We start from the raw sequence: 139,240 nt of genomic DNA on the forward strand, positions 1-139,240 counted from the left end.
AATGTTGTCTGTGCTCAGAGGACTGGTCTTAGGGAACAAAAGAAAAAAGTCTTCAAGAGAAGCTGCCTTGAGACCAGACAATGAACTCAGCCAGGGTGGGCACGTAGCACCCACAGATAGTCACTGTTCTGGGAAGGCCACAGGAGTTGCTCTCACTGCAGTCTTTCTTGTTTCTGGATCTTTCCAGACGTTCAACCTCCACAGGCAGACTAGAGAATTGATTTTTGAGGCTCTGTAACCAAGTTCCCTTGTCCCTGAGCCTGGGGAAAGGTCAATCAATATGTACCTAACCCAAGTCCTATCAGGGCCACCATGAGACAACTGAGACTTTTTTTTTTCAAAGAGCAATTGAGTGACCACTGAGCGCCAGGTACACAACAGGAGCCAGAGAACACAAACATTCTGAACTAATCTCTTTCCACGTGACTAAGATGTTTATTGGATGTTCTCGAGCATTCTGTGGCCTGGCAAGTTGGCACGTTATGTAATTCCCAAGTGCTGAAGAAAGGTGAGCTGGTTTCACTTCTGTGGGTTTTGGCAGGAGTTGTGAGCAAGCTGTGTGTGTTGGAGATGTTGGGTGGGGGAGTCAATCAAGTGCACCTTGTTTCCCACACAGCTGAGCACTGGACTGTCCTCAGAGCCTCTGGTGAGGTCTAGTGGAGTCAAAGGTCTCAAGAAGTACTTAAGGGCTGGAGACCTAATTCAGTGACAGAACATTTGTTAATGTGCTTAACAACCTGGTCCCCAGTGCTCTGAAACAGAACACAAAAGGCCCTAGAAATTCCCAGCACAGTGATGGTCCCCCAGCACTCCTAACCCGCCCCCTCCCAGGGCATTTACATACACAACTCTGTGTGGTCCTAGGTTTCTTGACTCAGCCAGAACGTCTCTCCCCACCAGACCTGAGGTGTCAGAAATCTGTAGTATGTCTCAGTGGGATCAGAGAGCCCGGTTAAAAGTCCAAACTATGCACAGTCCCTCTGCAGCTTGAAGCAGTCTAGTAACTCCCTTCCAGGAGTAACTTCCTAATAGGAATCTGCAAAGCCTAGCCACTTTGTCGACGGCCCCTTATTTTTCTATCCCTTAAATCCAACCAAGAAATCCCTACCTGGGGCCCCTGCCACTGCTGCGTTTCTGTCCTCGATGTTCCGATGTTCCTTCCGGCTTAGTGCACTAACCTCTTGGCTTTCTCTCCCCTTATTCACCCTGTTCTAGTGCCTACTCCTCTATAATCTCCAGAGCCTTTGCCATCCCTGCCCCTCCCCACCTTGCTCTCAAGGTCCCTCTGTACACCTGAACTTTCTGATCTCTTTAACCTCTGTCAACTCCAGGAGACTAATTAAGGCTTTTTGACTGCTCCACCCCATAGTGTCCAGTTCAGGGGTGAGGGTAAGGAGCTGCTGTCAAATGAGCCTGGAGCAGCCCAAGGAGTTCCTATAATCCTGGAGCTTGGACCTCTCAGGCCAGTTAGGTTGGAGGAGGTGGGATTCTCCCATAGGAGGGAGCATTGGGGAAAGGTTGGGGGGCTTTCTGAGCCCATGAAGGGTCTGGAATCCTTGGACAGTCTAACAATGAGAAAAGTGTGTAGACTTGGGCAGAGGGAGTGGCCCTGTGGGTCATAGCACCGGCTCCATGGGCCTTATCAATGTTAACCTGTGTCCTAAACCCTGGGGCATGACATGTTCCTGACGACACACACAGGCCAAGGCAGTACAGATGAACTCAGCTCACCTGGCTCTCCATCTGGAACCCAATGAGCTCACAGGCTGTCCTGTGGCAGAAGCCAGAAGGTTCTGAGTGGAATAGGAACTAGAGAGACACAAGCCTGTCCATCCCAACCCACCCACCCTGCCCAGGAGGACTCCCATGGGCACCTGTGGGCAGAAGGGATTAACTGAGCCAGTCTGATTCCAGATGTCTGAGAGTTACAAGGAGGGCTAGGCAGGGGCAAATATACTCCTTCTTTGCCTAGAGGTAGTTGTCTATAATCTCCACTGAGGTTCCCTGGTCCCCAGCTCCACAAATGGCTATGCCAGTTGGACTGCACCCTTCCCCTCCCCAACACATGCCTCCTCCAGTAAGACAGAGCTGTGGGTTTGGGCAGCCTTGGAAGTACAAGGCAGCTCCCATGTCTGCACATGATGTTAGTGGTGGCCTTGTTTAGCATTCCTTAGAAAATTTCAGAGGAGCAAAGCTTTGACTTTGGTGGCCCTTTCACAGAGGAAGTTGATATTATGCCCTGGGCCTGGCTGTAAGCTGAGGTCCTCCAGTCACTTGACCTAGACCTCTTGGGTGTAACTCTCTGAGTAGGGCTTTGCTTCCTGTGCATACGTAATCACTCAGGCACACACACAGATCCTCTTATGAATACGTGGATACATGCACAAAAACTCAGTCGGCCTGAGCTTTATCAGCTTCCCCTATCTGCTCTTCTTGTTTAAGACATCACTTGTTGGGGACTGGAGAGATGGCTCAGTGGTTAAGAGTCCTGGCTGCTCTTCCAGAGGACCTGGGTTCACTTCCTAGCAACTACATGGCAGCTCACAACTCTGAAATTCCGAGGTCTGACATGCTTGCACAGATACACATGTAGGCAAAACACCAGTGCACATAAAATGAGAATAAATGAGTCATTTAAAAATGTAAAAAAGGGGCTGGAGAGATGGCTCAGCAGTTAAACTCTTCCAGAGGTCCTGAGTTCAATTCCCAGCAACCACATGGTGACTCACAACCATCTTTAATGAGATCTGATGCCCTCTTCTGGTGTGTCTGAAGACAGTTACAGTGTAGTGTACTCATATATAATAAACAAATATTTTTCTTAAATGAAAAAAAGACATCACCTGTTGACAGGTAAGTATGTACCAGGTGTTACAGCAGCCCTAAAAAGATATACCCAACTGCATCTGCTGGTGTCTGTGAATCTGATCTTATTTTGAAATAGGGGCTTTGCAAATGTCAGGGATATCAGGTTAAATAAATTCATCCTAGATGAGACTGGGCTCATAAGAAGGAGATCATAAGAAGGTAAGATAGCCTTGTAAAAAGGAGGCAGAGCATAGAGAAATACTACTCAGACAGGTAGCATCTAGATGGAGGTGGGAAGGTGCCCCTCTTTGTCATGTCCAGCATACCCTACTGCCTTTGAACAGGAGGTTAATGCCCCCTGCACAACATTCAAAGCCTCCCTCGCTACTGTCCAGGCTCTGGGGACCACAAGGTTCAGAGAGGGGGGCAGAGGGAGGAAGCCCAGGGTCTAGACTCAGTATCTTCTCAATAGGAGTCCTGACCCTCTCACCCTGCACCCACTGCACTCTGACCCCAGATTTCATTCTGGACTGAGGACGGAGCTGCTGGCACCTCCCAAAGCAGGACTAGGACGACCTGGTCCCATTTGTGGAAGCTTGGCATGATTTGGCAGACCCTGAGCCAGGGAAGGCAGAGAAGAAAGGGCAAGGCCACAGCCTGCTCACTGTTGTCCCTTTTCTGTGAATTCACAGAGGCTGTCAAAGAGAGGTTTCTGTCCTTGTGCCCATGAGCATGACAGGGCAGCAGAACACTCATTAACATGGACATACAGTGTAATGGTTTATATTGGTACTGCATCTGGTTCCTTCTCTCTTGTCTTTTTTTTTTTTTTTTTTTTTTTTTTTTTGCCTAGACAAAGCTTACTTCCAACTACCCAGACTGGAGATCCTATGGCTCAGGCCTTTCCTTGTCCTAGGAGCCCTGAGGCCGTGTGTGGGACAGAAGGGAAAGGCCAAGCCCAACTGTTCCTGTTGGGAATGGGTGGACAAGTGGAATGGCTCACTCTTCAGAGACAGCCTTGGGTATCGTTGTGTGGCACACCCCAGGGGCTTTCCAGTGACAGTATTTGCCACTCATCATAGGAATAGACCTGTCCCTCTCCTCCTCTGCCTCAGTTTTCTAATCCTCCTGTATTTCCTCCAGTCACTCTCCCAGTAAAGGGAAGACTGTAATCTAATGGTCCTCAGCCTCCCTAGTGCTACCGTACTTTCGCTACTGTTATGAATCTTAATGTAAATATCGTTGGAGTTAGAGGTTTGCTGCAGGGGTCACGATCTGTAGGGTGAGAATTGCTACTAAGCCTTTCTCCAGGTACACCAGAAAAGTCAAGATTAAAATACACAGTCCCACATAGGTATACATACACACACACATATACCACAACCACCTAAGTTCATAGACTCACACATGCACACGGATGCACAGTCATAGATGCATACATAAGACAAACATCCCCAGAATACTTGTCACTAGGTACACACAGACACAAACACACATTGTCACTGGTGACACATGCACATGTAACTGCCCATGTACTTCCGCCCACTGTATACGATGAAGAGAGGACATCCATGAGTCTTTCGGCCAGGAGTTCAGATCCTCAGCCAGAACAAGATGGGGCCCCAGGGGAGATGAATCTGGCCTGAGGAAGTTCATGTTCAGAGATAAGGCAACTATAAAGGATGGAGACATTTAAGACCAAGTTCAAATTTCTCATGGTATTTGTCAGGCAAAGGACATAGAGCCAGAATAAAGGTGGGAGAGTTGGCTGGTGAAGTCACTAGTCCTAGTTGGGTGGAGCACACGCGTGGGTAGAGAGGTGAGAGGGACTGAACAGGTGGTGGATCAGCCTTATCCTGAGGTACCACAGATGGGCTTCCATTAAGGAACCACACAGTGAGCCCCAGGGAGGCTGACGAGGGCTTCCTCTCTCCTCCTCCATGGCCCAAGGACCAGTCCACTTTCTCTCTGGAGCTCAGTCTTTGCCTTGTGACTCACGGTTGGGCCTGTTTGGGGCGGCAGGGGTGGATGTACAAATGACCCTTCATGGAGAAGGCTTTGCCACCTGGGTGAGCCCCTTGCTTCTTAGAGCTGGGCTGAGAACTAACTGTCTGTGAGGGGTGAGTTTACTGTCTAGGGGGAGTTTGTTCTTGCTTGCCTCTGTGACTCCTTTATCTTCCCTTCGCTGATGCTTTCCTCTGTTCCCAGAAGCCCCAACCCTGCCTCTGGAGTACCTTCCTGCCCCCATGCTGGGTTGAACTCCAGTGAGAACACTCACCAAGCTTAGCCTGTTTGGTGGCCCTTTTCCTGTCTGTCTTCCCTCGCTTAAACACAGTGTTAGTCAGCCAGCCTGCCCTGCTGAGCTGAGATACAGTGCCACTCCCTAGCTGTGTGGATCCTGTCACCTGGCTGAGAACACAGCAGTGTTCCAAAAACACCTGTGGGGAACCAGTGGCGGAAGGGATCGCCTGAGCAGGCCCACGCCAAAACATTTCCTCTGAGAATTAAGTCATGAGACAGACCTAATATAAGGAAGGTTTATTGGTGAGAAGGGAAAAGGGGGAGGGATGAAAGAGTGTTGGGGAGGGGGGAGGGAGGAGGGAGAGAGAGAGAGGGAGAGAGTGAGAGGAAATAGATGGAGAGTCCTTTTATACTTGAGCCAGACTCAGACCTGGCTGTTGCTAGGTAACTGTTGGGTGGCGGAACCTAGAGGAAATGCTAATTCACACCATGAGAAGCTGTGTGTCTTTATTTTACAGATGGAGAAAGTGAGGAAGCAGATGGGGTCATAGAGCAGGATGAGGTCACTGCTGCAACTCTCACACCCCTGGTCAGGTGAGGGTCCCCCTGCTTTGTGAGGGCAAGACAGGGATGACTTTTGCAGTGAGGCTGGAGGACTGCATCACACTCACATGGGGACCTTTGAAAACTCAAGCTTCTGCTCTTTTCGCAACAAAACCCAACTCTGGCAGGCCTGAGAACTGACATTTATAGCAAGCCCTCTATGGATTCTTTAAGGCCATACCCTACATCCCCTGGAGGCCTGGCTGGGCAGACTCACCCTATTTAATGACCAGCTGAGTAGTCAGGCAGGAAATGGTGGTACACATCCGTAATCTGAACATTCAGGATGTGGAGGCAGGAGAATCTTGAGTTTGAGGTCAGCCTGAATTCCACAGAGAAATCCTCTCCCCATGTAAAATCAAGTCCTACGCTGGGTGTGAAGGTGCATGCCTATAAACCCCAACACTGGGGAGGCCGAGACAGGTAGATCTCTGAGGTCAGCCTGATTTACAGTGAATTCCAGGACAGCCAGGGCTATACAAGAAAAACCCTGTCTCAGAAAACTAAACACCAAAAGCAAACAACAACATAAAAACCTCCAAGGGCTACTGGTGAGACAGCTCAGCAGGCAAAGGTCCCATCAACCGGTGATGCAAGTCTGATGCTCTATGTTTGATCCCATGAATTCCTAGAAAGGTAGAAACATACTCCAGACCTCCACAGGTATGCTGTGACAAAGCACCACACTGAAAAGGGCCAGGGATGTGACTCAGCAGTAGCAAGCTTGCTTAAAACACGCAAGGTTTGAATTCTCTCCCCTGAAAATAAAAACAGTCTTAAAATATATGACCAGGAAATGACACCATAACTTAGTGGTTAAGAGCACTGCCTGCTCTTCCAGAAGTTCCCAGTTCAATTCCCAGCACCCACATGGAAGCTCACAATTGTCTGTAACTCCAGTTCCAGGGTCCAAGGCTCTCCTCTGCCCTTTATAGGCACAAGGTACATACATGGTACACCAACATGCGTAGAGGCAAAACACCCATACACATGCAAGAAATAATTTAAAAAATTGACCTTCTGAAGCCAGGTGGTAGTTTTGTAGACTTTTAATCCCAGCATTTCATAGGCAGAGGCAGGTGGATCTCTGAGTTAGAGGCTAGTCTGGTCTACAGAGCAAGTTCCAGGACAGCCAGGGCCACACAGAGAAACTTTGTCTCAGTATATATGTACACACACACACACACACACACACACACATATGAATATCTGAGTGACAGTGACCCTTCACAGGATAACTTGGGACTTTCTAGCACTGGCTGACGTGGAAGAGTTTTAGCTCTAGTTCCATCTCTTCTGTGGGGGCAAGCATGTCTCGAGACCCCACCCTGTAAATATTGAGCAACCCAAACTGGTTCAGACCTCTTAGTCGTTCTCCCTAAACACAACAGGGTTAAGAGGTCGGGTCTGTAGACAGATGAATTCTAATCCTAGCACCTTTACCAGCTCTGTACCTCAGTTTCTCCATCAATAAAATGGGCTTACTTCTGCACTGCTCTTGGGTCGTGGTTGACTTCATTTGCATTTGTTCTCTATCCACTCAGTAGGTGAGAGTTATTCTCTGCTGACCATCTAGTTTTAGGCTACTTCTTCAAGTCCCATTATGCTCTGACCTCTTTGGGTATCAGTGTTCAACATCCTTAGGTCTTCTGGACACAGCTGAAGAAGCCCTGTCATGGGGCATACAGAGCTATGGCTAACCCTTTTCTCTCCTGCTCCAGGTATCTATATTGGTCTGTCCCTGACCCCTTGGCTTCAACTGGATAATAGGGCATAGGCCAAACGACTTCCACAGGTACCATAGTGTATTAGTCAGCATTCTCTGACTCACAGAACTTATGGAAGTCTCTATATAGTAAGAGAATTTGTTGGTGACTTAAAGTCTGTTGTCCAACTCCCCAACAATGGTCAGCATCAGCTGTGAGTGGAAGTCCAAGGATGTAGCAGATGCTCAGTCCCACAAGGCAAGCAGGCGAGGAGAGAGAGCCTTTCTTCTCCCAATGTCCTCATGTAGGTCTTCAACAGAAGGTTGTGTCCCAGATTAAAGGTGTGGACCACCACACCTGGATCTGGGACTTGCTTTGTTCCAGATGATCTTGAGCTCAGAGATCTCCTTGCCTTAGTGTCCTAAGATTCATATAGCCTCTATGCCTCAAGATCAGGATCACAGGTGAGCCTCCCAATTCTGGATTGTGGTTCATTATATGACTCATTGTCATAGAGTCAAGTTGACAACCAGGATTAGCCACTACACATATGTTGGACCCCATACCCCTTCATGACCTTACCAGAAGACTGAAGTCCAAGTGGCCAATGACTTTTCTGAATCCACAGAGCCAAGTCACATTCTGGAGCTGTGATGGCTAATACAGTAGCTACTGGCCACACACAGCTAAGTATAATTAAACAAATTAAGGTAAAATAAGGTGAGGAATTCAGTTCTTCAGCCACACTAAGAATTCCATACTCACATGTGACCTGTGTATACCACGTTGGACAGAGTATATGGACATTTCCATAGCCCTGAAAAAGTCTTTTGGTCATCACTAGTCTAGAGCAGGGTTCTCACTGGACTCACCTGGAGAACTTTAAAAACACTGGTGTTAGACCAGGTATGACAGTGCATGCTTTTAGTCCTGTACTCACTGGGCAAGAAGATACATGAGTCCAGTGCCAGCCAGGTCTACAGAATGACTTCCAGGATGGCCAGGGATTAATAGTAAGACCATGGCACAAGCAGAATCATTGGTGTCAGGCTGCACACGTAGCTCACTAGGTAGAGTGCTTTCTTAGCATGTGCAAGGCCTCGTGTTTGAGTATGGTGTCTTAGTCACGCCCCCAACCCTCAACCCACCCCAGGGCTGGGGTTCTGACATAGTGAGGTGTTAGGTTTGATCCCCAGGTCCACACAAACCCCTGGTGGTACATGCCTGTTGATCCCAGTGATTAGGAGGCAAAGGCAGGAAGACCTACGTGCTGAATTTGATGCTAGCCAAGTGTAAGGGAGAAGTTTAAAGTAACAACAAAATAACAAAAACTACATCACGAGCTGCTCGCCCTTGCAGAGGTTCTGCGCAGTAGCCAGGCTGAGTGCAGCTGCTGTAAATCTGTGGCCACCTTATTTACTGGGAAAGATCTACACTTTGAACTCAGGCCCTGTGTCCTGACACCCTGCTCTCAGCCCCTGTTTGCAGGGCCCACAGCAGAGAATCTTGCTGAAAAATTTGCATTCATCACAGCTGGGATTTGCCGGCTCCTCCCTTGGCTCTGGGCGTTGTGAAATTGGCCTGGGACTTTCTGGGGAGAAGAGAGAAAGCACATAGGTCAGGCTTAGGGGATTCAGCTAGAAGACCTGGAACACAGAGGCATCCCCGTCTGAGTTGAGCAGATGGCGCAATGTGGTTAATAGTCAGCTAGGATTCACACACTTCTTAGAAGCTGACTGAAGGACACACAGTTCAAAGCCAGCATTATTTCTTATTTCCAGGAAGCACAAGATTGTTCCAGGCATGTTTTAGACCTTCGATGTGGGAAGAGGAGCCAAAGCTAGGTGCCCATCTAGACAGACCCTCTTTAACGTCCCTATTGGTAAGGGATTTTTTTTTTTTTAAACTAGAGTTGCTGCTGAATTGAGGAGCCCGGGTAGGCAAGACTATAGACCTATAACCCTATTGGCTCTCTTCTTTCTCTAGCATATGGCCTAATTTTAGAGAAAGTTGACTCAGAGGGTCATGTCAGCTCTGTAAAGGTACCATTGAGACCACTGTGGGATTCCCTACAGAGGGAATGTTGCAGAATCATTTTCACAGTAGGTGGATCTGGGCCAGAGTCTCATCCCAGGGGCATGGGACATATGGCAGGCAGGTTTACTGGAGACTGGTTCCCAAGGGTCTAGTCTGCTTTCTGGCCCTCACAATCTGGTTTACTCCTGATCTCATCTGCTTTGTCCTGATCCCTATGTTTCTGCTCAGTTCTCTTTTCAAGACCTTTGTTGAGAGCGTTCCCTACAAACTGTCCTTCCTCAACCAGGTAAGGCAGCCCACACCTGTAATCACAGCACTTGGGACACAGAGGCGAGAGAAGAGCAGTTCAAGGCCACCTTTGACTACATAGTGAATTGGAGGCTAGCCTGAGCTACATGAGATCTCATCTCAAACGAACAAACAAAAACAAGGCTAGTTGGGGTGGCACATGCCTGAGCACTCTGGAAGCAGAGCTGGACAAATCTCTTGGATTTGAGGCCAGCCTGGTTTACACAGTGAGTTCTAGGCTAGCCTAAGCTACATAATGAACCCCTATCTCGACAATGAAGGACAACAATGAAATCAACCCAGTGCCAGATGGTAATAAGTCACAGGAGGAAAGTGAGCCAAGTTGTCACTGTTACTGAATCCAGGATAAAAGTTGTGAGCTGGGGAGAGACAGGCAGACAGACAGACAGACAGAGAGAAAAGAGAGGGGAGAGAGGGCTGAGAATAGGGACAGGAGGTGTTGGTTAGACTGTTGCAGCAGAGGAAGTATGAAGTCACACACTTCATATTAAATGACAGAGGAGTATCAGGCTCCAACATGAATTAATAGCTCACGGGATTTCCCTGTCCTCTCTATGATTATGCTATATTTGTGAGCTGGGAGGGGTGGTGTGACTCTTACTAGCTTATCCAGATTGCAGGTGGCCAAAGCCAGATGCATCTCCAGACCAGCCCAACCCTGGGGACAAGCCCTGAGCTGCCCTGGCACAGAATTTCAAACAGAACAAGATTGCCCAGCAGCACTGATGGACTTTCCAGGCTGGGCTGGACTGGGCTAGGCTGAGGAGAGGGGCGTCTGCCTTCCCTGTCTGTCTCCATCCTGTCCTGGATGGCCTTAGAATTGGGGTCGTGGAATGGGGATGGGAAGAGAGATTCACGAAGATGGACACCCCTGTGGCCTCAGACTGAGACAGAGACTTTCCAGGGACAGAGGTCTGAAAAGGCAGGGCCCCGCTTAACATTAAGCTTCCCCAACATGGAAGCTCCTCAAACATTGAACTCTGACACAACATGGAGGCCCAAGTCAGAGCTGCAGTTCCAATCGAAAGGAGCCGAGGAGGTAGGAGGGTGGCTCACTGAGGTGGGGCTTCTCTTGTCTCTCTTCCCTGTGGGTAGAGATAGAAGACAGATTTAGAAAGCTCCGGAGACCTGGAGACCGAGCAAAATGGAGACCGAGCAAAATCTCCCCATGACCCACACTCGGAACAAAACTGACATTTGAAAACTATTTTACTTTCTTTTCTTTTTCTTGGAGATGGAGTCTTTCCATGTAGTCTTGGATATCCTGGAACTTATTCTGTAGACCAGGCTGGCCCTGCACTCAAGAGATCTTCCTGCCTCTGCCTCCAAGTGCTGGGATTAAAAGTGTTCACCACCACACCTGGGCTCAGAAGTCTTTCCAAATTCCACTTTCCATTTTTTAATTTATTTTGTGTCACTGAAGATGAGCTTTGGGGCCTTAATGTGGCTACAGTCTCAGTTTCCATTTTTACAGACTATTTTTTTTAAACATTTGTTTAATTTACTTTTGTGCGTGTAGGCACATGTGCCACAGAGTATGTGTGGAAGTCAAAAGACAACTGGAAGGAGTTGGTTCTCTCTTTCCACCTTGTAGGTTCCGTCCTTTGGGGTGGGGTGGTGGTGGGAGAGGGTGTGTCCCTGAGATTTTGATAGTTCGGTTCAACACCACTAAGTAGCCAGTGTGTTGGTCTGAGTTTGTGGACCCCAACCCCAAGTACTTTATTCTGGGCATATTTAAGCATAGCACAGCTCAGCTCATACTAAAGGTCTTGGGGAGGGTCCCGTGTGATCTCGGCCACACAAAAATGTGTGATAAAGGTCATCAGGCTACTAACCACATCCGCCCCAGCCTCCTGTTGTGCATTCTTCTTTGTGTTTAACGTTCCTCATCCCTTACTGTTTCTCTGTGAGCACAAGGACCTCCGTGCCTCACACACCTTCTGGGGATTGAATTCAAGACTGAACTCAACTTGCAGCAAGCTCATTTTCTGCTCAGCCATCTTGCTAGCCCCTTCCTTTTTAAAATATCTATCTATCTATCTATCTATCTATCTATCTATCTATCTATCTATCTATCCATCCTCTATTTACCTACCTACTTACTTTGTTTTAGTGTGTGTCTGTATGTGTGTGTGGGTACCAGCCTCTGTGTGAAAATGGAGGCCAGAAAAGGGGAGTGAACCAGCGAGTTCAAGCAAAGGGCTACTTTCCGTTTTTACTCTTTTGAGACAGGGTCTTACTGAGTTCCCCAGGCTGGCCTCACATTTACTTTGCAGCCCAGGCAGGCTAAGAACCTGTGACCACCCTATCTCAGCTTCTCCAGTAACTGTGATTACAGAGCTGAGCCCCAGGTCTTGCTTAAATTTAGTCTTCTGAACTGAAGAGTCCTCTAACCAAGGGTACTTAACAGGTAATCACAGACATAACCCCACTACCATCCATCTCCCACCTCCAATTATTATTATTATTATTATTATTATTATTATCATTATCATTATTATTATTATTATTTACTATTATTATTATTATTTTTTTTTAGAGACAGGGTTTCTTTGTGTATAGCCTTAGCTGTCCTGGAACTCACGTTGTAGACCAGGCTAGCTTATGAACTCACAGAGCTCTGCCTGTCTCTGGCTATAGGGTGCTGGGATTAAAGGTATGCACCACCACACTCAGCTAAAATCTTGAAGTTATTGGACAGATTTTTCTGCATTTTCACAACCTCTCATCGTCTACCCCTGTGCCTTGAATGTTTATCTAGCTATGGAGACAAAGTTGTGCCCTGTTTTAAGTTACTCTACATGTGAAACAGTGGCTTATCAGCTATGCCTTGCCCTAGGTGACTCCTCATTACACAGCAGCAGCTGGCTTTGTAGTGAATGCAAACAGAGAGGCAGAATGACCTGTTTTTTTTTTTTTTTCTGTGTATGTGTGTGTGTGCTTATAGCTTATCATTACCACCTGTCTAGGTACCAGTCTTGTTACAGACTAATAAACACCTCATCTCTCAAGTGAAAAGTCACCACCTATGTCCTCAAGTAGAGAGGGAACATGTAGGCACGTGGGTGTTTTAAAACCTTACCAGAAACTCCAGGCCTGAGAACTATATTGTCATTTTGTGCCAGGGTCTCATTCTGCAACTTGGGCTGATCTGGAAATAACTGGCCTCAAATTTAGAGACCCTCCTGTCTCTGCTGTCAAAGAGCTGAGATTGAAGGCATGTGCTGCCAAGCCCAGCCCCTTGAGACCTTCTGGGAACAGACTAGACCAATGAAGGGTGCAACCTCCTCTGGGTGCCACAAAAAAGAACACTTAACGCCACCATGGTAACAGCTCCACTAACCTGTTTTCAGTGACCAGTCACCCAGTCACCAAGTGAATGTGTCAAAGAGTCCACAGAATTCAGTCAAGGCTCAGATCAACTCCCTCTGTTTAACTTGGCCCATTCAAATTCCTCTGTCTGTCCATCTATATCTGAGATGTCCTTTGTCTCTGCAGGGTGGCCCTGAGAAACTCTGGCAGCTCTCAACTGTGCTCTCTAATATCTTGTATAATGTACAACCTCTCTGCCCCTGTATCCGTTTCCCATCTCTCCTTCCAGCAAGGTTTCTTTGAACTCTGTAGCCTCTTAAACTTCTCTGTAGACGTTTTGTAGTCTACATAATAATACATTGTGTATACATATATATTTTTATGTGCACATATTCCCATGCATATTATGTAAAGGTACGAGATCTGGAAGCAATATTAGTAATTATGGTTGGAATCATGAAACTAGAGTCCTAGCTCACACAGGACCTTGCTTTGCCTAGCATGCATGAATGCCTGGGTTCAATCCCCACCAGTGTGTAAACCAAACATGATGGTATAAACCTGTATTTCTAGAACAGAGGCAGGATCCTCTGAAGTTCAAAGCTTTCTTCAGCTAATGTAGTGATGTGCAGGCTAGCGTGGGCTATACGAAATCTTTCTTGTAACAGGCTCCCAGACCTTAGCACAATTGACTCAATGGTGAATGTACCATGTAGGCAGTAAAACTCAGCACACAGACAGCACCACCTGCCAAAACTAAAACAAAGGCCTAACCCATCAAAATCCATAGTTATGGGAAACTCTCTAAAAGTACTAACTTTTGGGCTTCTGTGGGTCCTCTTCTAACTAACTTTTCTTGTTAACTTAAGTATGCCAACCCAGAACATGGTTTTTATGCTTAAAAGCTCACCCTGAGAAACGTTCGTGGCTACAATGGGATTTTGAACACCCAGTGTGGTTGCTGTCTGGCTAATAAAGACTTTCTATTGGCTTAAATCCATATCTTAGCTTGTGACTACTTCACAACATTCTCAAACAAACAAAAAAACAAGACAAAAAGAGTAAAAGAGCCTATGGCTGGTTGCTGAAGAAACACCAACAGGCACCATTGCTCTTACCAAGGACCTGGTTTCAGTTCCCTCCCAGCACCCACATGACAGCTCACAACTGTTTGTAACTCCAGTTCCAGGGGACCTGATGTCTTCATAAGACACCAGACATAAGCGTGGTACATATACATACAGGTAGGCAAAGCATTCTTACATATGAAAAAGATAAAGACAGAAGAACCTGTGGCTGCTCGAGGAAGGAAAGCTAGGACCACAATTGAGATCTTATCTCAAAGCCAGAACAACAGCACCAAACTGATACAGCTAGTGAATTTATTGATAAAATACATTTTGACGTTGTAGAAATATACAAACAAGACCATCATGTTTTTGGCGTGGGGTGCTCATGACACTTATAGACAAGAGACAAACCTAATACTGCTTATGGGAAGACTGGGAATTTGTCCTCTCAACAGTGCTGAACGATCCAGAGTGTATTGTGTACGGGAGCAACCATTTTTGTCTTCGGATTTTCACAATGTCTATGTTAAGTTAGCTCCAACATTTCTAATGTAGAGGAACCAATTCTATGCCGACATAGTTAAAACAGGATCAAATATATTCTGTATCTCTCATCAAAACACTAAAAAATTATTTTGAATGTTTGTGTGTGTCTGCGTTCGTGTGCCTCAGGAAACAGGAGTTGTGGAATTGCCTCAGAGCTGGAGTTTCCGGCAGTTGTAAGCCATCTGACATGAGAGCTGGGAATATAAATTGCGTCCTCTGGGAGAACCGTATACACTCTTAACCAATGAGCCATTCTTTTAGGTCCAAATACACTCCCCCACACGCCAGTTTCTGAGTTTACTGTCCCTGCAGATTTGGGTTTCAAGCCTAGGCATGTGGTAAGAAACCTCAGAACACAGCCAGATCCTAACTAGTGTTTGATTATGGATAAGTTGGCCTGCCCAGAAGTGATGGGAGGTTCTTGAGTTTTACAAAACATCCAGTTCAGGTCAGATGTATAGGTCACTCTCAGCCTGCGCCGCTTTCACTGCAGAAAGAGGAAAGGACGGCCTCTGGTGGTCGGGCCCGAGAATTGCTTCTTTTACCTTTTTTTTTTTTTTTTTAAAAAGACTACCCAGTGATGGGAATACATCGACTTCCAGATGTACAGTTTATAAAAGCTTCTTAAAGCTAAAGAGTTCTGAGCAAGACGGGCCACAATCACATTCCTCTTAGAAAAACTGGAGAGGCAAGTCCTCAGAGTAGACGCGTATTTCCTGAGGTCACCCAGTAAAGAATTAAGAATCGAACATAGGCCTCTCTATTCCATACTTCTTACTCTGAGTGACTCCAATTTTTTAAAAACAGACACTTAAGCGCATTCGCAGGAAAGAACCACTCTGGGGTCCCGAAGGGCAAATAACTGGTTTTCAATGGCGCTTTGGGCGGAAGCTTTAAGCCAAGAGCAACACACATCCTTCTTCCGGGATCCTTAAGGCCGTCACTCAGAATGGTAAGACTCCGCCCGTCCCGAGGCACCTCGGGAAATGTAGTTCTACTTTTACTAAGACTATGGGGTAAATGCTATGTAGAACTTCATTTCCCCGATGGCTGCGCGCTCCGTTACCTGAGCTAGAGCTGAAAGGCCAAAACCTTCATCTAGGATTTTTTAAGTTCTCAAGAGAAAAGTGTGACAGCGAACTGAAGCTTTTGGCTGCTCGGCGGGTTACCTTATTTAGCAGAACTGAAGGATAAGAGCGTGGCGCCGATCGAGCGACCCAACTTCCGGTCGGAGGGCAAAAACCTAGGGTGCATCTCCTTTAATTGCGGTGGGCGGGGCGCGGCGACGCCACCGGCGTTGCTATTGGCGGCGATTGGGGGCGCGGAAACTGAACTGGCACAACTGCCGACCCAGCTATTTCGGGCTTTTGGGGCGCCGCTGGTTCTGCCAGCCCCCGTTAGCCCCGCCATGGCTGCTCCCAGCCAGGTAAGTCCCTGGAGAGTGAGAGTCTGGCTGGTTGGAACAATGGCCGCGAGAGGAGCGGGTGGTGACGCGGGGTTCTAGGGTGACCTCCTCATCCAAGATTATGGGGAGGATCCGGGCATTGACTTCGCACCTCAAGTGCCAAGCTAGATGCTGGACCACCGGGGCGAACAAACAAGTCCTTGCCTCTTTGAATGTACGGCTTATCGAGGAAGACACAATCAAGGCCCGACCCTCGTCGTGGCCTGGAACGTGGCCCGGGTGAGCCTTGTAAAGTCGTCCTCTTCTGAGCAACAGGTCTTTTTGTAGGTGGCATCCTTTTCCAACAAGTAGAAGAAGTAGGCCATTGGAATGCCTGGTATGGTGGAGGCCTGCAATGTGACCTGGGCTTGATTCTGAGCCTTCTTCTCCCAGTCCAGAAAAAGACTCCAAATTGGTCTTTTAAGTAAGACTTTGCTTCCACGGGGCTAGGCCCTGATGCACCTGAGAAGACTTGGATAGAAATAGGACCCAGACTTTTGACTGCTAATTTGATCTTTTGTTTACATTTAGCCCCACACAGATTTTAGGGGAGAGGAGGCTCTACAAACAGGAAACTGCTCAGGGAAGAATGCGTTGGGGAGAGGGGTCTCACTGATCAGGGTCGGACCTGAATATGCTTCTTCCCACTGAGCCTAGGATGGATACTACCTCACCCTTACGTTTCTGAGAGGCTTTGGTGAGGACAGGAGGCAGAATGCGCACTTGCTGCTTAGTTGGAGCGGTCCCCTGAATTACCAAGCCATCTGTTGAAAGGCGTGGTTCTGCAGGTGTGCTTGGGGGTGGAGCTGAGCACTGGGCCTCACCTTTGTTTGGGGTGTAGCTTTGTGGAGCAGCAATGGCTGTCATAGAAATATCCTTTCCTAAGGTTGGTTGGTTGGTTTTTGCTTTTTGTTGTTGTTTTGTTCTGGTTTTTAATTTTTGGTGTTTGAGGTGGAAGGAGATAACTTACTATATAGTCTTGGCTATCTTAGAACTTACTGTGTAGTTCTCACAGTTCCACCTGCCTCTGCCTCCCAAGTGTTGGGATTAAAAGTGTCTGCTCCTACACTGGGCCCATATTCGGTTCATTAGTTGTAGGTTGATTGATTGTCTGTTCATTTGTAGACGTGTGTTTGCTGATCATGTACCCTTCCTTGCTGTACTCGTTTATTCTAGTAGGTTGTAGTGGATTTCTTAGGACTTTCTACGTACGAGATCATGATTTGAGTGCTTTTAACATGTCCTGGTTATAGGAAGTTTTGGTCCAGAGAAGCCTTTTTTCTGGTTATAACCACTTGACCTTACACTCTCCCAGGAGGACCCCTCACTGGAGAGACATTTTAAGGGCCACCGAGATGCAGTTACCTGTGTGGACTTCAGTCTCAACAGCAAGCACCTGGGTAAGAGAGGGCCTCTGGGTTCTGTACTGAGAAGGCTGAGTTTCTCACTGGGAGATGTAGTATGGGAACGCCAGAGTACAGCAAGGGCATACGGCTTTCCCTAGTCCTTGGCTTTGCTTCTGCTGCCAGCCTTCTGGGCACTGGGCTTATTAGGCTCCATAAGCTCCTTTTGCATGAGAAGAGTATAATGTTCAGAGAGGTTAGGAGCCTTGACAACATCATGCAGCATTTATTTCTTTATTTAGCTATTTATTTGATTATTCGTTCATTCATTCATTCATTTATTCCTTTTATTGAAAATAGATTCTTTTCTCACAAAAATATGTCCTAATTACAGTTTCCCCTCTCCCTACTTCTCCCATTTCTTCCCCACCTCCCCTCCCATCGGGATCTGCCCCCTTTCTTTCTCATTAGAAAAGAATAGGCTTCTAAGGGATAATAAAACATAACAAAATAAAATGTAATAAGATAAAACAAAAACTATCACATCAGATTTGGACAAGACAAACAAACAAAAGGAAAAGACCCCAAGAGAAGGCACAAGAATCAGAGACCCTGGGCTGGAGAAACGACTTAGTAGTTAAGAGTACTGGCTGCTCTTCCAGTGGTCCTGGGTTCAATTCCCAGCAACCACATGGTGGCTCACAACCATCTGTAATGGGACCCGATGCCCTCTTCTGGTGTGTCTGAAGACAAAAACAGTGTACTCATACCCATAATATGAATAAATAAATTAAAAAACAAAAAGCAAAGAGACAGACTCTGAGACTAGGGGGTAGATTTTCCCCTAAACATTCTGGCTACTTCTTGGGTCTATTCTGTGGCATGGACCTCAAACTGGCTTATTTTGAATCTTCAGTTTGATTGCCCACAGTAATACAGCACATTTTCTTGTTTCAGAGGCCTGCAAGTGAAAAAGATGTTGAATAGGGTCTGTCTCCTACCTCCACACCACTGCTTCTTCCTTGTACACATTGGATTACTAAACAGTTTTCCTGGTTGCAGCCTGCTCTTTGCATGGATTAAGCTTGCCTCCTTATCTTACTGTTGAGGCTTTCTGCCAGACGCTGTTGTGTTCTTTTATTTTTACTCTGTCTGTCTGTCTGTCTGTCTATCTATCTATCTATCTATCTATCTATCATCTATCTATCTATCTATCATCTATCTGTCTATCTATCTATATATCTATCATCTATCTATCTATCATCTATCTATCTATCTATCTATCATCTATCTGTCTGTCTATCTATCTAACTATCTATCTATCTATCATCTATCTATCTTTTGGTTCCTTGGGACAAGATTTCTCTGTGTAGCCTTGGATGTTCTGGAACTCACGCATAGAGCAGGCTAAGCTTTGCTCTCAAGTGCTGGAATTAAAGGTGTGCATTGCCTCTTCCAACACCTGGTCTTTCTTTTATTTTTAATTTATTTTTACATTGTTTATTTTATGCACATGAATATTTTACCTGTGTGTACATCTGTGCACCACATGTGTGCCAGGTGGCCCCAGAGTTCAGAAGATAATATCAGATCTCCTTGAACTGGAGTACAGACTGTTGTGAGCCACCATGTGGAAATTGAACCTAGCTCCTCTAGAAGAGCATCAAGTGCTCTTAATCTCCGATTGCTCTCCAGCCCCAAGTTGGGTCCTTTCTTTTATTTTCTTTTATGTATATGGGTGTGTTGCCTGCATGTGCATTTGTACACCAGAACAGGGCATTGGATCCCATGTGACTACACTTATAGATGGTTATGAGCTACCTTGTGGGTACTAAGAATTGAACTCAGAACCTTTGGAAGAGCAGCCAGTGCTCTTAACCACTGAGCCATCTCTCCAGCCCTAAATTGGGTCCTTCCAGTAGTTAAAGGCCTTTCATATCTGACTGGCTTCTGAGTGTTGGGAGTCCTTGCCCCTGAACTCTTAGAGTATCAATGAGGAAACCACGGCACTACAGGTTTAAATTTCATAGGACCTTGGGTTACAGTACAGAAATGTCATGTAAATGTCCTGTGTTGGCCTGCTGCAAGGAGAACTGCCAGGCCATAACTGTCCAAACCATAGGTCAGTAGTTACAGGAGATGCAGGCCATCCCAATGGGATCCTCCCATTGTCCTGTTGGGAACAACTGTGAAGGAGGAGCTGGGCCTGTTGCTCTCCTGTATCCCTAGCGTTGAAGTGGGTGCTCATGGTTCTTGAGATCTCAGAATCATCATGTTACTATTCTCCTCAGCCAGTGGCTCCATGGACTCAACCCTTATGATCTGGCACATGAAGCCCCAGTCACGTGCCTACCGCTTCACGGGCCACAAGGATGCTGTGACTTGTGTGAATTTCTCACCGTCGGGACACCTGCTTGCCTCAGGCTCCCGAGACAAGACCGTTCGCATCTGGGTACCCAATGTGTGAGTTCTGGACCTCAAGGGACTGATGGCATCAAGGGACTTGGTATAAGAGCTGTCCTTCCTTGGGTCCTTATCCTAGCTTTGAGCTTGTCACAGTGGGACATGTGACCTCTGAGGTGCCATCAGAGGCGGAAGCTTTACTGGGACTGTCTCCTTATGTTGGAAGGACTGCTACCTGGTGCTGCTGTTCACATGAGGGTGGAGGTGGTGGGGAAAGCTCTTTGTTTCTGTTGGGAAGTTCTGGCCCCTTTGGGGTGAGACCGGGACAGTCAGGCCTAGGGAGGTGGCGAGAACTTTGGTGTCCTTGTAGGTTCTCATGTCTGTTATGAGTCTCCTGAGTCTGGATGTCTATCCTCATAGCAAAGGTGAGTCAACTGTGTTTCGTGCACACACGGCCACAGTGAGGAGTGTCCACTTCTGCAGTGATGGCCAGTCGCTCGTGACAGCCTCTGATGACAAGACAGTCAAGGTGTGGTCAACTCATCGCCAGAGATTCCTGTTTTCCCTGACCCAGCACATCAACTGGGTCCGATGTGCCAAGTGAGAATTTCCTATCTGGAGAACCTGGGAGGATGAAGGGTTTTGGGAGTCAGAAGGACTTGTAGGTGTCGGCTTGTAACCTTGGGCAAGTTGCTTAGCCTCCCTTTAGTGTATCCCTGAGTCTTAGTTTTCTAATCTGTAATATATCAATAGTGGTGGCTACATTGAACTCGTAGGGGAGCATCATTGAGCTCATGTGTGATACATGTTAGTCAGCCATGACCCTCTGCCAGGTGTGTGGAGCGCTCCCAGGATAGCAGACAGCAGCTGCAGTAGCAAAGTCCTCTCAGTACCACTGTGTGCTTTCTCCTTGTTCCTCAGGACAGTTCTGCCAGCTAGGTAGCATCATTCTCAGTTTGCAAAGAAAGTAACAGGCTTACAACAGAACAGAATCTTTGCTCAGGGCTTAATTATGCCCCAGAGCCTGCTAGGTAAGGACTTGGTCTGGAGGCCCTGGCCTTGGTGTGGGAGGCAATGCTGTGATGTGGGATGTCAGGTAACTTGAAGAATTACTGAGACAGATCTTCCTGCCTGTGGTTTTGTCAGCTTCTTTCAACAGCTTTCTCATGTCACAGTTCTGCTCCAGAGGAGGGGGTTAAGGTGTCCAGGGAACACTTAAAAAACCATGAGAGTCAGAGGTTGAACACAACTGAACTATCTTCCTCTGGAAGTTTCTTAATCCCTATGACAGAACCATTCTTTATTCTGGGAGGGCCCTGATCTGAGAGCAGGTACTGATGGGAAGAGCAGGTACTGATGGGAAGAGCAGGCCAGCAAAGTGGGTGTTATGTCCTCAGTAGGCCTTTAATGGTAGGTTCCAGGACCTCCGTGTGCTTTTGTTGACCGATATTTTGCTGAGGTACTCATGTGGAGCTCCTGACCACTGCCATGCATCCAGCTGTGTAGTGCTACAGGCCATATGCCCCCTGGGTGCTCTGTGCTGCCGTGCGGTTACTGTGGGTGGGCACTGCAGAGGATCCATCTCACAGAGAGGGAGACTGCTTGCCCAGGATATCTGAGCGGCACATGTAACCATAGGTGATTCCTGGGTCAGGCAGCTGGTGGTACAGTTATAGTCTCAGGACTTGGGAGGCTGAGGCAGGAGGGTTGCCACAGTTCAAGGGCAATTTGATCTACATATAGAGTGTTGAAGGCCAGCCAGTACTACATATTGAGGTCCTATGTCAAAACAACAACATTAAAAAGTCTTAAATGCCCACATAGTTCCTGGATCAGGCAAGAGCACGCTAGAGGAAGTGGTGGTAGAGAACACGGTGTGGTATTCAAAGTAGTGTGACTTATGGCTCTGTCAACCGAGGTTCTCTCCTGACGGGCGGCTCATCGTGTCTGCCAGTGATGACAAAACTGTTAAGCTGTGGGACAAGACCAGCCGGGAGTGTGTCCACTCATACTGTGAGCATGGCGGGTGAGTCTCTGTTGTCCTCCCTCTGCAGGTCCTGCACAGAGTAGGTCAGGGCATGAGGAGGCCCAGGGGCCTTTAGGGGCTGAAGTTGTGCATGTATCAGCCCTGTTTGCTGCTCTTCCACTGATTATGCCTTTCACATGCGTGTTTACCTTTTCCTTTATGCATGGGGAATTAAGTCCCATCCTTACCCCATAGACAGCAGAAGTCCTTTACCTAAAGTCACAATAATTTGGCCTCTCCCCAGCTCCTTTTAGTTTCTAGTTTTCAAAATTGTAATGTGTCTCTTTGAGCATTGGATCAACCCCCTAAACTGCTTGTTAAAACTTAGCATCACCCATGGTGATGATTTATGGATGAAAGTCCCGGTTCTTGTAGCTGGTAGTGTCTCTTCATCCTGGGCCACATTACACATGGAGAGTAGGAGGGGCTGCCTCTGAGCAGGGATTTATCTTTTCTACATGTCTAAGCAGACTGCACTTCACTCCCCATTCCTTAAGCTGGGACTCACCAGCAGGGGTCCCTTCAGAGTGCTGAGTATTATATGCATGCATTGAAGGCTCTTGGCCTGTCTCCTAGAGACAGACGGGTGAGCAGACCTTGTAGCCCTACTAGATCTTTCCACCCACACCTTAGTTGGTGGGACCTGTGTTCAAGCTAGCCCTGGCAAAGAACCCCAGAGCAACTTGGCTGACCTGTTGGTCTGAAGATAGCTATCTCCACTTAAAAGACCAGCAGTGGGTGGGATGTGGTTACACACACACTTGTAAGGCACGGGGGTGGGAAGGCCGGCTGGGACAACATATTGAATAGGAAAGTGTTGTCTCAAAAAACTTAAAGACAGAAGGGAGGGAGGAGGAGGGACATGGTCCCTGATAAGCCTACTTTACGTCACTACTGCTCACTGTTGTCACCTGCTTTTGGTCTCTTAGCCACCTGGTAAGGAAGCATGTTCCAGGTTGAGGGAACTGTGTGAGCAGACACACGGGGAAGGAGCACTTTGGGTCCGTCCTACCAGGGAAGACCTCTTACGGTAGATGGCTGTTGTGTCTCTCCAGTTTTGTCACCTACGTGGACTTCCACCCCAGTGGCACCTGCATAGCTGCTGCTGGCATGGACAACACGGTGAAGGTGTGGGATGCGCGGACTCACCGGCTGCTGCAGCATTATCAGTGTGAGTGTTGAGAAGTGTCCCAGGCCCACAAGCAGCCACTGCGGAGACGGTGCGAGGGCCAGGCATTTGCTTTACTTCTGTGGTGCTTAAGTAGGCCCAAGGACAGCCCTGAGCTGGGAGGATTCCTATGGCTGTTGGATTCACCAGGATGAATGGTGTAGCCATCTAGGCTTGGAATGTTGGTCAGGAGGTAACCTGCTATGGGATAGCACAGTCTCACACACACTGTAGCTGCGAAGTCTTTGGTGAGTTTCTGGCTAGGACTGTTCCTGAGGCCTACTTCTTGAGAGCCCTGTACAACTCATCTCCCTGTGACAGATGACTTTCCAGGTTCAAGGAGACAGGGCTGCATAGAGGTCTGTGGGACCTTGGCCTCATGTTATCTTCCACAGGTCAGCCTAGAGCCATGAACCACATAGAAAGTTGACTTAGCTGGGGGCCGGGTCCTGGTACCAAGCCTAGGCCTATGGCCCCTTCTTTAACTGCTGCCTGCAGATACAGAGCAGCAGGGAGTTGACATTGGGGTAGAGTCAGTCTTTAGCACTCTCTGCCCTACTCCAGTATTCCCATAAGTACTTTCTTGGAGAACTGAGGTGAGCAGGCCTCCAGGAACTGGGAGAAGTTCCTGTTTTGGGACAGGACAGAGTGGAGTGTGGATTCTGAAGCCAGCTTCAGCATTATCAGCTGTGTGACACTAGGTGGGTCACTGGACTCCTCTGAGCTCTTGGGACAATGATAGGGTTCATCTTACAGGTGGTAAGACAGGACTTAGCTCTCGTTAAGAATGAAGAGTGGCTGGCACAACATGGGAACAGTGACAAAGATGCTATTGCTGCTAGTCCCAAGTGTTCAGGAATCCCCCAGTACTTGCTGAGGCATACAGCCCATGGTGCCACCAGCAGGTGGCAGAGCTTAGCCACAAGAACCTGGTCTTTCCTATTCTGAGAGCCTAGGCATCTACCATTGATGTTCTTTCAGAGGCTTCTAGAACAGAACAGCAGTTGGGTGGACTTCCATCTGGAGAGCTGTGGTCCTTCCTTCAGGCTCAGAGACTTTTCTGTTCTGGCCCAGGTCCAAGTTAAGGTCTAGGGTTGGAGACTGGGCACTATCTCCATGTTGACTAGTGAAGGTGACAGAGCAAGGAGGGTCTGAGCAGGGAGCGATGAGACAGGAAAGTGACCAGGTAGTGCAGTGGCTGGGAGAGCAGGCTGTGTTCTGTGACTCTTGCCACGAGGTGATAATCTGGTGGGAGAGTATGTATAGGTATTACAGTGTAGTGCTTAGTGTGTCTTGTGCCACACAAGCCTTTACACTGGGAGAAAGGATTTCTAGCAGTCTCTTGAAGTCTCTGATGGATTGGGCCTGGGCCTGGTATTTATGAGTTGTAGCAGCTTGTACCCATAGAAGAACTTCAAATGCCACCTTTAAATCCTAGTGGCTGGTAACTCTGGGGCCTGACACTTGAGCAAATGGAGGAGGGGCATTTGAGAGGATAAGTGTTGAGTGAGATTCTGCTATGATGTGTGGATGATAGACCCTGGCCATTGGTGCATGGATTTCCATGCCCAGTGTAGCATGTATCAGAGTAGTCAGGCCAAGGGGGCTGCTTAGATAGAATGAGTAGAGGCAGAAGCTGAGGCTGTGTCGGTGGAGGGGCCACCTGGGCCTTAGGATCTGGGACATGAGAAGGGCCAGTGCTATATTCTGAGCTGTTATGGCGCCGAGGACCACTAAAGAGAAACGGTCCCCACAGCAGCCAGAGTGAGACCCATGAGGTAGCTGGGGAGGGCAGATCCCGCAGAAGGACATCTCAGGAGGGGGCCGACAGGAGGGGGAAGAGGATAGAGGAGGTGAGGGAGAGGACTGGGCTTCAAGGGAGTGGGCTTGGTTATGGGCAGAAGTGCAGCTTGGGGCTAGCAGGCCAGGAGGTATGTGGACTTGGTGAGCACCAAGGCCAAGTTCCGAGTGGACGGGAGTGCTTGCAACCCACAGGTTCCTCTGAAAGCTTTCAGTGGGCGTTGGCTGCTGTCCTTGCCTCTTGGGATGGAACTCCTCAGCAAGGCTGCAGGGTCATGTTTCTCGGCTGTCCTGCTGTGTGTCGGAGCCTTGTGGGGACTTTGTGCAGCCTATAAACACAGACGGCTTCCTCCTGAGCTTCCTGCACAAGGCTGTGGCACCTGGTAGGTGTTCACATGAGAGTAAACTCACTTCTTAGCTTTGGGGATCACCTTTCAGGATGGGGAGGGAGAATTACATCTCGCTGTACTTTCTTATGGCGGGGCTCTGGATAGGTTTGCTCGAGTCAAGGGCCTTTGCAGAGAGCTCCGTGGCTAAGACACTGCTGGGGAGGATCACACCTCTTCAGTGCACCCATGGGTCTGTTTGGAGGCTCTCAGCACTGTGGTAGCAAACCTCTGATCTCTCCTCTGTTCCAGATTCCTAAGAAACCCCAGGGGAAAGTTTTAAGGACACAGAGAGTTCAAATGTCTCCCCTGGTGATGCAGACTGGTTGCCAGACACTTCTGAGTAGCTCTCTGGTTTGAGAGGCTGACGGGCTCCTCTAATAGAGTGTGGCTAGTGCTACTGCAGTGTGCACCCAGCCGTCCCCTGCTCATGCTTCTGCCCTCGTCTTGGTTGTTGGAGTAAAGCTTGCTTCAGCTTTGAGCTATAGTAAGTAGCTAGTGCTGTTTGTCTAAGGTTGGCTGAGCGCCCTCCCAAGCATGGTGTCTCTTGACTCCTGCCTATCACTGCACGGAGCAGTTCTGATTTCCTAACTCAGTGAGGAGCCGATGGGCTGGTGGTGGAGCCCTGACAGTGCCAGTTCCCATGGAGGTGGGCTAAGCGCCATATGCTCAGAGCCCACGTGAAGACTGTTCAGACATCTGAGCAGCAGCCCCCGCATCCCCGAAACCCAGAATGTGCTTTGAGGCTTACAAACATGCAGGCCCATGACCCAGGCACAGGTCTGGGTGGCCAGCAAGGCATGGCCACTCCCTGCTTCATCCACAGGTAATGGGAAGCTTGTCTAGAGTCACGCAACTAGAAGCCAAATCTAGCTCTTCAGGAGGAAGGGTCTGGGAATCTGCCCACTGTTCCCACGCTGGGTCCTACACACTCTAGTGTTTTATTTACAAAGTTCCTGGGAGAGGTGGGTTTTCTTGACGGGTTGTCAGGAGGCTTGGCTTGGTCATTTCCAGAAACGTGAGTTGTTTAGTCTTTTGAGTTCTCTGGTCACTGGCTCCTGAGAACATTTATGTACCTCTACCCTACCCAAGGGGTCTTTGTTTAATTTTATTTATTTTTATAGGTGTGAGTGTTTTGCCTATACATATGTTTATGTGCCAAAGGTATACAATGCCCAAAGAGGCCAGAAGAGAGCTTTGGGACCCCTAAGACTGGAGTTACACATTTTCATGGGCAACCATAAGGATGTGAGCCATGACTTGAACCAGGGTTCTTCAGAAGAGCAGCTAGTGCTTGTAACCACTGAGCCATCTCACCAGGTTTTTGTTTTTAACGTGGTACTAGAATTGAACCTAGGACATCAAGCATGCTGACAACAAGCTATATACCCCAGTCTTGTTACAAAGCCTTTTCTCATTTGTTTTGTTTTTTATTATTAAATTTTGTGTGTGTGTGTGTGTTGGTGTCTGCAGAGGGCAGAATGGGATACTGGATCCCCCAGATGTTGGGAGCTAAACTCAGGTCCTCTCTACACATCCTTAACCATTGGCTATCTCTCCAGAGCATCATGAAGGGCTTTTAAATAGCTTTGCAGCTAGCAAGATACTGAGCCCTTTATTTGGTGTTTTAATTTTTTTAATTACATTAATTTATTTAAATGTTTGTTTATTTAGGACGTGTGCATGTGTGTGCGGATGCTTATGTACATCCATGTGAATGTGCCATGGCATCCTTGTGGAGGTCATAAGACAACTTTTGGGAGTTGGTCCTCTTTCTGTCATGTGGGACCCAGAGACTAAACTTAGGTTGTCAGGTTTGGCAAGCACTTGTTATTTTTTTAGTCCTACGTGGGGTGTTGAGACTAATGTATTGGTCAGGAGCAATGCTGGCCAACCCACCTCACTGTTTCCTGCCATCCCAAAGTGGCCATTTATGTGACCTTGCTTAAGGAGACTTAAGGTGTCCTTGCTGCTAGTGTCAGGATACATTTAGGTATAGTCAACATTCCTTGAAGACCAGAGGCCACTGAGTCACTGGGAATACGAGTTAGCATCATGAGGAGCGTGTTGGTTACTTGGAAGTGAGCAGACCCCTTTGTGATAGGACGTGGAAATGGAGCTCAGCCTCAGCACCATGTACCTCAGGGAATTCCATCCTGTCAGGCACCAGGCATTCTCTGGGTCCCTTGGCAACCCTGGGCTCTGTTAGGCTCAGGTTTGCCAACAAAATAGTGTAGATGGAAAGGACTGTGTGTGCATAAGTCTCTCTTCAGGATCTCTGCTGCACATAAACTAGCCATTTCCTGGGGCTTAGGGACAGGGGCTGCAGGACCCCACTGGCTCCTGGCTGACCTGTAGCAGTGTGCCACTGTGCCTCTCTGGCACGAGTTACAGTTCCCACTCTAGATCACAGCTAGGGGCACACGGCTACCAAATGATAATCGGTGTTGTCCCTAATATCTGCCACAAAGCCAAGGTGACGCAGACAGCTCAGGACTTCATTAAAAGTTGTTCTTGGACAGTCACTGCTCAAGGCATTGTGGGGGAGGCTCACTCCTTTGTGGGCAGTTGAGTTCTTGAATAGGAATATTATGCAGCGATGGCCTGTAAGATGAGGCTGGACTAGGTGGGTCCTGTCACTGCCTCAGCAGAAGGGGTGGGGCGCACAGTGTTGTGTCTACACGGACTGCCGTCTTGGTGGTTCTGAGGAAGCCAGGACTCCCCAAGCATGCCTCACTGTGCTCCACCTTTCTGCCACTGGCTGTACCTCTACTGCTTCGTCTTGAGTGGGGCAGGAGTCAGGGTGAACTTCACTCCGGGACAGGCTGAGGGGTCTCTGCTCTGTCTCCAGGAGTAGGCTGCAGAAACCTTGAGATCTTTTCCATGCTGCTTCCCGGAGTTGTGTCATTGGAACTTGTTGTTCTGATATAAATATCAGGTTACATAAAGCCTTGGCTGTTTCCCTAAGTGTTCCTGGGAACATGTCTGCACACTCCCCGCACATCCATACACCAAAGTGGTTTGCATCTAAGAGGCTCCTTATAATTCTTGTGGGCTCTGTTAAGGCCCTCAGAGGCTCCTGAATGCTCTCAGAGCCCAGGTGAAAGCCTGGTTTTGAACTTGTCTCTATTTGTGGTGATGCCTGCCTGTCAGGGTCATGATTACCTCAGCTCCACTGTAGCTTCACTAGATCAGTGGTAGTGACTAGGGAGGCACTGGTCTTTGCCTTTGCAGCCTATGACAGACAGCTTTATGCATTTGCTAGGATGTTGCTCCTTCCTCTGTGGACCACTGGGTCTGCTTGTCTCTCTAGCTCCATACACAGCATGCTCTCAACCTCAAGGAATGGGCTGTGTAGCCCTCAGGAGCTTCTCAACAACTATTGTAAGTAGCTGCTTCCTCTCCATTTTCTGAGTTCCACTTGGTAGGAGACACTAAGCTAGTAGTGAAGGGCTGTGCTTAGCCTCTGTCTGATAAAGGTTGTGATGCTGTGAGACACCCAGATGTGAGTAGAGTGGACTGGTATGAACTTGTGGTGCTTTGGTAGAACATGTGACGGGGGCCCAGCAAGCTTCCCCAGCGAGCTTTCCAGGGGAGGTGACTTTAAATGGAGAACTTTATGATCACAGACAGGGCAAGAGACTTCTAGACCCATTGGGAACAGAGGGTGCAACAGATGGGCGAACCACCAAAGTTGGGAAGACAGAGATTCTTGGAGAGTCAGAGACAGCAGAATAGATGCCTTGGTGGGAAAGGAGTCTTGAATGGGTAGAGGAGAAGGGCACAGGGGCCAGAGGAGAGGGATGCCCAGGCTGGCACTGGGGCAGAGAGTTCAGTTTGAGGTTCACTGGTAGCCCCAACATTGCTAGGGTGCTGATAAAGACACTGCTCAGTTCAGTAGCAGTGATAGTTCGGGGTCACAAGCAGTGAGGAGACTAGGATGGGAGTCCAGGCCCCTCTGGCTCCTGAAAATCTCTGCATCTTCTGCTTGCCTGTCCCCACCCAGGTCCTCTCCGTGAGGACAGCATGTTGTGTTAGTGTTTTGAGGGTTTCCCTGCAGTAACAGAATTCAGCACTATATTTCTGTGTCCTCTTCTCTTCCAGCTTCACTGCTGAGCACTGTGGGAAAAGGGGAAGGATCATTTGATCCTCTTGCTTACTGTATGTTTCTTCCATGTGTTTCCCAGTGCCCACCCTTGGTCCCTGTCTATAAATTGTGCCACTCTTCTGGAAAATCCATGTGGGGTTCCCTACCTTGCTCATCAATGGCCATCCTAGTCTGGTCCCCTGTGGCCGACGCTGAAGTGCTGTTGACTCTTACCGTGTCTGTCTCAGGCTTCAGCTGTATTCTGGGGGCTTCTCAGCCAGTGCCTGATGACTGTCCTTTATCCAGTACACAGTGCAGCCGTGAATGCCCTCTCCTTCCACCCGTCGGGAAACTACCTCATCACAGCCTCCAGTGACTCAACCCTGAAGATCCTGGACTTGATGGAGGGCCGGCTGCTCTACACGCTCCATGGACACCAGGTGAGGGGCATTGGCATGGCATGGGGCAGAGGTGCTGGGCTAGGTTTCACCTAAAGGGATTCATGTGAGGGACATTCCTTTGGAGTCTACCATGGTTCCATCTCAACCTAGATAGTGGAGAGGGATGCAGAGATAGGCCTGGCACCAGCAGGAGCTGACAGAGGTCTTTTTTGTGACCTTGCTTGATTGCTGGGGTTCAACTTGGTGTGCCTAAGGAAGAAGTAGGGAGCTAAGATTGGGGGAGGTGTGGACTGAATGGAATCAGTTCCCTAAAGAGCTTAGGCTCCTTGGTCTGATGGTTGAGTGTCCAATGACCTCAGAGACATCAGAGATTGGGGTAAGAGTGGGAATCTGCATGTTTGTTTAAGGATTTCTGGCACTGAATCAAGGGAGCAGAAGCTTTCTATCCGAGTGGCTTCAAAGAGCGTTAGCCCTCTGAACTCTGGCGGGTGGTGGCCAGTGTATGGCTCCTGTGGTCACCTATGGGAGTTGGGCTGCATGCAGCTCTCAACAGCAGCCAGGCTGGGGACAGGCCTCAACTGCACCTCCTATGAGGAAGTTGTGATGTAGCTGTCTTCTGCTAAACACATCAGTCATCAAAGTGTCATCTGTTGGAACACAGTCACTATATGCAGGTCTGGTCCAGGATTTTAAGTGTGTCCTTTTCTCCATCTGTGAGCTGGAGGAAGGCAGGATAAAGAGTAGGTCACGTCCTCAAGGGCTAAGGGGCCCTGGAGCCAGGTGTGGAGGATCTAGCCTAAGGCTTCTGAGCTGTTTTGGGAACCTGTTATTTGCTGTTAGGGCACATGGAGCCTTTTGGCCATGGCTCAGAGCTCGTGAGGACATAGGCTTTTCTTCTTTCTTGGGACTGAAAGCTGCTTGTTACCCCTATTGTGGTGGTGAGGCCTGTCTTCCCTGTGAGGAGTTGAAGGCCCTGTCTTCCTTGGGCCACCAAAGGCAGATACAATGCCTTTGTGCAGTGGCCTGGAGTGTGGTGACTGCAAGCCAATTGGGTCTTGAACAGGAGGGCCTGTGAACGCCACCTCTCCAGCTTCCCGTGGGCAAAACAAAAGCACTCCTCAGAAACAGCATGTAAGCAGGTTCATAGCAAATGATAGTCCTGATTTTCCCTCTTTCTGTGAGGGCCCTTGAAACTGTGGACTTCTCTCAGCCCAGGGACACTTCAGTGTGGATTGCAAATGGCATTCCCAGTATTCTGGTGCATTATTCAGCACACAAAGGCAAACCTGTCGACATTGTTCTCCCTGCATCTGTCTGTCATCTGCACCCTGCTCACTGGGTCACACAGGAGGGAGACAAAATGAAGGTTGTCCTATTTGCTGATGCTTTCAGTCTGGGCTGTGAAGGTTTGCACTTAAGGGACTAAGAAGGGCAGGCTGAGTCTTAGAAAGTACTCAAGGGCCTGGGTAAGACTGGGCAGACCTGCCTGTCTCCCGTGATGTAGCTCAGATGGAGGTGATAGTCAGAATATAAGGTCTAAGGATTTCTCTTTATTCATCCTCTAAGTTCCCTATTCAATACAGAAACAGGGTTGAATGTCAGGTTTTACAGGTTTCTCTTCATGAGGTCTATGATGTCCAGCCCTCTGTTGTGGTACTGCAGGGCCAGGTTATCCTAGGTTTGGCTTCTTCAGAGTTCTGCAAACTGGCCAGGAAGCCAGGGATTGTCTGGCTCTGCGCCATGCCCATGTTTCCTAGAATTTCTGCTCTTTCTAGAGATACTTGCTCTTTGTCTGCTTCCTTCCTCTTTAAGCCCTTGGTGAGAGCCCTGTGCACTCAGCTGGTGGCGGCCACTCAGTGCTGTTCTCCACACCTCGTGTCCTCGTCCTCTCAGCATAGGGTGGCTGTTTGAGCTTTCTCTTAGGTGCTTGCTAATGTAGAAGTGGTTTCTGGTTTGAGACATTGAGTGTCAGTGTTAAGGCAAGGCAGTGAATGTGAGGTCAGGGCTGAAGGGAGAGCAGGAAGGACATGACTGCTCATATGTGCAGTGGGGGGAGGGCTTATTGTAGATAAAAGAGATCACAGCCAGAGGCAGACACAGCTGGGAGAGTCCAGAGTGAACATGATCCTAAGCCAGGCCATATTAAAGAGGGAGAGGAGAGAGCCAGGAGAGTAGACAAAAAGTATTGGTAAGAAAACCAGCTGGATTATATAGGGAAAGGCAACCAGCCATACCCTGTAACAGGTAGGGACTGAGGATGCTGGGAGAACCTGGCTTCTAAGTCTGATTTGACATGTTAAATAGGCACCTCTGCCATTTGTTAATGGTTTGAGACCTAACAAGGCTACTTATTTATCCCAGCCTAGTCCTACTCACCGTCCTGGCTCTGCCCTGTTTGGAGGTTCAGTATCAGCTTCCCAAAGGGGAGAATGTTACAGGAGAACAGCCTTGGTTATCTGGGTAGTTGGTTAAAACAAAGCCCACCAGCTGGATAGAACTCTGTGGACATGGAGAGCTGTGGTCAAGAATAGAGTCTGATCTACTTCATCCTTGGAGGTTAGTCTGGGCTGCCTGTGACTTGAGAGTTTGTCAGCTGCTGCCAAGCAGGTTTGGCTTAGCTGCAGGAAGAAGTTCTCTGTACTCTGGCTGAGTCCTTGAGAGAGGATTCGCTGGGAGTCACATCACAAGAGGCTCTAGACCACTGGTTCCAGTCCCAAGTAGCACTCCACTTGGGAGATCCATTCCCTGCTTTGATCTTCCAGCAGAAGTGCAGGTGGGCTCTGGTGCATTAAGCTTTCACATCCTGTTCCAGGGGCCAGTGGCATGATGGGAGATGAAGCACAGCTGTTGCCCTACCCCAGCTTTACATGGCTTAGAAGCTCTAGGGCTTGCAAGTGGTTCCGCCCTGCTGATAAGCAGCGTGGCAGATTTGGAATCACTTCTGAGGACAGGTGACACTGAGAGAGCCTCATGAGCTTCTCAGGACAGCAGAGCTGATAGGTGCTCACATCACAGTCTCTCCGCACCCACTTGCCTGTCACATATGGCTTTGATATTTGCGTTGTGGTTTTTACCCTTGGCTCTGCATCACTGATCTGGATAAAATGCCAGCAAGCCTGGTGGCTGCTGTATCCCTACTTTATTGCTGTGTGACCCAGTGCTGGCCTAGTAGGAGGGATACTCCATGAAACTAGCGTAAAAGCAGGCGGTATGGGGCTCTCACTGTGTGGCAGTCCCCAGGCATAATCCCTAGACTGTCACAAGGAAGTCCACTGAGTAAAGTAACTCCCTTCTGCTTCCATTTCATGTGTGTGGGAAGAGGACCAGCATGGGCTGAGGGTGGAGCTTGGGGGAGGTCCACCTCAGAGTCTTACCAGGAAGCAGCCCTTAATCAGGAGGGGGAGGGGGTTATGCATGCTAGAGAGCTGTGCTTTCATGTCCTGTCTGGGCAAGGCCTAAGCAAGCCCTTTTTGGGGAGACTGTAGGGGAGGGTCCCACATAGGAAGAAGGGCCAGGGCTGCTATGCCTTGGGTGATTTTCTTATTTGGGTTGAGGTCACAGCTGCCTCAGAGTGTCTTTCTGTTGTCTCCTTGGGCACAAGGCATTAGCATGAAGTTACTTGCCAAGCACCAGGATGAGCTCAAAATCTACTCAGTCAGCTTTGGGTTTCTTAGATTGGACCCATGTGCAGATGTGGAAGGCAGATATCAGCCAAGGAATCTGACCATGTGGCAGTTTGGTCATTCCCTGGTGTATGATGGGCCAGACTTCCCAGTGGCCCACTTGAAAGGCATTCTGTGTGCAGTAAGGGGTTTGATATAGGGTAAAGGACCCCCATTGTGAGACTAGAGTCTCACTGTAATGTGAGGGACTCACATTGTGGGGCAAAGTGTAAGACCCAGAAGGACTTAGTTTTGGATGAGTGACCTACTTTGTTGAGCTAAAGGCTCACTCTGAGTTGAGGAGTTTACTCTTGGTGAGGAATTTGTTCTGTGCGGGAGGGCCTCATTTTGGGGTAAGGGACTGATTCTGTTGAGCTAAGCACTTCCTCTGTGGGTTCCGAGGCTCTCACTGTGTGTGTGTAGAGTGAGCAGAGGCTCACTTCAGGGTTAGCAGGATTGCCGAGCCCCACGCCGTGTTTGCTATAACCTTAATACCATACCTCCAGGCATGGTAGCATACTATAGTGGTCCCAGCATTGAGGAGCCAATGCCAGAAGGTTTACAAGTTCAAGGACAACCTGAAATACATAGTGAGTTGTTGCCTTAAAACAACACCAATAAATAGAAAAGTGTTCCTAGTTGAGAAATCGATGAAGATAGAAAGGTGTTTCCTCGTCCAAACTCAAGATGCTGGCCTCTGGTGAGGGTTGTTGCTATTCTCTGCTTTCAAAGTAGTAGTACCTCAACACTACCTCCTCCTTCTGGAGAGGAGTCCCATGCCATGTGTTCTACCTCACATGGCAGATAATAGGTGGTCAAAAACGCCAAATTCCCTGTCCATTTATAAGGCAGCGCCTGATGACTGGGTTTTCTCTCAAAGACCACACTTTGGAACACTCTCTGCTTTGGGACTAAATTTTAACATGAATTTTTAGAAGAACAAAAGCATTCAAACCATCAGAGATAGAAATTGGTAAGTTTAGTATAGGCATGAGATTTCTGGTGTCGTGTGGGCCTGGCTTGGGAACTCAGATTTCCATAGTCCATCTTACAGTCTGCGTTGCTTGCCTGCACCTGGGGCGTGGTTCTTCTGAGGTTCTTTGGGAACGCTGCTGAGTGACGTGGCTGACAGGCCAGGGAGCTGGGTGACTGAACAACATGGCTGACAGGCCAGAGAGCTGGGTGAGTTCTTTGCTGACTTGGACTTGGATGGGCCCTGGACCTTTATCGCTCTGCCTTAGCTTGGAGCCTCTCAGCAATGGTGGGAGGCAGTGGGCTCTCTACAAGCTTGAGGGGACTCCTGTCACTCTTTCATTCATTGGATCAGGTCAGCTCCAGAGGGGGGCCTGCTCTGAGTCTGAAGCTTGGGGGTCTGCCTCTGTGGTGGCAGTTAAACAGGAAGGAAAGACTCCCAGCTTGTCTCTCCACACAGTGCAGATTTAGGGAATTGAGAGCTGTAAAGAAGCTGCCATGTGCCCCCTCATTTTACGTCAGGGAACACCGGCAGGAGAGGGAAGGGCTTTCCCACTGACTGCAGCTGTCATTTAAAGCTTCGTGCCCTGAGCAGGGCCCTCACAGAGCCGTGTGGCAAGTGTGGGGGCAAGATGCTAGAAATACAGATTTATTTTTCTGTATTTTCTGAAACATAGTCTTGAGCCACGCTCTTTTTGATTTAAATCCCCTAGAGCTATTTGGGAGAGGATGGTGGGTGGGCGTGGGCGGAGTTAAATCTGGCATTAGTGGCTGTGCACTTGGTATGCGTGTTACTGCAGACTGTTACTGTGGAGAGACTGAGCTACATGCCATCCGGCCAACACAGACGTCTGCTTAATGTGGGTGGGAACGCTTGCACTGGATAGAAGCTGCTAGCTTATTCAGTGGGCTCCTGAGAGACCCACAAATGTGTTCTGGGTACATGGGCCATGCCAGAGCCTAGGTTGGACTTGGGGAACTGGAGGAGAGAGGAATCTTTAGTGCTTGGGTAGCTCCTGAGGCTTCAGCAGTGGAGGTGAGATTCTGGAACATGTCTGTGTACCCATGTCTTGGGTGCACTTAGCCCTATTCCAATCACTTCATTTTGGAGTATGTCGGTAGTCAGTAGGGTCTTACCTGGGATTGATTAGACTCCTCTGTAAGGAGCCATGTAGACGGGGAGTAGCAACGTGCACCACTGTAAGAAATCTAGAGTCAGCCTGGCCCTTTGTCACCTTCTAGCAACCTAGAGTTGAGAACTGGGGGCCGGGTCCTGGGTCAGGGTTGAGAGAGAGAGACTTGCTGTCCCTGGGCAGCACCTCCTACATAGAGATGCAATGTCCCTGTGGGTCACCACTTAGATATATAAACACCTGGTAAGCTGGACTGAATTTCAGCACAGGGTCAGAGGCCGGAGCACCCACACCAAAAGTCTGCTGACCTCCTAGTCACCACATCTCTGATGGCCACTCTTCTCTTTGTCCTTCTCAAGGAGTGTGCAGTGTGACAGCCCTGTTTGTTTATTGGTACATGGTGTGTCAGGGGACCTGGCTAGACTTCGGCCAGCATAGCACTTAGGGCACCATGGTCGGAACCAAGCTCCACAGAGTCTGGGGAGTGTGAGGACAGTGCAGAGGTCTGGACCGGCTGCTTAAGGGTAGCAAAGTATGCAGAGTCCAACTTAGTCACTATGGGGCTGTCCTGCCTGCCTGTCTGCTGTCCCCCCCTCCCTCCCTCTGTCCTTCCTTCCTCCCATCCTTTTCCTTGTTTCACTGATGCTGGCTGTGTAAGGGAAACAGACAGGGAACTGACTAGATGGCTTGTGGGTAAAGAACCTTGCTGCCAAGCCTGATGACCTACATTCTATACCCAGACTCATGTGGTAGAAATAGAGAACCAACCTCTGCAAGTTGTCCTCCTACTTCCACATGTGTGCCATGGTGCACACATGTTCTTGCTAAACAGTTAAATAAAGTGTAGAGGGAAAAAAACAGACTAGTATAGATCCTGTGAGTCTGGAAATTGTGTGGTGAGGTGACCGTGTCAGTTCAGCCAAGCAAGACAGGGTGAGGAGAGGAGACATAGATGCCATGTGTGTGTAGTTCATGACAGATTAAGAAGCATCACCTAATAAAACAACTTCAGGGAAGGAGAGGCGTTGGCCGTAGCTGAGCTTGCGAAGCATCGACAAGGATGTAGTCAGCAATCAGACAAGGGACAGGGTTGCCAGCACATGCAGTGCAGTGGCATCTACACTGCTGAGAGCCCAGCAAGAGAAGGTGCTCAGGCCACATTTAGGACTCGATGTGGAGGGACCAGGGACAGGCCTGTCGTTGGGAGGGAAGAACTCAGCAGCCTCCCTGCCTGGAGCTGGGCACAGTGCACTAGGAGGGATTAATCAGATGGAAAGTGTCGGCTGCCACAAAGCTAGAACATACCGTATTTGATCAGTTTCATGGATAGAAAGGGAGATTCATTCACCTCCTAATAACTGACTGTCTGAAGAAGAATTTGAGCCCAAAGTGGCAGTTTGGGAGGGCATGTCAGTGAAAGCGTTACAGACTAGAGACTTCTGGGAGCTGGCTAAGGTGGAGTCATAGACAGATTTGTAGCCTTAAGTTTATTTAAGATGAAGGAAGATGACTGAAGAGCTCACAGTTGGGTGCTCTAGAAGGGGTACTGAGAAAGAATGCCTTTTTGGTCCAGCCTTTGAGGAGCAGCGAGCAGTCAAGATTTGAATGTTGGTGAAGGAAGAAAGGAGCCTGGCAAGAAGAGCAGAGGCTGGCTTGTCATGCCTGAGAGCCGAGGCCCAGAGCACATCAGCATGGAGAGCCTGGTCTGCAGTCAATCTGAACAATAGATCATCATGTGATCTTGTTATGAAGCAAACACTGTAGCCTGTACTTCACAGACCAAGGTGGCCACAATGGCACCGATGATGCAGTCTGATAGGAGTACAGGCTGCACTCGGCGCCCCAGGCTGCATACTCGGGCTCTGGGCAGGCTCACAGCTGCTGGATGGCACTGCCCTCTCTCAGAATGCAGAGGGTCCTGGTTGCAGGTGTCTTGCAGTCCTTAGATGACAGGCTCTGCTGGGGAGGAGCGTGGGCAGAACTTCAGCACCTGGCCTCTGGCCCTGATCCCCTGTAAGCTGGGTACATTCTCCAGTGAGTCCACTGCTGTTGCTGCTGACATCTTGTTCCCAGCTTGGCATCTGCTGGGGGAGTGATGACAGGCAAGGGGAGTGAGCCACCTGTGTGTTTGCTTCCTTCATTGCTGGCCCTTCCTGGAGCTCTTCCCATGAGCTCTGGGTGGGCAATGGGGCCTGCCTGCTTTTGGAACTCTGTGTTCTGGTTTCCTTCCTCTTTCTTTCCTCTGTTTTTTCCCCTCAAAATGAAAAAGCATTTTTTATTGTACCACTGCCATACATTCATTAAAAACTTCCAAATATGAAATGGCCAAGATTGTCAAGAATTACGTAGCCATTCTTTAACAGCTCTCTCCATCAGCTGTGTAACCCCTTGCCACCTGTCCACTGGAAGGGACAGTCCCCACCTCCACTCTGCGCATGCAGCCAGTGGTACTCAAAAATGTAGTCACATGGTCCAGGATGCCTTGCACCTGGTATTTGATACTCACTGTTCATGGATGTGAGTGGGCATTGTTCCCTATCAGTAAAAATGGGTCCACATTATCTTGATTAATGGTGGCTTAGAGTTCCTGGTGCTGCCAGGAGTAGAGTACACCGGAGTCTGTGGTTCCACCTGTATGGAGAAGGGAGGTGACAGGAAGGCATTGTCTTTGTATTGTGTCCACTGGGCTTTGTTTCCCCAGCTTGGAGTAGTGAAGGTACACACTGTCCTCTGCGGATTAAATGGATTAATGCAGGTGCAGGGCTCTGAGCCATCACTAGCGGATGTAGGACTCTGTCTCTCACTCCGTTCTGAGCACCTCAGAGAGAAAGAACTAGAAGTGTGAGCAGGTATCTACCATCTTGTCTCTGCTGAACCTGCCTGTCTCCTGGGGGAGGAGAAGCTGCTTGTGGCTGTAAGGTCTCTTTCCAACTAAGCCATGCTGAATGCGGGGAGTTTCCTCGGTTCCCCTTACCTTTAGCCCAGGCTCTGCTGCTGAAGGCCTTTCCAGTGGGCAGTTGTTACACTCTGGCCGTCTAGAGGAACTGAGATGACCTTTGTGACAGATGGAAAAGACAACCTTTGACCTGGTTTTGCCTGCAGAATGCCAGGCACCAGCCCATGGTAAATGTTCAGCTGGAGGAGAGGTGGTTGTGTCCGTGGCTGTGACCAGATCCTTGCGTGGCTTATCGTCCTGGAAGGGATTCTAGGCATATGGGGAGAAATGTTCTTTCTCTACTGGGAGATCGTGATCCTCCCCCCAACCCAACCTGGGCGTGTTTGTTGGAGAGTGCTGCGTAGCATGTACTTGACATTCCCCTTAAGATGGTCACTCTGACCTTCAGTCCCTAGGAAGCCAGAGCAGCATATCAGCCAGTGTTAAGGCCCAAACTTAAGGGAATGCATGTGCATTGCAGAGACACTGGTGTCATTTGGTCCACTACCCAGGTACCTTCCCTGTTTCTCTTGTCGGCCTCCTTCCTGTTGTTCATACCTCTGACTTAGCCTTGTTCATTTGAGCCATTGTCTTCTCCTTGGCTCCCATTTCTCTGGGCTGCAGCAGAGCACTGTTAGGCCTACATCAGAGAGGTGAGTGCTGATCTGAGCTTCTCACTGGGGAAGCCATGGAAATGGTGCCAGCCTGGCCAGATTGCCAGCATGAGTGTCCCGCCCCCTCCCTTCTGCCTGCCCTTGATCCTGCAGCCTGGCCTCTGCTAAGATGTTTGGAAGCTGAGGCTCAGCTGTGCTTCTTGTACCTGGACACATGCAGGCTTCTTGGACAGAGGCTAAGGAGGATTGTATGCCAAACGAGTGCTCAGACCTTTGTCCCGTCACCGCTGCCATTCAGGAACTAAGCATTTAGACTCAGAGTGACCTTTTGGGAGGGGGTTGCAGGGTGTGCATTGAGATAGGGTCTTATGTACCCCAGCCTGGCCTGGAATTCCTGATCTCCCTGCCCCCACCTGCCAGTACTCGGATCACTGGTGTGCCACTCTGTCCAGCTGACCTTTGATGTCTGTTCTGTTTGCTCGGCTAGGGGCCTGCTACCACCGTTGCCTTTTCAAGAACGGGGGAATATTTTGCTTCTGGAGGCTCTGATGAGCAGGTAAGAAAGAATGGCCTAAGGAATCAGAACCCCACAGGAGGCTGGAGACCAGAGGGAGGTGGGCTGTGGTGGCTTTTGGTGACTATTCCCATGGTGAGCATAGTGACTGAATGTAGGTGGGGGCACCAAGGTCCAAGGTATTGGCTATTCCCCAACACGTCTTCACGGATGACCTGTGGAAGTGTCTTAGACTAGAATGGGTTGGAAGGACTTTGAGCTAATTATCATGGTGAAAAAGTTGAAGATTTTTAGGTTTTTTTTTTTTTCCTCTTGATTGCATAAACAGTGAAGAATTACTGGATACTTACTGCAGACCTGGTAATGTCATCAGTGTGGCAAGAATTTCATAGCTCATAGGTCTCTTGGGTCCTGTGGGGGAGAATCTTCCTATTTTATTCTTATAGAAGAGAAAACATCCCAGCAGGCGGCAGAGACAGGACGGGTCCTGAGCCCATCTGACTACTGGGCCTCCTATCCTGGGAGATTCTGCTTCATCTTATCCTGGGAGACTCGGCTCCTTCTATCCCAGGAGCCTCTGCTCCATTCTCTGTGGCCTTTTGCTTCCCAGCTCCTGTTTTCTAAAGGGTTAGCGTTTTCTGTATCCTTAGCTTCCAAGAGGAAGCCCTGTCCCACCTTATCATCACTTGCGCTGAGGCTTCATCCTGTCAGCCCTGTGCCTCTGCCCAGACTGCTAAATGCCACAGGCTTATCTCCTGGGGGAGGGAAGTACTCTGACCTTGGTTTCTAGCTCAGAGCCTGGCCCAGGAAAGGTGTGGAACACTGAGGGATGCACCTGTCAGCAGTTTCCCAGACTATACACATCTCTTTTGTCCAAACACTGTGGAGGAAAACAGTGGTGGTCAGGAACACCCTTGATCTGGTGGGCTGCGGAGAATGTTTATCCTCTGGGTGCTCAGCCTACACATGTCCTGTTGGCCTGCCATGTCCCAGCTGTAGTAATGTACTGGTTTCCAGTAAAGCAGAGCCAGCTTGTTTCTTCCCACCTCATCCCTAGGTCCTAGCTATCAGCCAAAGAGGAAGGTAATGAGCCTCCAGTGAGTGTGAAAGCAGAAACTGTATGGCAGATGCTCATGTTAACTGTGTAGGAGATGTACATGCTAAAAGCCATGGTAAATCAAAGTCACCCGGCACAAGAGGCAACCTGCTTGCTATGACCTTCCTCAGACAGCGAGGCTGACAAATTCCCTCAACTTTTTACAATTCGCTCATGTTTTTCTGGGGTGACATTGGTATTATGTCGCATTTATACTAGCCTCTCTGTTGTTGGTAATGTTAGGTCTCCACAGTGATGTAAGGACCTTGTGCATGTGCTGTGCATATGCCAACGTTCTGTGTGTAAAGTGGTAGGTGAGGTACCCATGTGCCCATCTTTCTGGAAGGTATAAACTGTGGAACCATGAGGAGCTTCCAGAGGAATTTTCTGTGTTCTTTGCTGTGTCCCAGTGGGGTGGCATTTAGGGCACGTCAAGTCTTCACTGGGTGATAGAGTGGTGGGTTCTTGTTTGTTTAGTTTTGTGACCGCCATTGACTACCTTACCCACCCTGAAAATCAGCCTGCAGCACCCAGCCTCCTATGGCGTCTAGCCACCACTAGGGAGTGCTCTTGCTTCCTGGCAGGGTGACTGAGCATTGTGAGGCGCTTTTAGGTATTGTCCTGTTTTGGAAGATCCTGAGTGTGGTTAGTTATTTATTTGGGAATTTTTTTGGGGGGGTGCATCTATATTTGTATCTTTAACTTTGTGTGTGTGTGTGTGTGTGTGTGTGTGTGTGTGTGTGAGAATAGGTGTTTTGCCTTTATGTATGTCAATGTATCATATTTATGCAATGACCGTGGAGGCCAGAAGAGGGCGTCAGATCCCCTGGTACTGGAGTTCAGAGGTTATAGTAGCTGCTATGTCGGAGTCAAACTATCTGTCTATTTGTGTTGAGGCGGATCTCACTCTTTAATGCTGGGTGGCCGATGTAGACCAGCTTGGCCTTGAACACACAGATTTACCTGCCTTTATCTCCAGTAAATGCTATCATAGCTGGCTAAGAGGGCTTTTTGGTTTTGTTTTTTTATTGTTAAACTTACTGGGCTTAGGATAATGAGTGTGTTACTCTCCATTCCTGGTGCCAGTGACTGTGTCACACTGTGTCCTGTGAGCCTCCTAGCAGCTCTGGGATCCTTTCATAGAGGAGGACGTAAGGCATATGAATCCCTCACCTAAGACCTCACAGTAAAGGGCTGGAGCCAGGACAGCAATCCGGTAGTGTAGTCTGGATTTATGTCACCACTTCCCTTAGTGTCATAGGCAAGCCACCACGCTCAGGTCTTCCTTTCCAGATCAGCATGATAAACAAGGGAAAGGAACAAATGAATTTAACAGTGATTCTGACATTGACACATCTATGACACTTGGGTAGAGGGACAAGCAGGTGCTAAGATCTAATTGTACTATGTGGTGATACCCCATCCTGGTGCCAAATGCACCAGGCCTGTCCCTAGAGACTCTTTTTCAGGGATGTGGGGCAGGTCCCAGAGTTGAGTTGTATCTGGTGGGAGCCACTATGTCTGAGAACTTTGGGGTTGACTCAGTTACCTCTCTTGTTTTCTGCCTATTGCTCTTGGCAGGTGATGGTCTGGAAGAGTAACTTTGACATCATCGATTACGGAGACGTGAAGGCACGGAGGCCCCCACCTCTAGCCAGCTCTACTGGCACTCTGGTAAGTGGCTTGGCAGTTAGGGCTCGAGCCGTGTTACTCTGAGACAGTCACAGTGATCAGCACAAGGCTCTGCGATGAGGGGCCCTGGAGGCTTCTCTGTCATGAGAAAGGAGCCCTGGCATGGTCTACCAAATAATACTTTGAGCCTCGACTCCAATCCAGAATGAACAGACGAAACATAAAGGCTGCAGGTTAGTTTTAGGGCCCAAGATGCCCACCCTTTTGGTGGGGGTACTTTTGTGGGGCATGTGCTGCTGCTGGTGTGAGGCCAAGGCACACAAAGCACCTGTCCCATGCCGGGCCTTCCTTCGATCACAGGCCCACGTGCATGGTTCCTAGAGGGCTCAGGGCCCAAAGCCTTAGCTGGGACGAATGGGAATGACACTGGTTTGGTTATTCTCACTTCTTTTTTTTTTTTTAACCCTTAAACCATAGAGAGGAAGTTCCTTAGCCACAAACCATTTTTAGTACCTTTGTTGGTAAAAGGACATTCAGTTTTCCTGAGTAAAAAGAATCTAATTTTGTAAAGTAAATGATTGGGTGAAAACTGGTAACTGATAAAGGTTCATTAAATAAACCTGTCACTTATTTCAGCTTTGGTTGACATTCCAAAGGCTTTAAGCTTCTATGGCCATGGACTGTTTTATCCTCTCCTCTGCCTGAACCAAAGAAACACTGTGGCCTCCTGGGCAGGAGGAAGCTGGCCCAAGCAACAGGAAGCAGCTCGCCCAACCCCCCAGCAAGTCAAGGCTGGAACTCAGAATAGAACCAGGAAGCCTCCTAGTCTGTCCTGGGTTTACTGTGGCTGAATCTCTCCTACCACAGCCACCAGTGTGCACTAGAGTTGCCTCTGGAGTAGCCACATTGTGCCTACACTTTTCTCCCAAGAATCTCCTGCTTCACTAGCCACCATGGCTAGAGGCTTTGCTTCAGCTTCGTGCTTGAGCTATGGGCTAGTTGGAGCTCTCTGGGTCACCCTAGTTCTCTTTGCTGCCGGTCCCTTTTCTTCCTAGAAAGGATCCTGCCCCCTATCTTGCAGCTCCCTGACTATTGGGCGCTTACAGTGAGACCAGCACTGCCAAGACCTTTGCATGTGCTCATTGCCTGCAGAGTGAGTGGGTGGTTCTTGTCCTAGTTCTCAGGTGAGACTCTCAGCTGTAACCATGCTGTCTCCTCTGAGCAAGGCTAAGTAACCATGCAAGCAGCTGCAGGGGCCTGCTTGACAGCCCTTCCTATCCTAGGAGGCTCCTGCCATCTGTCTCGGCGGAACGGTTAGCATCCATCAGGTGGAAGAAAAATTGACATTACTTCTCTCCCACTCCCTGCCCTCTCTTTTCTCTTCCTTCCCATCCTGGTTGTTATCTTTGTCTCCTACAGTGTAACTTGTACTTCCATGTCTCATGTATGTACACAGGTTTATGAATCTGTATAAAATGTAAGAACCACAAATGAGAGAAATCATTTGGTGTTTGCCTTTCTGAGACTGCCTTGATTTATTAATACAGACATTTCTGGTTGCATCCATTTGCCTACGGATGACATAGCTTCATTATTTTTGTAATTTAGCTGTTGTGAGTAAGGCTGCAGGTGTCTCTGGGATGTGCTGACTTGGCTCCTCCTTTGTAAGTGCCGAGCAGTGATGAAGCTGGACCACACGGTAGATCTGCTTTTAGTTTTTTGAGATGCCTCTGAGGTCAGTGGCTACTAGCTTACACTTCCACCAACGGAGCTAAGTGGTCATTTGTCTTCGTCCTTGCCAGCATTTGTTGTTTGTTTCTTAATGGCAGTTCTGGCAGGACTGGGTGAAATCTCATTGTAGTTTTGATGATTATTGAGATTGCTTTTTTTTTTTTTTATAGTTATTAGGAAATTAACTTGGACAAACTGCCTGTTATCCCTTAGCTGCACTCAGAATGGGAAACATACCCGCCTTGTTTCCCAGGGATTCAAGGCCTGAGAGTCTAGGGTACAGTCACTCAGGTAGAGGAAGCCAGCATGACAAGATGGAGAATTGGAGGTGAAGGGCTTAGCAGAACCCATGGCAGCCAGTTGTCCCCAAACTACTTTGAAGCCCATATCAGGGCTGTTATAGTCCTACCAGTGGGACTCAAGCAGGGGACAGGATATGAGTTCTGGTATCATGGAGCTGCCTCTGAGCCCTGCTTGGTAGTCCTGGACATCTTCCCAAGCTTCCATTTATTTCTTCAGGGGTTCAGAGTACTCCACAGGTGTGTAATGGAGACACCTAGAGTGACACAATAATCTTAGAGTTATTCCTGGCTGAGGTAGGAACTTCTTGTTATAAGTCCCTTCTAGAGTCTTGAGAGAACAGGACCCCCACACACAATCATCGAATGCTGCCTGAGGGTTTCTCTGAAGAGGAAAAGAATGGTCCAGGGTATTATTGTTCTGCCTGGTTTTATTGTGGGGGCATATGGGTGTGTGTGATAAAATTGACCATTTAACCATGTTTCAGTGTCTGTCTTAGTAAGCCATCGGTATCTACCTCCACAACTTTTTAACTCTTCTATGCTGAAGACAGCAAGTTTTTGCAAAACTGGGATGACTAGGTTCTCTCCTAAGGTAGGAAGGGAGTTGGTTAGTTAGTGAGTTCCTTTCTTCCCTGGCTCTCAGATCTCCTGTATGGCCAGAGAGCTTGGCTGCTCAGGGGAGCCCAGGCGCACTGCTTTGTCCTGTGAACTAGGTCTGACAGGCTCCTGTGCTTCCAGTAACTCTGGGTTGCTCAACCTTAGCAATTTGCATTTGGGGCAGATAGTCTTTGAGTGCAGTTCTATGCACTGTGACACCTTTAGCATCCCTGGCCTTTACCCAATAGATGCCAGTAGCATCCTGCTTCCCAGTTGTGATGCCAGAAATGTCTTCAGATATTGTCAGGTCACATTGAGAATCACTGCAAAACCGCCTTTCTCAGGAGGAGCCGGAAAGAACGCGGTTGGGAGGCGTGGGTGAGGCTGTGGGAGAAGTGCGGAGGAGCTTTAGGAGCCTGTGCAAGGATTCTGCTCAGTTGGGTCCGGTTTGGATTCCCACCAGAAGATGTGGATTAGAGCTTTCAGCTCTTAGTCCATTTTGTAGAAATGCTGTTTGGCCAATCGGATTTCAGGCTCTCCTAGAGATGCTGGTAAACCATCAGAAACTCTTCACGTTTTGCAACTTGATTTTCTTCAGATTGGCTGTGTCTTGCCCTTCCTGCCCAAAGGCCATCAGACTCAGGGGCTATAGCTGATGAGAGCCTGTGGGTGGCCAGGGCGCTTTACTTCTCCAGTCATACTCAGCTGTGCTGCCCTCTGTCTCCCGATCACCTTAGGAGCTGAGACAAGGTGCGCACTCCTAGGCATTTGGGGTTGTCAGGGAGTTCACAGGGCCAGGTGCGTGAGGAACTTCTGACCACATGCTTTCCCCAGAGGGACAGACCTTGTCTGGATTCCGTGCTGCTCCCCCCAGCCCCCCCCTTAGGAGACCTTGTGAGCCTGTGGAGGTCCTTCACCCTAGAGCCCCCCCTGCCTGTGACCTCGTCTCTGAATGTGACGTTTCAGCTTTCAGATCTTGGAAGGAAGGCTGTCCTTAAACTCACTCCAAGCAGAGCTGTGTTCACTGTGGAGCTATTTTCAACCTCTGGTTGAAATTCACAACTTATTTTTAGGCACATTTCATGTTGAAAAGCAAAAGCCATTTCCCAGCCATTCGGAGTGAGAATAATGGGTGCCATTTTCCCTCGTTCCTGGCTGAGTTGTACAGAGGAGGGATTTCAGGGCTCATGGCTGGGGCTCGCTCTCTGCTTAGAAGGTTGCACATGAAGGGTTCCAGGCTCTGGAAGAAGGCTGGAAGGGCTCCTTTTGGGCAGATGAGTGCCTCCGGGAGGGCACCTGTAGGTACCCAGAGGGCTTCTCTGTAGCAGACACTTGTACTGGTGCTTCAGGGAACTACTGCTTAGCCTCTCCTTGCTGCAGCCCCGCCCACCTTCTGTTCTTGCCCACCCTTCTGCTCTCTGGACTTGTGGGTCTATTCCTTAAGCAGAAAGACCCTGGTGTCTTGGCTGATTTCAGAGTTAGCATCTTGCCCACCTCAAATCTCCAGGACAATTTCTACTGCAGCTGCAGAAGTACTTTTAAACTTCTTGTTTATTTTGTTTTGGACAGGTTCTCACAGTGTAGACCAGGCTGACTTTGAACTCAAAGATCTTCCCACCTCTGCCTGCATACTGGAATTAAATGCATGCACTATCATGCCCAGCTTTTTAATCTATTTTTAATAAGAATGCATGTATTTGGATCTAACCTACTTTTGCTGCAGTCAGAAGCCCATTTTGCACTTGAGAAGTTGTACTAGGTGGGGTGGGAGAGGAAGAACGCCACATTCTAGGTAATTCAGTGAAACTGACAGAGGAAAAAACCAGCCCACTTCCTGAACTCTCAAGGTTGGCTGCTCCAGGTTAGACATTAACCTTGATCTCTGGGTTGAGGGCTTTCTCTGCTCACCTCTCAAGATTGCATTTGAAGGAGACAAGCTACCTGTGGTTAAGTGCTTGGCTTCTGGCTTCCGACCAACCAGTGATTGAATCTCATCCCTGCCTTGTTTGGGCTCTGACCCCAGCCAGTGGCTGGGTCTCTGAGGTCTTGGTTCCTCTTCTGTCAACCTGGGAGACACTGGGTCCTCCTCGTTTTGCGAGATCTCACAGGTGGTTTGCCAAGCAGCAGTTGGCCCTTTTCCTGGCACATGGTGCTCACAAAGCATAGCTATTTCAAGATTGTTTCTTCTCTTCAGGCTTTTGAGAGCCAGTCAGAGTAATCAGGTGTTCAGACTTTCTAGGGTGAGGGACAGTGGACAAGCGTGTGAGTACATTGCTCTCTGGGTTTTCACCCTCAGATGATTCTTGAGAGGACCAGGGAGGGTTTTAGACCCCCTCCAAACATATATTGTGTTGGGTTTTTTTTTTAGCTGGGGTTTTAGACCCCCTCAAACATATATTGTGTTGTTTTTTTTTTTAGCTGACAGATTCAAAGTCCTCTAATCTTTCAGATAAGAAAGTAAACCTCTGAGAAGGGTGGAAACAAATCACATATATACCTACACACCACACCACATGTATACACACCACAGCCATCCGTCACACCACACAAACACACACCACACATGCACGCACACACATACACTCATTCTCATCCCCCCCCCAACTTAGGACAAAATTCCCAGGAACCTCGGAACCTTAGTGCTACACTTTTCTCAGAGAAGTGATTGGCTCAGTCAAGAATATCTGCCCTTAGCCTGAGCCTCCTTGAGGCCCTCCTCTTCGCCTTGTGCCTTAGGTTCTGAGGGCAAAGTTCACCTGCTATGCCTGTGTTTTGTTTTGGATTCTGCCATGTTCTAATTTTGGGTTCTTTTTCCATAGATACTCCTACTCTGAGGATCTAGAGGGTCCTCAATGCTTGCTCGGGGGGTAGGGGTGGGTGTCAAAACCTAGCTTTTCCCTACAGGAACCTTACCAGAGACCCATTTCCATCTGTCTCAAGGATTTCACCTTGGTGCCTTTTGGCTACTGTAACAAAATACTGTGGGCTAGGGAGCTTTTAAACAACATAGGAATGTCATATGACAGTCACGTCTCACAGTTCTGGAGGCACTGGTGAGGGTGTGGTGGTTCAGAGGTAATTTCTTTCTTCTGTGTCCTACCGCAGTAGACAGGTGGCTAAAACCTTTTATAAGGGCACTAATCCTAATCGCGGCAGCTTCGTCCTTGTGACCCAGTTACCCCCAAAGGCTTAATTCCAAATATGCTAGGGATTATGATTCAAACATATAAATTTTATGGGGGATACAAATATTCAAACCATTAGCAATTTGATTTTCCTACTTGGGTCTGTTTCCCAGAATATAAATTTCTGTTTTTGGCATTTGCTCTTTGTAGAGAGAAATAAGGACTCAAGCTGGGTATGATGGCACACGCCTGTAATTCCGCCCTTGGAAGGTGGTGGGAGGAAGATTGGAGGCCAGCCTGAGCTACAGGGGAGCCTGCCCCCCAAAACAAAACACAAAATAAGGGAAACTCAAATTGGAAGGCATGCTTAGCAGGAGGGTCATTGAGGGTCTTTGAAACAGAATGAACCCTAGATTTATGTGTCTTAAAAAGGAACTTCTCCCTTCTCCACTTGACCCCATTTCTGGCTTCTTTTCTTTTCTTTTCTTTTCTCTTTTTCTTCAAGACTGTTAAAGGGAATTCTTGGCTTTCTGTCTGCTCCCAGTGAATCAGATGCCCAGCAGCTGCACAGCTTGGAAAGAGGTTGGCTTTGCAGGACCCATCGCCCCATCATATGGCACTGCCCCTGCCTCTGGGTCCAGGGCATCTCTGGCTGTTGAGCAGTATCTCTTCATGTGTATATGTTGTACATCTGGCTGAGTGACCAGCTTTGTCCATTGTGCCCTCATCTCTGTGGGTGATAGCTTGGTGGGAAACAGGTAGTCAGACTCTCTCCTGAGGGGCCCCAATTCTCCATTTGGTGTTGGGAGTCTACAGATCTTAGAGGGTTTTTAGGGGTGACTTAGGGATAATGGGGATATTGAAACTTACCTGGTTGTACATCTCTGTGTGGCTTTTGGTACAATTCATTCATGCCTTCTGCATGCAGAGGAAGAACCTAGACTAGGTCATATGACATTCTGGTGGATAGTTCTAGACCCAGTCAAGTGTAGGCCCCTGGGTTGGGGTACAGCAAAACTAAGAGGGCCTTGAATGAAGAAGCAAAAGGTGTCTCCCCATTTCTTCTTCAGCATCCTCAGACCTAAGACAAGTACCCAGGCTCAGTGTGTGTATGAGTAGACACTCACATGTAGAACCTGTGAGTTCTATCTTTGGGCCTGTGTCTTAGGGGCCTGTGAGGCCTCATTCCTACCATCTTTGGTCAAGTGTAATCATCCGTGTCTATCACTGCTGCTTAGTGTTACTCTGCAGACATGGATGCTGTGGATCTGGGCACAGGACGGGGGGTCAGGTTACTCAGATGCCTTTCTGCTGTGAAAGTGGGAATCTTACAAGGATGGACTGATTGCATTTGCACAAGGTGACATTTGCCGGAGTCCATGTTAGTTTTTTTGGAGTCTCACTATAAAATCTTGGCTGCTGCCTCAAACTCATAGAGATTTGCATCGTTCTTGCTGCTTCCCCATTATTGGGATTAAAAGTGTGTGCCACCATGCCCAGCTGCCCAGCCAAGGCAGGATTTTTTTAACATGTGACATTTAGTTATTGTCAGAAGCTTCTCCAACTGCAGTGTTCACAGCACACACGGGGATGTTAAAACTTAACTGCCAGCTGGGCTGTCCCCAGGGTGTCTGATTTGCCAGAGAGTTTCCACTTCTAACACATTTCCAGGAGACGCTGATGCAGCCGGTACAGGACCCACTCTGAAAACATCATTTGACATCTTTGACAAGGAAGGAAGGAGTCATTTTCCATCTTAGACATCTCTGTGACTTATAGAAGTTACAGCTTGGGAGAAGCAATTGAAGAATAGGTTGTCCCTCTCCTCCCACTACAGAGGACAGCGCATGTCGGGGGAGGGTTGTGGCTCTGGTTTGGATCTTTAGTATTCTAAAAGATTCTAGTGCTGTCCTGTGAGCCATTAAGCCTATGAGCACCCATCATTGGGCTTAGAACTAGGCCTGTAGACCTACAGCTTTCTCATCAGCAGAGACTATAAGGAAGAGGCTGCCCTGGCAAGGGCTTCTGTCAGCCTTGTCTTTCCCTCTTGCCTCCTGGCTGCTGTTGAATGCTTTGTCTGTAATCCAGTGGCTTGTTCTTGAAGCTCCATTTCCAGCCACTGCTTTCTGTATTGTCCTCAGTACCTCCTTTGTGTATCTGTTTCCCACCTCCAACCCCTTAGATGTTTATACTTAGACCAGCAGCCCCATCCTCTCAAGAGCCTGCTGATTCTCAAATCTGCATGAAGCCCAACGGCCTCAGGTTCAGTTCTGCATGTATCAGGATTCACCCAGCATGTAAATCCAACCACCCACGCCCTTTTTTTTTTTAGTTCTGGTAACTTCTTTGAGAGATCTTCCATCTCACTGAGGGCTTAGGACTGTCGGTAGCTCCATGTTTGCCTTCAGAGAGATGGTTCCAAGTCAGACAACAATGGGGTAGCCAAATCATTGTGCTTTGCTGTAAGGAACACACAACCCTTGAGCACCTGTCATCTCAGCAACTCCTGTGGCATTGCCATCTTGCTGATGGTGATGACAAGCCACCTACAGCCCTGTCAGTCCACACTTGCAAACCCCCTCTCTGCATAAGAGCCAGCAGATGCCACAGATGAATGTAGCCAGCTTTGTGGTGCAAAACAATGCATGAGAACTGGGGCTTCAGGCATTGGAGGCTCATTCTCTTCTCTTCTTTTGGCTCTATTCTATTTTTTAAACTCCGAAAGCTGAAAGTGTGAGAAGCAAGCCACATGTAGAAACAAGCCCAGATGCATGAGCCTAGCTCTGCTTCTCTGGGGCTCTGACACCTGTTCCCAGTAGCTCTGACCTCCACTTCGGCTCCTCCAGATGGCACCTGCTTCATGTCATCTTCCCAGGTGTTCAGAGACTAGAAATTCTTTCTCTTTTCTTTCTTTCTTTCCTTTTTATTTTTTTATTTTTATTTTTATTTTTTATAACAAAACAGGACCTCTCTGCATACCTTGGCTGTCCTGAAAATTACTATGTAGACCAGGGTGGCCTTGAACTCAGAGATCAGTTTGTCTGTCTCCTGAGTACTAGGATTAAAGGCCATGAGTCTGACCTTTTATGTGTTTTAGATAAAGTTGGGGGGGGAGTCTGAAGACAACTTTCAGGAATTAGTTCTCTTTCACCATATGGGTCTTGAACTCATCATCAAATTTGGTAGCAAGCACTTTGATTCACTGAGCTATCTCACCAGCCCTAGATTCTTCCAATTACACCTGCCCAGAGCAGCCACCTTCCCAGAGTAGGCTTCCCTTTCCCACCATCAGTTATTCACAGCCCAAGGACTGAGCTTTGTTCTCCCCAAAGCAGCCAGTGTGTGCCTGGAACAGGATGCTGAGGAGTCTGTGGAGGACATGTGCCTGGGATCACTGAGCAGTGTGCTTAAGGGTGTGACCCTAGTGGCTAGCTGGCTTTGGCGCTTTCTTAAGGTGGTTTGTTGTTGTTGTTGTTTGTTTTGGCTTTTGTTTTGTTTTGTCTTTTCATGGTCCCAGACTGAATGAGGAAAGTAACTCTCTGGCTCTGTCTGTTGCTCTGGCAGCTGATGGCATGGGCTGGTACAGGCAGCCCTCAGGCCACAAAGAGAGGTAGAAGCCTCGTGTCTGGACTAGACTCCAGAACTTCTCATTTGAAATGGAAAACCCCGTTTTGCATTTTGTATTTTCCAGATTGGCTAGTAGTGTTGACCATGTGGTGTAAGGGTGTTGGATAATACTTATGTTTATGTTCTTATTGGTTACCATGGCAAAGTGAAAAAAATCAGAATAGATGGTTTCCATGGAGATTATCTTCAGTTAGTTTCCCTGAAGGTCTGGACACTGCTGTGGGCTCAGTGAATACTGGCACAGCCGTCAGGGCCTTCTCTGGGCAGAGCCATCTGCCTCCCATGCCTGCAGACCCTGAAGGCGGTGGTGACCCTGTGGCTCCAGTGGTGACCCCGTGGCTCCTTCCGGCTGGAGTTTCCCAGCATGGCGTCATCCGTAGCACTTGTTATCAGAACAGACAGAAACCTTCAAGTTCGCACTGGAGTGGAGCAGATGGCAGACCAACCCTTCACCTGGGTTCCCCACTCGCCCACTTTACATCTTCTCCACACTTCTTAGAAGCCCTCAGAGCATTTCTTTAATTCCAGATACAATATTTTACTCTAAATAAGGATTTTCCTTGATTATATAACTGTAAGGCTCTTGTCACATTCAACAACATTAATGATTTCTTCATAACAAATACCTAGACCACGTTCACATTTTCCCACATTGGATCAAGAACATCATTTTGTGGGGCTGAGGATACATGGCTCAGTTGGCAGAGTTCTGTGTTTGATTCCAAGCACCAAATAAAAGCAGATGTGGTGATATATGCCTGCAATCCTAGCCTTTGGGAGCAAAGGCAGGAGAATCATAAGTTCAAGTCATCTTTGGCTGCATAGCAATTTCAGGGCCAGCCTGGGTTACATAAGCCTGGGGTAGGGGTGAGGAATAGGGAGGGCATGTCTTCACCCGTAAGTATGTAAAAACTCGCATGCCCATGTATACCATCCTGCAGTCTGCGCACTCCTCTCCACCCTGCCTGTTCTTCAGAGTCAGGCCAGGAACAAGGGGACCTCCTGAACCCAGCTACATAGGCAAGCTACTGCTAGGTGACCTGGGCCAGGCACCGGATAGGATACACTGGCCTTCTCTGGAGCCTGCAGAGGGAGGGGAGAGAGGGATGATATAACTATAGTTCATTCTGCTGTCTGCAAATTCATTTTCTAGGAAAAGAGAGGCCATAAGACCCCATGGAACACAGCCTCTCTGGGAAGAATGGGGAACTGGCAAAGGACTCTAGCTAATCTGAGGCCAGCTGCCTCTGCTGATTGGCTAGAGTCAGGCCTGGGCATCTGTCTCGGCAGGCCTAGTTCACATACTTTTATGCTGTGCAAAATATGAATTAACTGAGCTTGGGAGTGGTGCCTGGGGCATGGTCGGTGGCGCTGACACTCTCCATTGAACTAAGTGCAAGGAAAGTTTAAAATAGGCTAGCCTTTGTTCCAGAGTTTTAAAATTCAACCCCAGTAGTTACAATGATCTGTCTTCAAGTGGATCTATAAATAAACTGCTACTGTTCCTCTTTGTCACCAAAGCTTCCGAGTCTTCCAGAGACGTCTCTGCCGCTCGTCTTCATTAGATGCCTCTCATCTGTAGGGCAGCTGCAGCATCAGCAAGTGGGGCTGACACATGGAGTTTGTAAAGACAGCAGCACGCTCCCTTTTAAAAATCCAATTCCCCCCAAATTAACTACTGAGGGAGAAATGGCAGCTTTGCATTGGAGAAATTTAAGGGGACAGTGCGCAAAGAGCCACCAGCATTAAGTCCTGGCTGCACAGACCCTGCAGTGTCAAAATGTGTAACCTGAATCCAGTCACATGAAATATCAGGCAAACACAAATTGAGAAAATAACTGACCAATATTGTTGGAAAGTATCAGTCATAAAAGACAAAGGAGGCCCTGAGAACTGGCACAGAATGCAGGGAGTTAAATAAATAGTAAAGTATGGTGAGGGAGCCAGGGACCAGGTGGCTGGCAAAGCCTAGACACAAACCTGAGGACCCGAGTGTGGAAGCCCAGCATTCACGTAGAAAGCCAGGTGTGGCCGCTCACATCTATAATCCTAGTGACAGCGACAGAGACGGGAAGGTCCCAGCTCACTTGGCCAGGCTGACTGAATCAGCGAGCTTCAGGTTCTATGAGAGACACTATCTCAAAAAATAAAGTGGAGAGCAACTGAGGAAGTCAACAAATATTGACCTTTGCCACACACACACACACACACACACACACACACACACACACACACACAAATCCTAGAGAATAGTGTGTCTAGCTGGAGATTGGAGGATACCAGCTGCAGAAACTGGTAGGACTGATACAACTTTGGGTAGTGGTATTCCCCAGTGTCAGGCTCCTGATCTAGTGCCTATGCTGTGGTTATGTAAGATGCAATGCTAACATGGGGGGGCAGGAGCAAGGGAAATCTCTGTACTATATTTTGCAACTTTTCTATAAGTCTAAAATTAGTTCAAAGCAATTTGATCTTTTATTAAAAACGAACTTCAGCCAATACTAAGGCTTTATTAGAATTCTTCATCTCCTCCTTCCCTGCCCTCCAGGTACTTGCTGTATGAAGACTCGGTGTAGCTGTAGTGGACCTTACATTTTGTTCCTGGGACTGGCCTGAACAAGCTGTCCTGACTGGGACTCCTGTGTGTCCCAAGGGAACACTCTTTCTCAGGAGGGAGTCTCTGCTTGGCTACATTGTTTTTTTTTTTTTTTTTTTTTTTAAAGGGGGGGGGGGTAGAGTGGTTACTCAGTGGTTAAGAGAACTGATTGCTCTTCCAGAGGTCCTGAGTTCAAATCCCAACAACCACATGATATAGCTCACAACCATCTGTAATGGGATCCAATGCCCCCTTCTGGTGTGTCTGAAGATAGCTACATATATATATGTATGTGTGTATGTATATGTATGTGTGTGTGTGTATATATATATATATATATATATATATATATATATATATATATATATATATATGATCTTTAAAAAAAAGAAAAAAGGTTCCTGTGCTGACCACTTACCTTTATTCTGATAATCTTCCTTAAATATTAGTTCATTTTTAAGACTTTTTTTTTTTTTTTTTTTTTTGGTTCAGGTTTTTTTCTTGTTTGTTTAGTTTTTGAGATGGTCTCTTTTAAGTACCCACAACTGGCCTGAAATTGCCTATGAAGACCAGACTGGCCTTGAATTCAGAGCTCTACTTGCCTCTGTTTCACATGTGCTGGGATTAAAGGAGGTGGCACTCCATCATGCCTGGCAAACACTTAGTTATGCGTATGGTCTGCCACACTTGATTGTGGGGGTCAGAAGTCAACTTGCAGGAGTCAGTTCTCTCCATTCTCCAGGTGTATCCCAGGGATCTAACTCAGGTCTTCAGCTCGGTGGCGAGCTGAGCATGTGAGGCTGTTCCAGAGGCACGTCTCACGTAAGTCCCAGCTGACTATGTGAGGAAAGTGGGCTTCACCAGAACGGCCCTGCCTCATCCTGAGGTTTTTGTAATCCTCCCTGTCTGCCCTCTTCCTGTGTGTGTTCCTGACCCCGCCTTACCATGCTGCCACCAATGTGTGTGTCCAGCTGTGCTATGGCTGTGATGCCCTGAAAAGCTTCAATGCCAAAGGCTGGTGGTTGGTTCTTGTCCTCAGAAATGAAGGTTGGGGACCTCCTAGGGATGCTGTGGTTATATGATGGGCATGGGCAGATGCTTTCTCAAGGCTTCCATTGGCTCAAAGTGCTTGGCTTTCTCAGATTCACCTTGTTCCCCCATCCCTCACTTCTCCTGAAAGAGGGTGAACCTTGTCTGCCAGGGCATGCTCTTCTCCTCTTTTGAAGACACCCCTTCACTCTATGTGGAAAATGCTTAAAACCTTTTGTGGAATCCAGTCTGGTTATCGGCCCAGGAGTGGCTGTCTCAGCTCTAGGGCAAGCAGAGTGGGTTCTGTGCTTTTCCTGTTTGTCATTTGCCCCATGCTCACAGCCCAGATGTAATGGAGTCACTGGCGTTCGCTGTCTCTCTGACGGGAATCATGACATGGCCTTTAGTCCCAAAACCCAGAATGCACTGGTCTGTGTGGCATGGCAGGGAGGGCCTGGCATCAGCGTGTTGATCTGGCCTGTAGATCTGTTATCTGTTTTAAAGACTAATTTCCAAGCAGTGAGAACCTGTGTAGAGTCAAGGTGTAGCTGGCTGGGACCTGGCTGGGACCTGGCTGGGACCTGGCTGGGACCTGGCTGGGACCTGGCTGGGACCTTGCTGGGACCTGGCTGGGACCTGGTTGTAGAGTATCCCATTCGTCCCTCAACTTAAGCATGACCCAGTGCCCTGCCCTCCCCAGAGCCTGATGTGGAGGAACAGGCATGTTCATAAGTCTAGAAAGCCAGCTGTAAGCAAACCCTAGGCTCACGCTTGGGCAAACGTCAGCCAGACTGCTAAACAATTAGATGATTTTAAGAAATCAGAATTTCTCGTGGCTTCAGAGGTATGTTTAGAGCCAGAAGTTTGTTCCCTTTTTGGATTCCAGGCTGGAACCCTAAATTACAAGACAATTAAGGGTATAGTATATCTAGTTTGCAAATGTGTGTGATTTAAGAAGCTAGCCCTGCCTCTTCCACATGAGAAGCTGGGTATGAGTCTGAGTCCAAGTCAGCTGGCTCTACCTTTTAATTCCCTCCCCAGGGCCTGGTTTAGCAAACATGAAGGCAACTGTAACTTCTGAGAGCAGCCAGTGGCCTGAGGTCAGGACAGAGACCTCTGAGCTCCTTTTGCTAAGTGAGTAGACTTCAGTGGAAAAAAAAAGGGAAAGAGATTTAATGTGTGTGTGTGTGTGTGTGTGTGTGTGTGTGTGTGTATGTCCATTCATCTAGTCTTTTCAGTGTGAATCTCAGACTTTCTTTGGAAACTCAGTGATTTACTTTTATATATTAAGTAGGCAGTGACCAGGCAGGCTGTGCAAGAAAGAAATAAGTGAGACCCCAGCCCTGGGTCACCTCAGCCTCCCCACTCTGGCCCTGTATGAAGCCATGGGTCAGTTCTTAGACACTGGTCCATTACAGAGTTTTTATTTTAGGAGCAGGCCAGACAGAGGACAAGGTCCAGGGTGAACAATTAAAAGAAAAGGAGAAATGTGTACTCTGGGCAAACATTAATCATCACCCATCCACCCACCTGCAGCTCCATTCTGTTAGCTCAGCATCGTCCAGTCAAACGGCAGGCACATCTGGCTACTTGCCCACTGTGTACGGTCCTTACTTGATTCTGCATGAATCCCTGTGGAGCTAAGGGCTGCTTGGGGAACCGTGCCCATGGGAGTGTGCTTCTTCCTCTATTCCACTGAGGATACTACACTGAAATGAGATGCTCTGCTCTACACGTGTGGAAAATAGTTTGCACGTTGATGGCAAGCCTCATGGGCCTCTCAACTAGATTCATCAGCCTGCAGCGTAGTTTCTTGGCGCTGCTCTGGGTGGGGGGTGCTCTATACCTTGAGTGCAGAATGGTACTGATGGGCCGTCCAGTGTGCTTTGCGCTGGACAGCTGGGCTCCTAGGGACATTGTAGATGTAATGGTAACTTCAGAGGGAGTTGACAGTTTTGTAATTACAATAGTAATAATCACCTTGAAGAAACGAGCAGTTTTGAGTTTTGTCACACCCCAACACAAGATACAGAATATTGCATTTGTTTCAAAAAGTTTCCTTTTGCCTCTTTGTATATACAAACAAGAGCAGTTGACTTTCTTGTAGGATTTTTCGGGTTGTTTTTGAGACAGGGTCTCACTGGGTAGACTTGGCTGGCCTGGGACCTGCTATACAAGCAGACAGGCCTCAAACTCAGAGACGGGTCTGCCTCTGTGTCTACTGAGGTTAAAGGCATGAGCCATCATGGCACAGGTGTCGTGAGGTGGGGTTTTGTTTGGTTGGTTTTGGGTTTTTGTTTTTGCTTTTGCATATATGTGTGAGTAACATGTAAACATGTGTGGGTACATGTGTCTGCAGTTATGTGTGCACATGCTTGTGGAGGCTGACGTTTAATTATCCACTGAACCCAGAGCTTGTTGATTCAGCTAGCCATCTTGCTCTTAGAATTCTGTCCCCACCTCCAGAGTACTGGGATTACAGGCTGGCAGAACACTGCTCAGATTTATGGGGTTCTGTGAATACAAACTCCAGTCCTTGGCTTGCCTGCTGGGCCCTCTTACCCACTAAGCCCTCTCCCAACCCCACGTACTGACTTTGCTGTCTAAGTTAGTTTGTACCTTTTAAAATGTATATAAGTGGAATCATACAATTACTTACTCATCTGGTTTCTTCCAGCCTAATTATTTTGAGGTTGGTCCGTGTTGTTCCATGTATAAGTAAGTAGTCATGCCTTTGCTGCTGAGGAGGATTCGATGGGGTGGATGCATCAGTCTGTCTACCTGCGGTAAACATTTGGTTTTACAAACAGCAGTGTCAACAAAGCTGCAGCGAACATTCATGTGCATATTTTTCTATGGATATATGCTTCTGTTTTTTTTCTTTAAGATTTATTTATTTATTTATTTAATGTATGTGAGTACACTCTTTCTTCAGACACACCAGAAGAGGACATCAGATCCCATTACAGATGGTTGTGAGCCACCATGTGGTTGCTGGGATTTGAACTCAGGACCTCTGGGAGAGCAGTCAGTGCTCTTAACCACGGAGCCATTGCTCTTGCTAGTCTTACATGGTACAGAGGTCAGACTGAGGGCCTTGTGCATGCTAGGCAAGCACACCGAGCTGAATCCCTAACATTAGCCCTTTTGGAGGCTGTTGGAACAGTTCTTTCTTTCTCTGAAAAATGTATGTGTATGACATGTTGCCTACATGTATAGACATGCCTTTTCCCCGAGGGGATCAGAAGGGGGTGTCAAATCCCCTGGAATTAGAGATGAGAGTGGTTGTAAGCCACACTGCATGGTGCTAGGAACAGAATCCAGATTCTCTGGAAGAGAAAACAGCTTGGTTCTTTTAGGTTATCCCTTTTTTTTTTTCCCCCTTAGGGTAAGATTGCTGCTTCCCCCCAACTCCCAGTATCCTAGGCCCACTGTATAGTCAGCCAACCTAGAGACCAGCCAGGAAATCTGCCCAGAGTGATGTCTCTGACAACAGACCTACAGGCTGCTCAGGTTTGTTTTTAATGAAATTTCATGGGTTGACTCCTCGTGTGCCTGGATGACTGAGATAGCTATTTTAATGCATCCCTGCTGTGTATGGAAGGCAGAGCCATATGGTGGCACATGACAGGGAGCTGACAGAAGGAAAGGACCCAGGCAGGCACCCTGTAAATATGCTGCAAGAGCCTAGAATCGGCTCCTGGGTTGCCTGAGAAGGGACCCCTACAGGTCCCAAGAGGAGTTCCTATGTCTGTCTTGTGGTTTGGGAATTAAAATAATACTTGATGTAAATGGCATAGTATGGAACTATACACGTGGACTGACTTTGGTGGGAGCTTATGATGCACTGGATTATCGGTTTCCTTCCTCCTGCTGTGGGAAAGTACCTGACAGAGGAGGTAAGGAAGGAGGGTTTATTTCAGCTCCCAGTTTGAGGGGATACAGTTTATCGTGCTGGAAAGGTGTGGTGGCAGAGCATGAGCCTGTGGCTGCAAGTCAGGAAAGAAGACATGGGTGCTGGTGTTCCGCTCAGTTCTCCTTTCTTATCCGCCTGGGACCACAGCCTGTGGGAGGTTGCTGCTCACACTCAGGGTGGGTCACTCCTCCTCTGTTAAACTTGTGAAAACACCTGACAGTCAGGACCAAAGAAAGGTGTGCCCTGATGACTCCAAGAACCACTGTAACCCCTAGGCTGCTTCATGTTAAACTGCTGTGATCTTTGCTGTTTGTCGCTGCTGTGGCATCTGCATCTGCATCTCCCAGGCCTCTGCTACCTTGGCACTTAGCTTTCCTGCTTCTGCTTTTGTGCTTATTCACGGGGCTTCCCAGGGAAATGAATGTTACAGCTCTTGAATACTGGAGTGCAGGTGAGTGACTGCAGGCTGTGGGGGCCAGGCCCACAGCCCTTTGCTGCAGTGCAGATGCTGAAGAGGTTTTGTCACAGGAATTCGCTGCTCCTGTGGGTTGGGCCCTTCAAGGCATCAAGTATTTGTGGAGGGCTTCTGTTTTCATCTGGACAGGCGTTCCAGGATAGACAGGGGAGAACAGTGATGCAGAAACTGTGAGGCTCAGAGGAGCCTTAGTATCCACAGAGATTCTAAGGAGAAAATGCACAAACAAGTCCAGCTGCAGCCAGTATGCCATGTCGTCTGTCACAGACTGCCTGATACCCAGGAATTTGTGCTTTGAGGCTAGGTCCCAGCCGAATGATTTTGAGCAAGTATGTAACATGTGAGGGTGATCATTCCTGAGAGAACACTTAGACTAAGTGTCCTCTGTCTGAAAAATAACAAAGCAATCCCTCCTGTGAAGGACCCTCCCTCACGGCTTCAGTGAGATGCCGTTAAAGCAGGGCCTGCAGTAGATAATCAGCAGGTAGTCAGCACGGCCAGCCTCAGTGCTGTAATGCTGGACTTCCTTCTTTGAGATAGGATGACCTAGACCATGGCCTCCAGTTCACTTTGAAGCCTGGGCTAGCCTCATGTTTGTGATCCTCTTGCCTCAGCTTCCCGAGTACTTGGGTTACAGGAACTGTGTACAGCTTCCAGAAACCCCAGACCCTTTTTAATTGTTTTCCTATTATAGATTTATTGTTACCTTTTCTTTTATTAATTAATCCCGCTATTCAGGAAGCAGATGGATCTCTCTGAGTTCAAGGCCAGCCTGGTCGATAGAATGAGTTCTAGTACAGCCTGGGCTACACAGGAAACCCTGTCTCAAAAAACTGTGTGAGTGTGTGTGTAAACTGAGTGTGCATGAGTACACCAGTCTGTAGTGTAACGTGCATGGAGTAGAGGGTAGAGGAGAACACCTGCTTGTTCTTTCCTCCTGCCGTGGTTGGGATTGAACTCAGTAAGTACTGTCCTCATTCTGCACTCCACATGTGACCCAGGCTACCCTGGAATTCACAGCCCTCTTGTCTTAGCATCTAAGTGCCAGGATTTGCATTTTTTTTCCTCAGTTTCCTTTGCTGTGACATGAAGACAGCCCATCCCCACGGTATCCATGGGAACACATAGCTCCCCTGAAGCCACTTCTCCAGCTTGGAGCACCACGGCTCCAGTCTTTGCTGCTCCCTTGGATCTGCTCAGCTTTGGCTCAGAAGGAGATTGCTAAAGTTGGCACTCCCTCCCCACCCCCCACCTCATCATCCCGTTCAGCATTGGCAGCTTCCGGGCTGCTCTGCAGAAACACTCAGAATTTCCATTCCCTCCTTCCCAGGCAGCAGGCAGCACCAGTCTGGCTGTCCCCAGGAAGATGCTGCTCTGGGAACAGGACGCCTGTAACCTTTTCTCCGTAGTCTACTCTGGTGGATCCACAGTTCTACTGCCTTGGCAAAGAGTTTATCTGTCTGAAAGGAGTGGGCAGGGAGGGCACAAGGCTCAATGGTGACTTCAGGTTCACTCCTCTAAACTCACTGACCCCATTTTACAGATGAGAAGGTAGAGGCACTTGCTAGAATGATGGAGCCAAGGGCTTTCCAGCTTCTCATTCCTCACCTATGGCAAGACTGCCTGAGCCTGGAGATTACTGTGCTGGGTCCACACTGTCTTGGCAAGGCTGGTAGGCTTCTGAAGAGTTTCCTTATGGAATGGGCTTCTGGGTAGGCACTGAGATCTGAAGTACATTGATTCCAGGACTGGAAGAGCCCTGGTCCTGATACCAAGAGCTTAGGGAATGGCCACATCACACAGCAGGCATGTCAACAGTGGGCACGTGATCACAACACCAATGTTGTTCTCAAGAATGTCCCTCTGGCTCATGTCTCTCACCCTCAAGTTCTTTGGCCACCAGAGCTGGTATTTTTCAAGTTCACATCAATATGTCCTTGAGAGTTTGTGGTTTATGAGATGAGAACTCCTTGCCCTGCGTGCCTTTGTCACTTGAACCCTCTCCTGCGTGCATTCTTCCCAGAGACTGTGATGTAATGCAGGTGAGCATGCCCAAGCCAGGCCATGCTCCACGCACTGAGGGGAGATGTGAACAGCTCATTGTGGGTCTGCAGGCGTCCCCGGTATACTCCGCTGCCTGAGGCTCTGTGGCACATGGGTGGTCCACAAGCTCTGAGGATTTGTGGGAACAGGAGTGATGAGTACGGCCCACATAGCAGGCCCATGGACAGGCAGCAGTGCCTGTGTGCTCACCTTGTTTTCAGGATGAAGTGCTAGAGGAATAGGGCAGGAAGGAGGCCCGGGTTTGCAGGGGCAGCAGAGCTCCTGATGGGGACGGAGATGTGGTGTGAGTGCTAGGGCACACGTGAGAGAGGGTGTGGAAGGAGGTGGATTGGACTGGACAGAGCCCTGGGGCTGACATGGTACATCTGGAGTGTCTATTAGGCAGGTGTAGGTCATCAAAAGCTTGGGGACTGACCCAGAGCACGGGCCATCAGGATTGCATAGTGGAGCTATACAGGACACTGGCATCTGCCAAGCCTCCTTCAAGCTCCCATGCTCAGGGCGTCCTTTCCATATGTGTAGGCGGCCTCCTGGAGCAGGAGAAGCCTTCATTTGAGGACAGAGAGGGGCTCAACTGTTATGACTTGGGAGCTTAGTCACCCTTCAAGTCATAAAAACCCAAGTGCCTCCCATTCCTGGAGTCCTGTTTGAAGCAAGCCAGCTGTGACTGTCCTGTGGATTCTGGCTCTTACCAGCCATCTGGGCACAACAGTCACACAGAGATCTTTGTTTTGCCAGGGGATCTGGAGCAGGGCAGGGCAGGAACATCCCCTCTCATTTCTGGGGCACAGCTGCCAGGCCGTTGGGAGGGCAGAACTGAAATCAAGCTATCTGGGAGAAGAGGGACTTCAGGGCTTTGCAGTTTTCATGTCTCTGGCTCCTCCAAGATGCATCCTGGATGGTGCCTGAGAGTAAAGAGTTGTGAGCTGGACCAGCCTCCCTGAGGACCTCGGAGATCTGAGAGTCTGCTGAGCACCCAGGGGTCCACCTGCCCCTGCACCCAGGCCCCATCTAGTATGGACTGCCGGGCACTCAACTCCATTCCTCAGTCTCTGCTGTGAAAGATGGGCATGTGGACCTTGGTGTGTGGAAGGGGTGCTTGTCCTGTCTCACCGCTGTTCCCTGCTGACGTCGAAGCCCTTTCCTCAGTTCTCTGGCTTCTCAGCTAATCCTCTAGAGATGGTCCTCTCTCCTTGTTTCAACTACTAAATAGACTGAGGGCCTGGTCTCTTTCTGTCTTTAGCCAGAAATGGATTTGCCCATCCCACCAGGCAGAGACAAGAGTCAAGGCAAACCCCAGGAGCTCGTCAGCATACCCCAGACACTGACCAGCACACTTGAGCACATCGTGGGCCAGCTGGACGTCCTCACACAGGTAGGGCCTGATGGGACTATACCCCTCATCTGCATTGCTTGGTGTTTGGATCATTTGACATTGGTTGGCAGGTATTGTTTTAATGAGAGTCAGGGTCACCTTGGATGGCCTAGGCGGACCTTGAACTGAAGACCCCCTTACTCCAGCCTCAGCACTACTGTCACAAGTGTGTGTCTGTCACCATCTCCAGCAACTGCTAGGTTTTTAAAGACACGTTCAGAGTGTTCCTCATGGACCGTATCTTTCACTGGATCAGAGAGGCATTGTGCCTGTCTTGTTATGGTTTCTATTGCTGTGAATAAATACCATAACCAAAACTCAAAACATGTTTTGGGGAAAGGATTTATTTGGCTTACACTTCCACATTGTAGTCTGTTGTTAAAGGAAATCAGGACAGGAACTTAAAACAGAGCAGGAACTTGAAAGCAGGAGCTTATGCAGAGGCCATGGAAGGGGTGCCACTTACTGGCTTGCTCAACCTGCTTTTTTATAGAACCCAGGACCACCATCTTAGGGATGGCTCCACCCACAGTGGACTGGGCCCACCCTCATCAATCACTAAGAAAATGCCCTAGAGGTTTGCTTGCAGCTTGATCTTATGAAAGCATTTTCTTAATCATGGTTCCCTCTTCCCAGATCACTATAGCTTGTGTCAAGTTGACATAAAACTAGCCAGCACAGTGGCTTACACCTTTGATTTTAGCTCTGGAGAAGCAGAAGCAAGAGGGTGTCTGGGAGTTTGAGGCTAGCCTGGTCTAAGGCTGGTCTTAATTAGTTGCAGGCTGGCCAAGGTTACATAGTGCGAGACTGTCTTTTAAAATAAATAAATGAAGTGTTTCTGAGAGTGTAAAGTGAAGTGGAAAAATGGACCTGTTTTCCAACTGACATTAAAGAAATATCAGTGTCTTCCCTGGGATTCTGACTGATGGAGCTATGTAAGCCCCAGCCACTAAACTCCAAAATCACCACACAGGTCTCTGTCCACCCTGGTATGGCAGGGTCACAACAGTACTTTGAGAGAAATCCTGTCCATTCATGTGTCCTCTCACCGGGAACTGGGGGCAGTGAGTAGGAATCTCTGCAGGCCTGGCCTTGAACTCAGTGCAGCCCATGCTTTTTCCCACGCACCCTGACTGATGCACAGGTGGTCTGGGTGCTGACCTTTGCTGTTTTTGGTAAGGGTTAGCAGATTTGAATCTCTGCAGAGTGCTTGGCTCTTACCTGATTCTAAGTACCTACTGAGGAAGTGTTTACTATAGCCTATTGTCTTCTTCAGTGAGGTAAAAGTGGGTCCTTTGGAACTTAACTTACATTAACAACTTGCAGCTTACAACAGCGCACCTTCAGTAAGAGCAAAATACCCCAGCAGGAGGTGGCAGATGCACTGTGGTTGCCCAGAGGAGCATCACATCTGACCATCTGAGGAAGGTCCTGACAGAAGAGCAGCCTGCTATGGAGGAATCAATCCAGGGTAGCTGACATGTGGCACAGGGGGCTAGTGGGCAAGTCAGTGTTGGAAGACCCTCTGTCTTCCTGGTGCCTTGGCTTTAGGTGCCTGGTGGGGACCCTACAGATCTCCACATCCCATGCTGGCTTGTAGTTAATGAGGCTATGGGACAGCCTGCTAGGACAGGCTGTAAAAACAGGGACAGGCGAGGGCTGTCCCTAGTTCAGTCCTACAGAAGGACTACAAAGGACAGCTAGTAGAAATGGAGCTGAAGCAGCCTGATGTCCCTCTAAACCCTGGGCTAAGGCAGAAAAGCCACTCCATTCTGTCACGTCAATGGTAGAATGTCAGCCTTGGGCTCACAGATGGAAGTACCCTCAGGAGAGGCTGAGTGGCTGGTTGTCACTGTGCAGGCATTCTGAGAAGCCTGTTAACCCCTGAGAAGAAAGAAAGCCTTCTCTGAAGAGACATGAGCAAGGTGCCAGGGTTTTAAGATGAAAAACCCACGTCAAGCCCCACAAAAACTACCTCATGTTCTTCACAGCCTCTTCAAGTGAGAGGTCAGGGGAGGTGGAGTCATTAGGACTTTTCAGGATAAAATTGGAAATTAAGTCTGAGAAGATGCTAAAAATATACAGGAGTATAGCACCAAAACCATTTCCTGCTGATTTAGGGGTGCACATGAAAGGTTGTTGTATGTTAACAGGAGTATGATAGTAGCTTTGTAAGAAACTCATGTCACAGAGTAGAAGTGGCCTGCAGCTAGGTGTCTGGATGTCCTACCTGACACTGGTCTCTTCGCAGCTCCATAGTGGTCTTCTCTTCTGACGGTGCCCCTGTGTTCATTGGTACCACTAAGTGAAAAGTGTTGCCTTTGGACACATTGTATCTTGAGAAAGCTTGGATTCCTTAAAGCCCCACACAAGGCCATGAGGCTCAGCCCCATTTTCTACATGGTGCATTTGAGTTCCTTGGACTAAATGAACCAGCCCCCTCCTAAGGCTGAGCCCAGGCAGCCACTGCCACCTTCCTTTTCAAGTTGAGCAGGGCCCTCTGTTTAATCTTAGGTGCTCCCCCCTCAGCAGTCACTCCTCACTATGTGCTTGGTCCTGAAGCTCTCTGTGCTCCAGCCTCAGCACTGCCTCCCGCTTAAGTGACGTCACATGAATCATCTGTTGTGCTGTGTGAGCAGCTTACTGCCCTTTTCCTCCTCTTCAAGGAAGTCTACTTCCTCATGACCTCGTAGAGAGGGATGGTACTTCCTCAAGACTTTGTAGAGGGGGATGGTACCTCCTGGGTTGCCTACACTTCTATCCTGCAGAATAGCTTCCAGGGAGAGCCATGCTGTTGCACTGGATAGTGGACAGGGGTGGTTTCTGAATGAGTCACGGGTCCTCCAGTACCCCGTTACAAAGGACCCTAGGGGTTTTTTCTTTCTTTTCTTGTTTTGTTCTGTTCTGTTTGTTTCTTTTGGCGACGAAGTTCTCTATGTAGTCTTGGCTATCCTGGAACTTGCACTGTAGATCAGGCTGGCTTCAAACTCAGAGATCCGCCTTCCAAGTGGTGGGATCAAAGATGTGCAACACTGCCACTCAGCTAGGGCCCTAGTACTTAAAGCCAAAATGGTAGTTCACACTAGCATCCTGGCACTTGGAATGCTGAGGCAAGAGGACCAACAGTGTAAGGCCAGCCTGATCTACAAAAAATATAAACAAACAAAACCTACCTTCTTAGTCAACAGTCTGTCTGGATGTGTGGGCGTGCAGCTCTGTGGGGCAAAGACATCCTCAATGGATGTTTGTAGTCTGTTTACCACCAGTCTGAGGGACTGATACAAATTCCCAGCCCTTCTCAAGGAGACACTCTGCCCCAAGCAGCCCTTCTATAAAGAAAAGTCCTAAAGGCAGGAAACTAAGCATGTACCCGGCTTGGGACTCAGAGATGTCTGGCTTCACTACAGCCTCCCGCAGTGATCTTAGAAAAACCTAAGCCTCCTATAGGTCTGGGATGCAATGCTATTCCGGCACCCACTCTCCAGGCCTCTGGGAATATGAAATATGCCCACCCATGGAGCTCATCAAGCAGTGCCCAGTTGGGCTTTGTACTCTTGTCTTGTTAGGAGCTGTCCCTGCTGTTCCCACTGCTACGGCCCAAGGCTTGCTGGGGCCAGAGCTTTCTGTATGACAGCACCACAAAGCCTTCCTCCAGTCTTCTACTGCCTCCTGAAGCTAGACTTTCCCAGGGCCCAAGAGAGCCACTTCTCAGTCCTTCCAATAGCAGTGATGGTTCCCCCTGTGAACACACATTCACTGAGCCCGTTCTGTTTGCCCCTGTGTGAAGCTCAGTGCCATCCCTGAGAAGTCTCCTAAACTGAGTCTGATGTCAGAGCCAGGCTTTAAGGGGAGCAGGCAGCTGGGGCCATTGTGAACACTAAGAGCCATGCATAAGAAGCCAGTCAAGGCATGGAGGCTTTGGGTCCTCTGTTGGGGGAGACTTAGGCAAGAGGCAGAGCTGTCACAGGCTTGCTCCTGGGAGGCAACTTCCTAAAACCTTGGAGCCAGACTTCACTGCAGGTTGAGGAAGTGGGTGGTGAGATCAGCAAAACTGAAGCTTCTAGCCTCCTGAGCCAACAAGGTGGCCCCCTGGGGTCAAAAGACCTTGCAGGTCCTCAGATTCCCAGCTGCCCTTGCAGTTTGTGTTGCATCAGAAATTGGTTCTTTAGCCCCACATTGGGGTTGAGCTTTTAGAGACATCCATGTTTATAAAATGCACACACTAATTTTCAAAAGTGCACTTATGAGCCAAGTGTAGTGGCACATGCCTTTAATCCCAGCACTCAGGAGGCAGAGGGAGGTGGATCTCTGAGTTCAAGGCCAACCTAGTCTACAGATTTTTGTTTCAAGACAGCCAGGGCTACATAGAGAAACTCTGTCTGGGGGTGGGGGCGCAGGGGGCATGTACAAGAGGATCACAACTTTTAAAATGACCTTGCAAGGTGTGGCACCATTTGCTCTGCCTCCTCCTGTCTGTGTTTTCTAGTCGGCACAGTCTTCTGCCTGGCCTGACCTTTCAGGTCTCAAACTGTCTAGATGGAAAGTCCCTGAGGGTGCGGATGCTGACACTTGGCTGGAGCCGACAGCTCTTCCTGGGCTCTCCTCGGCATCTTCACTTTGAGCTTGCCTTCGGAGTTCAGAGAAGTTGGTATCTTGCCAGGTACTGATAAGGCCTCAACAATAATGGCTTCATCTGGTTCCAGCCCGGGTCCACCCAGCCTGTGGCTTTGGCAGGAAGCAGGTAATCCTGATCTTAGTCGCCGTGTGCAGAGCATCCCTGCATCCCTTGCTAAACAGTCCGGGTGGAATTTGGAATGTCTTCATCAAGAAGTTTCCTGCAGAACCAGCAAGATGTCCCACTCAGTAAAGCACTTGCTGCCGATCTTTGATCCCTGGAACCCACATAAAGCTGAGGGGAGAAACTGACTCCTCAGGGTCATTCTCTGACCTCTGTACACAGACTGGACTTTGTGCATCTTCACTGATAAATAATTAAAATAAGTTTGAGGTTGGAGAGATGGCTTAGCTGTTAAGAGAGTTTAAATAAAGAATGCTGGGGACATAGATAGTGCCTGCCCAGCATTCACAGTACCCTGATTTCAACTTCTACTGCCCACCGGAACCTCTTCCTTTACAACAAACTCTGTAATCGGAGCCCAGAAGGCTGGCCCAAGAGGCCATCTGCCCAGAACACATACAAGCACACTCGTACATACCATATATTCTCTCTGTCTCTCTGACTCTGTCTGTCTCTCCCCCCACCCCCTTGGAATGTGCTGTTGGTATAGGAGAGAACTAACTCATTCTTACTATTCCCTGTGAGACTGCTACTTGGGGCTTAACTTGCTCCTCTGCTGAGCTCATGGAGGATTTGATCCTAGCTGGATGCCATCCATGCTTAGAGTAGGCAGGATTCTTCGGCTTCATTCATACCCACCAAGTATGGAGAAGCTTACCGAATAAGCCGCCTGCCTATCAGATGCCTCCTTGGCACATCCACTTTCCTAGATCTGAGGGCAATTGGATATCTCGGACCTTCGTACAATTTCTGTAACCATAGTTTCCTTTCTTCCTTCCTTTTTTTTCTTTTCCCCCACCCCCAGACAGGGTTTCCCTATGTAGCCCTGGCTGTCCTGGAATTTGCTCTGTACACCAAGCTGGCCTTGAACTCCAAGATCCACCTGTCTCTACCTCCTGAGTGCTGGGTATAGTCAAACCTACTAGGATCCTTGGCTGACTGGTAGACTGGGCTGGGGAAACTGTGGTAAAGATCAGCAGTTAGTCCAGTGTTATATGTGGCACTGAAGGACAGCCCTTCGAGCAAAGCATGGGAACAGCAGAAGTGGACATTCAAGTCCAGGAGTCCTGTGAGCTGCCAGGGAAGTGGGGGGGGGGGGTGTACAGAAGGCGACAGTGGCACTGGAGTGAGGCTGTTGAAAATTACGGGTGAGTATTTGATCCTGGACTAAAGCATCCAGGGCCAAGACTGAAGTTCTTCAAAGATGTGCACTTCTAATGACAGTCCTAGATTCCAGTTACCACAGTAGCCTGCGAGGTCCAGCAGCAGTTATTGCTTCTGTCTCAGATATCAACAGCAACTGGCTTGGGGAAAATGTGGGTGTTTCTTCCTTCTTAAGATTTTTTTATTCTTATTTTATGTGTATGGATGTTTTTGTCCGCTTGTACATCTGTGCATCCCGTGTGTTTGGTGCCTGTGGAGGACAAAAGAAGGCGTCAGGCCCTCTGGAACTAGAGTTATAGATTATTGTGAGCTATCATATGGGTGCTGGGAACCAAACCTCTGCCTGGGAGAGCAGCCAGGTTCTTAGTGGCTGAGCTTCTCTCTAGCCCTAAAAAGGGGGCGGGGGGCAGAGAGGTAGGGTTTCAACATGTACCCTTTGTTGGCCTGGTACTCAACTTAAAAATTAAAGGCATATCCTGCTGTGTGTCCAAGGATGCTGCTCTGAGTTCATCACCTCATCACCTCCATCCACAACATGATGTGGTACCCACATCACTCTCTCGGTTGGCCTGCCTCAGCCAATTTTGCTAACAAACCTGGTTCTACCCCAGAAGCCTATAGGGAAAAGCCAGGAGTAAGAGCAAAAAGGCCTGGCCACTGTGGTTGGCTTTACTTGAGGCCTGTGGAGTGACCATTCCTGCTGTCTCTGCACTGCTGGCTGTCCTACTTCCCAGGCTGTCCTTCAGAAACATGGATGTAACCACTGTGCTTTCTACCTTTCTGTCTTCTGAGGTAGACAGCAGACATCAGCAACTCTGGTAGAGCCAGGTCTTCCCATGAAGCCTTGTAAAATCTGCTCTGCTGCCATGCCAGGCTTGTCCCTCATGGCAAAACCTGGAGGACTCAATCTAGACCCCTAGACCTGCATGTTTTTTCCTCTTGTGCCCCTATATTGATGCTATAGGAAAGTCAGCTAGTGGGCTGGTAGCGTCTTGGTCAAGCTCAGCTCCCCATTGGCTCCCTTGTGTTACACTGTGGGCTCAGAATCCTGAAGAACTGCTGGGTGGAGCCTCACTACTCTCTGGTTTTCTCTTCAGAACATGGGGGTTGGGGGGCGATGCAGACAGTGACCAGGGAGCCTGGGAGGCTTGTGTGAGCAGCCCCAGCAGAGGCTTAGCCAGGGGCTCAGTGGTTCTGTTTCAGGAGCCAACAGCAGAGTTATTTTTGACTCAAGTTTCACATCTTGCTGCTTTTTAAAAATACCAAGCCATGAAATTCTTGCAAATTCTTGCTCCAACTGTTTTTTAATAGCATGCAGTGCTTCAGGCCAGCCCCAGCCATGCTGTGATGTCACAGTTGGGTCCCTGTGGCTCATAGAGACTGCTAAGCTCTAATCTAAGGCTTGAAATTTAAGCAAGAAGAACCAGGCCATAGACGCTGTTGCTGATTTGAGGCTCCTTGGCAGTTAAATTTGCCAGATGTTGAGTTCCCTGAGCTCTGCTGATGTTGTTCATCAAGGCCAAGGGTTTTTGTTTGATTTGGAGATTTAGGTACTTTTAACCACCCCTACCCTGCCAAGTCCCAGCAGTTCCCTGCTTAATGGGCTACTGGCATAAAGTGTCTACTTCCACACTAGTGGGAAAGGTGGGATCGCTAGCCCACACCACTGTGCTATGGCCAAGCTATGGGACTGCTTTGTGGGGCTTTGATTGTCCTTCTTTATCAGGCAGGCCAGTTGTCGTTTGTAGGAACAGACTGGATTTTAAAGTAGTCACACCATTTTCCCTATGGGCCTTCTTGTGGCGTCCCAAACCAAATTTGTAGGGAGGGTACAGAGCAAGCGTTCCCTCGCATGCCTTCTGGCAACCCTGCTTACAAGGGGGTATTGTTTGTTTCCACTGAGACCACCCTCTACACATCTAACCACACACAGGCAGTCTAGAGTGACTTTGTCACACTTTCCATACGGGCATTCCTGGGCTACCCTTTCAGCACAATCAGGTTCAGAACGGCCTGAACCTCTGCCACTTGGAGCTTTAGAGACAAGAAGCTTATTTGCTTTTCTGTTAAGAGGTTACTTCTTGGGAGACCACGGACTCAAGACATTGTATAATCTGTAGTGGGGACAGACCCGATGCTTGCCTTTAGCTGGTTGCAGACACTCCAGGGAAGAATAAGAACATCTGTCTGGTCCCTGGCTCCTCATCCCCAGCCCTGTTGCTGGCTTGGGCACTCAGTCCACAGGCTCCTGTGGCTTTACAATAGGGAAGGGTGCGGGAGGCCATTCCTGCCTCAAGTTCCAAGTCAGGGCAGTCTGCAGCCTCCACTCCTGGCACGCAGCTTATTAGCTGCACTCCAGAACTCACTTGCATTTGGTATTGCACGGAAGGCTGGATGGCAGCTCCCTTGGGGATCTGGCAGACATCGCTTGCTTTCCATCTTCATCCCGTCTGCGGTTGTGGTGAAAAGTAACCCCCTAACCCCCCAAAGAAGCTGCAGATTAAAATGGGCTGGGCAGTGGCTGTGGTTACCTCTGGAGCCTGGGAATGTTCACGGTTGGTCATATGAAATTTCTTCTGAGGCTCCAAGCTAGAGTAGTGGGGCGGGCTGGAAGATGGTGAGCAGGAGTTGGGAGTGGGGACATACGAGATGCCATGAATGGACCCCCTCATTCTGGCTGGTGCAGGATGTGCTTAGAGATGGGTAAGGGAACTCTTGTTCATCTGGAGCCCTCTAAAGGAAAGGTCAAACACAGAGCACAAGAAAGGGGCCTGTGTAAGCTTTATGTCAGGCAGCTGCAGACAGGCTGATGCTGCTTTGAGATTAACCAAGCCACAGCCAACCCTGTGGGCTGCCAGGTGCTCTCTCTGCTGAAGTTCCATTACTGCAAAGCCAGGAAAGCCACCGTCGGGCTTGCTATTCCCATCCACTCACTTTGACCCAAGCCTGTACGTGAGCGCACAAACCCTTTTCATACCCTGGGGGCTGCAAACAAGGAGAGAAAGTAGAGTTGAGCTTTGCCTAGCACAGCAATTGAGAACAGTTCTTTGTCTCCCCCTGATCTTTGCCCGGCTGGTGCCGCTAGAAAACTCAGGGCAGCGAATCAGATTTTCCCTGGTGGGTCCAAGTGGCTGAGGAAACTTAAGAAAACCCACCCTGATGACACATGTCCTTTTCTGTCTCTGCAGCTGTCCCGTTGGGCAGGAGCTGCAGCCAGCTTGCCTTACTACAGGGATGTTTTGCAAGCCTCCCAGCTGCAGAGCAGTCTCCCAGGCTTGGGGATGCAAAAGGTGGCCAAGGTTCATGCCCCTCCTTAGCTCAGTATGGAATCAGTGTAGCAGAACTTCTGGACAAACATGCTTGCATCCTGTACCTTAGGTTCTGTCAGATATGGCTGGCAAAGAGGGGTGCCTAAACCCGGGCCACATGGGCAGCAGGGCTGTGTTTCAGTCTCTGGTGTGAGCAGTACTCCATAAGTCCTAGGAGCATCTGGCTTTACAGATGCTGGAGGTGGGTCCTTTTATAGCTTCTCCTTTTAAGGAGAGGCTCTGCTTATTTGAGAGGTGGAAAGAAGGAATTGCTGTGAAGCCATGAGAAGGTAAATTAGTCAGAATTCCTTAATCCAGTGGCTAATCCAGTGATAGAAAATAGCATTTCGTGTACTTCCCTAAGAGAGCTAATCCTCAGTAGAGATGGGGACTGGGGCAGGAGAAAACATCAGAGAAATCCTATACCCCTGAGATAATGTGAAACAGAGCCGGGACCCATGGATTCCGGGGCCAGAAGCTTGCATTGCTTGCAGCAGACTGTGGGCTGGGGGGGGGTGTTAGAGATTCTGGGGGGGTTCTGTAGATTCTTGTGTGATCCTGGATACTTGAGTATTACAGATGTCACCATAAGAGAGGACCTCCATTCCTTCCCTCCAGGCCTTAAAGCTGTAGGTCAAGTCAGGGCTGGTGGGAAGAGAAGAAACTCAGATTCTTTGATTCCAGTGCTGACTTTGTCTTCCTTCATTTCGTGCTCTCCTAAAGTCAGGGGGAGGGGGCTCTGCCAAGGCCAGGAAGTGGAGGGCCATGCTTGGGCTGGGGTAGTTGGTGTCTGTCACCCACCTTCCTCCCCTGCCACACTTCAAGCTTGCCCTATTCAGCCTTGGTGCCCTTCACTCTCAGGAAACGGTGTTCTCTAACTCTCAGGACATGGCATTTATCCCTCACATACTTTCTAAGTGCCACCCATGTCTTAGAATGCGAAGACTTGGAATTTGTCTGTGAACAAGATTTAAACAAAATCCTGCCCTTATGGTACATACACTAGATGTCTGGCTGACAGGCTGCTTGAGAGCCAGCGTTGGCACCCTCAGAGTTAAAAGCCCCTGTGCAGCAAATCATTCGATGTGGGCTGTGACCAGGAGCCTGGGTGTCAGGAAGGATTGGACTCAAACCAGAAGCCTGTCCCTGGGGAGCTAAGTTGGCCCCTTTAGTTCCTAGACACCTTGGCATGTGACTGGCCAGGCACTGTCCACCATCAGCGAGGCAGGGCTTCCTACGTGTACGTGTGTGTGCACACATAAGGATATGTACCCAGAGATGGGCTGGGGCTGCTAGGGATCGGGTAGAGCGGGACAGACTGCCTTAGTAGCCTTTAATAGAGTCCCATATTTGGGGGGAAGGGGGACTGGGGAACCCAAGATCCTCCAGAGAGACCTTCTGGGGGAGCTAAAATCAGCCACAGTTCTGGAAATGATTAAGAGCAGTTTTCCATCAGAGGAGAGCTGTAAGAAGCCACAGACCTTGCACTCCAGTACCTCAGACCCGCCTAGAAAACTCTTTGGAACATGTGTTCCAATGTCCCAAAACCCAGCCAGGGAAAGAGCTGGGGGCATCATGGTACCCACAGTGCACCCATTCCCACCCAGCAGCGTGTGTTGAGTACACATGGGTTATGAGTGAGTGCCGCAGCTCTGAGAGCTATGTTTTACATACAAGAAAACTGAAGCCCTGAGTCTGGTGACATAGCCAAGGCCAGTGGGCAAGCTGGTCAAGTGCAGCGTGGACCATCAAAGTCTGGACCCTGTTTTGTCATACAGGCCACAGCTTCTCACTGAGAATGGCTGTGACATTTCCCAGGGGCTCACACCCCTTCTGTAGCCAACACAAAGGAGAGGAAGGCAGGCCCCAAGCATGAGCTGGGACCAGGAGGGGATCCTGGGAGAGAAGTTGTACATGGGCTTTAAGAAGCAGTAGTGAGCTCCCACACAGGGCCACAAGTGCCATGTGAGTGTCTCACACACACAGGAGGCTGATGTCTTGGGTAAAAAGGGATGTGTTAGAGGCAGTGGGAAGGATGGGAATCAAGGTGACCTAGTACAAGAGTCACTAGGAAGCTGAGACATTGTGGGGGGCAGGAGGGAGATAGGAGGTAAACCCCGGAGTACGGCAAGGAAGGTGTAGGTCCAGAAGACTGGATGCAGTGTGTGCTAGTGCAGAAGGAGCCCCTTCTCTACAGAGCCCTGCTGTGTCTACCTTGGTTGCTATGAGACAGCCCAGTGCTACCTTCTGCCCAATGCTGCTGTCTTCCTAGCCAGAGTGAGTCTAGACTACACTTGCCCCAGGCTAGAGAAGATGTCTTAGGCCCCAGGCTTCCCTGCTAAACTACAGTACTCCTCCTCTTGCTCAGGCAGAAGGCATATGGCTGGCTGTTGGCATTCTTCTTCCATCTGGCTGCCTGGCTTAGCCATCCTGCCCACTTCCATGTTACCTACAGCTCACAGAGCAGGCCCAGGAGGTATCCTCCTCTCTGGAATCTACTGTCTCTCCCAAGAGGGCCCAGGGTTCTCCGTGGAATAAGACCTGAGCCCAGGGAAGTGCTCTGGCCAGAGTGGGCAGTAACTGCTGGGAAGAAGGTTCCAGAACTGAGGGAGGCTGCAGTGAGTCCTCCACATGTGGAGACCCTCCTAAGAGTCTAGCAGTGCATCTGAAAAACATAGCTAGAGTGGCTGGTTCAGCATGTGCCTAAGATCTTCCTGCTAAGATCTATTTCACTTACCATCAGTGATGGCAGAGCAGTTTTGCCAAAACTCAACCCTTCCAGACTTGTGCAGGTCACAGCCATGTCTAGAAGCCCTCAGGAACCAAAGTCCCTTGTACTGTGTGTGGTAGGCACTTGTCAAGGGTATGGATATCCTGAGTGGGTCAAAAGGACCCCATGAGTGTCCTGTGATATGTCCACATGAGAGGCTTTCTGCACAGGTGGTGACAGTGGCTATGGGGAAAAGTAGCTGCTGGAATGTGTGTGACTCTGAACATGTGTCATTGCTCTGTGTTCTAAAGGGCCTTTCATTCCTCTACTTGTGCAACCAGGTGGTTAGGGTCAGGTCTTCACACAGAGCTCCCTCGGTCACCAGGAGACACCATATCATCTTTCCTGATAATACCGCTCAGACCTGTGGCTTAGTGACACACAATAGGAAACAGGAAATAGAGGATTCCTCCTTCCCTCTCCTTTTTGGCTAGGACCTCTATCTTCCTTCCTTCTTTCTTTTCTCCTTTTTAAAAATTGTTAGGTTTTGGTTTTGAGACAGGGTTTTTCTGTGTAGCCCTGGCTATCCTATAGACCTCTGTAGACCAAGTTGGCCTTGAACTCAGTGATCCACTTGCCTATGCCTCCCAAGTGCTGGGATTAAAGGTGTACCCCACTACCATCACCACCCCCCAGCCCTTATTTCTATCATATATCTCTTCCTACCCAACCACACCGGCTAGTATAGGACAGTCTGCCAGGTGTCCCTCGGCCTTTCCGCTCATCCTATACTTGAGAAGCACCTTGATCTGACACGTTGGGACAACTGTCAATCTTCTCCCAGAGATGGCAGCCTCCCTCCCCAACACTGAGAGCTGCAGCCTGAGGCCCAGAGCCCATGATAGCAGAGACTATCATGCCGATGGGTAAGACATAAGCTTTACTTCTTGCCTTCTTCCCAAACACACAGTGAAATGTGGGATAAAAGAAGAAATAAACATAAGGGGGGGATAGGGTTTTCCAGAGGGGAAACCAGGAAAGGGGATAACATTTGAAATGTAAATAAAGAAAATATCTAATTTTTTTTTTAAAGTGAAAAAAAGAAGAAATAAACAAGAAGAAAGAATTAAAGAAGGAATTATAGAAAGATTTAGTATCGGCTCACCTCGAGAAAACCAGGCCAGAGAGAGAAAGAGGCCAGTGAGACTGTGGGGAGTCAGTAGTGGGTAGATAGGAGTTGGGCAGGAGGTGGCCATCAGGAAATAGAAGGGACAATAAAAGCCCTACACAACCCAGGGAGAGAGCATGAGGGTATCAGGGGTGTCCCTGAGGAGAGGGGACAGCCACCAAGTTGTACCTGCCCCTTTTCACTGTTTCTCCTTCCCTTAAGGAAGTTCGCCTTCCTTTGGGGTTCTAGTCTTTCTCACCTTCCTTAAGATGCACAGAGAACCCTTCTCTGGGAGTTTTCAGGGATTGCAAGTGCAGTGTGGCCACCTGTGAGGCCCTGTGAACTTGCCCTAGCCTCCCAGTCACGCCTGTCAGAGAAGCCAAGAGTCTCCCCTTAGCCACCTCAGGCCAGCAGAGATGCCCAAGGCCAGGCTCTGTGCCATGCAGGGCATCTGGTCTGGCCACTGTGGGTTCTCGGTCCTGTCAAGGACAAGGAAGGAGCTAGATCCAGCTGTTTTATGGTCTCAGAGCTTTCTTGGGACCCTAACAGGCCTTCAGACACCTCATAGCTAATGCTGGTACAGAAAGCCATCTATGGAAAGGAACCTAGTGCTATTTCTCTGCCACTGGGGCAGGGGACCGGTGCCGGACATGTCATGCTTGGCACTTGGTGCAGCTTGAGAATCACCATGGTTCTTAGGTGACTAAAAATAAAGGCTGTCACTTTAGAGTCAGTTCCTTTTAGACTGTTTAAAAGGCCCTTCAGAGTGTTACGTAAAATGTCTTACTCTCCTTGAACTGTGAGTGAAAGAAGCTGCCTTTGCCTAGGGAATGTTGCCCTAACCGGAGGCAGATCACTGTCTCCCCTCCCCTTGCAGGAAAATCAGGATGGAAATAGAATACCATTGTTGAGCCTATCCTAGGAGGATTTTCCTCCAGAAGCCCAAGATGAGTCACACTGGCAGCCCCACCCCCTGGCCCCAGCTCTTAAATCCTCACTTGCTGCCCTGAGCCAAGGGCTGGCCCAGCCACTTATCACTGTGCCTTGGGTTTTGTCCCCAGCACCTTACTCCTTTCCTCCTCTCTGTTCACCTACACTGGGCAGTCCCTCCCTGGCAGCAGCCTGGATTGTCCTGAGCCCTGTAGGGACCCCTGGCCCTCCTGTGCTGGATTCCACTTTCCTTCATCAGGGGCTTGTGGATCGTGCTGTCTCTCCCTCCTCTGCCCACTCAGCTCTCTCCCAGCAGTGACTGACTCAGAAGCGCTTCCTCTAGACCACTGCAAGGCCTACTGTGTCCCTCTGTTCTCTCCAAGGAACCTCACACCCACTGTTTTGCCTGGGCTCTCTCTCTAACCTGCATCTTGGCTCACTCTCCAGAGTTCTCGAATTTTGTCTAGTTTCCTCCAGGGCCTCCCTTTCTCCAGTCTGAACCACCCCAACCCTCGCCCCCTCCATTCCACCTTGCCTTCCCACAGCTATGCAGCCCCTCCCAGACTATTCCCAGGCAGTAGCCACATCCTCTCACACACTCTTCCTGCTGCTCTGAGGGCTGTGGGGCCTGAGGCCCTCTCTCTGTGAGCTGTGGTTGTCTTCCTTGCCTGGTGAGCTCCTCCCCAACTCCTGATTGTGCCTTGCTTCCTCAGCATAGCATGTCAGGCAGGCCAGCAAGCCCCTGGCCAGCATAAAGCTTGCTCTTTGTCACTTTGAACCAATGGACACCTGGACACCCACTAACTCCTGGACAAGATTGTCCCTGAAACATTACCTCTTTTTTTTTTCATCCTTCTCGTTCTTTTAAAATTGTATATGTATGATGCACACACATACATGCTCACACATACACATGCTCGCACACATGCCTGTACACATACCACAGAATGCATGAAAAAATCAGAGGACAACTCTGGGATTCAGTTCTTTGCTTCAGTTGTAGATTCTAAGGATCACACTCAGAATGGCCGTCTTGTGGCTTACCTGAGGAGCCATCTCACCAACCCAACATTTTTTTTTACCTTGCCCTGATGGCTTCTGTGAAAATCCCAAGCCTAGGTGTTTGGGCAAATCAAAGACCATTTGCCCGAGGTTTGGGGAGAGGATGCCTGCAATCTAGAAAACATGTCTCAGTGTTACCAGGTGTATGACAAGGCCCTGGTTGGCCCTGAGCAAACTGGAGTTAGGACCTCTGGAGGCCTCCGCCTTCTGTTTGGGCTGCACATGCTTAGACGTTCCCACATGCTTAGACACTGGGGCTGAGAGTTATGACAGGTGTTCTGCCCATTGGGCACTTGCAACTTGGTCTGACACACTTGCATCTGAGGGAATAGATGAGCATAAATCACTGGATGGCCTGGAAGGCCAGGTCTTATCTGTCTTTGTACTAAAGAAAGTCAAGGCAGGTAGGCTGTGGAGTGCGGACTCCCAGGGTGTACTGCAGGTGTACTTTTATTAAGGTCCCATTTACACTGTGAGGGACAGGTATGGCCTTATGTGCCAGCCCAGACCCTCTGAGACAGGAGACACCCATGGGATTGAAATGAGGTAGGCAGCCAACGGCCTGTGTGACCAGGCTCCCCTGAAAGGGCACTGGGGAGTCAGAGTCCTCTGACCAGTGACGAAATACATACTCACCAAGCATGTCTGGAGTAGACATGTGCTTACTGCAGGTAAAAGCCCCACTATGAAAATAAGATTAGTCCTTACCAGGAAAGCCCCAGATGTCCACCGTGATACCCCAGCTGTTTTGCCCTTCCTCCTCTAGGTCCTGGCAAATGGCAGCAGCCTATCCTGACTGTTCTGGTGCTGGGCCTGTGCAGATGCCGGCCAGGGGCTTGCTTAGTTATGTCACCAGGCTGAGTGTGTGTAATCCTGCTACTCAGAGGCCCTGGTACTACTCAGCACTGCTGGGAAAATCCTCTCTTTTGTGGAGGAAAAGAACATATCTAGCACACACAAAACCCTAGATTTGATATCCAGCACCTAACTGGGCACTAATCAGGCATGGTGGCTCATGTATGTCTGTGATTTTAGCACTAGGAGGAAGAGGCAGGAGAAAAGTTCAAGGCTATCCTCAGCTTCACAGTGAGTTCAAGGCCAGCCTGGGCTACAGAAGACCTTGTCCCAAAACAAAGGAAAAAGAAGGGGGAAAAAAAATCTAGATTTTTTTTTTTCTGGACAGATACACAACTTACATTAAAGTGGGTTACCATCTCTCACAGATACCAGAGTGGAAGTCAAGAACATGACAGCCCAGCTGTCACGGGAACCATTGTTCTCGGTGAATATGGATGTGTGTTTTATTAGAGTGGGATCATTGAGAGGGAGACACTGTGAGCAAAGGATGCCAGACAGCATTCTAATGTACAGATAGCTGGAAAGCCTCCTGCCCAGCCCAGCCCTAAGGCTCAAAACGCATTAAGACCAAATGTTTCTTGGGACTGTCTGGTAGTTACCCCTGGTGGTGACTGCCACCTGACCCCTTGTAGATAGAGGACGTGTGTCCAGATGCAAAGATGCCGTGGCTCTTCGAGCTTGCCTGGCCGAGAGTGAAGCTCAGAAGAGTAGATGGGAGAGATGCAACTACAGGGGCACACTATGCGGGGTCCCTTGCCAGACATCGTGTTCTTGTCTCTCAGCACTGGAAGGCCTGAGGCAGGAGGACTGCCACAAGTTTGAGGTTTGGAGTACGTAGACCAAGGCTACAAAACAAGGAGTACCCCTTCAGAACTGTACGCAAAAGTGTTCCCAGTGGGCCCCGCACCCTCCATTAGTGAATGGTTGTGAAACAGGATGCTTTTCTATTCAACTTAATCTAATATAGACACATTTAATGACCACATTCCTGCTCAGCTAGAGTATGGGCCTCCCTCCCATGGCACCAAGTACTGCCATTGGCCCAGCATCTCTGGTTTTTTAGGTCCACAGTCTCTGCAGTTGGAAATTGGGTTCCTATTAAAAGTTTAAAAGGGGAAGGGGAAAAAAAGCCAGCAGAAAAGGAAATGCCATCAGTCCTGCTCCCCACTGTAGCCTTGCATCCCGACTGTCTGTCGGAAAGGGGCTGTAAGAAGACTGTTGGCAGTGCGAGTTTCGCAGCAGCCAATGGAAACTTGCAGGAATGCTGCTTGGGCCAGCCGGGGGCTGTTTCCACTGCCACTTTTACGAGATGCAGACCTGCTCCTCCTCGTTCCTTGGCTGGCCAACTTGGAGATGTGAGGAGTTCTTTGAGCTTAGCTCTGCCTCGGGGGGTCCAGTTCATGATCTACAGGCAGTGATTTTTCGGGTTCTATCCTATGACCTAGGGTACAGAGTCCTCCCATCCCTGGCCAGCTCATGCAGAAGGGGTTAACTATCGGGTGGAGCACCCTTTGTGACATCTGACATCCACACAGGACACTCTGAGAATTTGTAGGTGCATTGAAGGGGAAACTCTTTCTCAAAATGTCTGTTTGATTAAGTGTATGAAAGCTTCCTTTCTGCTGGGCCAAGCTCAAGTAATCATGGAGCCTCAGGGAATGAGATACTATCTCTTGAGAAACATTACCTGGCCTTTCTAGTGACAGCAGGGACCAAGCTTGCTGCGCTCACAGTAACCTTACCCTAGGTGGCTGGTGTGACCTTCATGTATGCAGTAGGCACTCAGCAATCCTCAGTGGTGAAAATGAAATGACAGGCAAAGCCTGGGTCAGTTAGCATATTAGGGTAGATGAGACTAGTGTAACAGGCAGTGACAGGCCTCTGGGAAGTGTACAGCTTCCCAAAGCCGGGGGGAATAGACAGATTTCCACAGCCTCTGTGGGAGCCCTGTCTGCAAGACTGGTCTTAGTCCATGAAGTACACATAGCTTTAGGTATGCTGGGTGTGTGGATGTGGTGTTATGTGTCATTGTCACTTGCCTGTGATCACTCTCATCCTCACCCCCAGGTGGCACTATCTCACTCTGTCTCATAGGACCCACACAAGTAGAGCCCCCACCCTCTGGGATCAGGTTGGTGGGGTGAATGACACCCATTTCTCATCTTTGTCCCCTGCCAGACTTGGAAAGAGTGCCCTTAGCATAAAGGGGAGGGCTGTGTCCTGGGCAGGAGTACCAGACTAGGCCCAGAATTGCTTATACCATGATTGTCTTGGAATGCCTGAAGGCTGTGAGGTCTGCCATCTGCCTTCCCTCTTCCTGCCCACAAACTCCAGAGACAGAGCAGAGGGCGTGAAAGGCCAGGAAGAGCCCATTGGTGGGAAGTGAGGCACCTGGCATTTGGGTACCAGGCTGAAGTGGCTTGGGCAGCAATCCTTGGGCAGCAAGGTAGGCCTTTGAGCCTGATACCTTTTATTTTGCAGACAGTGTCCATCCTGGAACAGCGGCTGACACTGACAGAAGACAGACTGAAGCAATGCCTGGAGAACCAGCAGCTAATCATGCAGAGAGCACCACCGTGACGAGGGAGCGAGGATCAGGAGCTCAGATGATTTCGGGGAGAGCAGGCCAGGGATTTGTACGGGGACTTGAGTAAATAAATAAAGGATCCCACCTGAGGGAGCCACATCTTACCCAGTCTGGGATTGGGTGCCCTACTCCCTCCCACCTCCCAAACCCCACTACCCTTGCAAGTGCTGTTTGTACCTGGAGCCTCTCCACCTGAGAGTGGGAAGCTCCCAGTAGGCAGAGCCACACAGAAAGAAGACTGGAGACCCAGAAGGCAGGGCCACACTCAGTTTAACAAACAGTAGCCATTTGAACTGTGTGTTTACTCAGAATCCTAAAATGGTGAGCTCTTCCCCTCTCTCCCTCTCCCTCTCTCCCCTTGCCAGGTTTTCATTCACCTTCAGCCTCCTGACTGGCTTCTAAGTTGACTGCTCATTGCTTAGATGAACTAAGAATTTTCTGTCCATCTGACACCCCCCCAAGGCCTCCAGGAGGCCCACCTAAGTCAGGTTTGTTCAGGAATGAGCTGGGTGGAATAGGTAGGTCCATTACAGTGCCTTAATTTCTGTCACCACATATATTCACCAGGACCCATGCTTCTTCCTCTCTTTATGCATGAGAGCAAAGGAATCTGAAAATTAAACTACTTTGACTGATCTTGTACAGGAATGGCTTGTTCTGAGTAAGACCTAATCAGTCCATCCCAAGATCCATAAAGGGAGAATCACAGCAGCAGGAAGTGGGGTGCTCAGAGACCAAGGACACCCATGTTTACAGCTGTTTGGGGTATTGGGGTGCAAGGATAGCCAAAGCCCCTGTGTACTACCCACACCCTCTTAACTGGCATCCATAGGGATGTGGAAGCCCTAGGCATCCTGTTTCCATTCATTCAGAGGGCTTCCAGGGGCCTCTTCCTCCACATCTGGACTGGGAAAGCCATAGTGAGCGCTTTCCATGTCTGAGTACTTGTGCCTTCAGCCTTGCGCATCTTGGGGCTTAGCCAATCAGGGAGGTCCTTATCGCCTACCTTACTGCCCTGCACCGAGACGGGTCTCAGTGCTAGAACTTCTGGAAAACTGTCAGTACGGTGGTTAATATAGTCCCAGCCCTTGCAGCTTCCAGGAAAGGCAGAGCCTGAATGTCAGGCTGGCAAGAGGGCCAGTCTGTTGACTTCTGATAAACAGTAAGTGTAGGAGGTTGCCTCCTCCAGCTTCCATTAGGTAAGGAAAGCTGAATTCCAGAGTCAGACCTTGGTTCTGCCCGCCCTAAGCTATACCCCTTAATACCATGGTCTAACTTATCTGAGAGTCTGATTGGTTGATGGTTTTGAAGTAATGACCCTATTCCTCCAGGTGCTGTACCCTGCCCAGTTGCAGACTTCTGACTCAAAGGAACCTGTTGCTCTGTCCAGTCCCACTAGATGGCAGAACCTCTTATCAGGGACGAGAGGGAAGAGCTGGGGCTCTCAGGATGCCCCTAGAAGCTACAGTGTAAGGAACCTGGTGGCCTCTGGCAGGAAAGCCACTCAGCTGCCTCTGGAGATTGTAAGCATGTATCCCATGAGCCTTAGCTGGCGGCCAACTCAAAGGGCACATCCAGTGCCTTTAATTCCAGCACTCAGTAGGCAGAGACAGGCCGATCTCTGAGTTTGAGCCTGGTCTCACAGACCCTGTCTCAGTCAAAACACATGTTGGGGCAGGTTTAGATCATCAGCATCCATCTGTCCATCCATCCTCTCTGCTTCCTGGCTGTGGAGTTCAAGGTAACGAGCTGCTTCAAGCTCAGGCTGCCATGGCTTTCCTACCATGACAAACTGTGAATCAAATAAACCTTTCCTTCCTGAAGCTGCTTTCCCAAGTCCTTTGTCCAAGCAATGGAGAAAGTAAGAGAGATGCCCCCATGAGCTGACGTGTGGCACCAGAGGGGACTGGGCCTTCCCACATCAATCATAAATCAAGAAAATGCCCCCCAAACTCGACTACATTCAGCCAGTATGATGGAAACAGTTCTCAATTGAGGTTCCCTCCTTCCCAAATGATCCTAGCTTGGCAAATTGACCCAAACTAGCCAGCACACACGGCAAGCCCACCTGCCTCTCATCTCTGAGTACTACCCCCAGGAGCATCTAACAGGTGGGTTCCAAAGGCCTGTGGCCGTTACAGTCCCCATCGGAATTCTCTCCCGGTTTCCTGCCTTCTGTCCCGGGATCTCTGTCATCTGACAACTTTGCCATGACTCAGGATTTCTTCCTGGTAGTGGGCATCTGGGGCAGGGGCAGAGCACCAGCACAGTTGAGATGTTCCTCATCCACTGTGTCCATTGCGCATGTCCTGGCGCTGTGTTATTGAAAAGTCCTCTCCTGTTTCCTGGTCTCTGTAAAACACTCAGTGAATGTGGACAACATAGGACCGTCTTTTACCTCATAGCCAGGTCTCTGTCCTGGCACTTGGCTCTTCATGTCAGTGGGGGCAGGTGACTTGGTTCCAGGGTCTCTCTGACTCCAATTCTAAATGGCCTTCACTTCCTAGTCCAAGAGCTCCTGCCATCGGCATCTCCAGGGGCAAGAAGGAAGTTGGGAGTGTGAGGAGGTGAAAACTCCAAAGCTGCCACCTCCTCTGCCACAGGGAGGGCTAGCACAGGCTTTGGGGTGGATGTCTGTGATTACCCAGAATCCCGGAAACCCAGCCCTCTGAGCAAGCGAGTACATGGTGAGTCACCCTTACCCACATCAGCTCCCTGTCATTAACCTATCTCCCTAATGATTTGCTCAAGATAGGCCCTTGACGTGTTCCAGCCTAAACTGGCATGTGACCATTTGAGGGGCACCAGAAGCACCCAGGTAGTTTCTCACTAAACAGCCCACTCCACCTGCTCCACCCCACTCTGGGCTGCTGAGGGGTGACACCAGGTTTGCTAAGGGAGCATTGACAGGCTGGTGGCATAATTCCACTTCCTGTGAACTTTGGGGAATGGGCATGGTAGGCCAGCCCACCCCAGCTACAACACAGTGAGCGCCATGGGCTCACTTCCACCACACTAAGGAAGCGTCCCTTTAAAAAGCTTCACTTTGTCTTTTGGCCCAGGATGGGGGGGGGCAATCATGACTATGCCAGGGTAGGCCTTGAACCATCCTGAGTTCTTGCTGCCTAGCTGCTAGGAAGCCAGGGAGCCAGCCCCTTCTGCAAGTGGAAACACTCTCCAGAGAACCTATGTATAGAGAGCAAGGGGAGATGTTCCCACTCAGGTGAGGCCACAAACCCAGTGTCCCAGAGTCAGTTTCGGAAGAACCCCTACCCCACCCCTCCCACTCCTACTGCCTGGAGATGTGTGTTCACTGGGAAAAAAGGAAGAAGCCCGTTTTCCTACCGCTTCCTCTTAGCCTCCACTTCTCTCTTTGAGGCACAGCATGTGTTCCTGGAAGGGGTGCTTTAATCTGTTTGGTGGGTGCCCTGTGGCAGAAGTTGGGCCAGTGCCTTATCCATCTCTGCCTTCCAGATGGGCATCGGCACTTGGTGAGTTAGACTTTTCTAAGCACCCAGGCCTGTGCGTTCCCTTGATCTCAAGGGCTAGTTCTAGCAGATGGTAGGTGCCCTTGATTCTAGTGTCCTTGCCTATCACAACTCTCTGCTTTCCACCAGGCTTGGCTTGGCTTGGCCTGGGGCCTTGCTGGGGTTTGACAGATCTGTCTAGAACAACCCTGCTGGTCAAGAAATTGCTACCGTAACCCAGCCCACATCCACCCTGAGCCCCTCTGACCCTGACCCCAGCCAAGGCCATGATGCCCTCATGCTCAGGGCTGGGATGGGATCGTGCGCTCGAGGCTTGCACTTGGTGACCTCTTGCCAGCCCTGCTCAGGATCCAGCATCTTGTTCCCATGACAGCTCTAGAGTTTGTCCCTCTGAAGCCTCCGAACCCTGGCACTGAAAGCAGTGTTAGCACTCCTACCCCTCCAGGCGGCAGCTCACATGCACCTGCACCCATGCCTGCTCTCTGGATACAGGTACGTTCTGTCCCAGTAAACGTGGCTGCTATGGACTCTGGCTGGGAGACTGACCTCTCTTCTGAGGCTGCCCCTGGAGTGTGGGTTGTGAGCATCTCTCTCAAGTAGTTGGGGTGCACCTAGAGCAAGGCCAGTCATGAGCTCCCACAAGGATGTTCACAGCCCTGTGAGAGGTGGCAAGTCTCCTGTTGAGAACCAAGGCCTCTGATCTGAAAGAGACAAAGTCCCATAGACCCCTCTGGTGGGAATGGAAATCTCTGGCAGGAAAGCCAGGTGAGGACCACCAACATCCCCAAGAGCATAAACCTGTTCCCCTCCTGCACTTCAGCAGAAAACCCAGCAACAAGCCAAGGCCTTTCCAACCTTTCTCCCACGTCTGCCCCGGCAACACAGCACACAAGCTGCCAAAGGGTCAAGCAAAGAGCAAATAATAGGCAATTCACCCTCTCCTCCTGAGCCTCCAAAGACAGGCCAAGTGGTACCTCGTTTTCATCCCCCACAGTGTACCCTTCACCGTTCGGCCCCAGGGTTCCTGTAGCCAGGAATGCAGGACCTCACCCGAGCCTCCGCCTTCACAGAATGACAGCAGCAATAGCCTTGTCAGCTGCTGAGACAATTCATGAACGGCCCAGGGAGTACATAGGAACCAAAGAGGCAAGCCTGGATGATTGGTGTCTCCCCGTGCCCATCCCCCACCCTGTGCTAGCTAGCCTGGGCTCAACTGGGGCTCAACCAGTATTCCTAGGAGTTCCATTGTACTCCACAATGCCTCGAAGGTCACTGCCCAAATATCACACATCTTTTAATGAACTCCACCACCCAACACAGACCAACATGGCCTCTTCCCAGTGGGACTTGCAACCACCAGGCCAATCCAGGTGCCTCCACACAACCCCGTGTGCCAGGCTTTTCCATGTATGAGCTGTGAATGCCAAGAAAGGACAGAACTTGAGAGGACAGCTCTGTCACTAGTCACTGAAAGTGAGAAGGCTTCTATCCCCATCCTCTTCTGACCACCAGATTCTATACCCCCAAACCCCTATGGTCCAGGACCTAGACAAGCAGAGCCAGGATTTTGGCTTTTTTCTATCTGAAAGAAGAGCAGCTTCCTAGGGGCCTCTTGAACCACCCCCATTGGATCACTAGCCTGGGGCCTCCTGCAGGGGCATGGAGCCTGCCTGCCAATCTGGAGTGCGGTAGAGCTTCTGGGGACTGAGCCTGCCTTGGCTTCCTCCACAGCCACATGTTTCCAATCCCTTCCCAGGCCCTTCTCCCCCTCTCCAGCCCCTTCCCATTTCCTCTCAGCCATCCACTCCATGTGGAACTCATTAAGAGACCCTCAGGGCTTGTAACCCAACTCTGGCCTGGGCTTGGGGAGAGTGCTCTGTCCACAGCCCACATGCAGAGACTCAGCCTCCCCATGTTCACCCCACAACATCTCTGTCTGGCCCTAAGTAGCTCTAAGCCAAGACCACAAAGAACTGGCTCTGACCTAGAGCTAGCCATGCTGAGGAAGGAAATACAGCCAGGCTCTTCCTGTCTTCCCCCTTTAAATAGCCCAGCCTCCTCAGTAAGTACCTCAGCCTCCTCAGCATCTGGGTTAGGAGCCCTGATCCTAATGGGTAACTTGATTCGTGTAAAAGGCAAAGCTCAATGTCCCTGAGGGCAGATTTTGAGGCTTCTGAGCCACTGGCTTGATGACTTTCAGCTTCCTGTCTGAAAAATGGGGAAGTCCAGGGAATAAATCAGTGCCACGTAGAATAGCCACCAAGCAAACATAAGACCACATTCTCCTGAAAGTCCATTCCATTGGAAGTTATGCATAGATAGATAGATAGATAGGTAGATAGATAGATAGATAGATAGATAGATAGATAGATAGATAGAAACCTGATCACCTATCACCAGACAGAGTTTGGGAAATGCCAGGATGAGTGTGTGTAGCTGACACCCTCCCTGCAGGACTTGTCAGAGCCTTCAATGCATACCTACCTATACAGTGGAATTGTTTCCAGATGTGTGACCACATGACCTTTTGTGTAGAGGTTACATAGTGAGCCTAGAGCTGTGTGGAATCCATTCTGGAAAAAAATACTACAGGTAAGACAGTCAGAGGCTCCTAAAAAGAAAGAGTCCTGTGGATCTGAACAGTAATATTCTTCTGGCTCTTAGGAAAGGTGGACACACTCAATGGTGGTGACAACTAAGAAAGGAGAAGGAGCCCATGGGGGCAGGGGACGTCTATGGTCAAGGCAGGAGGCTGAAGGAGTCAGGCCAGGGCCCTGGTGACTCTCCAACTAATCTTTCTTCCTCGTGGGAGAACAGGCCAGTGGGAGGAATAGGATGGCATCAGTGCTGGGGCCCGGGCGGCAGGCAGGGCCTTTCCCATGCAATGAGACCTGCACAGGCAGGCCCAGGGTGTTGGGAGTGTCCGCACTGCCACCCCACGGCAATATCAGCCTGGGGATGGGGCTCCAGAGTTCAAAAGAGTTCCTTTGTCTCTGCTTCCCACCCAGCCTCTACCCAAAGTCCACTCTACCTACATACCGATACAAGCGCCCCTCACCCTTCCTGGATCTCTGTTCCAGAAAGCCTCCCCACCTGGGCCCTCCACTAGTCTGCCCTCACTGGATACAAGATACACAAGAGGGATAAGGGGGCTGGGCTTTCACACACACGTGTACTCCGCTTCTGTCTCATGAAGACATGCATCCCACAACCCACTTTACAGAGAAAGAAACAGCAAGGTCCTGGCAGGTGCCTGCACTTGAGCTTATCCAATGCAGTTTGACCAGGCCAAGACAACTTCTACATTTAGATAAGAGAACAGAGTCTGCTCAGCCAGCCCTCTTGGCCACAGGGCTTCCCCAGTATTTCCCACTAAGACCCTGCCAGGCTTACTCTTCCTTCTGGGAGTTAGCTAGGCAGACGAAGTGATGGAAGGTCATGGGCTAGAGCCCCACTTGGAGCCATCCAATTGACAGCATAGTCTTTTCAGCTCTCCCGGTCTTTGTGTGGCTCCTGGGAGCTGCCTGGGAGTCCCATATCTGGGCTGAGCCTGGGCCCTGAGGAATCCAGCCACTTTATGCCCTGAGTTCCTGCACTGGGATGGTGTTCCTGGGCTGGCTGCTGTTTCAGAATCTCTGCTGAATGCTTATAGTCAAGCACTTCCTTAGGGCCCTTTCCCCTATCCTAGGGTCCAGGCAGAATGTCAAGCTGCCTGGAGATGGGGGTCAGAGCTATAGTTTTGGTGTTGTTTTGTTTTTGCTCTCCTGCTCCTCCTCTTCCTCTCCCTCTTCCTCCTTTTTCTCCTCTCCCCCTTTTCCTCTTCCTCTTCTCCCTCCTCCTCTTCCTCTTCTCCTTCCTCTCCCTTCTTTCCCTCCTCTTTTTCATTTTTCTTTTTTTAAGGAGACAGGATCTCACTATGTAGCTCTGTCTGTCCTAGAACTCACATTACAGATAGACCTGGTGAGTTCTAGGCTGGCTTTGAATTCACAGAGATTAGAGATCACCTGCCCCTGGCTCCCAAGAGCTGGGATTAAAGGTTTGTGCTACTATGCCTGGCTCATGCTGTTTTCTGAGACTTCATGACAGACACTTCACAAGCAATAATAGCCAGATGCCAGGAGAAAGACAAGGCAGCTTCCAGCAAAGCTCACCTCTGGCCCATCCTTTCCTCACATTAGAGAGCCATCAGAGCTCACTGAGTCTCTGCCCTGCCAACAATCTTCTGCATGTTTCATGAGGTGGAGGGGGCCTTTCTTGGGACACTTGCTGATGTACCAGGAGTAGGACTGGATGCAGCCAGGCCAGATAGGACATCCTCCCGCTCCCAATCTATTTCCTGGTGTCAGGCCACCTAGCTCCAGGACAGCCCAGCTTGTGTGAGATGTACTAGGTGTGACACCTGGTACAGGGACCTCAAGCCGGCACCCGTGTGTCTGGGCCAGGCCAGGTGGTTCCCAGGCCATTTCCCTAGCATCATCATGGTCACCGTCATTGCTACCATCAATGCCTCATAGGAGGGATTCCTGAAAAACAGGGCTGCGTAGGCTGGTAGGGAGAGGTACAGACAGGCCCAGGCGACAGACAGATGCTAATGAGGCAATTAGGCCTAGCAGCTACAGAGAGACCTGCCCACCCAAGACAAGCCCAGCCCAGGCCCCTGGCACATCCGCCAGCTCAGGCCAGGTGCCCTGGGAATTCCTGGCCTGCTCCACCCTACCCACTCAGAGTTGGGACTGGCTTGATAATCAAGAACCTTTTCACTCCTGTTCCCTTAGTTCAAAAACTACGGTGAGTTTGCAAAGAGAACCAGGGAATCTCTAACGCCATCACTACTTTTTACAAATGAGCTAGAGGGTTTGGTGGGGGCAGGGCGGGGGGGGGGTGGGCACAGCATCCATACTCCCTGGCTGAAGTAGCCATAAAAGCATAAAAGGACCAGAAGCTTGAAGCCAGAGGCCGAGGATGGTATGGTGAGCAGTAACCGGCAGCCAAACCAGCTACCCTGCTCCCCAAAGATGTCCAGCGTGGGCTCATGGGAGTGCTGCCTCTAGCCAGGGACTGTCAGAGAGGAGAGAAGGGCAAAGTGCTTGGAATTTTGGAAAAGGGAATACTTCATAACAGTGACCACTTTCCTTCTTTGCCCAGCCCACCTCTGAGGCCCAAGAAAATTGTCAGCAGCCTGCCTGATTCCCTTGGCTCTCTAAGAATGACTTCAGTGTCAGAAGATGGGGCATCTGGCTGAGTCAAAAACCCTCCATATCCCTCTTTCAGGCTTAAGGGGGGCTGGTATGGGCCTGGGTACCAGGCTCAGAACCCTAAGGATTTGACATCCACAAAGAGGCTAGAGTTCTGATTCAGCCTGGAAGAAGGGTATGCCATCTTATTCCTGGCAGGGGAGGGAAGAGCTCTGACAGGAATTTGAGGCCCTGCCATGGGGGGAGAGCAGAGGCTAATGGCAGGGAGCCTTAGGCTCCAGGGAATCCTACTGAGCAGCTCCAGGAAGGTCAGATGGGACATACTGAAAGCCACACAGGAAATGGAAGTTAGAGTCTGCTATAGTTACACTGTGAGGCAGGGGAGACCCCAAAACATTTCTAAGTCATAGGAGCACGTGCATGCTGGGGTGGGTTCCAATCCTGACACTGCCACTTTGGAGGTACCTACTCAGGTCTAGAAGGGGACAGGAGAGCCTGGGGAAGAAAAAGAAGGTAGTCAAAGGAAAAAGCTGGAAGATAAGGTCTAGCAGAGAGACACACACATACACCCATACACCCAAGCAAGAACCAGCAAAGGCCTTTGACAGGAAGCTGGGTAAACCTTGTCAAAGGGAATGTGGCTGACAGTGAGACCCTGAGGTAAGTAAAGTGCAGAGTCAGAGCTAGACTGGTCACAAGTGGTGGGTTGGGGGGTGGAGGGATAGACAATGCAGGGGCAGCTGAGGCTAGCTGAGGCTGGGACCAAGGGCAGGACCAGCTCATTCTTAGACATGCTGGGGGCAGTGTGTAGTAGAGCTGTAGGGCTGGAGACAGGAAGTCTGGATAGAGACCGGAAGGACCCAAGGGAGAGGCCAGAAGCCTGGGCTGTGGAGTAGTAACTGAGTCCAGTGGTCTCCAGGTCCTAGGTACATTACCCATGTCTGCTGTAGAAGTAGAAAGCCATCCTGCGGGCCCTCTATGGGGCTGCCTCCCACTCCCAGTCTACCCACACTGAACTGGTCCTCTGACCCGGGGTTTTGAGGGAGAGCAGAAGAGCCTGGAACCAGATGAGGACACCTGGCAAAGAAAGAGGAGTTCTGGATTTTTAGTCCAGACCCAAACCTTGGCCGTGGCTTGACTTGTGACCCCGGGCCTCAGTTTTCTCATCTGTCAGCAAAGCTGACAGCATTCCCAGAGCTGATACAAAGCCCAAAGCCGGGGGTGGGGGGTTGGGGGGTGGGGGGTGTGTTAGACGCAGTCAGATGTGCACCTGGCCAGTAAGCCCAAGGGGGCCTGTGTGTGGGAACTCATACTGGGAGCCCCAGGCAGTCCTCCACCCTCTCCCTAGCCTGCCCTTCCCACTTGCTCGTGTTTATGTGTTTCCTTCCCATCACCTGGGCCACCATGACTCACCCCAGGCCCTGTGGGTATATGAGTAACTAGCTGGGACAGGAGCCAAGCCAGTGGGCAAGACACTTCCCTGCTGTGCCTCAGCTTTCCCATCTGTAGAACGGTCAGAACCTTGTTCCACTCACCTCATTGAGGAACATGGGGCAATTATAGGGCTGAGAAGGTGAAAGCAAGAAGTGCCATTGAAAGGGGGCCGTGTGGGTCTCATCTGCCTGGGGCTGATCAGTCCAAAGTCCCTATCTTCTCAGGGACACCAAGAACTTGGAGTGGCCAGTGGGAGGCCAGGCTTGACACTGGCTGGCAGAACTCTGGGGATGAAAAGGACCAGATCCAGCAGGATCAATTGTCTTTAAGTAGGTAAAGGATGGAATCGGACCCTATAAGGGAGAATCTGGAGCTTTGAACAGATCCTACTGTGACCAGGCAGGAAAACTGCCCACACCGGGGGCCACTCAGGAACGAGAGCATTGTGGGATAGACATGTAATTCCAGAAGAGGAGACGGGACTGAAGTGAGGCTTGAGAGTTCAAGGCCAGCTATAGGTACAAAGTGATAGATAACCGTTTCTCAAAAAAAAAAAAAAAAAAAAAAAAAAGGTCTAGAGATATAACTCAATGGCAAAGTGCTGTCTATTGTGTGAGAGTTGATAAGTTATCTCTGCAATACCGGAAGAAGGTGGGATGAGTTCAGAGGGTGGGGACAGAAGCCCCGAGTCTGAACAAGGAGTGAGGGGGTCAGTAGGCGAAGCAGTGGAGAGAGGCCAGAGCTGATATGGCTGTGAATTAAGAGTTCACCATGGGCTGGTAAGATTGCTCAGTGGTTAAGAGCACTGACTGCCTCTTCCAGAGGTCCTGAGTTCAATTCCCAGCATCCATATGGTGGCTCACAACCGTCTGTAATGGGATCTGATGCCCTCTTCTGGTGTGTCTGAAGACAGCTACAGAACCCATACATAAAACAAATAAATAAATTTTTATTATTTTAAATAAATCATAAAAAAAAGAGTTCACCATAAAGGCTTATATGTACTAAGGGTATGAGTACTTATGAGTCAGCAACTGTGGGAATCAGTTCCCCACATCTATCATGTATGTCCCAGGGATTCAACTCATACATACACCCACCCTCAGCATCAAGTACCTGTATCCAATGAGCCACTTCGCCAGCCCCTAGTTTTTATTTTTGAGTGAAGTTCTCACCAAGTTACCCAATTTGGCCTTTAGCTCACTCTATAGTCTAGTCAGGTCTTGTGAACCTCCCACCTCAGCCTCCTGGACGGCTGGAGACTACAGACTTGTGTCACCAGGACTGGCTGCGAATAGGTTTTATGTCCTTTTTTCCGATCACAATGATTTGACCTGATAATGTTTGCTGTAAAGAATGTGAGGCCAGGGTCTGGCTTAGCAAGAAGTGCTGCAATTGACTAGCAATGTCTGCTTGGAATAAAACATGGATGACTGCCCCCTGTGGATTCCTGTCTCCTATTTTGCATCCTCAGACTGGGCTCTGGAGATGGGGACTCCATGTCCTTCCCTGTCCTGCTGGGTAAGGAGGACTCACATCTTATCTGAATGCCCATTCCTCTGTCTTGTATCTTTCCTGGCACAGAGCAGGTGCTCCAAAAGTGTTTGAGAAGGAGCAGGTAGAAGGCTAGCCTAAGACCTGGCTTTCTCCTCTTCCCTCTTTGCTTTCTCAAGGCAGCCTTGGGGATCAGATTCCTACAGATTTCCCAGAGCCATCATGTCTTGTGCTCTGACCTGGACATGGCCCTATCTCTTGCTCTGGTTGTTTGTTCCCCAAGGCTCTGCATTCTCACCTGCTCTGCCCACACATCTGGGCAGATGTGGCTCCCAGCTACCCTAGGACTGTCATTTGGGGCCAGGAGGCAGGCAGGGAACAAGCCAAGTTCTTTAAGAACTTCAAACCGCTGAGACCCTAGAACTAGCCAATAGGAGACAATGAGTCTGATGAACAGGGGTAAGAATATGGTTTCCACTGGGTTGGTGGGACAGCCCCTCTGGGTGGCCTGTCTGCCCTACATAACAGGAGCAGCAAATGCCAGAGATGGGTGCTGAGTGTGTGTATGCATATAACAATGTGTGTACATGCTATCTTCTTTTCTACATGCACTTATGTGCCTGTGATATATACCTATGATACATATCTATTAGACGTGGGGGGTGGTAGGTAGATCCATGTCATGGGGGCAGCATTGTGTGTTCTTGAATGTATATGCATGTATAGATGCAAACATATTAGCATGTGTAGCAAGAGTTCTGTTCACGACTAGTCTTTCACAGATCACTCCTGACCTACTTGTCTGGACATCCATCTCCCCAGGTGAGTGATCCACCAAGAGCTGAGCAAACTATCCAAGGCTCGAGGGCAAGCAAAGTGAGCGAGTTTCTGGTAGAACGGGGAGTTTTACCAGGCACAGGGTGGCTAAGCCAACAGCAGCAGGAATCATTAACTGCACTGTTCCTCACTGCCCTAGCCCTGCTCCTTTCTCATAGATGATGGGAGCCAGACTGCTCAGAAGCCCTCTTAGCTAGAATCACAGGATACACCCATAGGCCCAGCAGTCAGGAAGCTGAAACATGGATTGTAATTTGAAGCCAGTCTGGGCTACAACCCAGACTACAAAAGAGAGGTTTTGTCAAACAAACAAACAAACACAAACAAGAGACAAAAATGGAGGGGTTGCAGAAAAGAGAAAGAGACTAGGAATTCAACTTAAATAGCTTCTATGAAAGCAACCCCTCCTTACAGGCCATGTCACTCAAAGCATGATGGTCCACCTTGAAGAAATCTTCAAACACCAGAGGAAGTCTGTTTTGAAGATGCTTGAACTGACATAGCAGCAGGGTCACCAAGCCACACGGGGTGGGGGTGGGCGGCAAGTACACACCAGTTCACACCTGTTCTTGGGGATCTGCAGTTCCTCCTAGAAGACAGCAAAGGGCGGGAAATGCCTCGCATCATGGCCAGGCTTGTTCTTCCCCCGTCATTCTGGGTTGAATGTGCACACACAGGGAAGGCAGTTTCAAATGTGCCTTGTGGGTTCCAGGTAATTAGGGATGAGACAGGGACAGAGGGAGTGGAGGACCACAGGTGCCACTGGGCATGCAGACTGAAGAAGTCCGTAGGGGTAGCTGTGATGGAGTTCAGACAGCATGGGGGATAAGGGTCCTGGAAGCTCACAGCAGCTAATCTGGACTGGAGGATCCGAGGAAGCTTCTGGACAGGGACACCTAAGCTGAGATCAGAGAGTAGACAAAGGCTAGGGATAGTCAATGGTTGTTATATAACAGTTTCCATCTAAGACTGAAATATTCCATCCTGCAGGGAAGCTACTTAATTAAACAGGAAGGTAAACAGCTCAAAATAGCTTCAGGAAGTCCCTGACACTGACCAGATTCACTAGGCCCCTCCCTATCAGAGTAAGCAATAAAAGCTGAGCATCCCCCCTAGGAAGACCAGAGCCTAGAGGCAAAGACTTTTGAGACCAGAACGGCTGCATGTAAGCAGCAGGAACCAGCTAAGCTACCTGGAAGAGGTTTAGAACAACTGAGTCACTTGAAAAGGACACTCTCCAGTCGGTTGAGTTGCCTATAGACTGTGCAGTGTGCTCCAAGTTCCCAGCTTTTGTGAGCTGTCACCCTTGCTGGAGTGGCTTTTGGTGATGTCTTTTGATCATTTCTGCTCCTGTAAGTAACCCTAATAAAACTCACGGTTCACCAAATTAAACTTTAGTGGTATCCAAACTTTGGTCTGTCATGGGCTTCCTATCTGGGGCGAGCAGATGTGTTTGTTGCGATCTCCTCAAGAATTCTTGTCACAACAGTGCAAAGGCCTGGAAGTGTGGAAGAGGCTCTGTGTGCAAAGAGCTAAAGCAAACCCACCTACATACCACCTTCTGGAGTCTGCTTATCCCAGGGGTACAGACCTTTGAGGGAAGCCTTTGTCTGTTCTTCCTTCCCTCAGGGACACCTTGGTAAGCTGGGCACTAGTGTGAGGTGCAGGGGGGACTAAAGAGAATAGGGTACCAGGTTCCCAATAAAAAAACCCAAACATTTCTTTCGAGGGCCTTCTCACAGTAGTTTGATGGTACTGGGTGTCCACTCAGAACCAAGGTTCGGGGACTTCCCTCCAGCCTGGGTAGGTGATGGAGACCCCAATCCCACCAGCATCTCAGTCTGCTTTTGCTGTTCTTTGTCCCAGCCCTTTGTCTCCACAGCCAACCCCTCCCCATATGGCCTCCCTCATCCAAACCAATGCGGTTTTCCGTTCTTACTGAGTACACCTCACCCCCACCCAGGACTGGTTCCTGAAGGTGTGAGTCCCTTTGAGGGACTCCAGAGTGGGAGAAAGGCCAACCAGTGAGACATCACAGCCAACATCAGGAATGGCAGGCCCTCTAACCTTTCTCTAGGGCATGGGGTGGAACAATGGGTGCACCCAAAACGATCTCTTCCAATGGAGCTATCACTAGACAGAACCCAGCTAATTCCCCCCACCTCCTATTCCCAGACCCTCAGAAATATGCACGCATATGTGCACACAACGACACCCAGCCTTACTTGAGGACCGCAGGAGACTCTGGCCTGCCTCTCTGGAGGTGTCTCCCTAACAGCATGTTAGTTAATCTCTGGGTTTGATTCCCAGCACCACGAAGTGCCTCACAACCATCTGTAACTCTAGTTCTGTGGGATCCTATACTCTCTTCTGGTCTCTGTGATACATGGGCACACAAGTAGAGAAAACAAATCTTTAAAAAATTAAAAGCCAAGAAGTCGAGAGTTGGTGGTGCACAGCTTTAATCCTAACACACTCGGGAGGCAGAGGCATGAGGCATTCTCTTGAGTTCATAGCCAGCCTGGGCTATAGAAAGAATTCCAGGACAGCCATGAGTATAGAGAGAAACCCAGTCATCACTGCTCGTCTTGTTAGCTCTTGGCAAAACTGAGACCAAGAAGGGAGAAGGGTATTGAGGACATCACACATCACCAAGTAGCAGGACGGATTGGGACTTAGCACTTGGACTCTGGAAGCTGTTAACAAGCTGTGTCCAGCACAGTACTCGCAAAAGGGTCAGTTCTTTAAATCTACAACCCCTCCTAAGAAGACCCTCCTCCCTGGCTGCACTACTGTGACCTTTTTAAGGGTGAATGTAAAAGAGGGCTTCTGCGGCCGAAAAATAAAATAAAATAAAACGTCAAGTGGGAGATGGGTACTGAAACTGCAGCCCGGACACCACTGATACCGCAATGTCGGGTAGGAGTCAAGAAGTCTCAGAGATGACTAGCCCGGGACAGAGTAACGAACTAAGCTTCAAGTTTGGGCCACCCTGCCTGTCAAGAGAATGCACCCGGTACTAAGGAGGAACAACTCCCTCCAAGGAAAGACCGCATCGGTATGGTCAAAAACGCGCGATCGGTCCCGCGCACGCTCGCCGCCGGAGTCCAGCCGCTTTGTTTGAGCCCTACCTGCAGATCCATTTACCTCCTTAGCCCCACCCACCTGAGAACCAGAACACCACGCTGGACGAGACCCCGCCCACTCCCGGCTGGGCGGACCCGCCGCGGGCCCCGCCCCCTTTCCCCGCAGCCTCTTTTGGCGGCGATTGACTGTCTGCCGAGCGCGTGCCCGCCTACCGCGAAAGTTGATTGGTGCATGGAGAGAGAGGTAGGTGAAGGAAAGCTGATTATGGAGCGCTCCCTCCCTCCTACCCGCCCCAGTGGGAAAGTCACGTGGCGCTTCACTCCGCGCTAGTCACCGCCGTACTTGTAAAAAGCCTTCTTAAAGAGCTCGCGTTCCCTTACCCAGGGATGGGTCCTTTCCGAATTCCAACAGTTCTGCCTGCGGTGTGTGAGAGCGGTCCTTGAACCATCCCCCAAGTCACCTAGGTGCTGATTCCCTCAGCAGACCCTTCCAACTCAAGTCTGGAACCTATGGCCACCGCGGGGTGGGGAGGTGGATGACGCGGTCATCTGAAACTAAGACCGCTTAATACAGAGCACGACACACAGTAGGAATTCAGTTTCCATTTGTTGAATGGACGCGATCAGAGAATGAATGAGGATAACAGACAAGAGGAGGGAAGACTGGCTCTGGGTGACCGTCCCACCCCCACTCACCCTGAAGAAATTATGCTTCTGTAAATGTTAGGTAGGGTCCCAGTGCAGCCTTGTTGCAGGGCACAGATCTATCAGCCAGAGGGGATCTGCGAAGCCGCCTTGGCTGGCCCCTCGGCAGGTGGTAGCCAGGTTTTGGTTAGGCGAGACCGCAGGAGCCGACCGAGGGCGCTCCCGCGCAGCTTGCGGGGGAGGGGCTGCGGAGGCGCGGTGCCTTTAAGCCCGGGCGCCGGCCTCACGGCCCCGCCTCCCGGAGGACGCCCAGGCGCGCGGCCGCCGGAGCCGTGGTTTAATTGGGGCTGTCAGGCCGCGGCACGCGCGGAGGGCCGGGCGGGCGGGACTGAGGCCGGAGGCTGGGAGGCCGGGACGGCGGGCGCGCGGCTCGGCGGGAGGCGGGCGCCCGGAGACGCGGCTGGGGCCAGCGCGGCCGGGGCGCCGTCCCAGGGCTGGGTTGCCCGGCCCCGGCCCCGGGATCCCCATGAAAAACCAGCTCCGCGGGCCCCCAGTGCGGGCGCACATGTCGACTTCGGGGGCAGCGGCGGTTGGGGGCACCCGGGCGGGGTCGGAGCCCAGTGCGGGATCCGGGTCCGGCGCAGGCATCGGAGCGGGAGCGACGACTGGAGCGGGGGCCATGCCCTGCAAGAGCGCCGAGTGGCTGCAGGAGGAGCTGGAGGCGCGCGGTGGCGCGTCCCTGCTGCTGCTAGATTGCCGGCCGCACGAGCTCTTCGAATCGTCGCACATTGAGACGGCCATCAACCTGGCCATCCCGGGTCTCATGCTGCGCCGCCTGCGCAAAGGCAACCTGCCCATCCGCTCCATCATTCCCAACCATGCCGACAAGGAGCGCTTCGCCACGCGCTGCAAGGCGGCCACCGTGCTGCTCTACGACGAGGCCACGGCTGAGTGGCAGCCGGAGCCCGGCGCCCCCGCCTCGGTTCTCGGCCTGCTCCTGCAGAAGCTGCGAGACGACGGCTGCCAGGCCTACTACCTCCAAGGTGAGGGCAGAACCTAGACCTCAGACGGCATTGGGGCTGCGCCGCTGCTCCCTGGCGCCCTCGCTGCAGGCTGTTTCCTTTCCACTCGCTTGGCCAGGCCGGGCGCCACGTCGCCCCTGGTCCGAATCCGCCCTTCTGGGAGCCATCCCCTAAGGTGTGGATTTAGCTAGGCACAGAGAACCCAATCTGTGTCTTCTTTCTCAGCACCATTTAGTGGATGGAACAAACTTTTCCTTTCCTTTTTATTTTTTTCTCTGTTGATGGGTAGACAACAACGCACAGGCTCCAGCTGAGCTCGGAGGAGGGGAGAGATCGCTGCTGGAACCCAGATAGGAGCAGGGCCCACAGGCTAGCCTAGAATTTGTGTCATTAGGAAGCTAGAGTCGTGAAGACACATTTCACAGTATTACCCACCCTCCTGTGTATGGGGCCCGTTTATGTTGGTTTCTCTGGGATCCCAGTATGGCTCCTATCAATCAGGATCGGCTTCTTGGAGGCACTTTGGCAGGATGTGGGCAGTGACCCAGGTGTGTGTGTGTGTGTGGTGTGTTGGGGGGTGGGGAGTGGTCCTCAGTTCGCTGCCCCTGAGTTTATAGAAAAGGAAGGCAGGCAGCCTGCCGGCCGAGGGTGAGGGGAGCTATTGGCTACAGCCGGTGTTTCCAATTAACATTCCAAAATGGCCTCTTGCTGGCAGCAGACAGGCAGGGAGGGGAGGGGAGTCCTGCGGCACCCTCGGGTGCCGCAGGGCCATGTCTAGCTGCATGGTGCTTCTTGTCTCTCTTGTCCTTGTATAGCCCCCATGGCCCTTCTCTTTGGGTCACGTGAAGTGTGTAAGGATACTTGTGCTGAGAAGGACTCCAGAGAAAAGTGGATAGCTAGTACCCATTTCCCCTCTTGCTGGGGGAAAGGACTTCACACCGCCCTCCAAGTGCTGGGCTCTGCCTCTGACTGGCCCATATGTCTACTGGTTCCTCTCTTTGGAATGGGGGTTTACTGACCTACAGGTGCTGGCCTGAGATGGGACTGTTGGCCTTTGTTTGCCCATGAGCCACTACTCAGCATGCAGGTGTGTTGGTATATGAGGGAGCTATGGGAGAGAAATGAGCTGGTACCTGTCCTCAGGTGCTCTCTCGACATCAAGCAAAAGGGCCAGTGTACATTAACGGTCAGGGTTAGGGTTCAAAGCTTAGGACTCAGTTTCCTTATCTGTGAAATGGTGATAGTTTAGATGGCCGGAACATATGAGTGGGCATATGTGTGATATATTTGGCTTGGTCACATTGCCCTTTGACATGGACATGTGTGTGTGTGGCCTTTGACATAGAGTCCTGGCCATTAATAATCTTTTGTGGCCCATTTGGGTTCACCAGACCCTCCTCCCCCATCTTGCCCTGGCCACAGGTGGTTTCAACAAGTTCCAGACGGAATACTCAGAGCATTGCGAGACTAATGTGGACAGCTCGTCCTCCCCAAGTGGCTCGCCACCCACCTCCGTGCTGGGCCTGGGGGGCCTGCGCATCAGCTCTGACTGCTCAGATGGCGAGTCAGACCGAGAGCTGCCCAGCAGTGCCACTGAGTCGGATGGCAGCCCGGTACCATCCAGCCAGCCAGCCTTTCCGGTCCAGATCCTGCCCTACCTCTACCTCGGCTGTGCCAAGGACTCTACCAACCTGGATGTACTTGGCAAGTACGGCATCAAATATATCCTCAATGTCACACCCAACCTGCCCAATGCCTTTGAGCATGGCGGTGAGTTCACCTACAAGCAAATCCCCATCTCTGACCACTGGAGCCAGAACCTCTCTCAGTTCTTCCCCGAGGCCATCAGCTTCATCGGTAGGTGTCTTTGTCTGGGCAGGGTGGGTGGGTGGCGAGGCAAGGTGTGTGAGGGACTCTGGGTGTCGCCCCTGCCCAACAGGGTACCTCTGGGCCTGTCAAGACCTGTGTGTGCTCTGCATGTGCTGGCGTGTGCCCGTGGGTGTACCCATGCTTGCAGTGACTCACCGAGTCCCTCGGGCCCCTCTACCTGTTGGGACCTGAACGGTCCCCTGAATCCTGGACCCCCCCCCAGCTCTCGGTACCTATTGGTTTCTCTGGTCCAACCTGAGTTTTTCTGGCTTTGCTGTAGTTGCGAGCGTAGCAAGCTGAAACATTACAGCTCACAGACTCCCACGGGTCTCACTTGCTCTGTATCACGCCTCGGCACATGTGTCTCTGCAGTATGGGGCTGTCACGATGCCTCTTTCGGCTTCATTGTGTTTCTTAAAGGGCTAGAAGGTAGCCCTGGGAACCAGACCCTAAACGGACATGGATACCCTCCAATGCCTCTATGGGATCCAGATGCTCTTAGCTGCCTACATAGGGAAGGTGGAGGCAGCTTAAGGAAGGCCTCTGTCCCCAACCTCAGCTGACTCAGGCTCCTCCTCTTGCTTCCTCCTTGGCCAGCTGGCCTGGAGGTCATCTATCTCTTCTGGCCTCAGGTCTTAACCAGGCAGCCAGGAAAAGGACACAGGCTTGGGATAAACATAAACCCTGTGCGCTCTGAGCTTGGTGCTTCTGTTTCTGCCCAGCCTCCAGTGTCAGGGTGAGGGAGGACCTGGGCAGTGTTTTCCAGATTGATGGCCACTGTGTCCAGCTGAGGGCGTTTAGTGTCAGCTGGGCTGGGCTAACTTTAACAACAGGAAGTGGGAGGCTTCCCCCGCCTCATCCGCTTACTGGGAACCAAAACTAGGTGCCCGGGCTGGGAGGAAGGAAGGAAGCTGAGGTCTGGGGGAGGGGCTGCCCAGACCTTCCAGCCCTGCCCCAGGGGACAGAGCCAAGCACTCTGGAGGTGCTGCCTCAGCATTTGGGCTCCCACAAAAAGGGAAGGTACAGAGAAAAAGGACCCCAGGTTGCTCAGGAGTAAAGCCTGGCTTATGGATGGTTTTTATTCCTAAAAGCTGTCTTCTGTTTCTGGTGAGAAACAAGGAAAGCGTAACAGGCTGCAGAAGTGGAAGGAAAGATTTCTGGTTATAAGTGAAGGAATCAGTCCCACCCCTCACCCCCAACTAGGAGTCCCTGAAACAGGACTGAGCCACACTCCCAAAGCTCTAAGGAAAAGTTTTAGTGTGGGTCATCTGGCAGTGACCCAACCGTGTCACTCTGAGGGCTTTTCCCTCATCCCTTCCCCAAATTTCGAAGCCAGACCACTTGACTCCTTACAGAGCCACATCTGCCACCAGTACCAGGTGCCATGGGCCAGCCTACTAGTCCTACTGTCTGCTTAGGAGTAGGTCCCCTAGATGCACAGAGATGATGGGAGGCTTGGCCAGGCCAGACGGTAAGGAACAACCAGCGACTGTATCCGACAGAGAACATCAGTTATCAGCTATGTGCCTGGCTCCCAGGAGGCTTGGAGACAGGGATCGTAAAGAGCCTCGGGCTGTCTCTTGTTAGCTCATGTCCCCAGCAGCTATGGTACAGAAAGAAGCAACTGCTGTGGGATCCAGGGGAGAAGACCCCGTGACACTGTTCACAGTAGCTCCGTCAGTGTTTGTAGAGTTCATGCTGTGTCTCAGGCAGAGGTGTCCTTGGTGGCCCTGGAGGAGCCTAGAAGGCTTCGAGAAGAAAGGGACTGGTTGTGACAAATGTTATTCTCATCCCTGGGTCTTCAGGAGACCTAGGAGACTTGAGGGGTACAGTACATGGCTCATATTGGGCCTGACTGCCCACTTCTTTCCACAGGCTCCTGCCCCAAGCCCTCATCCCAAGATGTGCTGGAAATCCCCAGGGAGCCAGTGCAGAGGGACCCTTTGTGTGGCCTTGTCACTTCATTTCTGCATCCGTTTTCACTTTGACTCAATGGGCTGACTGGCTGTGGTGTCATCAGAAGGATGTGGGTGACACCCTGTGTACCACTTGTGGCCATGTGGGGCTAGAAATGATCCCAGGGGTGACAGTAATTTGTGCTTGGTGAATCCCCTTGCCTCAGGACCCTACAAAAGCACGGTCAATACTTGGGCAGTAGTAGGGGACACCTTTCATCCCGGTAGTCTAAGAGGCAGAGGCAGGTGGATCTCTGAGTTCGAGGCCAGCCTGGTCTACAGAGTGAGTTCTGGGATAGCCATGGCTACACAAAGAAACCCAGTATCTATAAACCACGCTGCATAGTGGAGGACATTGAGGCTCACTGCTAGTCAGAGGCTCTTCTGTAGCATGGTATTATCCTCCAGCATCCCATCCACGCTGGGTTTTATCAGGGCCTTAAAACATCTGCCTGTTGGAGCTGAAGAGATGGCTCAGTGGTTAAGAGCACCAACCGCTCTTCCAGAGGTCCTGAGTTCAATTCCCAACAACCACATGGTGGCTCACAACCATGTATAATGGGATCAGATGCCGTCTTCTGGTGTGTCTGAAGACAGCTATAGAACTCATATACATAAAATAAATAAATCTGTGCCGGTTGGCCACTAAGCTCTCCCCTGTGCCTCTGCCCACCTATCTTAGGGGTTTCTGACCCGTGTCCCTATGTTTCAGATGAAGCCCGCTCCAAGAAGTGTGGTGTCTTGGTGCACTGCCTAGCAGGCATCAGCCGGTCAGTGACAGTTACTGTAGCCTACCTGATGCAAAAGATGAACCTGTCCCTCAACGATGCCTATGACTTCGTTAAGAGGAAAAAATCTAACATCTCGCCCAACTTCAACTTCATGGGGCAGCTGCTGGACTTTGAGCGGACGCTGGGGCTCAGCAGCCCATGCGACAACCACACACCCAGTGAGCAGCTCTACTTCTCCACACCCACCAACCATAACCTGTTCCCGATCAACACGCTCGAGTCCACGTGAGGCCTGACTTGCGGATGGGCGCAGCACCAGGGTCTCCCAGCCCTCCCCAGGGCCTGGTGGGGGCCCCCAGCCTGCTGCCATCTCTAGCCTGAAGAACCCACAGATGTCACCTGTGTCCTGAGAACCAGGCTGAGCAGTGGCTGAGCTCCTGTGCAGGACCCCACAGCGAGGCCACCTGCAACAGCCCTTGCCAGATGGCCTCAACTTTCCAGACATGTTGCTGAAGTGAGCATTGGCCTCAGCTTTCAGACTTGTGGCTTGGGGGCCAGCGCGGCCTTGTCTCTGACATTCTGCTGATGGCCCAGCCATTCTGGCTATTTTTAAAGACATATCGGCAGACCTGAGTTTGCTACTTTTGGCAGGTAAATCCGAGCTCCCTGGAGCAGAGTGTTCAAGCTCTTCTTGGCTTTTCTTTTCTCTTTTTCTTTTCTTTCTTTTTTTTTTTAAACAAAAAGTGTTATTTTTTAGGCTAAATGCAACAACGGATTGTATAAACCAATATTTCACCCCTTTCTTAGAGAGAGAGAGAGAGGGGGGGGGGTGGGGAGAGAGATGTGTTCTCGTTTTCTTGTTTCCAAAAGCAACCCATCGGTGTATTTTGTTTTCAGTGGAAAAGACAAACCCCACGTTCTTGACCAAATGCATTTTGCACATGTGTGAAGTAAAGTCTGTTTTCCCAGCAGGCCATTCCTGAAGGGTGGGTTCTCCAGGCCTCAGGACCCTGGTCATACCATCTCCTACCGGTGACCCAGCCAGCGCAGTGCCGCATTTGCACGGGCCAGTTGCTCTGAACTGTACCTGGTGGGCGCTGGTGGCCTTTGTGTTGTCTGCTCTCCTGCCAACCTTTGGAGAGTCCTGCAGACCCCTCTGCCAAGTCCTACTGGAGGTGGTGCTGCAGGGGAGTGCCAAGCAGTAGCATTAGCCATCTGGACTCAGTCCCTCAGAGGGCTGGGCCCTGGCCCTTTTATAAATGACCCACCACTTCTGTCCTCATCTCTGTCTCTTAACTGGGAATGGAGGCCCGCAGTGCCTGAGTAAAGCACTTCCCAGTCCCTCTTCGCTGTAGATTTCCATCTAGGTCCACTCCCAGCCCCTTGTCCAGGTGCACACCTGCCCTGGCCTGCGTTGCCCATGCCTTTTACCTGCAGGCAACTTAGACCTATCGCATGCGGCCCAAGAGCTGGGGCAGGTGGGGCAAGGACTGGCCAGTGCGAGTGAGGCCACCACCCCAGTATCCAATGCACAAAGCCACGGGCTCCATAATGCTCCTCCGCTTTCATTGCTTCTCAATCCTTGGTTCTCACCAGGCACCATGAGAACTGGGAAGTGCGGAAGTCCTGATGGTACCTGAACCCGCAGTGGGCAGGGCCACATAAACTCCACACCACCTTATCTTACCTCACAGGGGTGGTCTTCAGGGATTCTCTAGGGAAGCAGTTTAAAATCTTGCCACAGTTGAGAAATGGACAAAAACTTCTACTCTGTACATAGTATGTTTCTCTCCCTCCCTCCCTCCCTCCCTCTCCCTCCCTCCCTCCCTCTCTCTCTCTCTCTCCCTCCCTCCCTCCCTCCCTCCCTCCCTCTCTCTCTCTCTCTCTCTCTCTCTCTCTCTCTCTCTCTCTCTCTCTCTCTCTCTCTCTCATTTTTAAAAAGAAAACCCAGAAAGGTGGATCAGAGCTTAAATGACGGTATACCAGAGGGTGGCCAGTTTTGCTTTAAGATCTTATGAAGGAAAGTTTGTGACCCTATATACATGCATATACACACACACACACACACACATACACACACACACACACATATATATCTATATCTATATATATATATATGTCCCGAGACAGCAACGGGACTTTGTTTATATTGCAAATAAATATTATTTTTTCTTTAAATGGAGTCCTGGTGTTCAGTAAGGACCTGGGAAGGTGAGGCAGGAACAGTGTTGGCCTGTTTCTGTGAGAGTGAGCCTCATCCTGCTGAGAGCCCGGAGGTGCTCAGATGCAGGAAGTAGCAGCAAGGGCTTCTGGATGGAAGTAAATCCAAGCTGGGCAGTGGGAACGCACACCTCTAATCCTAGCATTCAGGCAGAGGAGGCAGATCTCTGAGGCCAGCCTGGTCTACAGATCAGGTTCTAGGACAGCTAGGGCTACCCACAGAAGCCCTGTTTCAGAAAATATGGAGCCAAGCTCACTGAGACATTGAACTCTTCTTGTGTTTGGCGTGGTGAGCACCTGTTTTCCTGGTGAAAGCTTGACCATGCTGGGACAGGTGGAAGTGTGCTCAAGGCCATCAATGGGGTTCCCAGTCTTAACAGGATACAGCTGGAAGGAAGTGGCTCAGGTGAGCAGGAACCACAGTGGCAACAGCCACCCTGTTAAAGTGTTTCAGAGTGCATTACCCCCTCTGCCTCTGCATCAGGTGGACACAGGTACAAGGTGGGTAGGCAGGCCCAACCTCTCCCAGGACTTGGTTCTCTGTTGTCCCTGCTCTTCTCTGTCTCCTTGCTGCCCCTCAGTCGCAGAGCACTCACCATGCTCACAGCTTGGCTTATGACAGGGGCCAGGCTCCATCAGTGGTTCAGCTGCTGGGACTGGCAGCCTGAATCCAGTGCTCAGAACTCCCGAGTAAAGGACCTCACATCCCCGCAGGCTGAGGGCCAACAAAGTAGGGTTCTCGCAATGTTGGCGAAGGGGCGGTTGCTACTTTTGCTGTCAGGGTTCCTCAGGGCCCTGGTCCTTCTGTGCCAGGGGCAGGCAGGGGTGGGTGTCTGAGAAGGCAGAGACTGCCCCTTTGTTCCCTCTCAGTGCCCTTGCCTGAGGCTAGGGAAGCCCGAGAGTGCGGGCGCCTGGCTGGGGGCTGGGCCCTTAACAGGCAGAGTAAGTGCCTGGCAGTACCAGTGTACCCAAGGACATCATGGGGGTAGGAACACAGTGACTTCCTGAGCAGACTCCTGAAGCTGAGGACTTAAGCGCATGAAGGGAGCCAACCCCATCCTTCCCAACCATGAAATCTTAAGCCCAGTGGTTTGTCACCCACCCATACTACCCTCATTTGGAAATTCTGCCCTCACACAACGCTTACTAAGGCTTGCAGGCAGGGGCACTGGTCCAGATTATGGCTGAGTGCTGGGCCCCTGGTTCCCTGGTCTGAAACCTTAGGCTAGACCATGCAGTTGTAGATCCTACACTCCAACCTCTCGGGCTCACTGTCTCCCTACCCCGTTGAGCCACATCCTGTCAGTGGGTTCTGAACCCCATGCTCAGCTGGGCCCCCAGACCCCAGCCCCCTGAACTTTGAACACTTACACTAAGGCCGTTCTTCTACCTTGTCACTCCTGACCCTCTCAGCCCCGCAAGGTCCCCGTTTCTGCCTTCTCACACTCTTTCCCCAGGAACCCGAAGAGTTTCACTTCTTTGTGGCTTTTTAGCGTTCTCAGGGGAGAAGGATCCAAGCCACTTACTCACAGACACATTCATGCACCAGCCATTTCCTGTGCTGGCTGGGCAGTCCCAGGAATGGGAACATGCCCCAGGGAGAGTTCTGTGATGTCAGCCTGGGTGGTAGTGTAATGGGCCCTCAACTTGTCTTCTGATAAATGAATCAGATTGCAACAGCAAGCCTGACTAAGGCTGGACACCAAGAAGAACTTGAAGCACTGTGAACTAGTCATCTGGGGGGGGGGTGGTTGTGACAAGGAGACCACATAAAAGATGGATATTTTCCCTAATGGTCCTGATCTGAGCCTGGGATGGGAAAGACAGCCTTTAGGATAGGATAGGGCCCACTCGAACTATACCTGCCACCCTAAGATTGAAAACACGTAGTGACTCCTGAATGGGGTAAGTAGGGGGTGGTAGCAGGCTGCGATGGGACCTCTCTGTGCCACTGTTACTTCCCAGAAAACTCAGATGCTGAGATTGTGTTGGCTCACTATGGCCACCAGCACTTCCGCCAAGCAAGCTGAATGCTCTGTGTAGGAGTCTTAGCATGAACCTCTCTGGACATCCTGGTAAGCGAAAGAACCAGTTTCTGGCTCTTGACACTTGGTTCCATGCTTGTCTATTCACCACCAAGACATAGGACTCTCTGACCCCAGAAGCCCGGGTGGGTCCTGTCAGAGACCCAGGAGACCCCAAGGAGGCCTGAGACTCTTCAGGTACCCCCACAGAGCAAGTCAGTTCTCGCCCTGCTGACTGTCTTTTTCTCAATGCCCTGCCTCTGCCATCAGTCTGGCAACATTCCTCCCTCGGGCCCTGTGAGAAGCCAGACACACACACACACACACTCAGGAGTGCACATGAGGCCTCATTTCACAGGCTGAACAGGTCCAAGCAAGTCCTACCGAGATGAAGGAGAGCCTGTCTCAGACTACTGCTTCCTCCTGTCCTTTAATGCCCTGAGTGACATCAGCCCTTCCCAGACCCGGACATGAAATCCCAGCATTTAAAAGCTCTTAGGGGCCTTATCCTCACTGTTTCTTGACTGAGACACATGAGCCCCTGTCAAGGACTCTAGGCCAGGCAGGTATCTACCTTGCCTAGGTAGCCAGCTCCCTCCCTGGGGCTTCTGTGGGAAACCTCCGGGGACACTCTCTGCAGTGGAGCTTCTGGGCACTTTCATGGCCACATGTCCTCTCTGGTAGCCTGCAGGCAAACCAGTAGGAGCAGTTCCTTTCCACATGGGGTCCTTTGGGCCAGGGAACCTCTTAAGGGGGCAAAAGCCCCTAAGTGACTTCTAGCACAAGGCTGTCTGGATCTGACAGTCACTGTGAGATGTTCCAGTCACTGAGTGACAAGTAGTCTGAAGAGCAAATGTACAGGTCAAGGGATGGTAAGGAGGCCAGACAGTCATTCGGGGTGGCTCAGGAGCAGACACTGAGAGGACATAGCTTCTCTACCAACAAGACTTGGAGCAGAAGGTCCCAACCTGTCTGGCTCTGTGCAGTGTGCAACCGTTATCCCAACTGGGAAGGCGGAGATAAGAGGGTCTGTCGAGCTTGCTGGCCAGCAAGTCAAGCTGAACCCTTGTGTGCTTAGATGTTAGTAAAAAACTCTGTCTCTAAATAAATAAATAAGTAAATAAGGTGGAAGAGCAATTGCAAAAGACACATATGTCCACAGACACACGAACACACACACACACACACACACACACACAGTTTGTATGGGTCTCAGTCCCTACTTGTATCTTCTGCTAGGAGTTTGCGTAATCTTTACCGTACTATACACTGAGCACCCAGGAGAGTCAGCATCCTTAAGATTCTTCCTTTTCACTTCTGCTGCCCTTCAGGAAAGCAGAACCATGATGGCCCCTTCTCAGTCTTAAGAATGTGAGCCACAGCACGGGGTTAGGGTTGGTTAGGGTTAGGGTTAGGGTTAGGGTTATTTGCATGGGACCTCCCCACCTTCGCTGAAGGGCACCTTTCAGGGGACAGCCACTGCCGATTCATTGAGACATTGGTAGACCACCCTCATAGGGTCTTTACCTAGCTGGATGATGATAAAAACCTGAAGAGACCTGGCCCTCAAACTCAGACCCTCAGCCTTATCCCAAGGACTGGACAGCCTCAGTACCCAAGAGGACCCCAGGGGCCAGTACCCAGCTTATGAGGGCCAGTGCTGAAGTTCCATGGTGGGGGTGGGGGATCCAAGGACTGCCAAGATAAGGTGAAACCAGGCTAGGTCTTTCCCACTCCAGCATCAGACCCCTTCACAGTAGCCTGTCTTCCTATCCCTTCTCTCTTGCCAGGAAGAGATTGCAACCCTCTTTCGCTTGCTCCTGGAAGTCCAGAAGTCAGTGTGTTCTTAGCAGAGGGTACTTACCCTTAGGTCCCAGTTCCTGCTGACTGCTCTAGTCTAGAAAACCATTTAAGCATGGGTTCTGGTTATCCCCATGTGGCCATTAGGAAAGGCCTTAATTCCCGCCTACTCCCTTTCACTTTTGTCTTTAGATCTCATTTCCACACTGTGAGCCCCCTCAAGCCCCGCTAACCAAGACTGGCTTTCTGTCTGGCTCTGCCTCTCTTCCTCCCTGAAGAGCTGGAAGCTGGGAATGCTGTATGTCCTGCAGGGGAAGAGAGCAGGAGCAAGGCCTTGCTCATACCTACCCCAGACCCTAGAGCCAGAACTCCTCTCCTCTACCCTGCTCCTGCAAGGCGGGGAAATGGGGAAGGCTGATAATAACGGGCCCCCTTGGTCACTAGAAGTTCTGATAATCCAAATTCTGCCCTTCCATACCTCTAGGCAGAGAGTCTGAGTGTGATTCCTGTACATCTGTGATTCTCTCCATTGGGCATCGTGCCCAGAAGCGGCGTTTCTGGGGCAAACACCTGTGTTCTGTTTTTTCGACTTGGCTTCCAAAAGGAAAGAACAGGGCTATTAGGCTTTCCTGTTGGCCTATTATTGCTGACTTGCAAAAGCCAAAAGTCAGCAGTCCCTGGCAGAAGCTGGAGACCTAGCTAAGCACCCCTCCTTGGCCCAAGCCCGTGCCTGGCTGCACTCCCCCTCCTGGTTGGCCCTGCCTGAGGACTGTGCTGACTTGTGGAACCCTCAACGGTTCTAAGTGCAGCGAGGGTGATGGTAATAATAACATACCTAGCTAGTGTGGCCCTCGCTCTAGGTCTGGGTGTCCTGCAGGCTTAAGATGATAAATTCATTTAACCCTCCTTGCAGCCTTCAGAGGGAAGGGCTGGGCTCACCTTGATGGACAGATGAGAGAGCTGAGATAAAGCGGAATAATAGCCCGTGGTCAGGAAGGTGCTGCGGTAGGTAGGCTTGGGCTGGTAGATGAAAGGGACCTTCAGTGTTTGAGTTTGGTTGTTTGTCAGTTTGTGGGGTCATATGTGTACTTGGGCATGCTTGTGGAGGTCAGAGGACAACCTTCAGGAGTCACTTCTCTCTGTTCATCATGCCTGGGGATAGGACTCCAGTTGTCAGACTTGGCAGCAAGCACACCGACCCGTCCCCTAGGCTCCTAAAGGGACTTTTGGTTGTCATTCCCCTTTGAAGCCATAACAATCACAGAAGCAGCTGAAGTAGAACACTGAGGCCCCGCCGGTGCACCTGGAGGTGACTGGAAGGGGACAGTTAGCAGCTGTGAGGGGAGCTCGGAAGTGTGGAGCCAGTGTTCTCCTACCGCGGACCTATAAACTGGAAGAGCAGAATGGCAGAAACACCCAGCTCTAACAGGAAACACCCTGGAAGGCTCCCCAGAGGAGGCAACATCTTCCAGTGAACCCGAACCTTCTGAGCATCCTGCCTCCAAATCCTTGTTGGCTGTCTCTTTCTGGAATGTAGAACCGCCCACTGTCCCTTTCAAATGGCTGCCACTTCTCTGGCTTTTCTCTGAGCCCATCTCCAATACCCCTCCCACCTCTAGGAAGCCCTTCCCTAAGCTCATTCTCCAAGTTGGGGTCTGATGTCTCTTCTGGTTTTCATGGGCCTCTATGCAGCATCAACCCTGGACCAGGCTCAGCTGGCCATCCCCTGGGCCACCTGGGGAATATGGTGAGCTCGGAGTATCTGTCTGCGTGAGCTGTACATATGAGGTATTGCCCCCTTTCATGCTACCCTATGATTGGGTGACCCTATCCTGCCTGCCTGTCCAGGCTTATAGTGATACAAAGGAGGTGGCACTGGGCACCCCATGGTGCTGCTCCCCTGCCTCTCCGCACCCTGATTGTTCCCCTGCCCTTGGCTAGGCTCCAACCAGAGAAGGTTCTGGTCACTCTTGTTCAAAAAGATCTGCTATTGCCCCAGCTAAGTGGAGGGGTCTGGAAGCCACACTAATTGATTAATTAAACCCTCTCGGTTAATTAGCTACATTCCTCCAGGGAAAGAAGTCTAGAGCTGAGCCAAAGCCTGGTTGGGACTGGGAGAGGGGTTCATTAGCTGGGGTCAGGTGCAGCCTGAAGCTTGAGGCTTGATGGTTGGGGAGGCAGTGGAGAAAGGAGGGCTGGAGAGGTGTGTAGAGGAGCTCTGAGCTTTGGAGCAGCCAGTCCACCTAGGGGAGGGAGAAGGGGGCCTTTAGCTTTGTCCTGGACCCTGAGCACATCCCCGAGGGCTGAAGATTCATTTGGCAGGATAAAGTCTGCACAGGGCTGGAAGGATCCAGGCAATCTTGTCCCCAACTGCTGTTTCTATGCCTTGGGGGGGGGGGCTTTAAACACCAGCTCTGGAACATAAAGTCTGGGCTGTGGGGGGCAGGCTGCAGCAGGTTTGAAGCAGGGGCAGCACCTGATCAGGTTTAGGTTTTAGCCAGAGTCCAGGGGGAAAGGCTTGGAGAAACAAAAGACTTGGGAGCTGGAGCAGAGGGGCTTCAGGCACTCATGGAGCAAGGACACCCATCCAGTCTGGGGACAGCAACAGAAAAACGCCCACTGTTGCCTAGGAACACCCAAGTTCTTCCTCTGGTTCTCTTTCCTTATCGGCAAGGTGCCAAGGGGGTGGGGAGTGGGGGGGGAGGTGCCCCGGAGGCCACAGCCTTGGGATATGAATGTCACCCAGTATGTTTCCTTGACCCAGGACAAAGCATCTTCTTCACCTCTGAGCTCTGCTGGCACTTAAAGGCGCTAAGGTGCACCTGCATGTGAAGGGACAAGCCCAGCCCCCAAGGATAAGCACCCCATTCAGGATCTGCGGAATTCTGATTCCAGGGTCGCAGAGGGACACCTGTGTCTAGCCTGGCTCAAGAGGAAGAGGGATTGGCTATGGGTCAGAGGCAGAAAGCCCAGGACATCCCGAGCAGCTACAGACAGCAGGCAAGGGCTACAGCCTTGGCACAAAGCCTGCCCTGGGCTGGTCCTCCAGCTCCCTGAGTGGCTGCCCAAGTAGGAACAATGACCCTTTCACGTCACGCCTCCTCCAGTCACAGCAACTTTGGCGCCGCAGGACAAAGGGGCCATTTCATCATTGTTGGGTTGGATCAACAGCCTGCCCGACAGAGTTCTACCGCCCCCCACCCAGCCAGGCCCAGGACTCTGTCTGGTCCAACCACATGGGTCCCAGAGACCCTCTTAATTCTCATCTTCCTTCTTCTGGCTTACTGTGAGAATGCTAGGCCCGCTTCCATCTCACCCTCCGGAAAGAGGGTAGGGCAGTACACCATTGGGCTCCATTCAACTTGACCACACTGAGATGTGTCACCTTCTGTGTCTTCTGTCCCCAGTCTGCCCTGGCTCCAAGGAGGAAGCAGCACTAAGGTGGAGTATTGCAGCACAGTCTTTGGAAGGGGCCCTGTTTCGAAGGTATAGAGAGGATACCCTTGTCTGAGTCCTTGTCCCCTGCCTGGCCTTCTAACACTAGTGGCCCTCCATCTTGTGAGCTGGTCCATTTTGGGGTTAGCTTCAGCCCACTGTGGATACCTTACTGTGCAGAAACCCAACAGGTTGGCTTGAGCCGGGCTTTGCTAAGGGGAGAAGCATGGGAAGGCTTGCTTTGCTTTTTTTGTGAAGAGACACATGACCTCCTGGGATCAGCACTGGGTTCCTGCCATCTGGGACCCAACTTCCCCACAAAGATGCAGGGACTGTGGGCAGGTTGTGGTCCCATGCAACTTTGGGCCTGAAGACCACAACAGAATTAGTAAGTCCCATGGGTCCAGAGACACGGAGAGCCAAGGCAATGGATCTGGGGGGTCACAGCTGTTCACAAGCACACAGTGTAAGCCATTCAAGCCGTCTGTTCCAGCAGGAGCACTTTCAGCCTTTCTGCTCAGCATGGGCACAGACTCAGGACCCTGAGAGTTGGACATGCTTACAGAGTGGCCTCCCTGTGTTGGAGATGGACGAACTAAGGACATACGTGTTTCTTCTTCATGCCAACTTCACAGGCTCTAAGGTAGTGAGATCTGAACCACACTGACAGGGCTGGAAGGCCTCAGCAGTGAAGAGCACATACTGTGCTTGAACTTGATTCCCAGCATCCATAGCAACGGCTCACAACCCCTTGTAATTCCAGCTCCAGAGGTGTGATACCAGCCACCTTGGTACCCTACACGTGTGTGCGCTTCTCACCACATACACTTAGTTTTTTTTCTTCTTGGTTCTTTGAAACAAGGTTTCTCTGTACAGCTCGAGTTGTCCTAGAACCTGCTGTGTAGACCAGGCTGGCCTCAGACTCAGAGATCCACCTGCCTCTGCCTCCAGAGTGCTGATATTAAAGGCATGTGCCACGACTGTCCAGGTATACATATTTTTAAATATGAATAAAAAGAAATAAGAATAAACATGCATACTGTGATAGCTCACCTCCCTGGCAGGGAAAAGGTATAGTTAAGGAGGGAGCTGGAACATGGGGCTAGGTTCAGGGTAGCTGCTGGGCACGGGCATCAGGATAGATATGAAGGTCAAACGTGGCATGCATGGGTGTGGGTGCTGGACTGGGCACCTCCACAGTTTCTGCCGCCATAGTCCCTGCAGGACTGGCGGCCCTACATAGGCATTGCCCATTTACCCTGCCTCACTTCCTCTGACTAAGACTAAAGAATGACCCCTCCGGGGGAACAGAGCCCTGGCATCCATCAGCAGGAAGTGCCCAGCTCAGCCTTCCCCAGAGCACGTGCCCTGGCATTCTCATCTGGGCCCTTGCCCAGGCCTCCAGGAGCGTAGGGTTGGAGGTGCTGCCTTTTCTGAAGGTTGCTGAGCTCAGCTGGGGCCATCATTAGACCATCTAGGGTAGAAAGGGGGGGTGTTCTCACACACAAAGCTGGCTGAGGAGTCCCTTGCCCTAGATGCCAGTCTTGCTGACACCTGTACCTTTTAGAAATCTTGGTGTCTAAGAACCCAGGACCTTGAGAGGGACCAAGTAAATGCTCAGCCCCCAGCAGACAAGCAAGGTCTGGACTTTCAAGCACCCTCAACTTCCTCCAATTCCTGGGCAGTGCCGTTCAGGACTAGTGTCTATCCAAGGGGCTGAGGGGGTGAGACGGCCTCAAAGCCTGGAGAAATTGGAACCTGGCCTACAGACAGTGTAGACAAACCCCCTCTAGGCTGTCTAAAGGATCGGGGTGAAGTAGTGTGGGATTGGGACTTTGAGTAGCTTCTAGATTGAGGGCACCTGCCCAAGTAGGGCCTGTCCTAAACAGAGACCACTGAAACCCAAAAGAGGGGCGCAGCAAGCTACAGAGATCCTCAGAAGGCCCAGAAGGCTAAGTCTCTAGATTTTCATTGTAGTTCTACCTCTGCAGCCACATCCTGCCAGGTCTTGGTCCCAGCACCATGGCCAGCCTGCTACTGATGATGATCCTGGTTCAAACTCCTGAGTTCTGGAAAAAATAACCCGGTAGGCCAAACACACCAGTGTCTTGTAGCTCGCAGGACCAGTCAGCATGTTTTCAGGGAGTTCCCATGAGAGGATTCCACTCTGTCCTCCCATGAGTGTCACTGTGAGAAGGACACAGAGGACAGCCATTGTTATAGCTGAGCAGGATGGCAAGGTCCTCTTAGATGGAACAAGTGGCCTTAGACCTGTGTAACACAACTGAGGATTATGCAGAGGGACCTGAAAGCATTTCACTACTTGAACCATCAAATGGTCCAGCCCTGGGATGGACATGGGACAAATAGAAAGCCCCATAGCGACTGGGCCAGCAGCCTACACCCCTGAAACTCCTTAGCACCTCCTTTCTTGAATTTGTACATATGGCTGCCTGGGCTATTTAGTGATACTATGAGTCAGCCAACCCCGCTCTCTCTGGGCCATAACTGCAATTCCTACACAGTGAGTTCCTGCCCTCCTTAAAGACTATGGGCAGAATCAGAGATCTCAGCTTCTGAGATCATGGGAGGCTTTGCCATCAGACTGACCTAGAGCCCACTGTCAGAAGGGACCTTCTGTAGGACTCTTGGTCATTTCACTTCTCTTGAGTCTCACTTGAATGATGGCAATGAAGATACCTCATCAGACCTAGGGTATCCTGTGGCCCCAGGGGAGACAAGGATAACTCCTCCCAGGACAGTAATAGTACATACACAGAGGATGCTCAAAAGTTTTAGGGATACAGGCTATTGTTGCCAACTGCAATGGGCTTTCTACCTGTCCCAGGCCATCCCTCTGAGTAGGTGGCATTGGATTGTAGTGGCTTCTGGGTTCCCATCAGTGCCTGTTGCTGTTGCTCCAAACTGCAAAGGCCTCTCCAGTCGAGGACCCAGGGTTGGGAGTTGTATTGTTGGGGCTGTGCAAAGTGCAAACAGCGCCACTGCAGCATCTACCCCAACTGGAGGACACAGGGAATAAAAGGTACCCTGGAATGATGGGAGAAACAGAACACCAGGCCACTGTGCTTGGTGGCAGAGCTAGAGGAGGGGTACTACCAGTGAAGGAAGGTCACCTGGCCACGATAGTCTGAGCCTGTGACCTGGGGAATCCAGGGTCCCAAACCACATGCAACAGACTCTGCCAGAGTCCCTCCCAGCAGCGTCCCCGGCATCTGGGGCCAGCGGGGACCAAGTTGAAGACATGACTCAAGTTCTCCATCTTGCTCCATTAGGTTCATATTTACTATGAGTGTGGACACTGAAGCCAGTGTTCAATAAATTGGGGTGGGACGGGGACCCCTGTTGTGGCAATTTGGGAGTTTGGGTTTCTTTAAAAAACAAGCCATAGAAATAAAGTGCTTTCATTGTAATCCCAGGTGTGGGGTATGGGGCTGCTTCAGACTGTCCACAGCCACTGACTATGGTTTGCCTTGTGCTCTAGCAGAGGAATGGTTTTGCCAGCTGCAGATAATTTCTGTGATTATGGAATGTTTGGCATTCTGGGGACTTTTTAGAGGGTATATAAATGCTAGGGCCCTGACAGGTAGGGTGGGTTGTTGGTTGTAGTTGGTTTTTTAATAGTGGTGCATAAAGAAGAAACAACAAAAAGAAATTAGCTATCCTGACAGCAAAGATCAACTTGCCCCAAGGAACTCTATGCCCTGAATCAGTATAGTCTAATGACGACACTGCCCCCTTTCTCTTCTACCCTTCTCTATCTTGTGGGGTTAAAGGGGTAGAAAAGGGCAGAAAAAGGTCTAAGAAAGAAGATCCACAAAGTAGTAAAGCTACCTACCACACATGGCACCCGAATGTGGAGCTAGGCAGAATGGGGAAATGGATTTCAAGTGTTATTGTATCTGGTAACACTGGGATATCCCCCACTTTGTTCCCAAAGTAGATTTTCTTCTCCTTCTCCTCCTTTCTGTTTCACAAAAGGTAGAGGTCACTCTACTCTCTAGTTTCTGAAAGGTTGCAGAGTTGGTGAAAAAGTTGCATTGGGAAAAAGAGAACACAAAGGCTCAGTCCCAGTAGCTGAACAAGATAGAGGGAGTTTCTCAAAGGAGAAAAGAGGAAAAGAAACAGTGTCAGAGGGTAGTTAGGTCAGAGAAAAGTTGAAAATGCAGGAGGACAATCTGATGAAACAGCCCGTTTTGAAAGAAAAGGTCAATCTTGGACCAACCATGCTGCCAGGGTTAGAGGGGTATTGTTGCCAGGGTAACAGAGTGGTGGCCCTGGACTATGAGACCATCATCAGCTTTCCCAGTAGTCATACAGCAGATGCCTGCCAAGAGATAGGATGGCACCCTAGAGAAACCGCAGATCTAAGGCCATTTAAAGAGGTCATGATTTCATATGAGATGCACTTGCCTTACATGAAACAAATTCTAAATAGCTGGGCTACTCAAAATAGAACTATTCCCCAAGACTGGAAGGGATTGATAACAGCTGTACTAGAGGCTGGTCCACGGTTGCCATGGTTAACATGGTGGAGGGAAGAAGCTGTGGATATCGAACCACAAAATGGAGCGAGGGAAATGAATATAGTAGAAGATCAATTGATGGGTGAAGGGAGTACTCTGATAGACAAGAGCAGATGCGATTCGATGATGCTACTATAGAACAATGTCACTTAGTGGCTTTAAGAACTTGGGACAGGGACTGGAGAGATGACTCAGCAGTTAAGAGCACTGGCTGCTCTTCCAGAGGTCATGAGTTCAATTCCCAGCAACCACATGGTGGCTCACAACCATCTGTAATGGGCTCTAATACACACTTCTGGCAGGCAAATGTATATGCAGCAGAGCACTCATACATTAAATACATAAATAAAATAAAAAGAGCTTGGGACAAAGTTGAGGAGCTTGGAGGAAAGTCCACCTCATTTGCAAATATTATACAACGCTCTGGAGAATCCTTCACTTTTTTTTTTTTTTTAAATAAAGGTTTGCCTCGGCTATAAACAAAGCACCATATCTCTGATGCAAGGCAGGTGTGTAGAGACTGTTTGGGCTGCTTCTACAAACTTGGCAAGAATTTGACATCAGGCAAATCAGACAAGGAAGTAAGCTAAGGGTGAGAATCTGACTTTGGGCTAGGACTCAGGAAATAGGCTCAGATTAAGAACATTTACACTTGAGTCAATGCAAGCCTCAGAGCAGGCTTATCTTGGTCGTCCTGATTAGCTTCTAGAAAGGTGTTTATGGGATTTTTGTTTATTGCCTTGCTTGTTCCTTGACCCAGAACTGATCTTATTAGTTCACATGTTCTTAAAGTGATATAAAAACAGACTAAAAAAGAAAAAAACCCGGGCTGGTGAGAAGGCTCAGCGTTAATGGCACTCCCTGCTCTTCCAGAGGTCATGAGTTCAAATCCCAGCAACCACATGGTGGCTCACAACCATCTGTAATGGGACCTGATGCGCCCTCTTCAGGCAGGCAGATATATATATGCAGCAGAGCCCTCATACATTAAATAAATAAGATTTTCTTTAAAAAAGGAAACAAAAAGAAAAAAAAAAAACCTGGCTTCAGCCTCAGAACTGGCTGGGGTCATGCTACAATGTTGTCTAATTGTCTTTTTTTCTTTTTAATCCTCACTCTTGCCCCAGAGAACCTGTTGACTGGTTGAACTGGCTCCTTCACAGGTGCTGATAGAGACCTTGGCATCTGAAATGCAAATGCTCAATGTAAAAATGTTATTAGACAATTAAAGGCACGGGGAATGCCCGTGGACCAATGGATAAGAGATACGTCCAATATTGGTGATTCTAACATGTACAGCTAATATCATGTCAAACTACAGCTAGAGACCCCAGAGCCCCACCCTTGCTTGGGCAGGAGGGATAGACTTGAGCTGCTTTGTCTTGGGCCTTGGTTTAGGCTTAGGAACCAGGGTGTCCCATGGGTCTCTGTTTAGTCTGTCCCACCAGAGACAGCCTCCTGCCTGAGGTGGTATCACCAGCTAGCCAAGACTAGCTCATTCATTCTCAAGTCTAAAGAAGTAAATAAAGTGGAAGGAGCCACGAGAAGAGACCACAAGGCCATGGAACCTTGGGGTCAGATCAGGGGTCCTTCCATCCCTGGCCCCAGGAATAACCAGCATGGGGAAGGGTGGCTCAGTTGTACCTGGCTCAGCTGTCTTATAATTTCCCCAGTACATGAGAGCTTAAGCTTTCTGGAGGCCATTTGACTACTTGAGTCAAAAGGTCTGAAAATATACAGAAATTTTAATCCAGAAACCCCATCTATCCTTGTGTGTCTGCCCTACGGACCATGCCTCCTGAATGTGCAGGGAAGGGGAGCCTCTAACTTGCTCTGTGATTCCCGGAACCATGTCAGCTGTCAGCTATATCCAGACTGCCTCACTGGGACTGTCCCCTCCCACAAACTTGAGGTCCCATACCTATGCTCTTCCCAGCCCACCCAGACAGGATATCTGTTTCTGAGGAACACATGTATCCCCAGAGGTGGGGGGTAGGGGGGAAGTAGGCTGTGAACTTTAACCCTCTTGTGTGCCAGGCTCCATTCTAGGTATGAAACATTCCATCCTGTCCTCACTGCAAGGTTTTATTCTCCCTGTCTTTCATGCAATAAAACCAAGGCATCCAGGGAGGATGAGGCAAAGAGCCAAGGAATTCAGCTGTAAATCCTGCAGGCAGCAGAGCGAGTCCTAAGAGACACGGTGGGTAGGGACGATATATAAGCCCCTCAACTCCCTCATAGTCCATCCTGACTCTGCAGCATTTTCCTTCACAACACTATAGCAAGTGCTAGAGGCAGAGGGTGATGCCCTCTCCCTCTCTGTCATAGACACCAGCACTGGTGCCCCCCCCACACACACACACACAGCCTCTGCTGCAGCCTCTGGATGTGCCTGGAATCCCAACATTGAGCTGCAGAGATATCTAGCCAGAGTTGCAAAGTCAATCCCTCTCTTAGCTCTGTACACACTAGCATCTGGCCAGCCTCAGGGAGCCCCCACCCCCACCCCACCTTGAAAAAACAGAGAATGAGTCAACTCCTCTTATCCCACCTCTAGACCTGGGAGACTCTCGTGGGAGGGAAGGAAGCAGGTTTCTGCAGAGCCCTGGACCCCTCTCTTCAAGTTAGCCGCTGCTGAACCACCCACAAGCCAGTGCTCCTCCCCTGGGAGCCTCCAGTTTAACATAGAATCGTGTGAAGAAACATAGAAGTGGCTGCAGTCCACTGAGAGCCACATGTGGCCTGTGAGCAGGGAACAGTGTCAGGATAGCCAGGTTGGAACCCCAATTCTGCTACCTACAGCTATGTGATTTAGGGCACTTAACCCTAGTGTGTCCCAGATTCCTGTGTTCAAAATGGGGAGAGGCTGATCAGAACCTCAGAAGTTTGGAAGAGGCAAAGCAGGACCTGATGTGACCATGAAGGCTTCTGCCACTGCCTCCTGAGTGTAGCCTTGGTCTGTTCAGGCTCGGCACAAAGCCTTTTGTGTGTGCATTGAATCATCACAAAAAAATCCCATGAGACACACCTATTCTCCTTAAGCATGCTTTATGCTCCATGGGTCAGAGACAGACAGTCGGAGAGGGCTGAATCACCTTGTGGTGGGGGTGAGGGAATATTGACTTGAAAGACGGTGTGGGTGGGGAAGGAGGGGGCAGGAATGAGATTCGGAGGGTAACTGCTCTCTGCAGGATGGTAACATGAATGTGGCAGTCTGAGCATAGGCAGGTGCTAGACCAGCTTGCTCAGAGGTCAGTGTTGGTCTTAGTCAACTTTCCAAACTGTTACAAAGGGAGTGTTCCTGGGGATCCCGTTCTTAGTGGATACCTGAACCCTCAACCCTGCTGCTGTGGCTGCCAGTCCTGTTCTCTCCTGTGTTGCTTAGCGGGCTTAGGTGGTTGATTCCACATAACCAGGCTCCTATCCAGACCCTGACTATCCCTGGGGCACAGGTGCAGCTCCTGCCTTCTCCCCCTCCCCCAAGTCGCAGCCCAACAGAATGCTCAACCATTGCTCTCGGCCCTGCACATGAAGCTGGCTAGGCTCCCAGAGAAGTCACCAACATGAATGGATTCCTTGCCCTGCCACCCCAGCCCCCAGCGGATGAGGGATAGCCAGTCCAGAGACAACAGGAAGCCTGCTTCTGATCGCACCTGGCAACTTCCTCCTTCCTTTGGAGAAGGCGCCAGCACCAGGCTGGAGAATCCAGGCCAAGGCTCACCTTTGCCTGTTTTGCACTATACCCTACCGGGTAAGGATCAAAGCTAAGAGTTAGAGAAAGCTCTCCATGGTCCCTTGCCCTGGACCTCTTGCTCCCCGCATCATGTGACATGCTTCTTGGTCCACTAGACCTGATACTGGCCACCTGAGAGGGCCCCTGGGGGTGGAATTTGAGGCATGGGAATGGAGTCTGAGCCCACTGAGGAGTGGGTCTCATTGCTGTCATGAGTGGGCAGGTCAAGGAAAACTTGTAGGGGCAACATCTGGATAGGGTTGGTCAGCTTCCATGAGGCAAAGGAGGCAAAAGCAGAGCTCAGCCATGGCTTGGCTGAGGAGAGGGCATGCCAGGCTTGGGTCTTAGGCTTTAGGACCTGATTCGAGACTAGTGGCCCTTGTGGCTGCTTCTTGGAGTTGCTCTGAGCCTCACCAAGCTGAGATGTGCAGCATAGCAGACTCGAGAGACCAGTGGGTTCCAGCAGCCCCATCTCAGACAGCTCCTTGGCAGCCCACGCTACACTCAGGCCACAGATTAGCAAGAAGCAGCCTATCAGATCTTGGCACCAGCTAAGTGATCTCAGGCCTGGCGGAGGGAACTAAGTTTGAGTATTTAAACACAAGGGGTCAGAGGAGGCTGTGATGAATGGGGATTTGGCTGTGACAGGTCTGCAGTCAGAAGGAGTTGTCTTTGTTTGTTTGTTTGTCTGTTTGTTTTTATGCAAGAACTCCCTACATAATTCTGACTGTCCTGGAGCTAAATATGTAGAACAGGCTAGCCCATTGATAGTCTTATTGATCCAGGTGGCTATCTCTGAGGCCTAAACTTCCCACACTCTCCCATCTCTTGTCCCATTTGACAGATGGATAAACTGAGCTGAGTATAATGCCCTGACTGGCCGAAGGCCACAGGGCATTTGTTTCAGGAGCAACTTGGTTTGCTTCACCTCGGTCTTCTGGGCCACAGGAAATAGTCAGGAAGGTGTTTGGGCTGGTGGCAGAGATGGGAAACCCCAAAGCCTTAACCTACTCTGTGGAAAGCCTTGGCTGTGAGCATGGCCCTCTCCAGCCTCCCTTTCACCCGTGAAACTTCGACACTTTCTCTCCACTTCTGATGCTACACCAACCATGAGCATCTTCCATCTTCCCATAATGCAGCCAGGCTTAGGACTGCAACAAGAGACAGACCCTGAGGCCCGTGGTTCCTGCGTTCCTTCCTATTCAAGCTCAGACCAAGGCAAGCATGAAGCCCAGCTGGAGTGAGACTGAGGACGCTTTACCCCCAGACAGATGCCCAGAGGTAGAAGAGAGCACCTGTATGACTTGAGTCAGAGGGATGTCAGAGGGTGTGACAGAAAGGGGAGGCGAAGAGAATAAGGAGTAAGGAGGTGAGTGGACGGGGGGGGGGGGGGGGGGGGATGTGGGGATTGGGGAGGGACTGAGAGGGAAGAGAAAGGAGCTGAGGAACCGCAAAGTGAAGGTTCTTAAGCTGCCAGTCATGTCTGGGCCAGCCCTGCAGCCTTAGTCAGGATGTGTTCCTGGGGCCTCAGTTCTCTGTTCTTCTCCCTTTGTCCAGAGCAAGGATGCAGAGCCCCAGTAGACAGAGAGACTGTGAGGGGCCCCTGGTGGGGGATCTGTGTGTGTGCAGGCACATAGAGTCCGCCCCCCCCCCCCCCCCAGCGCTTCTTGGGCTGTCTGTACATCATGTGATCCTGTATATATGTATTCAATGCCTGCCTCACTAGAATCACAGGTATGCTCCAGAAGGTTGATCCACATTGCTGAAACCAGTTTTCTTCCAGCGACAGGCTTGGTTGCTTCTCTGCTTTGTCTTGGTCCCACTACCAGCTCCTGCACCCATCTGATTAGCATCCTGTGGAAGGGTCCTGAGAGGGGGACATTAAGTCCTCCACACTGAGATCTTGCTAGCACAAACCCCCTCACCAGGACTGTGCTCTTAAGCAGTGAGGTACACCCTGTGGAGTGTCAGTCCCTCTGAGTGTGTGCACTGGGCATGAGGATTACTGATGCTCTGTGATGCCAGGCAGGGTTTAGCCCCTCTGGGCCTCTGCTCCTCATCTGTAAACAGGGATTAATAATTGTGCAAATCTCTCAGGGTCATGAGAATTAATTAAACAAGAGAGTACCAGAAAACTGAGCTCAGCCAGCATCTGGAGCAGAGCCAGAGCAGCACGTTCTATCCTCTGGGTTTCTTGGGTTGTCCTGTGATCACAGGGCTGCCCCGCCCCCTGAGGAGACCTGCTCTGTCCACACCCTGCAGCCAGCATCACCTTCACCTCTCCCATACCAATTCCAGAACCACTTCCTAAGGCTCAGAATTTCTGTGAAGGGATTGCTCTGGCTCCTGGTTTAGGGGCCAGCCAAAGAAAGTACTTGAGTCCTAAAGATCGGAGGCACGTGTCTCCTGATGGCTTAATGTCAGGTCACTCAACCAGTGTCATGAATCAGAAATCCTTTCCATAACTTTTGGTCCATGCAAGCCCATCTTGGAGTGTAGGAGGAGGCCCCTGGCCAGACTGCAGGAAGGGCAGCTCAGTATGGAAGCCTCTAGGGACCTACGGCGGTCAGATTGGCACCCATCCATCAGATCTGTGAGATTCTTTCTGCGTGACTAAAATGATCACAAGCTCCCTTCTGAGGCCCAGGGACCCTTCTGATCTCAAGTTAGACCTTCATGCCTTCCCAGCCAGGCCCAGGCTGAAAAAAAGAGGGGTACAGAGTCTCCAAGAAGATAGATAGTTTTGAGTCCCCTCCCCCTAGCCCCCTGGGATTCTAGTGCCTGTCAAATGAACTCAAAGGGAAATATTTCTGGGTTAAGTCTACTGCCTGAATACTAGAACATGGGAGAAATTCAGATTTTTTCTCCCTAAGACTTTTCCCGGATCCTGAGGTCTAGCCTCCTCTAACACCTGAACACAGTAGTCCTTAGGAATGTCAAGAGAGAGGGCTACAAGCCTTCACCCTAGGGGGATGATAAATCTGGTTCCAGCTAGGAGAGTTCCCTCACTCCATCCTCCTCTTCCACATCTCGGAAATCCAAGTCTTAGACTCAACTCCTTGGCTTCCAAAGAGACCACTATCATTTTTTAAAATATTTATTTATTGTATGAGTACACTGTAGCTGTCTTCAGACACACCAGAAGAGGCCATCAGATCTCATTAAAGATGGTCGTGAGCCATGTGGCTGCTGGGGATTGAACTCGGGACCTCTGGAAGAGCAGTCAGTGCTCTTAACCACTGAGCCATTGCTCCAGCCCCACTGTCATTTTTTTATGAGACGTTATGGAGACCCGGGAGACCCAGCAGATGATGGGTCAATAAGAAGCTTGTCATCTGCTGGAAAGTGGGCTGTGTGGGGAAAGGTGCTTACTGCCAACCCTGAAGACCTGAGTTCAACAGCCAGAACCCACATGGTAGAAGGACAGAAGTGTCTTGTCTCCTACAAGTCATCCTCTGACTCCTACACATGAACCACTGTGCATGCACACATGTGCATGTGTGAGTTCTGACACACATACAGACACTAAAAGAAGAAATGTAATAAAAACCGTTTTTTAAAGGTTGCTGTCACTTACGCTTTGTTCAGAAGTTGTTTTCTCTTCTCTTTCCTTCTTTTTTAAATGAGTCTTATATAGTCCAAGCAGCCTCCAACTCTCAATTCTCCTGCCTCAGCTTCCTGAGTGCTAGGATTGCAGGCATTCCAAAGCATTCATTGAGCCCTACTGAATGCTTGTATCTGGGCATAAGGACCCCAGAGCTGCTTCTGCCCGGTGGGTTTGTTCTAGACTCTGCCAGTCAGTGCCCAACACCACAATGAGCTGACAGTGGTCTATTCCACTTGGAATATTCCTCCAAGTGATCAGCCTTCAAACTCAGTTTGACTACTTCCAAGAGATGGGGCCTGGGCCTAGGGACTTCACCTGTTTGGGCACTGTCTCTGTCTGGTCCACACTATGATGGAAACTTGGGAACTTCACAGAGGTCATATGAGGATGTGTGTGTGTGTGTGTGTGTGTGTGTGTGGTAAATGCCCATGAGTTTTCTTCCCACCCACATTGTTCAGCCAGGCAAAGGGTAAGCTGGGGTCCAGTGTTCATTTCCTCTACTAAGAGGAGTTCAAAGCCAGACCCTACATCTCACTTTCCCATTTATAAGTCAGCAATACAGAATCACAGGGGCCATGCTATTGAAGAGTTTAACCAAAAGGAAACAAAAACCAGGTCCCAGTAGCCTGTGGTTGTGGGGGCAGGATATCACAGCTCGGGGCACAGGTATCACGTGTTGAAGTGGGTGGAGATATGATTTGCCCCATGACCTCTGAGTGACCCTGGGTTGTCTCCTGCAGACAGTTCCTTCCAGCTCTGCTTCTGGATACTGCTTATCTCTCCCTGATAAATGGCCCAGTGTCCTTTAGAAGAAGAGCTATCTGTGTCCTTTAGAGCCTTCCCTGCCTGGCCTGGGCAGAGCAGGGCTTAGGCACGTGGCCTCTGCCCCAAGAGTTTGCCAGGTAAGAATAGGGCTCTGCACCCAGGGAGATTGGCTCTCCCCAGATGGTCCTGACAACCAGGATGGGAACTTGGGAACTGCACAGAGGTCACATGGGGATAGGAGAGGCAAGGTCTGGTTCTCACAATAGGCTTTCATTCCTTCTCTGAGTGCCTGTTCACTGCCCATACCCACCACTACAAACATCACATAGTCTTGGCTCCTCAGACACACTGAACAATGACAGGGTCATAGGGAGAAACTGGCCACTGCTTTGAATTGTGATCTGTATGCGACTCCTAGCAACTACAGCTGGGAAGAGGAACCTACCAAAGAGGCCACCGAATAGACATCTATGAAGAGGAAGCCCTGTGCCTGTCTCTGTGGTGTCCCGTGGTCCTCACAGCTGTTTGAAGACTGTCTCTTGAGGGCCAGGCACAAGATCCCAAAAGAAAACTAAAACTTCTAGGAGCCTACAGACCCCAACCCTTGTCCTGCAGATAGTATATGTTCAGAGAGCAAACGGCAAGAGAAATCGCTTCCCTTCCCTTTGGTCAGAGGGCTAAAGACCACTGATCCTGCTTCCGCTCCTGGTTTTAGCTTGATGCCCACACAGGCAAAGGCAGGTCTTGTCTGTCTGTCTGTCTTCATGCACTGTACTCATCTAACCCATAGCATACATTAGAGCTGAAGGAAATATGTCGGCAGGTGGATGCTGGCCCCATATGCCTTAATATCTGAATATCTTCATTAAAAAACATTTTTGAGTTGTGAGATAGGGTCTCATAAACTTATTATGGAGCTCAAGCAGGCCTTGAACCCCTGATTTCCCTACCTCCACTTCCTAACTACTAAAATTACCAGTGTGTACCACCATACCCAGGTTCAAATATGTTTTTTTTTTAATTCTCACTCATTTTATAATGAAGTGGCCACTGACATAGCTGGTGTCACTCTTGTTGTTGATCGCCTCATGGCTGCCCCCAAACCAGCCACGGGTGACACTGTGTGAGGATCAGAAGCTTGTGTCTCCCCATGGATTAATGTTGGGTTATGGAGCACATCCCCTTCTCATACCTTCCACCCTCAAACAGCCCAGATTTTAAAGACATTGGTGCTGATCCTTGAATGGCATCCTTTTGTACTCCTAAGCTTGTCTAAGTTACTTCCAGATGGCTGTGAAGAGACACAGTGATTAACATTTGCAGAAGGAAGGTTATTGGACTTACAGTTCTCAGAGAGCTTGAGTCTATGTCCTTTGTTGAAGGGAGCGTGGCAGCAGGCAGACAGGTATGACTGGTGCTCTAGCTGAGAGCTTTTACCCTTACCAATAAGCACAAGGTGTGTGCTGATGTACACACACACACACACACACACACACACACACACACACACACACACACGAGAGGGGGTCAGCTACCTGGAAATGGTGTGGGATCCTGAAACCTCAAGGTCCCTCTGACTCCAGTGACGGATCTTCTCCAACAAGACCACACTTTCTAATCCTTCCCAAACAGTTCCATTAACTGGAGACCAAGTACTCAAATGTATGAGCCTATAGGAGCCATTTTCTCTCAAACACCATAAACCACCTCTGTGAGCATTCTCAGCAAGTTGATATGGGCTGACATTGCCCACTTACCAGCTTGGGGTACCTGAATATGTGTTTTTGTTCTAGAAACACTGTGGTTTCTACATTTATTTACTCAATATGCACATATATTTATTAAGAACACTTTGGGCTCATTCTGTGGGTAAAGTGATAAGAGATAGCAATGACCAATAAAAACATGGTGTACTGTCTATAGTGAAGTCTGATGTCACACACACACACTGAAGGATCTTATTCTGTGCTGAATGCTCCATGGAGCATGTGGGGGAAGAGGAGGCAGGCATGGGGACCTATCAAGCCTTAGGAGCCTGGGAAGCTGTTCTGAGAGTGTAGTAACCCAACAAAACAGGGCCAGGCAGGCTGGTGCACACCTGTAATTCCAGCACTCAGGAGATATAGACAGGCAGATCTCTGAGTTCCGGGATAGTCTGGCCTACATAGAATGACCCTGTCTCAGGGGAAAAAGTGGGGGGGGAGGAAGAGGAAAGAAAAAAAGAGAAGGAAGTGAAGAAAAATAGAAAGAAAGAAGGAAAGAAAGAAAGAAAAGAAAGGAAACAAAATTGAGTGATTCACAAAATGGAGACACTCCATTTGGAGAACATGCTAGCAGCAGAAGCAAGCACCTCAGTGTAACCAGCAGTACCCTGGGATCAGTCAGCCCTCACCAACCAGGAGCAGGCCAAAGAGTCTGCAATTATACGAAGACCCTCAGAAGTACCTAAAAACTCAGACTATAGGCAGTTCAGCAGACTCTGGTCTCCAACGTACCTTAACACGACAGACACATGCTCCAGCAATGGTGTAGATCTTTTCATTGACTTCATCTCCCATCACGATATCCTGACTCTAGCCTGGCTCTCACTTTGTGACCACTGAGTGTCCAGCACTCTGGCTGACATGACTAAGCGTAACTGAGGCCACAAGCAATTAGCTCCTGTCAGTCCTGAACCAGCATCCACTACCATCCTTCCCCATCCATGCCAGTGGATATGAACATCATGGCTTGCTGGGCACTGGGCTATCAGGCTTGTAACACACCTGTGCCTCCTCTTCCCACTGTCCATGAGTCATGCCCCTGGATACTGGTGGTATCACTTAGAAACCACATTGTTAGATTCATCTGTTATGAGTTGTGCCCGGCCCCTTTTACATGGGAACAATAAACTGTGTGTTAGAAAAGGACATTGGTTGTCTACCTCCCTGTAAGGTCCAAGTCTTGTTTGAGACAGAAGGGACTAAGAAGCTGGCTCTTGAGAGGCAGCAACAGTAAAGTGGGAAGGGAAGATGGGGCGTTGTGTTGCCACGTGGGTTTAATTTTAGCACTCAGGAGGCAGAAGCAGGTGGAGCTCTGTGAGTTCAAGACTAACCTGGTCTACAGCGTGAGTTCTAGGACACTCAGGACTGCATAAAGAGATTCCGCCACAAAACAAACAAAATCACAAAGAGGTTCCTGGCAGAAAGAAAAGTCCAGCACAGGCAGGTGGCCAGAGGGATCATTAGAATAGAGTGGGAGGCCAGGAGGAAGCAGGTTTCCAGGAAGAGGCAGGGGAAGGGTGGAGCAAAACAACACACAGGGCCACCGGGGGAGCCTTAGGTTTTCTACAGTTTTGATGAAACATCATGACCAAAAAGTCAATTGGGGAGGAAAGGGTTTATTCAGCGAATACTTCGACATTGCTGTTCATCACCAAAGGCAGTCATGACCAGATTTCAAGTATAGCAGGATCCAGGGGGTAGAAGCTGATGCAGAGGCCATGGAGGGGTGCTGCTTACTGGCTTACTTCCCCTGGCTTGTTCAGCCTGCTTTCTTATAGAACCTAAGACTACCAGCCCAGTAGCATCATCCACAATGGGCTGGGCCCTCCCCCGTTGATCAGTAATTGAGAAAATGCCTTACAACTGGATCTCATGGAGGCATTTCCTCAACGGAGGCTCCTTCCTTTCTGACGACTAACTTGTGTCAAGGTGACACAACAAAACCAGTCAGTATGGAACCATGGCAGGTCAGCCTGAAGGAGCAGAAGACCAGGGGTGATTTTGAGAGGCTCCCCTCTGGTTGCCAAGTAGAAAGTAGATTCTAAAGGACTTTGCTCCCCAAAGTCTGGGGCAGATTTCGCTCTCATGGCCAGGGACTTATTGTCATCTAATGCCTCCCCTGTGGCTGACTAGACAGAGAGCACCTGTGGGCAGGAATTGAGGTTGGGTCTGCATCTCATTCATTTATCTCTTCTCCCTCTCCTTCTCTCTCTCTCTCCCCAACTCTCCTCTCTTTGACATAAGGTCTCATTTTGTAGCTCAGGCTGGCCTTAAACTTACTACATAGCCTAGGATGGCCCTGAACTTATGATCTTCCTGCCTCTGCCTTCCAGGTACTGGGATTACGGATGAATATAACTGTGCTAGGCTGGCATCTAATTAATTTCACTGATCAAGTGTCCATCTATCAAATGATGACCCTGAAGTTGTCTATCTGGAACTGCCTCTGCCTATGGGCTGGTATCCACAATTTGGCCGGACACCATTGGGCTAGTGCAGTCAGGATGTGCACGGTAACAAGATAGGTGTCCAGAAAGCTGGATACTCCCATGCTCCCACGAAGGCTGCCAACTGGGGAAGTCTCACCTAGAACCCCACAGCCATATGGCCAGAACCACCAGCACAGTCTATCACAGACAATCAGTCTGGCAGACAGTACCATGCCGAACTCAAGGTCCTGTCCGGGGTCTGCCTATACCCCGGCTTTCTCAGGCGAATGAGGTAAAAGGACAAAGATGAGAGCTGGGGGTAGCTGCAAGTTAGTTTGCAGGGAGCCATGGCTGGGTGCTTAAAGAGAATAGCCCCTCATCCAGAAAGGATGTGTAAGCCAGAGCAGATGCTAGAGGAGTCTCCCAGCTCCTCTTTGCCCCACTGGGGCTTCAGAAGCCATGCCTTCCTGCCCCCTGCTGCCAGTCCCAATGATTGTGGTGTCTGTGGAGAAGGATGGTATGGGATAACCCAGAGAGAGCCCTTTTCTTCCCCCTTAGCTCTTCACACCACAGACACACACACACACACACTAACAAGATCCTCAGATCTGAAGGAATCCCAATCACTTTTCATGTCCTCTCCCCAACTCTGCTCCCATTGTGTGTCCTCGGCTCCCTAGAATTCTCTTCCCCTTGTTAATGACACATTCATCTTTAGGTCTCCAGTTCATTTGCCTCTTCTTCCAGTGAGTCCTACCTAACCACATCAAGAGTTCCCACGGCCTCTTACTCATCCTCTGCTAAAGCTACTTGCTCTGTCTTGTAACTGTCTGGCCACATGACGTCACCTTCATTGCCGTTTGGTGTTTCGGAGTCCAGCACGGTATCAGACAGAGTGTAAATGAATGATCTCCAAAATCCCTTTGAACTTGGGACAGGTCTTGACCGGACTTCTTGACTCTCAGCTCACTGTCAAATAACCTCAGAGTATAGGCTTGACCCCAGTACTGACAGGCGCCTGGGACCTGGGATCCCTGCACTGAGAAACGAAGGATGTACTTAGGACTCTTTGGTACCATGGTCCTCACTTGGGAGCCGGCCTCTGAGAGCAGGAAGCAGGGAGGGAACTTACCTTCTGTTCTCCCACCCAATCTCCAATTTAGAAGCGGCGCACCCTGTTATTTGGAAGACTAATTCAGTGTAGGGTTAGGAGGAAGCTCTGTGTATCAAATGATGCCAAGCTTTTGGAGCCATACCTACTTCTTCCTGCCTATCGAATTAAAGCCATGTCTGAACAGTCTTCTCTGGTGGGTACGCCACAACAAGGCTGACCTCAAACTTGAGTCCTTCCTAAGTCAACCTGCTGGGATTAAAGGTATGTATCACTGTCTCCTTGCTTCCAGCATTCAAACATGGTTTCACCTCCTCCCCTGTAAAATCCTCTGTGACTGACCGGAGGCCAATTCAGGTTACCCACCTTATAGATGTCTGGTTGCCTTCCAACAGCAGGACATGAACTTAGTGAGCACGCTTGCCTCTGTGTTGGCCCAGTGCCCCACCCAGGGTCTGGCCTGGCAGCGATATGGTATCCGATAAGCAGATAGGTCCACTCCGCTCATGACTGTGTGTCCTTGGGCCAGAACTGTCACCTTCCCGGGTCTCAGTTTGCTTGTCTGTGGGCGAGACCCAGAACATTCATTAGCAGTCCCTAACCCTCTCATCTTTAAGCCCTGCTCCGTAAGGTACAAGTCTCTTAGCCCAACCACATGTCAGCAAGGAGGACCATCACCCTTTGTCTGTTAAACCTGGGCAGAAAAGCCTGAGGAAGGGCAGGGCTGGTAAAAAGCTGAAAGCGGTGACTGAGGTATCAGGTGACAAGGCTTAGGCAGAGGAGGGACTCTTTAGAGTGGTTCACCCCTAATGGATCAGTCCTTTTAGTTCAAGAACCCCAGATATCCTGGGGTAGCAGAACTATGCTGCACGGTCCCCCACCTTCAGTTCACCCACATCCTTGCAACTCTGAAACTCCTGCTAACTGGGCTCAAACTGTCTGTCGCTGGTGATTCACACACCGCTCCTCTTTCCTCTTCCTGACTAATTATAGCTCTTGCGTGTTTTTCTTCCTGGAAAAAAAAAATGTCTTCTTTTAAAAAATATATCCCCAAGCCAGTGGTAATTAATTTGGTGAGCCTTGCCGTATGCATCTCAGACTGAGTTTGAGGACCAGCAGGTCCCTGTGTGGGGGTATATAGCCGTGCTGCAGAGGAAGGTGTATGTGAGGGCCATGGGGTATGTGTGAGGATAAGTAGCAGAAGCTCATCCCATCCCTCACAAGATCCATCATGGTTTTAGGAGACACCCTGGAGAGTAGCAGTAACCGTTGTGGGGACTCTGCTGAATACTATGTCCTGTGCTTAAGAGCAAAATGCCTGCCATATGCATAGGCATTTGTACCCAGTACTTGCTAAAGCATGTCCAAATATAGACACAACCCTTTAGAAGAGGGTCCCACAGTCATCAGTGACCTAAATAGAGATAGGCTTTAGGGAAATTGAGCCCTCCAAAGGGAGGGACTTTCCTCTTTTGCTTTTTGGGAGTCATAGCGACTGTACTGGAAAGGGCACCATTAGCATTCTCTAAGCTTCTTCAGAGTTTCAGCTGGTGTCTGAGTGGGCCACTTGGGAAGGAAGGAGGGTCCAAGAACAATTGTGAAAGGGACAATCTGACTGGACCAGAGAGTGCCAGGCAGAGCCTAAGAGGAGTCAGCGAGCCATAGGGTATCCACAGAGACAGAGAGAAAGACTAGAGACAGGTCTAGGCCCAAGACTGAGAGATAAAGATAAATGAAACCCAGAGAGAGACAAGACAGGAGCGGTGACCCAGCAAAGTGAGTAGTTGGGAGTCCTGGACAGAGGCACAGGGACAACTGAGTTGGGCAGGAAGCCCAGATCCTGTGTAGCGTGGCCAAAAGAGCAGGGGCTAGGGGCTGGGATAGAGCCCAGGCTGAAAACCGCCGAGAAGAAAGACTCAGGTGCAAGGCCTTTATAAGGTTTGGGTGAGGCTCCAAAGAGACGGGGCAGGCATGGCACTCCAGACCAGACTTCAGTTGTGAACACAGTACCTTCTGCCTTTATAAATTCAAGAAGACTATTTGGGGAATATTTCAGGGAGTGTTCTGGCCTTGGGATTAGAAGAGCTAGTGTTGATGGAGCAAGGGAGCTGGAATGAGGGAGAAGCAAACTCAGGCTGGGATAGTAAATTCAAGGGCAACCTGGACTACACAGCAAGCTCCAGGTCAGCCTAGGGTACAGAGTAAGGGTCCATCATTTTTTCCATTTTTCCTTTAATTAAAATCTATTTTATTTTATTTGCACGGGTGTTTTCATACGTGTACACCTGTGTGCCAGGTGTGTGCCTGCTAACCATAGAGGCTCGAAAAGGATATCAGATGCGCTGGAACTGGAGTTATTGGCAGTACTCTAAACCACCGAGCTAGGTCTTAACCCAAGGATTCTGTCCAAAATGACGAAGTATCTAGTATCATGGGGTACACCTATAATCCTAGTTTTCAATAGACAGAGGCAGGAGGATTACTATTAGTAACTTTGAGGCCCACCTGGTCTTTATAGTAAGTTCCAACCCAACCAAAGTTTTACTTAGCAAAACTTTGTCTCAAAAAATAAATAAATAAATAAATAAATAAATAAATAAATAAATAAAAGCAAAACCAAGAAGAAACGTGTATATATACATGTATATATGTATGTATGTATATCCTTTCTGCCAATCCCTAATACCTGAAGCCTGTTCCTTCTTCAGGCTCCTCAGACTAGATGGGCTTCCTTAGCATAATGTAATGACTACACTTCTTTCCCTGGGCCCATAGGGGCAAGATCTGTCTCCTGCTTAGATCCCTCAAGACAGAATCTGTCAGATCCCCAGAACGAAACTTGATGGCCTCCTCAGACTTCAGACCTGTCACCTCCCCTGACCCCTCAGGACTGAGCCCCAGTTGCTCTCTCAGACTCCTCAGGACAAAGCCTATTGGCTTCTCAGGCCCTCTCTTCAGCCATCCAGATCAGGGAAAGACCCCTCCCCCAGCTCCTGGCAGCTGAGGAGGTGTTGACAGCTTACTAACCACAGGCAGATGCCTTCAGCCATCTCCTCCCCCAACTTCTCTGGACACCTGACATGGCCTCCGCCTGGCCAGGGTCAGGGCTGGGTGCCCAGGACCTTTTAGCCAGGCAGCTGTCGGGATTTCCGGCACGAGGAACCTCTCAGCTACTTTCTTGTCTGGGAATCTCCTGGCCAAGTCTGCACCCTTCTGGGGTCTGTGTCTGAACTTCGGAACATCTGTCATTAGAAAGGAGAGGGACACAACAGAAAGCAGGTGGCCTTTGGTGGCCTTTAGCCCAGAAGGCTCAAGGACAGTGCCTGTGAGCCCCAGGAATGGGGGAAAATGGCTGCCAATTCTGGGGCAGGGCTTTAACTAGTGCGTGAATCAGGGGACTGGGGACTACTCACTGGTGATCTGGGCAGCCCATTGGGTCTGCAATACAATGATGAGCCAGGAATTCTTCATGGCAACTGATGGGTTTTTAAGTAGGCCCACAAAACAAACCAGAAAGCTTCCTTTTGTAACAACTTATGACTAGAGACAGCACAGTTTGGGTTAATCCAGCCCACACTCTGGGAAGACTGTATCATCACCCACCTCATTTCTTTATCTGTGAAATGGATTACAGTAAACCCCCTTCTTTTCTTTTCATTTCTTTTTTTTCTCTTCTCTTCTCTCTCTCTCTTTCTTCCTTCTCCCCCTTCTCTTTCTTTTCCTTTTCTTTGAGACAAGGTTTCTCCCTGTCACCTTGACTGTTTTGGAACTCACTCTATAGACCAGGCTGGCCTTGAACTCATACAGAACCTTCTGCCTCTGTCTCTTGAGTTCTGGGATTAAAGGTGTTTGCCATGCTGGTCAGTGACAGCAACCAAGGCTCCACCTAGATGCTCCAAACCTTTCCCTGAAGCCATCTTTCTCCTGCCAAGCACCTACTGGCTTAAGCAGATAGTCAATCCTTAGCAACCCCTAACCGTCTGTAACCCTAGGCGACCACACTGAGCTCTGCAGGGAAAAGAAGCCTGGATGAGGGAGCTGGAGAGATGGCTCAGTGGTTAAGAGCACTGACTGCTCTTCCAGAGGTCCTGAGTTCAATTCCCAGCAACCACCTGGTAGCTCCCAACCATCTGTAATGAGATCTGATGCCTTCTTCTGGTGTGTCTGAAGACAGCTACAGTGTGTTTATATATAATAAATCTTAAAAAAAAAAAAAGAAAAAGAAAGAATCAAGATCTAGAGTAGAATTCCTCGTGGAAAGGAACATGGCCGAGCCTCATCTCTCCCAGCCTCTGCAGAATGAGGAGCTGTTGGCTGAGTGCCCTCTCTGATGTGGAAGCCACAGACAGTGCCCAAAGATTTTCTTCCCTGCCTTCCAAGCTATTCTGACCTTTGGCCCCAGCTCCTTAAACAAGATGAGGAGGAGGAGGAGGGAGAAATGGCCACCCCCATCCCAGACCTTTTTTAGCCCCCTGGGAACTCGGCGTCCTCCCAGCAAGGGTGCGTGGGTCGCGGTGAGTATTAATAGCTTGGGTGGAGGAGGTGACAGGGACTATCACAGCCAAACTCTGGAAACTTCACTTCCGAAGCAGGCCAGACAATCCTTCTGTCCCCATCTCTCCTATTGGCTCTAAGCTTCTCCTTTCCTGTCTCTCGGGGGCTCGCTCAGCCCCACCAGCTCCTACCCCCTCGGGCCGGCCTCTAGCTCTAGCTGCCTCTTGGTTTTAGCCTTCGTGAGATCCTCTTGAGCCAGAGCTCTAGTGGGTTGAGGCTGATCTGTGACCTGCCCATGGGAGATGGGGGTGGGCGTGTCTGTGACAAGGAATTTGTCTGTACCCTTCTTTGTCCCCTGGCTGGTTGCTCCTTCCTGAATGCTTCCTCCAGCTTCGGTTCTGACAGGGCTATGCTATGTCCTCCGGTTTTGTCTATGCTCTGTTGAGCATAGGAAGAGGTGGAGAAACTGAGGCAGAAGAATGTGAGTCTGGAAAAAGTACTTGTACACTGTTTAGGTGGGCCATCTCTCAGGGCAGCTTGGCAAAAAAATGACACTCTGAGCTGTGACTGAGGTCAGTGCCTTGGCCTAGTGTCACCTCTAAGGCTATGCTGTGGGGGCAGCCAGATCTCTACCTTCTGAGCTCACCCTCCCCACCCCAGCCTTTAGTCTTGGGGGAAGGTGGTACAGAATCTGGCAACACCAAAGGAGTATGGTAAGTCCTGGATGTGACTCACGGTTCAGCAACTAGCAATAGAAACCTGAGGAGCAGGGGGCATCCTGAGGGCTTGGAAGTGGAGCTTTGGTTCCTAGCTCTTTCAAAAGTCAACTTCAACCCCTGGCAGCCTCATCTTTCTCAATACAGGAGCCTATCTTCTCTCAACCTGACTGATTTCTTTCTAGAAAAATGGAAGTTTCTGGGTCTCTGAGGGACGCCTCCTCAGTCAGCAGCAGCTGAGTAACATAATCCTCTGACCCCTGACCTCTAACCCTACCTTAGTCTAAGTCCTGGCCTTGACCCCAGGCTGAACTTGCACCTCTACCCTCATCAGATCTGAGTGATGCTCCTGCCCTGTGGCCCCTGATTTCAGATCAAGTGTGGACTTCTGCTGCCAAACAAGGTACAAACTAAACTGAGGCTGGATAGACACAGGACCTCTGACCCGTGACTTAACTGAGCCTCAAACCAGTGCTAGGCCTAGGGAGACTTGTCCTCCTCCCTTTCTCAGTCTCTATCCTTGGTTTGCCCAGGTCCCTCGCTCTGGAGGAGGTTTTGTGTGCCTCACAGCCACCTTACCCTGGGTCTTGACGCAAGATGACACCAGGGACACGCCACACCAGGTGACCTGTGACTTGAAGGAACAGAGGTGGAAGTGAGTGCTATTTCTGGGATGAAGCTTAGGACAGAGAAGAACCCTGGGTACGTTAGGGAGGGGAGGAGGCAGATGGACCCTCAGACACATAAATTCAGCATGGTGAGTAATTCGAGACTAGGGCAAAACTCTCCTGGGGCAAAAAGGCAGACATCCATACCCCAGCCAGGGGGCAACAAGCTGTAATAACACACACCAACTCCTGCACCTGCTTTTCCCTCTAGTGAAGGAATATGTGTATTCCTGGTGGCTCAGAGTGGAAACTGGGTTTGAGTCTTGCTTCTCCTTCCTAGGAACAATAACCCGAGCCAAACTGCAAGAGCCCACGGCAGCCTCTGTAGTCCCATCTGTAAAATGGGACCCTTTGCTACCTTCATCTCAGAAGTTTACAACTTCAAAACTTAATCACCTAGTGAGTCTCTGCACATGCCCAGTATACATGGAGAGCTCAGGAGAGCTGGTCGGGTATGGTGGTGCACATCTGTAATTGCAGAACCTCAGAGGTGAAGCCAGTATCAGTGTCAGCTACATAGTGAGTGTGAAGCCAGCCTGGGCTATGTAAGATACTATCTTTAAAGGGGGTGGGGCTAAAATTAACTCTGATTATGAAGTGAAGCCCCCATTTGCTGCCCTGTCTTGGGCACTCATCTTCCCTCTGAGCCAAGAGTCCCCAACACTCTGGAAACCTTGAATAGGATCCTTGGCCTGCAGCAGAAGCAGAGGCTGACAAGTACAGGAGCTGGAACAACAGGGAATTTGCCAGCATGGAATTAGGTCACAGAACTCTTAAAACCAAGAAACTACAGAAGCCCCAATAACTCAACATCCTGGGGGGCAATGCTCATCGAATTTCCTGAATCAAGCACAAAGGCTACAGACAGACCAAAAAGTGGGGTGTGTGTGTGTGTGTGAGTGTGTGAGTGTGTGTGTGTGAGTGTGTATGTGAGTGTGTGTGTGAGTGTTTGTGTGAGTGTGTGAGTGTGTGTGTGAGTGTGTGAGTGTGTGAGTGTGTGTGTGTGAGTGTTTGTGTGAGTGTGTGTGAGTGTGATTGTGTGTGTGAGTGTGTCTGTGTGAGTGTGTGTGTGATTGTGTGTGTGTGTGATTGTGTGTGTGTGTGAGTGGGTGTGTGTGTGAGTGTGTGTGTGAGTGTGTATGTGTGTGTGTGTGTGTGAGTGTGTGTGTGTGCAGGGATCCTGCCTGGCAGCAGCCTGCGCACTCTCAGATCCTGAAGTGTAAAGGGAGGCTGAGGGTTCAGAGAGGGCAAGGGCTCCCTGACTTCACCAGAGTCTTATATTTTAGAGATTTATTTTATTTTTAATTGTGCATGTATGGATGCCTCTGTGTAGGTTATGTGCACATGGGTGCAGGTGCTTACAGTGACCAGAAGAGGGCATCAGAGCCCCTGCAGCTGGAGTTACAAACAGTTGTAAACTGATGAATGTGGGTTCTGGGAACTGAACTTGGGTCCTCTGCAAGAGCAGTACGTACTTAACTGCTGGCCTATGTCTCCAGCTCACTACTATGGACCTGAATCTCCCCCATTTCTTGGGGATTCTTCTCTTCTGGTTTCCTGATGGTCCATCTTCTTCTAGATGGCCCCTCTGGCCCGTCTACTCTCTTCTGACTCCTAAAATACCATACTCAGCTGGGTGAATCCTTGGGGCTGCCCCTGCTCCCCTTGTCCTTCATGATAGCATCCTACAGAGTGGAATTCTGATAAACTCGTGACCGCAAGCCCTCTCCTTCTGGCCTCCCTTATAAGTGCAGAAAGTATTGGCCTGTAGAAAGAATTCAAGCACTGGGCATGTGTGGGACACCTACCATACACACATGAGGGGTTTACACACATCCTTTCTAATCTGGGAGCCCGAAGACCAGGCAGGGGAATTGCATACCCAAGACCACTTTGCTGAAGGCGGCAAGGGCATTCTGAACTGCAGCTGGAGAGGAACGAGACTGTTATGTTGCAGCTGCCAAACAGGTTATGGTTTGAGGGGCTGCAACAGTGACCTGTGGCCTGATCTCTGGAGTGGGGGGTGGGGGTGCTACTCACCACCATGGCTGGCTAAGCCCTTTCCCTTGGTGCCAGTCCCACATGACCTTTCTAAGTAGTTAATGAGGGCCCAGACACCACTCAGTAATTGGCCTCATTAGGCACCTAGGACTGCTCAGGGGATAGGATGGCGGATGCTGGGGCCCTGTGGGGACAGGCCAGACAGCAGCCTGTTAATTACCTGAGAAATCAGACAATTAGGCTTTCTGCCACCCGCCTGCCCATGTCCTGCTGGCCCCTAATTACTGAATGGCTGCTGAGCAGGCCAGGAGTGACCTGGATTTGGACCGGGGACCAGCCCCTGCTATTTCCCCACCTCCATTCTTTCCCCCCAGGACAGGCTACAGAGACTTGACTGAGTATCTCCCTCGGGGATCTATCCTTGCAGACCCCCTGACCTCCACTTCTTTCCTGGCCCTTGGGCCCTCTTGTGCTATCTCTCCCGCCAGAGGCAACTCTGAGCAA

The 139,240-nt window shown here is 50.0% G+C and overlaps 2 protein-coding genes across 2 annotated transcripts; both read left to right on the forward strand.

Annotated features, from left to right (window-relative positions):
- Nucleotides 1-15,924: 15,924 nt before the first annotated feature.
- On the forward strand, nt 15,925-82,118 carry POC1A (POC1 centriolar protein A). Its single transcript, XM_080934744.1, has 11 exons — nt 15,925-16,058; nt 17,392-17,476; nt 19,711-19,882; nt 20,243-20,422; nt 21,741-21,848; nt 22,904-23,019; nt 29,596-29,729; nt 39,494-39,562; nt 42,198-42,290; nt 62,954-63,085; nt 81,565-82,118. Exons 1-11 carry the CDS (start codon nt 16,041-16,043, stop codon nt 81,661-81,663), a joined length of 1,206 nt encoding a protein of 401 aa, XP_080790870.1. The 5' UTR covers nt 15,925-16,040; the 3' UTR covers nt 81,664-82,118.
- A 16,132-nt stretch (nt 82,119-98,250) lies between these two features.
- On the forward strand, nt 98,251-105,574 carry DUSP7 (dual specificity phosphatase 7). The gene is made up of 3 exons (XM_080934846.1): nt 98,251-98,892; nt 100,294-100,728; nt 103,408-105,574. Exons 1-3 carry the CDS (start codon nt 98,376-98,378, stop codon nt 103,713-103,715), a joined length of 1,260 nt encoding a protein of 419 aa, XP_080790972.1. The 5' UTR covers nt 98,251-98,375; the 3' UTR covers nt 103,716-105,574.
- The last annotated feature ends 33,666 nt before the right edge of the window (nt 105,575-139,240 follow it).

Source organism: Micromys minutus, assembly GCF_963924665.1.
Source record: "Micromys minutus genome assembly, chromosome: 21".
NCBI classification, from domain to species: Eukaryota; Metazoa; Chordata; class Mammalia; order Rodentia; family Muridae; genus Micromys; species Micromys minutus.

What these genes read in the sequence shown, in the direction of transcription:
- POC1A (XM_080934744.1), top strand. An exon ending in ACACGCTCCATGGACACCAG is followed by an intron (nt 29,730 to 39,493) that starts GTGAGGGGCATT and finishes TTGCTCGGCTAG; the next exon opens with GGGCCTGCTACCACCGTTGC. An exon ending in CCAGCTCTACTGGCACTCTG is followed by an intron (nt 42,291 to 62,953) that starts GTAAGTGGCTTG and finishes TTCTGTCTTTAG; the next exon opens with CCAGAAATGGATTTGCCCAT.
- DUSP7 (XM_080934846.1), top strand. Translation starts at nt 98,376, where the DNA reads ATGAAAAACCAGCTCCGCGGGCCCCCAGTGCGGGCGCACATGTCGACT. An exon ending in CCAGGCCTACTACCTCCAAG is followed by an intron (nt 98,893 to 100,293) that starts GTGAGGGCAGAA and finishes CCCTGGCCACAG; the next exon opens with GTGGTTTCAACAAGTTCCAG. An exon ending in CGAGGCCATCAGCTTCATCG is followed by an intron (nt 100,729 to 103,407) that starts GTAGGTGTCTTT and finishes CCTATGTTTCAG; the next exon opens with ATGAAGCCCGCTCCAAGAAG.